Consider the following 139,372-nt stretch of genomic DNA (forward strand, 5'->3'; position numbering starts at 1 on the left):
TCATCTCATTTGGCATTTACTCACGGACCCAAGAAACCAGTTCCGAAAAATGGTCGAGAATTATAACTTGTCTAACAGCAACTGGAAGATATGTTGCGTCATAAGCCTCTGATGGTTCACAAGGTGCACGGTCCACTCGAAATCCTAATGCTGTTTTTGTAGTACATACACTAAGTCTTCTCTGTTGATGTCAGACTAGAGTTTTATTGGAGTTTTACTTTGCAACAATGGGATTCGAGCAATTAATGTGTATATTTTTAATAGTGCACATTGCTACTATTCCTAGGCTGAATGTATGACATGGCTCTTATGTATCATTATGTATCATTTCCATTAAGTACTAATTTAAATAAAGTCCCTCTGTCCTCAGTGCTAGGTTGTGGGTTTAATACACATTATTATGATCAACCTGTTGAATAGTATAATAACAATATTCCTGTAAAAGTCATTTAGTAATGAACAACCTCAGTTCTGTGAAAGAACATCATGTCTCTGATGTGTACACTGCAGGCCTGACCGGGGTTTGCACGCAAGGGCCTGTGTGTGTGTGTGTGTGTGTGTGTGTGTGTGTGTGTGTGTGTGTGTGTGTGTGTGTGTGTGTGTGTGTGTGTGTGTGTGTGTGTGTGTGTGTGTGTGTGTGTGTGTGTGAAACAAATAAAGATAAAAATAGCTAGTGCGGCCACGAGCGGTCGTGCAGGGTAGAGGCTGCGCGCAAACACCTCTAAAACAAGCGCGTGCCCACGCCCGATCCGTGGAAGCACGTAGAACTAGCAAACGTACTAGCAGAAATCAACGATCGCACACGGGTCATTGAGTGTGTACAGGGTTCGTCTGCGTGTGTGGCATTGGGCAATCTAGCGGCAACCGAGTGGCCTGAAGGCGGAACCGGCCAACCCGTCGCCCTCACCATCGTTGCGCTTCGAGATGAACTATTGCTAAAGATGATCGTCTTCGTCAACCACGGCGCTACCAGAGTTACCACGACATGCGCCTTAAAAGCGTTCTCGTTTAGGTCAGCGCCACCAGAATTGAATTGGCAAGTCAGCGGATATTACACAACTCGTAACGAAGACCCTCTCCGCGACCTCGCGGCCAGTGTGCGCAGTGTACAGCAAATGACAAACGATGTTGCGAGCGATATATCGGAAAAACTTTGCACTGACGCGACGGTCGCCACTGCAGGTTGTGTGAGTCTCGCGCAAAGTGCCATATCAAACGTGCGCAAGCTAGTGACAAGCAACTTCACCAGATCCGTAGATTCTGCATACGCTCGGATACGAATGAAAGTATCGAGAGATAACACCGACACGAGTTGCGCGACGGTGCTGGCTGCAGTCGCTACAACACTGGATTTATTAATCAACGTAATTGTGATCGTAATGGTGTTTCGAGTGTGCACCAGAAACTACAACCAGTACTACAGAAGACTGGCATGAGGGTCGCGGTCTAACGTTATGTTGGTGTCTCGCATCGACCGTCGACGGCCGTTTGCCAGCGGCTGAAAATGGCACAGTTGACGAAATGGAAACGCCGACCGTCGATAGCGCACTCTCGCAAGTTCCAACCGCACCATCTCAGGAGACAGACCACAGAGTCATATTAGCGGAGGGTAGATAGAAAATGCGCAAACCGCCGCAACCGCCCATATACATACTATACGAGTTCAACATAGAGTGGAGTAAGAAGTTACTACCGATTGTATTTCCAACGTGCAAGCAGCTGGTGTGTGACGCTTTACTTGAGTATCACAGAGGTTGCGATGTCCTGTGTACCACGAGCGCATGGAAACAAGTTAACAAACTTCTACCGAACGTACTATTGGGGTATGAGCGAGCTGTAAATTCAATACACGCTAGACACGCGGACTTTGCCGCGTTACTGGACACGCATATCGCAACAAAAAAACCGGGTCAAGTGTTCAGGGCGTCACCGCGCTCGACTATACACGTCTTGGCCTACCACGAGTACATGAGCCCACAGATCCTAAGCGAGGTCGAAGCCGTTGTGTCTACTCAACGCAAATTCAGCACAGCCGTAGCGCTAAGACAAGTCCCTCTAGACTGCTGGAAACTTTGGAAACGTGGAAGGCTGGCGTGTACGCGCTTTCTACACATCTCAACAGTATGATCGCGATACTCTCGGCCGCACAACAACTAATGGTCATGTGTTTGGAAGGTCTGATCAGGTCTGACATGACCGGTTGTCAATCGACGTCGAGCGTGCACTCACACACGGATATCCTGGCGTACAGTAAAGCGACGGCGACCTCTACGCTCACGTTGATCGCCGATGTTTCGAAGGGCAATTGAGTGTGTTGGCTGACGAAAGCTATGGTGACCGACGATCGCGTCGACTACAATGTGCCTCATTGCGACTGGAGAAGCGTATGTGATCCTTTGCAAATCGACAACACCACCGCGGTTGACTGCGAAGTCACGGTCGGCGGCGTGTTGTCCTTACTTTGCCCCATACAATGTGACGGTCCGTGACACGGACCGGTGTGTTACGACCCAGCTAACGAAACGTACCAGGTGATAACATTGCAACCGCCCATTACAGCGGAGCGAGCGTTTCGCCACACTCCCAAACCAAGGTTAATAGTTGTAGCGCACGCCCTTTCGGACCTCGGTGCACGCGAAACTCTGGCGTACGCTCACAACATCACGCTCGAGACAGCTCAAGCGTTATGCGAAACAAAGGACGTGTTCAAATCCATAGAGAATATACAGTCTTTAGCGTATGCGTATATAAAGAAGGTTGATGACATTTACAGACCCGGCGGCATGGATACCACAGTAGAACAACAAGGTGCTCTCAAGCGCACACAGATACTGGCCGCATTATCACTCGTGATGTCTATCCTGACATGCCCGTTTCTGATTTCTATGTATATTAAATTATGACAAGAGCTACTTTAGGTGGTTACGATTACACTATGACCACGTGCCTTAGTTTCTGCTAGTGACCTATAAATACATATACCCACTTGCTCTCACTGCCATTAAAGCGGCTGTACCCACACGTACAACACGCAAGAAAAAAAATGATCTCGCTGTCTGTACTGGGTGTACTCTCAGTAGTCGCAGTTGCTCAGGCCATGGTGATACGCTCACATAACGCCTCTGAGATACGTCCCATCACACCACCTCCTAGACTACTCGCGAAGGAGTATTCAACACCCCCTTTGTACGAAGACAACCATTATAACGAGCACAGCACAACGCTTGCCGCACGCAAAGACAACATGCAGGAGACAACGCTACCACCTGTCGTGAGAACAACGGATTCGAGTGACAACGATCGCGACTATGACGAGCACATTACAACACCCTCTGTGCACGAAGACCAGGTGCAGGAGACAACGCTACCACCTGTCGTGAGAAACTAGAGTTTGGTTAACAATGATCATCGTCGTGTTCCATTGTAAATGGGCGCGCCATCGCACACATCGTACATGTGTGTTAACCCACCTGTATGCGACAGACTTTGAGTGTTGCATGACATCGAGATGTATTGACGTCTGTGTCAATACAGGACTCTCTATAAGCCGGGAGCTGGACGCTAACAACCCATGCATGCGCCACACAAAAGGTATCGTACATGTGTTAACCCACCTGTATGCGACAGACTTTGTGTGTTGCATGACATCGAGATGTATTGACGTCTGTGTCAATACAGGACTCTCTAAGCTGGGAGCTGGACGCTAACAACCCGTGCATGTGCCACACAAAAGGTAACTCGACTAACTACAAAACGCATATTGTGATGTAGAAAGTTGGCTCGACTGTTTGAATCAGCTGCAGCTGCGGTTTACTCACGAAGTGAATCGCACGCTTGTTAGAAGTACATTCGGAGCACTTAAAAATACATCGCTCTCATCGAGTTCCGTCTCAGCGTTCACCGGCTGATGGGCAAGAGCGTGACATGGGATCGCCAGGAACTTACTTAAGGACTATCATCTCATTTGGCATTTACTCACGGACCCAAGAAACCAGTTCCGAAAAATGGTTGAGAATTATAACTTGTCTAATAGCAACTGGAAGATATGTTGCGTCATAAGCCTCTGATGGTTCACAAGGTGCATGGTCCACTCGAAATCCTAATGCTGTATTTGTAGTACATACACTTAGTCTTCTCTGTTGATGTCAGACTAGAGTTTTATTAGAGTTTTACTTTGCAACAATGGGATTCGAGCAATTGATGTGTATATTTTTAATACTGCACAATGCTACTATTCCTAGGCTGAATGTATGACATGGCTCTTATGTATCATTATGTATCGTTTCCATTAAGTACTAATTTAAATAAAGTCCCTCTGTCCTCAGTGCTAGGTTGTGGGTTTAATACACATTATTATGATCAACCTGTTGAATAGTATAATAACAATATTCCTGTAAAAGTCATTTAGTAATGAACAACCTCAGTTCTGTGAAAGAACATCATGTCTCTGATGTGTACACTGCAGGCCTGACCGGGGATTGCACGCAAGGGCCTGTGTGTGTGTGTGTGTGTGTGTGTGTGTGTGTGTGTGTGTGTGTGTGTGTGTGTGTGTGTGTGTGTGTGTGTGTGTGGTGTATATTTTTAATAGTGCACATTGCTACTATTCCTTGGCTGAATGTATGACATGGCTCTTATGTATCATTATGTATCATTTCCATTAAGTACTAATTTAAATAAAGTCCCTCTGTCCTCAGTGCTAGGTTGTGGGTTTAATACACATCATTATGATCAACCTGTTGAATAGTATAATAACAATACTCCTGTAAAAGTCATTTAGTAATGAACAACCTCAGTTCTGTGAAAGAACATCATGTCTCTGATGTGTATACTGCAGAACTGACCGGGGTTTGCACGCAAGGGCCTGTGTGTGTGTGTGTGTGTGTGTGTGCGTGTGTGTGTGTGTGTGTGTGTGTGTGTGTGTGTGTGTGTGTGTGTGTGTGTGTGGTGTATATTTTTAATAGTGCACATTGCTACTATTCCTAGGCTGAATGTATGACATGGCTCTTATGTATCATTATGTATCATTTCCATTAAGTACTAATTTAAATAAAGTCCCTCTGTCCTCAGTGCTAGGTTGTGGGTTTAATACACATCATTATGATCAACCTGTTGAATAGTATAATAACAATATTCCTGTAAAAGTCATTTAGTAATGAACAACCTCAGTTCTGTGAAAGAACATCATGTCTCTGATGTGTACACTGCAGAACTGACCGGGGTTTGCACGCAAGGGCCTGTGTGTGTGTGTGTGTGTGTGTGTGTGCGTGCACTTGTTTTCATGACATCTGAGGACAATTTTATGATAACACACTCACAAAATGAGGACGCTCGGAAAAATGAGGACATTTTTGAGGTCCTCATTTTTCTGAGCCTTCTAAAGTGTTCTAGAGGCCCCCAACATGCTCCCAAACCAAAAATCTCGAATGTCCTGAAATATCACAATTTTTTGAAAAAGTGTGTTTAAGTGTGTTTAGCGTTTTTGCTCACTTTCAGTTTCGCCGCCTACTGGCCAGTTTTGGAACAAAACACACTTTAAACACACTTTCAGTGACGTCACTCTGCGAGTCCTCATTTTGTATGTGTGTCAGACACAATAACACATTTGACCCAGGTTATACCCTTCTTGGGGCTTAAGCAAGGGTAACAACAATTAAATCAAGCAAATCTTGACAAAAATGAAGATTCAGTTTAGATTCACTTTAGATTCAGTTATCAGTGCCTGCACATCTTGGGTTTTTTTTTTGTTGTTGTTGACAAAATGTCTCAAAATATAAAGTTTCAACATTTGTCAAATTATATTACTATTATTTAATGAGTCTTACTTCTCAAGATCAATGCACAAATTGTCTGATCTTCACTATGCAGAATGATGTGTGTGCAGATTTTGATCCTTGAAGAGTTTATATTCATCTGTATTAATATAAATGCATCTGCAATCTACAGTTGAACTTAGAGATTCCTGCCGCTGTCATGTGATTCAGTATGATCATCAAGCTCAGTCTCGACTCAGTGAATTCCTAGAGAGTATTCTAAAGTATTCTGTAAATTCATTGGGAAATGGTTTTTTGGGGACCTATGCTACTACCAGAAGTTGTCTGCACCAGACCAGGGCCTGTGCTGCTAGCATAAACCAACTGAGCCTCACCAGGGCCTGCACTGCTGGCTGGACCCATAGGCATCACATAAGGGCCTGTACTGCCGGCTGGACCCATAGGCACCACACCAGGGCATGTGCTGCTGGCTGGACCCATAGGCATCACATCAGGGCCTGTACTGCTGGCTGGGGCAGTCTGCATCACACCAGGGCCTTTGCTGCCGGCTAAACCAACTGCATCTGTGTTGCTAGTGGAAGACATCAGCACCACACCAAGGCCTGTGTTTCTAGAAAAGCTCATCTGCAATACATCGGGTACTGTGCTGTTGATTGAAGCCGTCTACACCACATTGGTAAATGTGCTAGCAGAAGCCCACTGCTAGCAAGCCACCAGAACCTGAACTTCTGGCTGGAGCCTTACTTGCCATCCTAGGTTTGTGCAGCCTATTTAATTCAGCATCAACAATCATTGTGTGTTTTGGATAATGGCTTTTTAAAATAACTTTACTTTGCTTATTGGCTGTGGGGGGCCTTTGGACACTCAAATTCTCTAAGATGAGAACATTAAACAGTGTCCCCACTCTGCGAGACATGGCAGATCTACATGCGTCACTGCTGCTATACATCCTGTACAATTTCCAATGTATTTGAAACAGGACATTAATTTATCATTTGAACTACAGAAAGATTTACCTCATCTTCAAAACCTTCTTGCTTTGTAAAATTACAAAATTAATTATGAAAAATCCTGCTTTGTTTCAACATTTCACAAGTCAAAATCAATAAGTAATGTTACAAATCATAGACTTCTGATCGTCTTACTACTGCTCTAATCTGGTAATGTACAACCTAACCCAGGCCCTGAGCTGCAATGTAGTCAGACACCATCTGAATTTAAATCCTAAATTGAGCTGAAGATAGTTCATCTTAATGTGCGCAGCTTGTTATCCAAGGTGGATATTATCAACCACTTCTATTTATCATTTACGTAAACAATCTTAGTCTAAATGTGCCAGATGCAAACTTGCACTTCTATGCTGATGATACTGTTATTTACAGCTGTGGTTCAACTCTTGTCCAAGCCATTGACTCCTTGCAGAAAGCCTTTTTTGCTGTCCAGCACTCATTACTTCTGCTTAAACTTGTTCTCAACGCAGACAAAACAAAGCTCATGCTGTTTTCTAAATCAAGGAATTTGGCCCAAATAATCCCATCAGTAACCACTCTTGAAGGTAATAAAACAAGAGATGGTTCACATATATAAATATCTGGGGATTTTAATTGATGACTTGCTCACCTTCAAACCACATGTAGAGAATCTTGTGGAAAAACCTGAAGTTAAAACTGAGATTTTACTTTCAAAATAAGTTGTGTTTCTCTTTTAATACAAAGAAGCTGCTTGTTGCTGCAACATTCTTGCCTGTGCTGGATTATGGTGATATTCTATATATGAATGCTTCTGCTCAATGTCTTTGAATGGTTGATTCTGTGTATCATGCTTCTCTGAGGTTCATCACTAACCATAAATTTCAGACTCACCATTGTGAGTTATACTCTCAGGTAGGATGACCTGCTTTGTTAAGTCGGAGGAACTCTCATTTATACAGTTTTATATATAAGGCAATACTTGGGTTGCTGCCTTCTTATATATGTTCCCTGCTTGCAATGAAACATGCTGGTCGGTATTCTCTTTGTGCGCATGGTTACTTGTTGCTTTCTGCTCTATTTGCCCGAACTGAACTTGGTAAAAAAGCTTTTGTCCATTTAGCACCCTTGGCTTGGAACAAACTGCAGAAGGACTGGAAGATGACTGAATTCATTGCATTTAGTGCTTTTAAATCTAAACTACGAATCATTGAGCCCAAGTCCATAACATGAAACTGTTTCAATTAGATTGACTGTCATTTTAACTGACTTTTTATTTTTTTAATTGAATTTTATTTTATTTGTAGTCTTTCACTTATTGTTGCATGTGTTTGAGTAACCTCTGTAAATGTGAGACACCTGCTGCTGCCTATCTTGGCCAGGTCTCCCTTGAAAAAGAGGTTTTTAACCTCAATGGGATCTTCCTGGTTAAATAAAGGTTAATAAATAAATTGATGAAAAAAGTCAACTCTTCATTAATTATATTTTAAATTCAACTTACCTTATACTTTTTACAATATAGTATAAAATGCATATTGTTTCTTTAAACACTAATACACTATTAAAACTGCAGAATGCACAATTCCAGCTTCATTTAGTAATTCAATTAGTAGATAAAAGTGAGTAATTAAGTCATTTAATTAACTAAGCAACTGTAAATATCACAGTATGCAGCAGTACAATTCAATTTCAATTCAATTTTATTTATATAGCGCCAAATAACAAACAAAGTCACCTCAAGGCGCTTAATAGGTACCGAGAAAAACCCAATCATGTGACCACCTATGAGCAAGCACTTTGGCGACAGTGGGAAGGAAAAACTCCCTTTTAACAGGAAGTATATATATACAGGAGCTGTTTTACCTATTACAAATTGTAAACTATATATATATATATATATATATATATATATATATAATAGTAATACAAACTGTATTAAAAAACTGTGTTACATGTGGAAGTATAAAGTATAATAGTAATACAAACTGTATTAAAAACTGTGTTACATGTGCAAGCAAAGTATAATAGTAATACAAACTGTATAAAAAACTGTTACATGTGCAAGTATAAAGTATAATAGTAATACATAAAGTATAATAGTAATACAAACTGTATAAAAACTGTGTTACATGTGCAAGTATAAAGTATAATAGTAATACATAAAGTATAATAGTAATACAAACTGTATAAAAACTGTGTTACATGTGCAAGTATAAAGTATAATAGTAATACAAACTGTATAAAAAAATGGTTTGTTGCATGTGCAAGCAAAGTATAAAGTACAATAATAGTAATGCAAACAGTATTAAAAAACTGTTACCAGACTGTAATTTATGTTATAAAGATGAATGCTGGTCAGCGGGTTGAATTTCTTGTATACAACTACGTCGCCTTGAGCAGTCTCGATCTGTTGCCAAGTTAAACCAGCGGATAGCATGTTTACATATGTCGTGGTCAGTGGAACTGCGGGAGATGGGATTTTTTTTCTCATAGAATCTGCAATCACAAAAGCAGATTTACATTTTAATCATCATCCATCACCACAATTTACTATTGTAACAGGCCACAATCTCCACTAATATCTTTCTGTAAGCAGAAAATAATTTGTCAACTAAAGCTCTGAATAATATTTCTTCTTTTATTAGACCAGCTTAAGAAGTAGCTCTACAAGTTTATATTGACGCTGTGTAGCGTTTATAAAAAGTGAAACGCTGGAAACAATACCTCAGTGTGTGAATAGCAAAGGTATGAACTGGCTGGTGGCAAGAGCTGTCGTAGTGGAGCACATATTGTTGACCCAGAAAAATGTGTGAACATTTTAAAATGGGTACTTACGCAGGAGCAGTGTTTTTGATGACATCTGGTTGAAAGACTTCTTCCCATTGACACCTTTCTGAAGCAGAGGCTGCTCACTTTATTTTATCTGGAAGTGACAAGCCTTGTTTAAAGGCCCAATGGATCAATGACTATAAAGGTATGTTATATGTTGTTCCTTATGGCTGCTGCATGAATATTACCGGAGCTGCAACTAATGTTTATTATAATATTTAGTAATATATAACAATTGTTTCAGTTTCCCTGAGGGAACCTCCCAAATTGATCAATAAAGTTATCTATCTAGATTAAAACTGTTTTACATTTCCATGTATTTGAAATTTATTGCAAAATATTTTAAATTTTTTTTTATTATTGGTATTTATTTATTGTTTCAACTCATTTGTTGAATCCATGAACGTAAGCATCTAGATAATCCCCTCACAATTAAAACATTTTATGATTGTTTGTTCTGCATGTTTTGTCAGTGGCTGATCAGCTGCAGTAAACCTGATTTGGATTGTATTACTTAACACTACTTATTGAACATCTTGTATTAGGACATGGTGTATTTGCCTCTGAACCAATTGAAAAGGGATCCTTTGTGGTCGAGTACAGTGGGGAGCTTATCTCAGAACATGAACGGGACAAGCGGCAGAAAAAGTACACAGAAAAGCAAACTGCTTTCCTATTTGATTTTAAATGGAAAAATAACACATGGTGGTAAGTAAAGGCATATACAATATCAGTTGTTCTTCACAACATTATGTTTTTAGTGAAGAAATCATATGTTCTTTTCTTCACTTTTAGCATTGATGCCTCCCGTGAAGACGACTCACTTGGCCGGCTGGTTACTGATGACCACAAGTACCCAAACTGCAAGATGAAAGAGCTGGCAGTCCAGGATAAACCTCATCTCTGCTTGTTTGCTATTGACAATATCCAAGCAGAGAGTGAAATCACCCATGACTATGGAGAATCTATGTGGCCATGGCGAGCTCTGGTAAGCAAATCCTCTTTACAGATTGTGCAGTACAAGAAATGTTAAATATTAGTAGATGAAAACATAGATGGTTATTCTAGTTATGAAGACCAGAGTAGATCAGTGCTGGGTTTAGAGCTTTTATTAACAAAATTTGACATTTTTGTCCCTTTACACATGTTTTTGTCCATTTAACCTGAAGCTGATCAGTTTACATGATTGGATTTCTGGGGAAATAGATGGCTTTACATCAGTGTTGGGTTTAGAACTTTTATTGACAACAGCAGGAGAAGCTAGAAGTCAGGAACATGAACTCTACATGTGTTCAGTCATCATGTCCTCATATTGTTTCAAGCTGTGAAGGAGATGTGTGTGTTTCAGAATACGTTCTCATATGGTTGGACCAACAACTGTAGTGTGTGTGTGTTACACTGTCCTCATATTGTTGGGTAGCAGAACTGTACAGTGTTAATAGTTTCTATACAGTCTGATATAAGGAACTCAGATTCTTCTGTGAATAATATTCACTGAAACAAGTATGATCTGTAGTTAATTAACTAGTCAGGATTCATAGTACAGAATGTTTGACATTATATTGTTGTCTTTTGTTTCAGACGCCAAGTGTTGAGACCATGTCCCAACCTCCTACAGACCAAGAAGTGAGTGAAAAATTCATTTCATTCTTCCAACAGGTCACACATTATTTTTTGTATTTGAAATCAAGTATATGAGTCAGTTGGGCCTAGTGCATAAATGAAATGCACTTTGATTGTTTTAAAACAATCAGTATGAGTGAAAGTTTCCCCAAATCAACATTTGCATTAGGAGAAAGAAATTGTCTATACCATTTGTTAGTCCAAGCTTTCCCTTTAAGCATTTGCTTGATCTTTATTCTGACTAAATTTAATATTTTTGTCCTTTTACACATTTTTGTCCATTTAACCTGAAGCTGATCAGTTAATATGATTGGATTTCTGGGGAATTAGATGGCTTTACATCAGTGTTGGGTTTAGAGCTTTTATTGACAACAGCAGGAGAAGCTAGAAGTCAGGAACATGAACTCTACATGTGTTCAGTCGTCATGTCCTCATATTGTTTCAAGCTGTGAAGGAGATGTGTGTGTTTCAGAATACGTCCTCATATGGTTGGACCAACAACTGTAGTGTGTGTGTTACACTGTCCTCATAGTGTTGGGTAGCAGAACTGTACAGTGTTAATAGTTTCTATACAGTCTGATATAAGGAACTCAGATTCTTCTGTGAATAATATTCACTGAAACAAGTATGATCTGTAGTTAATGAACTAGACAGGATTCATAGTACAGAATGTTTCTGACATTATATTGTTGTCTTTTGTTGCAGACACCAAGTGTTGAGACATTGTCCCAAACTCCTACAGACCAAGAAGTGAGTGAAAAATTGGAAGAAAAGTTATGAGCCACCAAAGCTGTTTTTGGAAACCGGCCTTCAAGTGAAACCACGCCCGGTGACCTTTGGGACATGGTTTGACCCCCTTAGGAATGTGCTATCATCATGAAACGTTCAGATCACTTACAACTCCATAGATTATACTTTCACGTGATGTTTCAGCCTGATTGGACCTTGTTTTCACACAAATGGACCCAGAAGTATGTGAAATTGGGCTTTGTGCGACATAATTCTGGGTGCCATTTAAAAACCAGATCTGAGCTCTCTAGGACATTCAGAAGAAAAGTTATAAGCCCGCAAATGTGTGTTAGGAACCACGCCTTTAAAGAACAAGTGATCCGATGACCTTTGTGACATCATTTGACCACATTAGGAATGAGCTATCATCATGAACCGTTGGAATCACTTATAACTCAATAGATTCTACCTTCCTGTGATGTTTCAGCCTGATTGAAGCTTTGTCAGAGAACTGAACCCTGAAATATGTGAATTTGTGCTTTGTGCGACATAATTCTGGGTGCCATTTAAAACCCATAAGTGGTAATGACTCCATTCCTTCTGTTCCAGATATAGACCATTACTTGGAGTATTTTAAAATCAACCTGACCTCTCTAGGATATTCTGAAGCCAAGTTATAAGCCCACAAAGGTGTAACCGGACACTACCTGACTATATCCAATTGGACACGCGTCCCGAAAGGGCCCTCGAAAAGGTCCGACGGCCGCAATTTCGACGTGCTTCGATGAGATGGTAGCCGGGATGCACCACAAACAATTTCGTGCGGCTACGCCTGACTGAATTCAAACGGCGGCCCGAAAGTGTGAAAATTTAGCTCAGGCTTTGTTTGCGGCCTTCTGTCACTTGAGACCCTTTTCGTCTGCCGTTCAGCCCACGTTGGTCCGAGGCGCCCGAAAATTCTTCTGGTGCATCCCACCACTGGCCCGAACCACAGAATTTGAATTTGTGCCGGTCGCATCGTGTAAAGCGTCCGTTTGGGGCCGGACGGCAGTGTTCCCTCCTTTTTTGCCATGTGCTCGGCAAAGTGGCATTTCTCAACCGATTTTAACAAAACAAACATTGATTTGGCATGCCGCCGTCACCCCGAACTAGCCCAGGCAGTTTGGTAGCCGTAGCTCGTTGTTCCGGTGCTTTTCTGAACCCTAGGTCGCCAGAGGTCACGCTCTTTTTTGGCCACAGCTCCTCAAGCAAACGCCCGATCCGTCCCGTTTTTGGAGAGGTGGTCCCCGTGGTGCCAAGCAATCATAATCCGCTGTCAAAATTGAAAAGAAAAAAAAAGTCGCTTCCGAGTTAGGCCAAAAAATGTCCTCTGAGACGTAATGCCTCAAAGAGGACTTGTGTTTTGCTGTTACAAAGTGGAAAAAAAAAGTTCTGCTGGTGCCAGCGGCGCCATCTTCGGATATGTGGTTCGGGGGCCAAGCACTAGTCCACCCGAGGTGGTTTGGTGGCAAAATATTTTGTGGTTCCGGAGATATAGCCCCCCCAAAGCGCGCGATTTTTGCCAGTTTGCAATGGCGCAATTCTAGCGCCGTGAGGGCTATCAAAAAGGCGAGTAGATTTTTGCTCTCGTACCGGACTTCCGAACCAGAGAGTGAATTTTTTTTGACTGCGCCCCCTAGTGGCCGAACTCGGTCAGTGAGCGACGTAGCGTGACGCATCTTAGAAATTATGATTCGGCATGTGCTTATTTACAACATATGTGAATTTCATGTCCCTACGTAGAATTTAACTATTTTTAATTAATTAAAAGCAACGGACAAAACCCTAGGCCCCAAATGAAGCCTGGCCAAGATTTGAGCCCCTTTTTGGCTGCCGTTCGGCCATCGTTGATCCGAGGCTCACGAACATTTTTTTGTTTTACCCCAGTGCTGGTCCGAACCATAGATTTCAAATTTGTGTCGGTCGCATCGTGTTAAGTGTCCGTTTGGGGCCGGATGGCACTTTTCTCGCCTTTTTTGCCGTGCTCGGCAAAGTGGCATTTCTCAACCGATTTTCACCAAACAAACGTCGATTTGGCACGCCGCCGTCACCCCGAGCTAGCCCAGGCAGTTTGGTAGCCGTAGCTCATTGTTCTGGTGCTGTTCTGGGTCAGAGGTCAGAAAAAATGATGGATTTCAGCTGAAAAACAGGGTTCTCTTCAACCTACAGACTTGCAACTGATATGCTCCTTGACCTCACATGTCCAACATATGTTAATTTCAGACAGATTGGAGCTTGTATCACAGATATGCAACCAGAAATATGTGAAATTGTGCTTGGTGCAACATAATTCTGTGTCCCATTTTAAAACCATAAGAGCTAATAGGGGCTGTTAATTGGAGTAATTTAAAACCAAGCTGATCTCTCTAGGACATTCAGAAGCCAAGTTATAAGCCCCCAAAGCTGTTTTTGTAAGCAGGCCTTTAAGGCATAAGTGATCCGGTGACCTTTGTGACATCATTTGACCCCATTAGGACTGAGCTATCATCATGAAACGTTGGAATCACTTATAACTCAATAGATTCTACTTTCCTGTGATTTTTCAGCCTGATTGAAGATTTTTTCAGTGAACTGGACCCAGAATAATGTGAAATTGTGCTTGGGGCTATCATCATGAAACGTTCAGATCACTTACAACTCAATAGATCTTCATTCTTCCAACAGGTCACACATTATTTTTTGTATTTGGAATCAAGTATATGAGTCAGTTGGGCCTAGTGCATGAATGAAATGCACGTTGATTGTATTAAAACAATCAGTTTGAGTGAAAGTTTCCCCAAATCAACAAACGCATTAAGAGAAAGAAATTGTCTATACCATTTGTTAGTCCAAACTTCCCCTTTAAGCATTTGCTTGATCTTTATTCTGTCTAAATTTAATATTTTTGCCCTTTTACACATGTTTTTGTCCATTTAACCTGAAGCTGATCAGTTTACATGATTGGATTTCTGGGGAAATAGATGGCTTTACATCAGTGTTGGGTTTAGAGCTTTTATTGACAACAGCAGATGTTAGAAGTCAGGAACATGAACTTTACATGTGTTCAGTCGTCATGTCCTCGTATTGTTTCAAGCTGTGAAGGAGATGTGTGTGTTTCAGAATACGTCCTCATATGGTTGGACCAACAACTGTAGTGTGTGTGTTACACTGTCCTCATATTTTTGGGTAGCAGAACTGTACAGTGTTAATAGTTTCTATACAGTCTGATATAAGGAACTCAGATTCTTCTGTGAATTATATTCACTGAAATAAGAATGATCTGTAGCTAATGAACTAGTCAGGATTTACATTGTTGTCTTTTGTTTCAGACACCAAGTGTTGAGACCATGTCCCAAACTCCTACAGACCAAGAAGTGAGTGAAAAATCCACTTCATTCTTCCAACAGGTCACACATTAATTTTTGTGTTTGGAATCAAGTATATGAGTCAGTTGGGCCTAGTGCATAAATGAAATGCACTTTGATTGTGTTAAAACAATCAGTTTGAGTGAAAGTTTCCCCAAATCAACATTAGCATTAGGAGAAAGAAATTGTCTATACCATTTGTTAGTCCAAACTTTCCCTTTAAGCATTTGCTTGATCTTTATTCTAACTAAATTTAATATTTTTGTCCTTTTACACATGTTTTTCTCCATTTAACCTGAAGCTGATCAGTTAATATGATTGGATTTCTGGGGAAATAGATAGCTTTACGTCAGTGTTGGGTTTAGAGCTTTTATTGACAACAGCAGGAGAAGCTAGAAGTCAGGAACATGAACTCTACATGTGTTCAGTCGTCATGTCCTCATATTGTTTCAAGCTGTGAAGGAGATGTGTGTTTCAGAATAGGTCCTCATATGGTTGGACCAACAACTGTAGTGTGTGTGTTACACTGTCCTCATATTGTTGGGTAGCAGAACTGTACAGTGTTAATAGTTTCTATACAGTCTGATATAAGGAACTCAGATTCTTCTGTGAATAATATTCACTGAAACAAGTATGATCTGTAGTTAATGAACTAGTCAGGATTTATAGTACAGAATGTTTGACATTATATTGTTGTCTTTTGTTTCAGACGCCAAGTGTTGAGACCATTTCCCAACCTCCTACAGACCAAGAAGTGAGTGAAAAATTCATTTCATTCTTCCAACAGGTCACACATTATTTTTTGTATTTGAAATCAAGTATATGAGTCAGTTGGGCCTAGTGCATAAATGAAATGCACTTTGATTGTTTTAAAACAATCTGTTTGAGTGAAAGTTTCCCCAAATCAACACTAGCATTAGGAGAAAGAAATTGTCTATACCATTTGTTAGTCCAAGCTTTCCCTGTAAGCATTTGCTTGATCTTTATTCTGACTAAATTTAATATTTTTGTCCTTTTACACATGTTTTAGTCCATTTAACCTGAAGCTGATCAGTTAATATGATTGGATTTCTGGGGAAATAGATGGCTTTACATCAGTGGTGGGTTTAGAGCTTTTATTGACAACAGCAGGAGGAGCTAGAAGTCAGGAACATGAACTCTACATGTGTTCAGTCGTCATGTCCTCATATTGATTCAAGCTGTAAAGGAGATGTGTGTGTTTCAGAAAACATCCTCATATGGTTGGACCAACAACTGTAGTGTGTGTGTGTTACACTGTCCTCATATTGTTGGGTAGCAGAACTGTACAGTGTTATTAGTTTCTATACAGTCTGATATGAGGAACTCAGATTCTTCTGTGAATAATGTTCACTGAAACAAGTATGATCTGTAGCTAATGAACTAGTCAGGATTTACATTGTTGTCTTTTGTTTCAGACACCAAGTGTTGAGACCACGTCCCAACCTCCTACAGACCAAGAAGTGAGTGAAAATTCACTTCATTCTTCCAACAGGTCACACATTATTTTTTGTATTTGAAATCAGGTATATGAGTCAGTTGGGCCTAGTGCATAAATGAAATGCACTTTGATTGTTTTAAAACAATCAGTTTGAGTGAAAGTTTCCCCAAATCAACATTAGCATTAGGAGAAAGAAATTGTCTATACCATTTGTTAGTCCAAACTTTCCCTTTAAGCATTTGCTTGATATTTGTTCTGACTAAGTTTAATATTTTTGTCCTTTTACACATGTTTTTGTCCATTTAACCTGAAGCTGATCAGTTAATATGATTGGATTGCTGGGGAAATAGATGGCTTTACATCAGTGTTGGGTTTAGAGCTTTTATTGACAACAACAGGAGAAGCTAGAAGTCAGGAACATGAACTCTACATGTGTTCAGTCGTCATGTCCTCATATGGTTTCAAGCTGTGAAGGAGATGTGTGTTTCAGAATACGTCCTCATATGGTTGGACCAACAACTGTAGTGTGTGTGTTACACTGTCCTCATATTGTTAGGTAGCAGAACTGTACAGTGTTAATAGTTTCTATACAGTCTGATATAAGGAACTCAGATTCTTCTGTGAATAATATTCACTGAAACAAGTATGATCTGTAGTTAATGAACTAGTCAGGATTCATAGTACACAATGTTTCTGACATTATATTGTTGTCTTTTGTTTCAGACACCAAGTGTTGAGACCATGTCCCAAACTCCTACAGACCAAGAAGTGAGTGAAAAATCCACTTCATTCTCCCAACAGGTCACACATTAATTTTTGTGTTTGGAATCAAGTATATGAGTCAGTTGGGCCTAGTGCATAAATGAAATGCACTTTGATTGTATTAAAACAATCAGTTTGATTGAAAGTTTCCCCAAATCAATATTTGCATTAGGAGAAAGAAATTATCTATACAATTTGTTAGTCCAAACTTTCCCTTTAAGCATTTGCTTGATCTTTATTCTGACTAAATTTAATATTTTTGTCTTTTTACACATGTTTTTGTCCATTTAACCTGAAGCTGATCAGTTAATATGATTGGATTTCTGGGGAAATAGATGGCTTTACATCAGTGTTGGGTTTAGAGCTTTTATTGACAACAGCAGAAGCTAGAAGTCAGGAACATGAACTCTACATGTGTTCAGTCGTCATGTCCTCATATTGTTTCAAGCTGTGAAGGAGATGTGTGTTTCAGAATATGTCCTCATATGGTTGGACCAACAACTGTAGTGTGTGTGTTACACTGTCCTCATATTGTTGGGTAGAAGAACTGTACAGTGTTAATAGTTTCTATACAGTCTGATATAAGGAACTCAGATTCTTCTTTGAATTATATTCACTGAAACAAGTATGATCTGTAGTTAGTGAACTAGTCAGGATTTACATTGTTGTCTTTTGTTTCAGACACCAAGTGTTGAGACCATGTCCCAACCTCCTACAGACCAAGAAGTGAGTGAAAATTCACTCCATTCTTCCAACAGGTCACACATTATTTTTTGTATTTGAAATCAAGTATATGAGTCAGTTGGGCCTAGTGCATAAATGAAATGCACTTTGATTGTTTTAAAACAATCAGTTTCAGTGAAAGTTTCCCCAAATCAACATTAGCATTAGGAGAAAGAAATTGTCTATACCATTTGTTAGTCCAAACTTTCCCTTTAAGCATTTGCTTGATATTTGTTCAGACTAAGTTTAATATTTTTGTCCTTTTACACATGTTTTTGTCCATTTAACCTGAAGCTGATCAGTTAATATGATTGGATTTCTGGGGAAATAGATGGCTTTACATCAATGTTGGGTTTAGAGCTTTTATTGACAACAACAGGAGAAGCTAGAAGTCAGGAACATGAACTCTACATGTGTTCAGTCGTCATGTCCTCATATTGTTTCAAGCTGTGAAGGAGATGTGTGTTTCAGAATACGTCCTCATATGGTTGGACCAACAACTGTAGTGTGTGTGTTACACTGTCCTCAATTAGACCCAGTGTTGACATGTGGCAAGACGCTCCTCGGGGTGCGTCTTGCTTGGGCTTCTCTCCTGGAGGCCCTCAGTCAGACCCATTGTTGACATGTGGCAAGACGCTCCTCGGGGCGCTTCTTGCTTGGGCCTCTCTCCTGGAGGTGCTCAGTCAGACCGAGTGCTGACATGTGGCAAGACGCTCCTCGGAGCGCGTCTTGCTGGGGCCTCTCTCCTGGAGGCGCTCAGTCAGACCCAGAGGTGACATGTGGCAAGACGCTCCTCGGGCCTCTCTCCTGGAGGCGCTCAGTCAGACCCAGTGTTGACATGTGGCAAGACGCTCCTCGGGGCGCGTCTTGCTGGGGCTTCTCTCATGGAGGCACTCAGTCAGACCCAGTGTTGACATGTGGCAAGACGCTCCTCGGGGCACGTCTTGCTTGGGCCTCTCTCTTGGAGGCGCTCAGTCAGACCCAGAGGAGACATGTGTCAAGACGCTCCTCGGGGCGCGTCTTGCTTGGGCCTCTCTCCTGGAGGCGCTCAGTCAGACCGAGTGCTGACATGTGGCAAGACGCTCCTCGGGGCGCGTCTTGCTGGGGCTTCTCTCATGGAGGCACTCAGTCAGACCCAGTGTTGACATGTGGCAAGACGCTCCTCGGGGCGCGTCTTGCTTGGACCTCTCTAACTGAGGCGCTCAGTCAGACTGAGTAGTGACATGTGGCAAGACGCTCCTCGGGGCGCGTCTTGCTTGGGCTTCTCTCCTGGAGGCCCTCAGTAAGACCCATTGTTGACATGTGGCAAGACGCTCCTCGGGGCGCTTCTTGCTTGGGCTTCTCTCCTGGAGGCCCTCAGTCAGACCCATTGTTGACATGTGGCAAGACTCTCCTCGGGACACGTCTTGCTTGGGCCTCTCTCCTGGAGGCGCTCAGTCAGACCGAGTAGTGACATGTGGCAAGACGCTCCTCGGGGCGCGTCTTGCTGGGGCTTCTCTCATGGAGGCACTCAGTCAGACCCAGTGTTGACATGTGGCAAGACGCTCCTCGGGGCGCGTGTTGCTTGGACCTCTCTCCTGGAGGCGCTCAGTCAGACCGAGTAGTGACATGTGGCAAGACGCTCCTCGGGGCGCGTCTTGCTTGGGCCTCTCTCCTGGAGGCGCTCAATTAGACCCAGTGTTGACATGTGGCAAGACGCTCCTCGGGGTGCGTCTTGCTTGGGCTTCTCTCCTGGAGGCCCTCAGTCAGACCCATTGTTGACATGTGGCAAGACGCTCCTCGGGGCGCTTCTTGCTTGGGCCTCTCTCCTGGAGGTGCTCAGTCAGACCGAGTGCTGACATGTGGCAAGACGCTCCTCGGAGCGCGTCTTGCTGGGGCCTCTCTCCTGGAGGCGCTCAGTCAGACCCAGAGGTGACATGTGGCAAGACGCTCCTCGGGCCTCTCTCCTGGAGGCGCTCAGTCAGACCCAGTGTTGACATGTGGCAAGACGCTCCTCGGGGCGCGTCTTGCTGGGGCTTCTCTCATGGAGGCACTCAGTCAGACCCAGTGTTGACATGTGGCAAGACGCTCCTCGGGGCACGTCTTGCTTGGGCCTCTCTCTTGGAGGCGCTCAGTCAGACCCAGAGGAGACATGTGTCAAGACGCTCCTCGGGGCGCGTCTTGCTTGGGCCTCTCTCCTGGAGGCGCTCAGTCAGACCGAGTGCTGACATGTGGCAAGACGCTCCTCGGGGCGCATCTTGCTTGGGCTTCTCTCCTGGAGGCCCTCAGTCAGACCCAGTGTTGACATGTGGCAAGACGCTCCTCGGGGCGCTTCTTATTTGGGCCTCTCTCCTGGGGGCCCTCAGTCAGACCCAGTGTTGACATCTGGCAAGACGCTCCTCGGGGCGCGTCTTGCTTGGGCTTCTCTCCTGGAGGCCCTCAGTCAGACCCATTGTTGACATGTGGCAAGACTCTCCTCGGGGCACGTCTTGCTTGGGCCTCTCTCCTGGAGGCGCTCAGTCAGACCGAGTAGTGACATGTGGCAAGACGCTCCTCGGGGCGCGTCTTGCTTGGACCTCCCTCCTGGAGGCGCTCAGTCAGACCGAGTAGTGACATGTGGCAAGACGCTCCTCGGGGCGGGTCTTGCTTGGGCCTCTCTCCTGGAGGCGCTCAGTCAGACCGAGTGCTGACATAAGGCACGATGCTCCTCGCGGCGCGTCTTGCTGGGGCCTCTCTCCTGGAGGTGCTCAATCAGACCCAGTGGTGACATGTGGCAAGACGCTCCTCGGGGCGCGTCTTGCTTGGGCCTCTCTCCTGGAGGAGCTCAGTCAGACCCAGTGGTGACACGTGGCAAGACGCTCCTCGGGGCGCATCTTGCTTGGGCCTCTCTCCTGGAGGTGCTAAGTCAGACCCAATGTTGACACGTTAGCAAGACGCTCCTCGGGGCGCGTCTTGCTTGGGCTTCTCTCATGGAGGCCCTCAGTCAGACCCAGTGTTGACATGTGGCAAGACGCTCCTCAGGGCGCGTGTTGCTTGGACCTCTCTCCTGGAGGCGCTCAGTCAGACCCAGTGTTGACATGTGTCAAGACGCTCCTCGGGCGTTTCTTGCTTGGGCCTCGCTCCTGGAGGTGCTCAGTCAGACCCAGTGTTGACATGTGACAAGACGCTCCTCGGGGCGCGTCTTGCTTGGGCCTCTCTCCTGGAGGCGCTCAGTCAGACCCAGAGGTGATATGTGTCAAGACGCTCCTCGGGCCTCTCTCCTGGAGGCGCTCAGTCAGACCCAGTGTTGACATGTGGCAAGACGCTCCTCGGGGCGCGTCTTGCTTGAGCCTCTCTCCTGGAGGTGCTCAGTCAGACCCAGTGTTGACATGTGGCAAGACGCTCCTCGGGGCGCGTCTTGCTGGTTCTTCTCTCATGGAGGCACTCAGTCAGACCCAGTGTTGACATGTGGAAAGACGCTCCTCGGGGAACGTCTTGCTTGGGCCTCTCTCCTGGAGGCGCTCAGTCAGACCCAGAGGAGAAATGTGTCAAGACGCTCCTCGGGGCGCGTCTTGCTTGGGCCTCTCCCCTGGAGGCGCTCAGTCAGACCGAGTGCTGACATGTGGCAAGACTCTCCTCGGGGCGCGTCTTGCTTGGGCCTCTCTCCTGGAGGCGCTCAGTCAGACCCAGTGTTGACATGTGGCAAGACGCTCCTCGGGGCGCGTCTTGCTTAGGCCTCTCTCCTGGAGGCGCTCAGTCAGACCGAGTGCTGACATGTGGCAAGACGCTCCTCGGGGCGCTTCTTATTTAGGCCTCTCTCCTGGAGGCCCTCAGTCAGACCCATTGTTGACATGTGGCAAGACGCTCCTCGGGGCGCGTCTTATTTAGGCCTCTCTCCTGGAGGCCCTCAGTCAGAACCTGTGTTGACATGTGGCAAGACGCTCCTCAGGGCGCGTCTTGCTTGGGCCTCTCTCCTGGAGGCGCTCAGTCAGACCGAGTAGTGACATGTGGCAAGACGCTCCTCGGGGCGCGTCTTGCTTGGACCTCTCTCCTGGAGGCGCTCAGTTAGACCGAGTAGTGACATGTGGCAAGACGCTCCTCGGGGCGCGTCTTGCTTTGGCTTCTCTCCTGGAGGCCCTCAGTCAGACCCATTGTTGACATGTGGCAAGACGCTCCTCGGGGCACGTATTGCTTGGGCCTCTCTTCTGGATGCCCTCTGTCAGACCCAGTGTTGACATGTGGCAAGACTCTCCTCGGGGCGCGTCTTGCTTGGGCTTCTCTCATGGAGGCCCTCAGTCAGACCCAGTGTTGACATGTGTCAAGACGCTCCTCGGGGCGTGTCTTGCTTGGGCCTCTCTCCTGGAGGCGCTCAGTCAGACCCAGTGTTGACATGTGGCAAGACGCTCCTCGGGGCGCTTCTTGCTTGGGCTTCTCTCCTGGAGGCCCTCAGTCAGACCCATTGTTGACATGTGGCAAGACGCTCCTCGGGACACGTCTTGCTTGGGCCTCTCTCCTGGAGGCGCTCAGTCAGACCGAGTAGTGACATAAGGCAAGACGCTCCTCGGGGCGCGTCTTGCTGGGGCTTCACTCATGGAGGCACTCAGTCAGACCCAGTGTTGACATGTGGCAAGACGCTCCTCGGGGCGCGTGTTGCTTGGACCTCTCTCCTGGAGGCGCTCAGTCAGACCCAGTAGTGACATGTGGCAAGACGCTCCTCGGGGCGCGTCTTGCTTGGGCTTCTCTCCTGGAGGCCCTCAGTCAGACACATTGTTGACATGTGGCAAGACGCTCCTCGGGGCGCGTCTTAATGGGGCCTCTCTCCTGGAGGCGCTCAGTCAGACCCAGTGTTGACATGTGTCAAGACGCTCCTCGGGCGTTTCTTGCTTGAGCCTCTCTCCTGGAGGCGCTCAGTCAGACCCAGAGGTGACATGTGGCAAGATGCTCCTCGGGGCACGTCTTGCTTGGGCCTCTCTACTGGAGGCGCTCAGTCAGACCCAGAGGAGACATGTGTCAAGACGCTCCTCGGGGCGCGTATTGCTTGGGCCTCTCTCCTGGAGGTGCTCAGTCAGACCGAGTGCTGACATGTGGCAAGACGCTCTTCGGGGCGCATCTTGCTTGGGCTTCTCTCCTGGAGGCCCTCAGTCAGACCCAGTGTTGACATGTGGCAAGACGCTCCTCGGGGCGCGTCTTATTTGGGCCTCTCTCCTGGGGGCCCTCAGACAGACCCAGTGTTGACATCTGGCAAGACGCTCCTCGGGGCGCGTCTTGCTTGGGCTTCTCTCCTGGAGGCCCTCAGTCAGATCCATTGTTGACATGTGGCAAGACGCTCCTCGGGGCACGTCTTGCTTGGGCCTCTCTCCTGGAGGCGCTCAGTCAGACCGAGTAGTGACATGTGGCAAGACGCTCCTCGGGGCGTGTCTTGCTTGGACCTCCCTCCTGGAGGCGCTCAGTCAGAACGAGTAGTGACATGTGGCAAGACGCTCCTCAGGGCGGGTCTTGCTTGGGCCTCTCTCATGGAGGCCCTCTGTCAGACCCAGTGTTGACATGTGTCAAGACGCTCCTCGGGGCGCGTCTTGCTTTGGCCTCTCTCCTGGAGGCGCTCAGTCAGACCCAGTGTTGACATGTGGCAAGACGCTCCTCGGGGCGCGTCTTGCTTGGGCCTCTCACCAGAAGGCCCTCAATCAGACCCAGTGTTGACACGTGGCAAGACGCTCCTCGGGGCGCGTCTTACTTGGGCCTCTCTCCTGGAGGCGCTCAGTCAGACTGAGTAGTGACATGTGGCCTGACGCTCCTCGGGGCGCGTGTTGCTTGGGCCTCTCTCCTGGAGGCGCTCAGTCAGACCAAGTGGTGACGTGTGGCAAGACACTCCTCGGGGCGCGTCTTGCTTGGCCCTCTCTCCTGGAGGCGCTCAGTCAGAACCAGAGGTGACATGTGGCAAGACGCTCCTCCGGGTGCATCTTGCTTGGGCCTCTCTCCTGGAGGTGCTCATTCAGACCCAGTGGTGACATGTGGCAAGACGCTCCTCGGGGCGAGTATTGCTTGGGCCTCTCTCCTGAATGCCCACTGTCAGACCGAGTGTTAACATGTGGCAAGACTCTCCTCGGGGCGCGTCTTGCTTGGGCCTCTCTCCTGGAGGAGCTCAGTCAGACCCAGTGGTGACACGTGGCAAGACGCTCCTCGGGGCGCATCTTGCTTGGGCCTCTCTCCTGGAGGCGCTAAGTCAGACCCAGTGCTGACATGTGGCAAGAAGCTCCTCGGGACGCGTCTTGCTTGGGCTTCTCTCCTGGAGGCGCTCAGTCAGACACAGTGTTGACATGTGGAAAGACACTCCTCGGGGCGCGTCTTACTTGGGCCTCTCTCATGGAGGCCCTCTGTCAGACCCAGTGTTGTCATGTGTCAAGACGCTCCTCGGGGCGCGTCTTGCTTTGGCCTCTCTCCTGGAGGCGCTCAGTCAGACCGAGTGCTGACATGTAGCAAGAAGCTCCTCGGGGTGCGTCATGCTTGGGCTTCTCTCCTGGAGGCCCTCAGTCAGACCCATTGTTGACATTTGGCAAGACGCTCCTCGGGGCGCGTATTGCTTGGGCCTCTCTCCTGGATGCCCTCTGTCAGACCCAGTGTTGACATGTGGCAAGACTCTCCTCGGGGCCTGTCTTGCTTGGGCTTCTCTCATGGAGGCCCTCAGTCAGACCCAGTGTTGACATGTGTCAAGACGCTCCTCGGGGCGTGTCTTGCTTGGGCCTCTCTCCTGGAGGAGCTCAGTCAGACCCAGTGGTGACACGTGGCAAGACGCTCCTCGAGGCGCATCTTGCTTGGGCCTCTCTCCTGGAGGCGCAAAGTCAGACCCAGTGTTGACACGTGGCAAGACGCTCCTCAGGGCGCGTCTTGCTTGGGCCACTCTCCTGGAGGCGCTCAGTCAGACACAGTGTTGACATGTGGAAAGACACTCCTCGGGGTGCGTCTTGCTTGGGCCTCTCTCATGGAGGCCCTCAGTCAGACCCAGTGTTGACATGTGTCAAGACGCTCCTCGGGGCGCGTCTTGCTTTGGCCTCTCTCCTGGAGGCGCTCAGTCAGACCCAGTGTTGACATGTGGCAAGACGCCCCTCGGGGCGCTTCTTGCTTGGGCTTCTCTCCTGGAGGCCCTCAGTCAGACCCATTGTTGACATGTGGCAAGACGCTCCTCGGGGCACGTCTTGCTTGCGCCTCTCTCCTGGAGGCGCTCAGTCAGACCGAGTAGTGACATGTGGCAAGACGCTCCTCGGGGCGCGTCTTGCAGGGGCTTCTCTCATGGAGGCACTCAGTCAGAGCCAGTGTTGACATGTGCCAAGACGCTCCTCGGGGCGCGTGTTGCTTGGACCTCTCTCCTGGAGGCGCTCAGTCAGACCGAGTAGTGACATGTGGCAAGACGCTCCTCGGGGCGCGTCTTGCTTGGGCTTCTCTCCTGGAGGCCCTCAGTAAGACCCATTGTTGACATGTGGCAAGAAGCTCCTCGGGGCGCGTCTTGCTTGGGCTTCTCTCCTGGAGGCCCTCAGTAAGACCCATTGTTGACATGTGGCAAGAAGCTCCTCGGGGCGCGTCTTGCTTGGGCTTCTCTCCTGGAGGCCCTCAGTAAGACCCAGTGTTGACATGTGGCAAGACGCTCCTCGGGGCGCGTCTTGCTTGGACCTCTCTCCCTGAGGCGCTCAGTCAGACCCAATGTTGACATTTGGCAAGACACTCCTCGGGGCGCGTCTTGCTTGGGCCTCTCTCATGGAGGCCCTCTGTCAGACCGAGTGCTGACATGTGGCAAGAAGCTTCTCGGGGCGCGTCTTGCTAGGGCTTCTCTCCTGGAGGCCCTCAGTAAGAACCATTGTTGACATGTGGCAAGACGCTCCTCGGGGCGCGTCTTGCTTGGGCCTCTCTCCAGAAGGCCCTCAATCAGACCCAGTGTTGACACGTGGCAAGACGCTCCTCGGGGCGCGTCTTACTTGGGCCTCTCTCCTGGAGGCGCTCAGTCAGACTGAGTAGTGACATGTGGCCTGACGCTCCTCGGGGCGCGTGTTGCTTGGGCCTCTCTCCTGGAGGCGCTCAGTCAGACCAAGTGGTGACATGTGGCAAGACACTCCTTGGGGCGCGTCTTGCTTGGGCCTCTCTCATGGAGGCCCTCTGTCAGACCCAGTGTTGACATGTGGCAAGACACTCCTCGGGGCGCGTCTTGCTTGGGCCTCTCTCATGGAGGCCCTCTGTCAGACCCAGTGTTTACATGTGTCAAGACGCTCCTCGGGGCGCGTCTTGCTTTGGCCTCTCTCCTGGAGGCGCTCAGACAGACCGAGCGCTGACATGTGGAAAGAAGCTCCTCGGGGCGCGTCTTGCTTGGGCTTCTCTCCTGGAGGCCCTCAGTAAGACCCATTGTTGACATGTGGCAAGACGCTCCTCGGGGCGCGTCTTGCTTGGGCCTCTCTCCAGAAGGCCCTCAATCAGACCCAGTGTTGACACGTGGCAAGACGCTCCTCAGGGTGCGTCTTGCTTGGGCTTCTCTCCTGGAGGCCCTCAGTCAGACCCATTGTTGACATGTGGCAAGACGCTCCTCGGGGTGCGTCTTGCTTGGGCCTCTCTCCTGGAGGCGCTCAGTCAGACCGAGTGCTGACATGTGGCAAGACGCTCCTCGGGCCGCGTGTTGCTTGGGCTTCTCTCCTGGAGGCCCTCAGTCAGACCCATTGTTGACATGTGGCAAGACGCTCCTCGGGGCGCGTCTTGCTTGGGCTTCTCTCCTGGAGGCGCTCAGAAAGACCCAGTGTTGACATGTGACAAGACGCTCCTCGGGGCGCGTCTCTCTTGGGACTCTCTCCTGGAGGCGCTCAGTCAGAACCAGAGGTGACATGTGGCAAGACGCTCCTCGGGGCGCGTCTTGCTTGGGCCTCTCTCCTGGAGGCCCTCTGTCAGACCCAGTGTTGACATGTGGCAAGACGCTCCTCCGGGCGCATCTTGCTTGGGCCTCTCTCCTGGAGGCCCTCAGTCAGACCCATTGTTGACATGTGGCAAGACGCTCCTCGGGGCGCGTCTTGCTGGGGCCTCTCTCCTGGAGGCGCTCAGTCAGACCGAGTGCTGACATAAGGCAAGACGCTCCTCGGGGCGCGTCTTGCTGGGGCCTCTCTCCTGGAGGCGCTCAGTCAAACCCAGTGCTGACATGTGGCAAGACGCTCCTCGGGGGGTATCTTGCTTGGACCTCTCTCCTGGAGGTGCAAAGTCAGACCCAGTGTTGACACGTGGCAAGACGCTCCTCGGGGCGCGTCTTGCTTGGGCCTCTCTCCTGGAGGAGCTCAGTCAGACCCAGTGGTGACACGTGGCAAGACGCTCCTCGAGGCGCATCTTGCTTGGGCCTCTCTCCTGGAGGCGCAAAGTCAGACCCAGTGTTGACACGTGGCAAGACGCTCCTCGGGGCGCGTCTTGCTTGGGCCACTCTCCTGGAGGCGCTCAGTCAGACACAGTGTTGACATGTGGAAAGACACTCCTCGGGGTGCGTCTTGCTTGGGCCTCTCTCATGGAGGCCCTCTGTCAGACCCAGTGTTGACATGTGTCAAGACGCTCCTCGGGGCGCGTCTTGCTTTGGCCTCTCTCCTGGAGGCGCTCAGTCAGACCCAGTGTTGACATGTGGCAAGACGCATTCGGGGCGCTTCTTGCTTGGGCTTCTCTCCTGGAGGCCCTCAGTCAGACCCATTGTTGACATGTGGCAAGACGCTCCTCGGGGCACGTCTTGCTTGGGCCTCTCTCCTGGAGGCGCTCAGTCAGACCGAGTAGTGACATGTGGCAAGACGCTCCTCGGGGCGCGTCTTGCAGGGGCTTCTCTCATGGAGGCACTCAGTCAGACCCAGTGTTGGCATGTGCCAAGACACTCCTCGGGGCGCGTGTTGCTTGGACCTCTCTCCTGGAGGCGCTCAGTCAGACCGAGTAGTGACATGTGGCAAGACGCTCCTCGGGGCGCGTCTTGCTTGGGCTTCTCTCCTGGAGGCCCTCAGTAAGACCCATTGTTGACATGTGGCAAGAAGCTCCTCGGGGCGCGTCTTGCTTGGGCTTCTCTCCTGGAGGCCCTCAGTAAGACCCATTGTTGACATGTGGCAAGAAGCTCCTCGGGGCGCGTCTTGCTTGGGCTTCTCTCCTGGAGGTTCTCAGTAAGACCCAGTGTTGACATGTGGCAAGACGCTCCTCGGGGCGCGTCTTGCTTGGGCCTCTCTCCTGGAGGCGCTCAGTCAGACCCAGTGCTGACATGTGGCAAGAAGCTCCTCGGGGCGCGTCTTGCTAGGGCTTCCCTCCTGGAGGCCCTCAGTAAGAACCATTGTTGACATGTGGCAAGACGCTCCTCGGGGCGCGTCTTGCTTGGGCCTCTCTCCAGAAGGCCCTCAATCAGACCCAGTGTGGACACGTGGCAAGACGCTCCTCGGGGCGCGTCTTACTTGGGCCTCTCTCCTGGAGGCGCTCAGTCAGACTGAGTAGTGACATGTGGCCTGACGCTCCTCGGGGCGCGTGTTTCTTGGGCCTCTCTCCTGGAGGCGCTCAGTCAGACCAAGTGGTGACATGTGGCAAGACACTCCTTGGGGCGCGTCTTGCTTGGGCCTCTCTCATGGAGGCCCTCTGTCAGACCCAGTGTTGACATGTGGCAAGACACTCCTCGGGGCGCGTCTTGCTTGGGCCTCTCTCATGGAGGCCCTCTGTCAGACCCAGTGTTGACATGTGTCAAGACGCTCCTCGGGGCGCGTCTTGCTTTGGCCTCTCTCCTGGAGGCGCTCAGACAGACCGAGTGCTGACATGTGGAAAGAAGCTCCTCGGGGCGCGTCTTGCTTGGGCTTCTCTCCTGGAGGCCCTCAGTAAGACCCATTGTTGACATGTGGCAAGACGCTCCTCGGGGCGCGTCTTGCTTGGGCCTCTCTCCAGAAGGCCCTCAATCAGACCCAGTGTTGACACGTGGCAAGACGCTCCTCAGGGCGAATGTTGCTTGGGCCTCTCTCCTGGAGGCGCTCAGTCAGACCAAGTGGTGACATGTGGCAAGACACTCCTCGGGGCGCGTCTTGCTTGGGCCTCTCTCCTGGAGGCCCTCTGTCAGACCCAGTGTTGACATGTGTCAAGATGCTCCTCGGGGCGCGTCTTGCTTGGGCTTCTCTCCTGGAGGCCCTCAGTCAGACCCATTGTTGACATGTGGCAAGACGCTCCTCGGGGTGCGTCTTGCTTGGGCCTCTCTCCTGGAGGCGCTCAGTCAGACCGAGTGCTGACATGTGGCAAGACGCTCCTCGGGCCGCGTGTTGCTTGGGCTTCTCTCCTGGAGGCCCTCAGTCAGACCCATTGTTGACATGTGGCAAGACGCTCCTCGGGGCGCGTCTTGCTTGGGCTTCTCTCCTGGAGGCGCTCAGAAAGACCCAGTGTTGACATGTGACAAGACGCTCCTCGGGGCGCGTCTCTCTTGGGACTCTCTCCTGGAGGCGCTCAGTCAGAACCAGAGGTGACATGTGGCAAGATGCTCCTCGGGGCGCGTCTTGCTTGGGCCTCTCTCCTGGAGGCCCTCTGTCAGACCCAGTGTTGACATGTGGCAAGACGCTCCTCCGGGCGCATCTTGCTTGGGCCTCTCTCCTGGAGGCCCTCAGTCAGACCCATTGTTGACATGTGGCAAGACGCTCCTCGGGGCGCGTCTTGCTGGGGCCTCTCTCCTGGAGGCGCTCAGTCAGACCGAGTGCTGACATAAGGCAAGACGCTCCTCGGGGCGCGTCTTGCTGGGGCCTCTCTCCTGGAGGCGCTCAGTCAGACCCAGTGCTGACATGTGGCAAGACGCTCCTCGGGGGGTATCTTGCTTGGACCTCTCTCCTGGAGGCGCTCAGTCAGACTGAGTGGTGACATGTGGCCTGACGCTCCCCGGGGCACGGCTTGCTTGGGCCTCTCTCCTGGAGGCGCTCAGTCAGACCCAGTGGTGACATGTGGCAAGGCACTCCTCGGGGCGCGTCTTGCTTGGGCCTCTCTCCTGGAGGCGCTCTGTCAGACCCAGTGTTGACATGTGTCAAGACGCTCCTCGGGGCGCAGTCTTGCTTGGGCTTCTCTCCTGGAGGCCCTCAGTCAGACCCATTGTTGACATGTGGCAAGACGCTCCTCGGGGCACGTCTTGCTTGGGCCTCTCTCCTGGAGGCGCTCAGTCAGACCGAGTGCTGACATGTGGCAAGACGCTCCTCGGGCCGCGTGTTGCTTGGGCCTCTCTCCTGGAGGCCCTCTGTCAGACCCAGTGTTGACATGTGGCAAGACGCTCCTCCGGGCGCATCTTGCTTGGGCCTCTCTGCTGGAGGCCCTCAGTCAGACCCATTGTTGACATGTGGCAAGACGCTCCTCGGGGCGCGTCTTGCTTGGGCCTCTCTCCTGGAGGCGCTCAGTCAGACCGAGTGCTGACATAAGGCAAGACGCTCCTCGGGGCGCAACTTGCTGTGGCCTCTCTCCTGGAGGCGTTCAGTCAGACCCAGTGCTCACATGTGGCAAGACGCTCCTCGGGGCGCGTCTTGCTTGGGCTTCTCTCCTGGAGGCCCTCAGTAAGACCCAGTGTTGACATGTGGCAAGACGCTCCTCGGGTGCGTCTTGCTTGGGCCTCTCTCCTGGAGGCGCTCAGTCAGACTGAGTAGTGACATGAGGCCTGACGCTCCTCGGGGCGCGTCTTGCTTGGGCCTCTCTCCTGGAGGCGCTCAGTCAGACCCAGTGGTGACATGTGGCAAGACACTCCGCGGGGCGTTTCTTGCTTGGGCCTCTCTCCTGCAGGCCCTCTGTCAGACACAGTGTTGACATGTGTCAGGACGCTCCTCGGGGCGCAGTCTTGCTTGTGCTTCTCTCCTGGAGGCCCTCAGTCAGACCCATTGTTGACATGTGGCAAGACGCTCCTCGGGGCGCGTCTTGCTTGGGCTTCTCTCCTGGAGGCGCTCAGACAGACCCAGTGTTGACATGTGACAAGACGCTCCTCGGGGCACGTCTTGCTTGGGCCTCTCTCCTGGAGGCGCTCAGTCAGAACCAGAGGTGACATGTGGCAAGACGCTCCTCGGGGCGCGTCTTGCTTGGGCCTCTCTCCTTGAGGCGCTCAGTCAGACCCAGTGTTGACATGTGGCAAGAGGCTCCTCGGGGCGCATCTTGCTTGGGCCTCTCTCCTGGAGGCGCTCAGTCAGACCCAGTGGTGACACGTGGAAAGACGCTCCTCGGGGCGCGTCTTGCTTGGGCCTCTCTCCTGGAGGTGCTCATTCAGACCCAGTGGTGACATGTGGCAAGACGCTCCTCGGGGCGAGTATTGCTTGGGCCTCTCTCCTGAATGCCCACTGTCAGACCGAGTGTTAACATGTGGCAAGACTCTCCTCGGGGCGCGTCTTGCTTGGGCTTCTCTCATGGAGGCCCTCAGTCCGACCCAGTGTTGACATGTGTCAAGACGCTCCTCGGGGCGTGTATTGCTTGGGCCTCTCTCCTGGAGGCGCTCAGTCAGACCCAGTGTTGACATGTGGCAAGACGCTCCTCTGGGCGCGTCTTGCTTGGGCTTCTCTCCTGGAGAACCTCAGTCAGACCCATTGTTGACATGTGGCAAGACGCTCCTCGGGGCACGTCTTGCTTGGGCCTCTCTCCTGGAGGCGCTTAGTCAGACCGAGTAGTGACATGTGGCAAGACGCTCCTCGGGGCGCGTCTTGCTTGGACCTCCCTCCTGGAGGCGCTCAGTCAGACCGAATAGTGACATGTGGCAAGACGCTCCTCGGGGCGCATCTTGCTTGGACCTCTCTCCTGGAGGCGCTCAGTTAGACCGAGTAGTGACATGTGGCAAGACGCTCCTCGGGGCGCGTCTTGCTGGGGCCTCTCTCCTGGAGGTGCTCAATCAGACCCAGTGGTGACACGTGGCAAGACGCTCCTCGGGGCGCGTCTTGCTTGGGCCTCTCTCCTGGAGGAGCTCAGTCAGACCCAGTGGTGACACGTGGCAAGACGCTCCTCGGGGCGCATCTTGCTTGGGCCTCTCTCCTGGAGGCGCTAAGTCAGACCCAGTGCTGACATGTGGCAAGAAGCTCCTCGGGACGCGTCTTGCTTGGGCTTCTCTCCTGGAGGCCCTCAGTAAGACCCATTGTTGACATGTGGCAAGAAGCTCCTCGGGGCGCGTCTTGCTTGGGCTTCTCTCCTGGAGGCCCTCAGTAAGACCCAGTGTTGACATGTGGCAAGACGCTCCTCGGGTGCGTCTTGCTTGGGCCTCTCTCCTGGAGGCGCTCAGTCAGACCCAGTGCTGACATGTGGCAAGAAGCTCCTCGGGGCGCGTCTTGCTTGGGCTTCTCTCCTGGAGGCCCTCAGTAAGACCCATTGTTGACTTGTGGCAAGACGCTCCTCGGGGTGCGTCTTGCTTGGACCTCTCTCCCTGAGGCGCTCAGTCAGACCCAGTGTTGACATTTGGCAAGACACTCCTCTGGGCGCGTCTTGCTTGGGCCTCTCTCATGGAGGCCCTCTGTCAGACCGAGTGCTGACATGTGGCAAGAAGCTTCTCGGGGCGCGTCTTGCTAGGGCTTCTCTCCTGGAGGCCCTCAGTAAGAACCATTGTTGACATGTGGCAAGACGCTCCTCGGGGCGCGTCTTGCTTGGGCCTCTCTCCAGAAGGCCCTCAATCAGACCCAGTGTTGACACGTGGCAAGACGCTCCTCGGGGCGCGTCTTACTTGGGCCTCTCTCCTGGAGGCGCTCAGTCAGACTGAGTAGTGACATGTGGCCTGACGCTCCTCGGGGCACGTCTTGCTTGGGCTTCTCTCCTGGAGGCCCTCAGTAAGACCCATTGTTGACATGTGGCAAGAAGCTCCTCGGGGCGCGTCTTGCTTGGGCTTCTCTCCTGGAGGCCCTCAGTAAGACCCATTGTTGACATGTGGCAAGAAGCTCCTCGGGGCGCGTCTTGCTTGGGCTTCTCTCCTGGAGGCCCTCAGTAAGACCCAGTGTTGACATGTGGCAAGACGCTGCTCGGGGCGCGTCTTGCTTGGGCCTCTCTCCTGGAGGCGCTCAGTCAGACCCAGTGCTGACATGTGGCAAGAAGCTCCTCGGGGCGCGTCTTGCTAGGGCTTCTCTCCTGGAGGCCCTCAGTAAGAACCATTGTTGACATGTGGCAAGACGCTCCTCGGGGCGCGTCTTGCTTGGGCCTCTCTCCAGAAGGCCCTCAATCAGACCCAGTGTGGACACGTGGCAAGACGCTCCTCGGGGCGCGTCTTACTTGGGCCTCTCTCCTGGAGGCGCTCAGTCAGACTGAGTAGTGACATGTGGCCTGACGCTCCTCGGGGCGCGTGTTGCTTGGGCCTCTCTCCTGGAGGCGCTCAGTCAGACCAAGTGGTGACATGTGGCAAGACACTCCTTGGGGCGCGTCTTGCTTGGGCCTCTCTCATGGAGGCCCTCTGTCAGACCCAGTGTTGACATGTGGCAAGACACTCCTCGGGGCGCGTCTTGCTTGGGCCTCTCTCGTGGAGGCCCTCTGTCAGACCCAGTGTTGACATGTGTCAAGACGCTCCTCGGGGCGCGTCTTGCTTTGGCCTCTCTCCTGGAGGCGCTCAGACAGACCGAGTGCTGACATGTGGAAAGAAGCTCCTCGGGGCGCGTCTTGCTTGGGCTTCTCTCCTGGAGGCCCTCAGTAAGACCCATTGTTGACATGTGGCAAGACGCTCCTCGGGGCGCGTCTTGCTTGGGCCTCTCTCCAGAAGGCCCTCAATCAGACCCAGTGTTGACACGTGGCAAGACGCTCCTCAGGGCGCGTGTTGCTTGGGCCTCTCTCCTGGAGGCGCTCAGTCAGACCAAGTGGTGACATGTGGCAAGACACTCCTCGGGGCGCGTCTTGCTTGGGCCTCTCTCCTGGAGGCCCTCTGTCAGACCCAGTGTTGACATGAGGCCTGACGCTCCTCGGGGCGCGTCTTGCTTGGGCCTCTCTCCTGGAGGCGCTCAGTCAGACCCAGTGGTGACATGTGGCAAGACGCTCCTCGGGGCGCGTCTTGCTTGGGCTTCTCTCCTGGAGGCGCTCAGAAAGACCCAGTGTTGACATGTGACAAGACGCTCCTCGGGGCGCGTCTCTCTTGAGACTCTCTCCTGGAGGCGCTCAGTCAGAACCAGAGGTGACATGTGGCAAGATGCTCCTCGGGGCGCGTCTTGCTTGGGCCTCTCTCCTGGAGGCCCTCTGTCAGACCCAGTGTTGACATGTGGCAAGACGCTCCTCCGGGCGCATCTTGCTTGGGCCTCTCTCCTGGAGGCCCTCAGTCAGACCCATTGTTGACATGTGGCAAGACGCTCCTCGGGGCGCGTCTTGCTGGGGCCTCTCTCCTGGAGGCGCTCAGTCAGACCGAGTGCTGACATAAGGCAAGACGCTCCTCGGGGCGCGTCTTGCTGGGGCCTCTCTCCTGGAGGCGCTCAGTCAGACCCAGTGCTGACATGTGGCAAGACGCTCCTCGGGGGGTATCTTGCTTGGACCTCTCTCCTGGAGGCGCTCAGTCAGACTGAGTGGTGACATGTGGCCTGACGCTCCCCGGGGCACGGCTTGCTTGGGCCTCTCTCCTGGAGGCGCTCAGTCAGACCCAGTGGTGACATGTGGCAAGACACTCCGCGGGGCGTGTCTTGCTTGGGCCTCTCTCCTGGAGGCCCTCTGTCAGACATAGTGTTGACATGTGTCAGGACGCTCCTCGGGGCGCAGTCTTGCTTGGGCTTCTCTCCTGGAGGCCCTCAGTCAGACCCATTGTTGACATGTGGCAAGACGCTCCTCGGGGCGCGTCTTGCTTGGGCTTCTCTCCTGGAGGCGCTCAGACAGACCCAGTGTTGACATGTGACAAGACGCTCCTCGGGGCACGTCTTGCTTGGGCCTCTCTCCTGGAGGCGCTCAGTCAGAACCAGAGGTGACATGTGGCAAGACGCTCCTCCGGGTGCATCTTGCTTGGGCCTCTCTCCTGGAGGCCCTCAGTCAGACCCATTGTTGACATGTGGCAAGACGCTCCTCGGGGCGCGTCTTGCTTGGGCCTCTCTCCTTGAGGCGCTCAGTCAGACCCAGTGTTGACATGTGGCAAGACGCTCCTCGGGGCGCATCTTGCTTGGGCCTCTCTCCTGGAGGCGCTCAGTCAGACCCAGTGGTGACACGTGGAAAGACGCTCCTCGGGGCGCGTCTTGCTTGGGCCTCTCTCCTGGAGGTGCTCATTCAGACCCAGTGGTGACATTTGGCAAGACGCTCCTCGGGGCGAGTATTGCTTGGGCCTCTCTCCTGAATGCCCACTGTCAGACCGAGTGTTAACATGTGGCAAGACTCTCCTCGGGGCGCGTCTTGCTTGGGCTTCTCTCATGGAGACCCTCAGTCCGACCCAGTGTTGACATGTGTCAAGACGCTCCTCGGGGCGTGTATTGCTTGGGCCTCTCTCCTGGAGGCGCTCAGTCAGACCCAGTGTTGACATGTGGCAAGACGCTCCTCTGGGCGCGTCTTGCTTGGGCTTCTCTCCTGGAGAACCTCAGTCAGACCCATTGTTGACATGTGGCAAGACGCTCCTCGGGGCACGTCTTGCTTGGGCCTCTCTCCTGGAGGCGCTTAGTCAGACCGAGTAGTGACATGTGGCAAGACGCTCCTCGGGGCGCGTCTTGCTTGGACCTCCCTCCTGGAGGCGCTCAGTCAGACCGAATAGTGACATGTGGCAAGACGCTCCTCGGGGCGCATCTTGCTTGGACCTCTCTCCTGGAGGCGCTCAGTTAGACCGAGTAGTGACATGTGGCAAGACGCTCCTCGGGGCGCGTCTTGCTGTGGCCTCTCTCCTGGAGGTGCTCAATCAGACCCAGTGGTGACACGTGGCAAGACGCTCCTCGGGGCGCGTCTTGCTTGGGCCTCTCTCCTGGAGGAGCTCAGTCAGACCCAGTGGTGACACGTGGCAAGACGCTCCTCGGGGCGCATCTTGCTTGGGCCTCTCTCCTGGAGGCGCTAAGTCAGACCCAGTGCTGACATGTGGCAAGAAGCTCCTCGGGACGCGCCTTGCTTGGGCTTCTCTCCTGGAGGCCCTCAGTAAGACCCATTGTTGACATGTGGCAAGAAGCTCCTCGGGGCGCGTCTTGCTTGGGCTTCTCTCCTGGAGGCCCTCAGTAAGACCCAGTGTTGAAATGTGGCAAGACGCTCCTCTGGTGCGTCTTGCTTGGGCCTCTCTCCTGGAGGCGCTCAGTCAGACCCAGTGCTGGCATGTGGCAAGAAGCTCCTCGGGGCGCGTCTTGCTTGGGCTTCTCTCCTGGAGGCCCTCAGTAAGACCCATTGTTGACTTGTGGCAAGACGCTCCTCGGGGTGCGTCTTGCTTGGACCTCTCTCCCTGAGGCGCTCAGTCAGACCCAGTGTTGACATTTGGCAAGACACTCCTCGGGGCGCGTCTTGCTTGGGCCTCTCTCATGGAGGCCCTCTGTCAGACCGAGTGCTGACATGTGGCAAGAAGCTTCTCGGGGCGCGTCTTGCTAGGGCTTCTCTCCTGGAGGCCCTCAGTAAGAACCATTGTTGACATGTGGCAAGACGCTCCTCGGGGCGCGTCTTGCTTGGGCCTCTCTCCAGAAGGCCCTCAATCAGACCCAGTGTTGACACGTGGCAAGACGCTCCTCGGGGCGCGTCTTACTTGGGCCTCTCTCCTGGAGGCGCTCAGTCAGACTGAGTAGTGACATGTGGCCTGACGCTCCTCGGGGCGCGTGTTGCTTGGGCCTCTCTCCTGGAGGCGCTCAGTCAGACCAAGTGGTGACATGTGGCAAGACACTCCTTGGGGCGCGTCTTGCTTGGGCCTCTCTCATGGAGGCCCTCTGTCAGACCCAGTGTTGACATGTGGCAAGACACTCCTCGGGGCGCGTCTTGCTTGGGCCTCTCTCATGGAGGCCCTCTGTCAGACCCAGTGTTGACATGTGTCAAGACGCTCCTCGGGGCGCGTCTTGCTTTGGCCTCTCTCCTGGAGGCGCTCAGACAGACCGAGTGCTGACATGTGGAAAGAAGCTCCTCGGGGCGCGTCTTGCTTTGGCTTCTCTCCTGGAGGCCCTCAGTAAGACCCATTGTTGACATGTGGCAAGACGCTCCTCGGGGCGCGTCTTGCTTGGGCCTCTCTCCAGAAGGCCCTCAATCAGACCCAGTGTTGACACGTGGCAAGACGCTCCTCAGGGCGCGTGTTGCTTGGGCCTCTCTCCTGGAGGCGCTCAGTCAGACCAAGTGGTGACATGTGGCAAGACACTCCTCGGGGCGCGTCTTGCTTGGGCCTCTCTCCTGGAGGCCCTCTGTCAGACCCAGTGTTGACATGTGTCAAGATGCTCCTCGGGGCGCGTCTTGCTTGGGCCTCTCTCCTGGAGACGCTCTGTCAGACCCAGTGTTGACATGTGTCAAGACGCTCCTCGGGGCGCAGTCTTGCTTGGGCTTCTCTCCTGGAGGCCCTCAGTCAGACCCATTGTTGACATGTGGCAAGACGCTCCTCGGGGCACGTCTTGCTTGGGCCTCTCTCCTGGAGGCGCTCAGTCAGACCGAGTGCTGACATGTGGCAAGACGTTCCTCGGGCCGCGTGTTGCTTGGGCCTCTCTGCTGGAGGCCCTCAGTCAGACCCATTGTTGACATGTGGCAAGACGCTCCTCGGGGCGCGTCTTGCTTGGGCCTCTCTCCTGGAGGCGCTCAGTCAGACCGAGTGCTGACATAAGGCAAGACGCTCCTCGGGGCGCAACTTGCTGGGGCCTCTCTCCTGGAGGCGCTCAGTCAGACCCAGTGCTCACATGTGGCAAGACGCTCCTCGGGGCGCGTCTTGCTTGGGCCTCTCTCCTGGAGGCGCTCAGTCAGACTGAGAAGTGACATGAGGCCTGACGCTCCTCGGGGCGCGTCTTGCTTGGGCCTCTCTCCTGGAGGCGCTCAGTCAGACCCAGTGGTGACATGTGGCAAGACACTCCGCGGGGCGTGTCTTGCTTGGGCCTCTCTCCTGGAGGCCCTCTGTCAGACACAGTGTTGACATGTGTCAGGACGCTCCTCGGGGCGCAGTCTTGCTTGGGCTTCTCTCCTGGAGGCCCTCAGTCAGACCCATTGTTGACATGTGGCAAGACGCTCCTCGGGGCGCGTCTTGCATGGGCTTCTCTCCTGGAGGCGCTCAGACAGACCCAGTGTTGACATGTGACAAGACGCTCCTCGGGGCACGTCTTGCTTGGGCCTCTCTCCTGGAGGCGCTCAGTCAGAACCAGAGGTGACATGTGGCAAGACGCTCCTCCGGGTGCATCTTGCTTGGGCCTCTCTCCTGGAGGCCCTCAGTCAGACCCATTGTTGACATGTGGCAAGACGCTCCTCGGGGCGCGTCTTGCTTGGGCCTCTCTCCTTGAGGCGCTCAGTCAGACCCAGTGTTGACATGTGGCAAGACGCTCCTCGGGGCGCGTCTTGCTTGGGCCTCTCTCCTGGAGGCGCTCAGTCAGACCCAGTGGTGACACGTGGAAAGACGCTCCTCGGGGCGCGTCTTGCTTGGGCCTCTCTGCTGGAGGTGCTCATTCAGACCCAGTGGTGACATGTGGCAAGACGCTCCTCGGGGCGAGTATTGCTTGGGCCTCTCTCCTGAATGCCCACTGTCAGACCAAGTGTTAACATGTGGCAAGACTCTCCTCGGGGCGCGTCTTGCTTGGGCTTCTCTCATGGAGGCCCTCAGTCCGACCCAGTGTTGACATGTGTCAAGACGCTCCTCGGGGCGTGTCTTGCTTGGGCCTCTCTCCTGGAGGCGCTCAGTCAGACCCAGTGTTGACATGTGGCAAGACGCTCCTCTGGGCGCGTCTTGCTTGGGCTTCTCTCCTGGAGAACCTCAGTCAGACCCATTGTTGACATGTGGCAAAATGCTCCTCGGGGCACGTCTTGCTTGGGCCTCTCTCCTGGAGGCGCTTAGTCAGACCGAGTAGTGACATGTGGCAAGACGCTCCTCGGGGCGCGTCTTGCTTGGACCTCCCTCCTGGAGGCGCTCAGTCAGACCGAATAATTACATGTGGCAAGACGCTCCTCGGGGCGCATCTTGCTTGGACCTCTCTCCTGGAGGCGCTCAGTTAGACCGAGTAGTGACATGTGGCAAGACGCTCCTCGGGGCGCGTCTTGCTGGGGCCTCTCTCCTGGAGGTGCTGCATCAGACCCAGTGGTGACACGTGGCAAGACGCTCCTCGGGGCGCGTCTTGCTTGGGCCTCTCTCCTGGAGGAGCTCAGTCAGACCCAGTGGTGACACGTGGCAAGACGCTCCTCGGGACTCATCTTGCTTGGGCCTCTCTCCTGGAGGCGCTAAGTCAGACCCAGTGCTGACATGTGGCAAGAAGCTCCTCGGGACGCGTCTTGCTTGGGCTTCTCTCCTGGAGGCCCTCAGTAAGACCCATTGTTGACATGTGGCAAGAAGCTCCTCGGGGCGCGTCTTGCTTGGGCTTCTCTCCTGGAGGCCCTCAGTAAGACCCATTGTTGACATGTGGCATGAAGCTCCTCGGGGCGCGTCTTGCTTGGGCTTCTCTCCTGGAGGCCCTCAGTAAGACCCAGTGTTGACATGTGGCAAGACGCTCCTCGGGGTGCGTCTTGCTTGGGCCTCTCTCCTGGAGGCGCTCAGTCAGACCCAGTGCTGACATGTGGCAAGAAGCTCCTCGGGGCGCGTCTTGCTTGGGCTTCTCTCCTGGAGGCCCTCTGTCAGACCCAGTGTTGACATGTGTCAAGATGCTCCTCGGGGCGCGTCTTGCTTGGGCTTCTCTCCTGGAGGCCCTCAGTCAGACCCATTGTTGACATGTGGCAAGACGCTCCTCGGGGCACGTCTTGCTTGGGCCTCTCTCCTGGAGGTGCTCAATCAGACCCAGTGGTGACACGTGGCAAGACGCTCCTCGGGGCGCGTCTTGCTTGGGCCTCTCTCCTGGAGGAGCTCAGTCAGACCCAGTGGTGACACGTGGCAAGACGCTCCTCGGGGCGCATCTTGCTTGGGCCTCTCTCCTCGAGGCGCTAAGTCAGACCCAGTGCTGACATGTGGCAAGAAGCTCCTCGGGACGCGTCTTGCTTGGGCTTCTCTCCTGGAGGCCCTCAGTAAGACCCATTGTTGACATGTGGCAAGAAGCTCCTCGGGGCGCGTCTTGCTTGGGCTTCTCTCCTGGAGGCCCTCAGTAAGACCCAGTGTTGACATGTGGCAAGACGCTCCTCGGGTGCGTCTTGCTTGGGCCTCTCTCCTGGAGGCGCTCAGTCAGACCCAGTGCTGACATGTGGCAAGAAGCTCCTCGGGGCGCGTCTTGCTTGGGCTTCTCTCCTGGAGGCCCTCAGTAAGACCCATTGTTGACTTGTGGCAAGACGCTCCTCGGGGTGCGTCTTGCTTGGACCTCTCTCCCTGAGGCGCTCAGTCAGACCCAGTGTTGACATTTTGCAAGACACTCCTCGGGGCGCGTCTTGCTTGGGCCTCTCTCATGGAGGCCCTCTGTCAGACCGAGTGCTGACATGTGGCAAGAAGCTTCTCGGGGCGCGTCTTGCTAGGGCTTCTCTCCTGGAGGCCCTCAGTAAGAACCATTGTTGACATGTGGCAAGACGCTCCTCGGGGCGCGTCTTGCTTGGGCCTCTCTCCAGAAGGCCCTCAATCAGACCCAGTGTTGACACGTGGCAAGACGCTCCTCGGGGCGCGTCTTACTTGGGCCTCTCTCCTGGAGGCGCTCAGTCAGACTGAGTAGTGACATGTGGCCTGACGCTCCTCGGGGCGCGTGTTGCTTGGGCCTCTCTCCTGGAGGCGCTCAGTCAGACCAAGTGGTGACATGTGGCAAGACACTCCTTGGGGCGCGTCTTGCTTGGGCCTCTCTCATGGAGGCCCTCTGTCAGACCCAGTGTTGACATGTGGCAAGACACTCCTCGGGGCGCGTCTTGCTTGGGCCTCTCTCATGGAGGCCCTCTGTCAGACCCAGTGTTGACATGTGTCAAGACGCTCCTCGGGGCGCGTCTTGCTTTGGCCTCTCTCCTGGAGGCGCTCAGACAGACCGAGTGCTGACATGTGGAAAGAAGCTCCTCGGGGCGCGTCTTGCTTGGGCTTCTCTCCTGGAGGCCCTCAGTAAGACCCATTGTTGACATGTGGCAAGACGCTCCTCGGGGCGCGTCTTGCTTGGGCCTCTCTCCAGAAGGCCCTCAATCAGACCCAGTGTTGACACGTGGCAAGACGCTCCTCAGGGCGCGTGTTGCTTGGGCCTCTCTCCTGGAGGCGCTCAGTCAGACCAAGTGGTGACATGTGGCAAGACACTCCTCGGGGCGCGTCTTGCTTGGGCCTCTCTCCTGGAGGCCCTCTGTCAGACCCAGTGTTGACATGTGTCAAGATGCTCCTCGGGGCGCGTCTTGCTTGGGCCTCTCTCCTGGAGGCGCTCTGTCAGACCCAGTGTTGACATGTGTCAAGACGCTCCTCGGGGCGCAGTCTTGCTTGGGCTTCTCTCCTGGAGGCCCTCAGTCAGACCCATTGTTGACATGTGGCAAGACGCTCCTCGGGGCACGTCTTGCTTGGGCCTCTCTCCTGGAGGCGCTCAGTCAGACCGAGTGCTGACATGTGGCAAGACGCTCCTCGGGCCGCGTGTTGCTTGGGCCTCTCTCCTGGAGGCCCTCTGTCAGACCCAGTGTTGACATGTGGCAAGACGCTCCTCCGGGCGCATCTTGCTTGGGCCTCTCTGCTGGAGGCCCTCAGTCAGACCCATTGTTGACATGTGGCAAGACGCTCCTCGGGGCGCGTCTTACTTGGGCCTCTCTCCTGGAGGCGCTCAGTCAGACTGAGTAGTGACATGTGGCCTGACGCTCCTCGGGGCGCAACTTGCTGGGGCCTCTCTCCTGGAGGCGCTCAGTCAGACCCAGTGCTCACATGTGGCAAGACGCTCCTCGGGGCGCGTCTTGCTTGGGCCTCTCTCCTGGAGGCGCTCAGTCAGACTGAGTAGTGACATGAGGCCTGACGCTCCTCGGGGCGCGTCTTGCTTGGGCCTCTCTCCTGGAGGCGCTCAGTCAGACTGAGTAGTGACATGAGGCCTGACGCTCCTCGGGGCGCGTCTTGCTTGGGCCTCTCTCCTGGAGGCGCTCAGTCAGACCCAGTGGTGACATGTGGCAAGACACTCCGCGGGGCGTGTCTTGCTTGGGCCTCTCTCCTGGAGGCCCTCTGTCAGACACAGTGTTGACATGTGTCAGGACGCTCCTCGGGGCGCAGTCTTGCTTGGGCTTCTCTCCTGGAGGCCCTCAGTCAGACCCATTGTTGACATGTGGCAAGACGCTCCTCGGGGCGCGTCTTGCTTGGGCTTCTCTCCTGGAGGCGCTCAGACAGACCCAGTGTTGACATGTGACAAGACGCTCCTCGGGGCACGTCTTGCTTGGGCCTCTCTCCTGGAGGCGCTCAGTCAGAACCAGAGGTGACATGTGGCAAGACGCTCCTCCGGGTGCATCTTGCTTGGGCCTCTCTCCTGGAGGCCCTCAGTCAGACCCATTGTTGACATGTGGCAAGACGCTCCTCGGGGCGCGTCTTGCTTGGGCCTCTCTCCTTGAGGCGCTCAGTCAGACCCAGTGTTGACATGTGGCAAGACGCTCCTCGGGGCGCGTCTTGCTTGGGCCTCTCTCCTGGAGGCGCTCAGTCAGACCCAGTGGTGACACGTGGAAAGACGCTCCTCGGGGCGCGTCTTGCTTGGGCCTCTCTGCTGGAGGTGCTCATTCAGACCCAGTGGTGACATGTGGAAAGACGCTCCTCGGGGCGAGTATTGCTTGGGCCTCTCTCCTGAATGCCCACTGTCAGACCGAGTGTTAACATGTGGCAAGACTCTCCTCGGGGCGCGTCTTGCTTGGGCTTCTCTCATGGAGGCCCTCAGTCCGACCCAGTGTTGACATGTGTCAAGACGCTCCTCGGGGCGTGTCTTGCTTGGGCCTCTCTCCTGGAGAACCTCAGTCAGACCCATTGTTGACATGTGGCAAAACGCTCCTCGGGGCACGTCTTGCTTGGGCCTCTCTCCTGGAGGCGCTTAGTCAGACCGAGTAGTGACATGTGGCAAGACGCTCCTCGGGGCGCGTCTTGCTTGGACCTCCCTCCTGGAGGCGCTCAGTCAGACCGAATAGTGACATGTGGCAAGACGCTCCTCGGGGCGCATCTTGCTTGGACCTCTCTCCTGGAGGCGCTCAGTTAGACCGAGTAGTGACATGTGGCAAGACGCTCCTCGGGGCGCGTCTTGCTGGGGCCTCTCTCCTGGAGGTGCTCAATCAGACCCAGTGGTGACACGTGGCAAGACGCTCCTCGGGGCGCGTCTTGCTTGGGCCTCTCTCCTGGAGGCGCTAAGTCAGACCCAGTGCTGACATGTGGCAAGAAGTTCCTCGGGACGCGTCTTGCTTGGGCTTCTCTCCTGGAGGCCCTCAGTAAGACCCATTGTTGACATGTGGCAAGAAGCTCCTCGGGGCGCGTCTTGCTTGGGCTTCTCTCCTGGAGGCCCTCAGTAAGACCCATTGTTGACATGTGGCATGAAGCTCCTCGGGGCGCGTCTTGCTTGGGCTTCTCTCCTGGAGGCCCTCAGTAAGACCCAGTGTTGACATGTGGCAAGACGCTCCTCGGGGTGCGTCTTGCTTGGGCCTCTCTCCTGGAGGCGCTCAGTCAGACCCAGTGCTGACATGTGGCAAGAAGCTCCTCGGGGCGCGTCTTGCTTGGGCTTCTCTCCTGGAGGCCCTCAGTAAGACCCATTGTTGACTTGTGGCAAGACGCTCCTCGGGGTGCGTCTTGCTTGGACCTCTCTCCCTGAGGCGCTCAGTCAGACCCAGTGTTGACATTTGGCAAGACACTCCTCGGGGCGCGTCTTGCTTGGGCCTCTCTCATGGAGGCCCTCTGTCAGACCGAGTGCTGACAAGTGGCAAGAAGCTTCTCGGGGCGCGTCTTGCTAGGGCTTCTCTCCTGGAGGCCCTCAGTAAGAACCATTGTTGACATGTGGCAAGACGCTCCTCGGGGCGCATCTTGCTTGGGCCTCTCTCCAGAAGGCCCTCAATCAGACCCAGTGTTGACACGTAGCAAGACGCTCCTCGGGGCGCGTCTTACTTGGGCCTCTCTCCTGGAGGCGCTCAGTCAGACTGAGTAGTGACATGTGGCCTGACGCTCCTCGGGGCGCGTGTTGCTTGAGCCTCTCTCCTGGAGGCGCTCAGTCAGACCAAGTGGTGACATGTGGCAAGACACTCCTTGGGGCGCGTCTTGCTTGGGCCTCTCTCATGGAGGCCCTCTGTCAGACCCAGTGTTGACATGTGGCAAGACACTCCTTGGGGCGCGTCTTGCTTGGGCCTCTCTCATGGAGGCCCTCTGTCAGACCCAGTGTTGACATGTGTCAAGACGCTCCTCGGGGCGCGTCTTGCTTTGGCCTCTCTCCTGGAGGCGCTCAGACAGACCGAGTGCTGACATGTGGAAAGAAGCTCCTCGGGGCGCGTCTTGCTTGGGCTTCTCTCCTGGAGGCCCTCAGTAAGACCCATTGTTGACATGTGGCAAGACGCTCCTCGGGGCGCGTCTTGCTTGGGCCTCTCTCCAGAAGGCCCTCGATCAGACCCAGTGTTGACACGTGGCAAGACGCTCCTCAGGGCGCGTGTTGCTTGGGCCTCTCTCCTGGAGGCGCTCAGTCAGACCAAGTGGTGACATGTGGCAAGACACTCCTCGGGGCGCGTCTTGCTTTGGCCTCTCTCCTGGAGGCCCTCTGTCAGACCCAGTGTTGACATGTGTCAAGATGCTCCTCGGGGCGCGTCTTGCTTGGGCTTCTCTCCTGGAGGCCCTCAGTCAGACCCATTGTTGACATGTGGCAAGACGCTCCTCGGGGTGCGTCTTGCTTGGGCCTCTCTCCTGGAGGCGCTCAGTCAGACCGAGTGCTGACATGTGGCAAGACGCTCCTCGGGCCGCGTGTTGCTTGGGCTTCTCTCCTGGAGGCCCTCAGTCAGACCCATTGTTGACATGTGGCAAGACGCTCCTCGGGGCGCGTCTTGCTTGGGCTTCTCTCCTGGAGGCGCTCAGAAAGACCCAGTGTTGACATGTGACAAGACGCTCCTCGGGGCGCGTCTCTCTTGGGACTCTCTCCTGGAGGCGCTCAGTCAGAACCAGAGGTGACATGTGGCAATACGCTCCCCGGGGCGCGTCTTGCTTGGGCCTCTCTCCTGGAGGCCCTCTGTCAGACCCAGTGTTGACATGTGGCAAGACGCTCCTCCGGGCGCATCTTGCTTGGGCCTCTCTCCTGGAGGCCCTCAGTCGGACCCATTGTTGACATGTGGCAAGACGCTCCTCGGGGCGCGTCTTGCTGGGGCCTCTCTCCTGGAGGCGCTCAGTCAGACCGAGTGCTGACATAAGGCAAGACGCTCCTCGGGGCGTGTCTTGCTGGGGCCTCTCTCCTGGAGGCGCTCAGTCAGACCCAGTGCTGACATGTGGCAAGACGCTCCTCGGGGGGTGTCTTGCTTGGGCCTCTCCCCTGGAGGCGCTCAGTCAGACTGAGTGGTGACATGTGGCCTGACGCTCCTCGGGGCACGGCTTGCTTGGGCCTCTCTCCTGGAGGCGCTCAGTCAGACCCAGTGGTGACATGTGGCAAGGCACTCCTCGGGGCGCGTCTTGCTTGGGCCTCTCTCCTGGAGGCGCTCTGTCAGACCCAGTGTTGACATGTGTCAAGACGCTCCTCGGGGCGCAGTCTTGCTTGGGATTCTCTCCTGGAGGCCCTCAGTCAGACCCATTGTTGACATGTGGCAAGACGCTCCTCGGGGCGCGTCTTGCTTGGGCCTCTCTCCTGGAGGCGCTCAGTCAGACCGAGTGCTGACATGTGGCAAGACGCTCCTCGGGCCGCGTGTTGCTTGGGCCTCTCTCCTGGAGGCCCTCTGTCAGACCCAGTGTTGACATGTGGCAAGACGCTCTTCCGGGCGCATCTTGCTTGGGCCTCTCTCCTGGAGGCGCTCAGTCAGACCCATTGTTGACATGTGGCAAGACGCTCCTCGGGGCGCGTCTTGCTTGGGCCTCCCTCCTGGAGGTGCTCAGTCAGACCGAGTGCTGACATAAGGCAAGACGCTCCTCGGGGCGCGTCTTGCTGGGGCCTCTCTCCTGGAGGCGCTCAGTCAGACCCAGTGCTGACCTGTGGCAAGACGCTCCTCGGGGCGCGTCTTGCTTGGGCCTCTCTCCTGGAGGCGCTCAGTCAGACTGAGTAGTGACATGTGGCCTTACGCTCCTCGGGGCGCGTCTTGCTTGGGCCTCTCTCCTGGAGGCGCTCAGTCAGACCCAGTGGTGACATGTGGCAAGACACTCCTCGGGGCGTGTCTTGCTTGGGCCTCTCTCCTGGAGGCCCTCTGTCAGACACAGTGTTGACATGTGTCAGGACGCTCCTCGGGGCGCAGTCTTGCTTGGGCTTCTCTCCTGGAGGCCCTCAGTCAGACCCATTGTTGACATGTGGCAAGACGCTCCTCGGGGCGCGTCTTGCTTGGGCTTCTCTCCTGGAGGCGCTCGGACAGACCTAGTGTTGACATGTGACAAGACGCTCCTCGGGGCGCGTCTTGCTTGGGCCTCTCTCCTGGAGGCGCTCAGTCAGAACCAGAGGTGACATGTGGCAAGACGCTCCTCCGGGTGCATCTTGCTTGGGCCTCTCTCCTGGAGGCCCTCAGTCAGACCCATTGTTGCCATGTGGCAAGACGCTCCTCGGGGCGCGTCTTGCTTGGGCCTCTCTCCTGGAGGCGCTCAGTCAGACCCAGTGTTGACATGTGGCAAGACGCTCCTCGGGGCGCGTCTTGCTTGGGCCTCTCTCCTGGAGGCGCTCAGTCAGACCCAGTGGTGACACGTGGAAAGACGCTCCTCGGGGCGTGTCTTGCTTGGGCCTCTCTCCTGGAGGTGCTCATTCAGACCCAGTGGTGACATGTGGCAAGACGCTCCTCGGGGCGAGTATTGCTTGGGCCTCTCTCCTGAATGCCCACTGTCAGACCGAGTGTCAACATGTGGCAAGACTCTCCTCGGGGCCCGTCTTGCTTGGGCTTCTCTCATGGAGGCCCTCAGTCCGACCCAGTGTTGACATGTGTCAAGACGCTCCTCGGGGCGTGTCTTGCTTGGGCCTCTCTCCTGGAGGCGCTCAGTCAGACCCAGTGTTGACATGTGGCAAGACGCTCCTCTGGGCGCGTCTTGCTTGGGCTTCTCTCCTGGAGAACCTCAGTCAGACCCATTGTTGACATGTGGCAAGACGCTCCTCGGGGCACGTCTTGCTTGGACCTCCCTCCTGGAGGCGCTCAGTCAGACCGAATAGTGCCATGTGGCAAGACGCTCCTCGGGGCGCATCTTGCTTGGACCTCTCTCCTGGAGGCGCTCAGTTAGACCGAGTAGTGACATGTGGCAAGATGCTCCTCGGGGGGCGTCTTGCTGGGGCCTCTCTCCTGGAGGTGCTCAATCAGACCCAGTGGTGACACGTGGCAAGACGCTCCTCGGGGCGCGTCTTGCTTGGGCCTCTCTCCTGGAGGAGCTCAGTCAGACCCAGTGGTGACACGTGGCAAGACGCTCCTCGGGGCGCATCTTGCTTGGGCCTCTCTCCTGGAGGCGCTAAGTCAGACCCAGTGTTGACACGTGGCAAGATGCTCCTCGGGGCACGTCTTGCTTGGGCCTCTCTCCTGGAGGCGCTCAGTCAGACCGAGTAGTGACATGTGGCAAGACGTTCCTCGGGGCGCGTCTTGCTTGGACCTCCCTCCTGGAGGCGCTCAGTCAGACCGAGTAGTGACATGTGGCAAGACGCTCCTCGGGGCGCGTCTTGCTTGGGCCTCTCTCCTGGAGGCGCTCAGTCAGACACAGTGTTGACATGTGGCAAGACACTCCTCGGGGCGCGTCTTGCTTGGGCCTCTCTCATGGAGGCCCTCTGTCAGACCCAGTGTTGACATGTGTCAAGACGCTCCTCGGGGCGCGTCTTGCTTTGGCCTCTCTCCTGGAGGCGCTCAGTCAGACCGAGTGCTGACATGTAGCAAGAAGCTCCTCGGGGTGCGTCATGCTTGGGCTTCTCTCCTGGAGGCCCTCAGTCAGACCCATTATTGACATGTGGCAAGACGATCCTCTGGGCGCGTATTGCTTGGGCCTCTCTCCTGGATGCCCACTGTCAGACCCAGTGTTGACATGTGGCAAGACTCTCCTCGGGGCCCTTCTTGCTTGGGCTTCTCTCATGGAGGCCCTCAGTCAGACCCAGTGTTGACATGTGTCAAGACGCTCCTCGGGGCGTGTCTTGCTTGGGCCTCTCTCCTGGAGGCGCTCAGTCAGACCCAGTGTTGATTTGTGGCAAGACGCTCCTCGGGGCGCTTCTTGCTAGGGCCTCTCTCCTGGAGGCCCTCAGTCAGACCCATTGTTGACATGTGGCAAGACGCTCCTCGGGGCACGTCTTGCTTGGGCCTCTCTCCTGGAGGCGCACAGTCAGACCGAGTAGTGACATGTGGCAAGACGCTCCTCGGGGCGCGTCTTGCTGGGGCTTCTCTCATTGAGGCACTCAGTCAGACCCAGTGTTGACATGTGGCAAGACGCTCCTCGGGGCGCGTGTTGCTTGAACCTCTCTCCTGGAGGCGCTCAGTCAGACCGAGTAGTGACATGTGGCAAGACGCTCCTCAGGGCGCGTCTTGCTTGGGCCTCTCTCCTGGAGGCGCTCAGTCAGACCCAGTGCTGACATGTGAAAAGAAGCTCCTCGGGGCGCGTCTTGCTTGGGCTTCTCTCCTGGAGGCCCTCAGTAAGACCCATTGTTGACATGTGGCAAGACTCTCCTCGGGGCGCGTCTTGCTTGGGCCTCTCTCCAGAAGGCCCTCAATCGGACCCAGGTTTGACACGTGGCAAGACGCTCCTCAGGGCGCGTCTGGCTTGGGCCTCTCTCCTGGAGGCGCTCAGTCAGACCAAGTGGTGACATGTGGCAAGACACTCCTCGGGGCGCGTCTTGCTTGGGCCTCTCTCCTGGAGGCTCTCTGTCAGACCCAGTGTTGACATGTGTCAAGACGCTCCTCGGGGCGCGTCTTGCTTTGGCCTCTCTCCTGGAGGCGCTCAGTCAGACCGAGTGCTGACATGTGGCAAGACGCTCCTCGGGCCGCGTGTTGCTTGGGCTTCTCTCCTGGAGGCCCTCAGTCAGACCCATTGTTGACATGTGGCAAGACGCTCCTCGGGGCGCGTCTTGCTTGGGCCTCTCTCCTGGAGGCGCTCAGTCAGACCGAGTGCGGACATGTGGAAAGACGCTCCTCGGGGCGCGTCTCGCTTGGGCTTCTCTCCTGGAGGCGCTCAGAAAGACCCAGTGTTGACATGTGACAAGACGCTCCTCGGGGCGCGTCTTGCTTGGGCCTCTCTCCTGGAGAGGCTCAGTCAGACCCAGTGGTGATATGTGGCAAGACACTCCTCGGGGCGCGTCTTGCTTGGGCCTCTCTCCTGGAGGCCCTCTGTCAGACCGAGTGTTGACATGTGGCAAGACTCTCCTCGGGGCGCGTCTTGCTTGGGCTTCTCTCATGGAGGCCCTCAGTCAGACCCAGTGTTGACATGTGTCAAGACGCTCCTCGGGGCGTGTCTTGCTTGGGCCTCTCACCTGGAGGCGCTCAGTCTGACCCAGTGTTGACATGTGTCAAGACGCTCCTCGGGGCGCTTCTTGCTTGGGCTTCTCTCCTGGAGGCCCTCAGTCAGACCCATTGTTGACATGTGGCAAGACGCTCCTCGGGGCACGTCTTGCTTGGGCCTCTCTCCTGGAGGCGCTCAAACAGACCGAGTAGTGACATGTGGCAAGACGCTCCTCGGGGCGCGTCTTGCTGGGGCTTCTCTCATGGAGGCACTCAGTCAGACCCAGTGTTGACATGTGGCAAGACGCTCCTCGGGGCGCGTCTTGCTTGGACCTCTCTCACTGAGGCGCTCAGTCAGACCGAGTAGTGACATGTGGCAAGACGCTCCTCGGGGCGCGTCTTGCTTGGACGTCTCTCCCTGAGGCGCTCAGTCAGACCCAGTGTTGACATTTGGCAAGACACTCCACGGGCGCGTCTTGCTTGGGCCTCTCTCATGGAGGCCCTCTGTCAGACCAATTGCTGACATTTGGCAAGAAGCTCCTCGGGGCGCGTCTTGCTTGGGCCTCTCTCATGGAGGCCCTCAGTCAGACCCAGTGTTGACATGTGTCAAGACGCTCCTCGGGGCGTGTCTTGCTTGGGCCTCTCTCCTGGAGGCGCTCAGTCAGACCCAGTGTTGATTTGTGGCAAGACGCTCCTCGGGGCGCTTCTTGCTAGGGCCTCTCTCCTGGAGGCCCTCAGTCAGACCCATTGTTGACATGTGGCAAGACGCTCCTCGGGGCACGTCTTGCTTGGGCCTCTCTCCTGGAGGCGCACAGTCAGACCGAGTAGTGACATGTGGCAAGACGCTCCTCGGGGCGCGTCTTGCTGGGGCTTCTCTCATTGAGGCGCTCAGTCAGACCAATTGGTGACATGTGGCAAGACGCTCCTCAGGGCGCGTCTTGCTTGGGCCTCTCTCCTGGAGGCCCTCAGTCAGACCCATTGTTGACATGTGAAAAGAAGCTCCTCGGGGCGCGTCTTGCTTGGGCCTCTCTCCTGGAGGCGCTCAGTCAGACCTAGTGCTGACATGTGGCAAGACGCTCCTCGGGGAGCGTCTTGCTTGGGCTTCTCTACTGGAGGCGCTCAGAAAGACCCAGTGTTGACATGTGACAAGACGCTCCTCGGGGCGCGTCTTGCTTGGGCCTCTCTCCTGGAGGCGCTCAGAAAGACCCAGTGTTGACATGTGACAAGACGCTCCTCGGGGCGCGTCTTGCTTGGGCCTCTCTCCTGGAGGCCCTCTGTCAGACCCAGTGTTGACATGTGGCACGAATCTCCTGCGGGCGCATCTTGCTTGGGCCTCTCTCCTGGAGGCCCTCAGTCAGACCCATTGTTGACATGTGGCAAGACGCTCCTAGGGGCGCGTCTTGCTTGGGCCTCTCTCCTGGAGGCGCTCAGTCAGACCGAGTGCTGACATAAGGCAAGACGCTCCTCGGGGCGCGTCTTGCTTGGGCCTCTCTCCTGGAGGCGCTCAGTCAGACCCAGTGCTGACATGTGGCAAGACGCTCCTCGGGGCGCGTCTTGCTTGGGCCTCTCTCCTGGAGGCCCTCTGCCAGACCGAGTGTTGACATGTGGCAAGACTCTCCTCGGGGCGCGTCTTGCTTGGGCTTCTCTCATGGAGGCCCTCAGTCAGACCCAGTGTTGACATGTGTCAAGACGCTCCTCGGGGCGCATCTTGCTTGGGCCTCTCTCCTGGAGGCGCTCAGTCAGACCCAGTGTTGACATGTGACAAGACGCTCCTCGGGGCGCGTCTTGCTTGGGCTTCTCTCCTGGAGGCCCTCAGTCAGACCCATTGTTGACATGTGGCAAGACGCTCCTCGGGGCGCGTCTTGCTTTGGCCTCTCTCCTGGAGGCGCTCAGTCAGACCGAGTGGTGACATGTGGCAAGACGCTCCTCGGGCCGCGTGTTGCTTGGGCTTCTCTCCTGGAGGCCCTCAGTCAGACCCATTGTTGACATGTGGCAAGACGCTCCTCGGGGCGCGTCTTGCTTGGGCCTCTCTCCTGGAGGCGCTCAGTCAGACCGAGTGCTGACACTTGGCAAGACACTCCTCGGGGCGCGTCTTGCTTGGGCCTCTCTCCTGGAGGCGCTCAGTCAGACTGAGTAGTGACATGTGTCAAGACCCTCCTCGGTGCGCGTCTTGCTTTGGCCTCTCTCCTGGAGGTGCTCAGTCAGACCGAGTGCTGACATGTGGAAAGAAGCTCCTCGGGGCGCGTCTTGCTTGGGCCTCTCTCCTGGAGGCGCTCAGTCAGACCGAGTGCTGACATGAGGAAAGACGCTCCTCGGGGCGCGTCTTGCTTGGGCTTCTCTCCTGGAGGCGCTCAGAAAGACCCAGTGTTGACATGTGACAAGACGCTCCTCGGGGCGCGTCTTGCTTGGGCATCTCTCCTGGAGGCGCTCAGTCAGACCCAGTGGTGACATGTGGCAAGACACTCCTCGGGGCGCGTCTTGCTTGGGCCTCTCTCCTGGAGGCCCTCTGCCAGACCGAGTGTTGACATGTGGCAAGACTCTCCTCGGGGCGCGTCTTGCTTGGGCTTCTCTCATGGAGGCCCTCAGTCAGACCCAGTGTTGACATGTGTCAAGACCCTCCTCGGTGCGCGTCTTGCTTTGGCCTCTCTCCTGGAGGTGCTCAGTCAGACCGAGTGCTGACATGTGGAAAGAAGCTCCTCGGGGCGCGTCTTGCTTGGGCCTCTCTCCTGGAGGCGCTCAGTCAGACCGAGTGCTGACATGAGGAAAGACGCTCCTCGGGGCGCGTCTTGCTTGGGCTTCTCTCCTGGAGGCGCTCAGAAAGACCCAGTGTTGACATGTGACAAGACGCTCCTCGGGGCGCGTCTTGCTTGGGCATCTCTCCTGGAGGCGCTCAGTCAGACCCAGTGGTGACATGTGGCAAGACACTCCTCGGGGCGCGTCTTGCTTGGGCCTCTCTCCTGGAGGCCCTCTGCCAGACCGAGTGTTGACATGTGGCAAGACTCTCCTCGGGGCGCGTCTTGCTTGGGCTTCTCTCATGGAGGCCCTCAGTCAGACCCAGTGTTGACATGTGTCAAGACGCTCCTCGGGGCGCATCTTGCTTGGGCCTCTCTCCTGGAGGCGCTCAGTCAGACCCAGTGTTGACATGTGACAAGACGCTCCTCGGGGCGCGTCTTGCTTGGGCTTCTCTCCTGGAGGCCCTCAGTCAGACCCATTGTTGACATGTGGCAAGACGCTCCTCGGGGCGCGTCTTGCTTTGGCCTCTCTCCTGGAGGCGCTCAGTCAGACCGAGTGGTGACATGTGGCAAGACGCTCCTCGGGCCGCGTGTTGCTTGGGCTTCTCTCCTGGAGGCCCTCAGTCAGACCCATTGTTGACATGTGGCAAGACGCTCCTCGGGGCGCGTCTTGCTTGGGCCTCTCTCTTGGAGGCGCTCAGTCAGACCGAGTGCTGACACTTGGCAAGACACTCCTCGGGGCGCGTCTTGCTTGGGCCTCTCTCCTGGAGGCGCTCAGTCAGACTGAGTAGTGACATGTGTCAAGACCCTCCTCGGTGCGCGTCTTGCTTTGGCCTCTCTCCTGGAGGTGCTCAGTCAGACCGAGTGCTGACATGTGGAAAGAAGCTCCTCGGGGCGCGTCTTGCTTGGGCTTCTCTCCTGGAGGCCCTCAGTAAGACCCATTGTTGACATGTGGCAAGACGCTCCTCGGGGCGCGTCTTGCTTGGGCCTCTCTCCAGAAGGCCCTCAATCAGACCCAGTGTTGACACTTGGCAAGACGCTCCTCGGGGCGCGTCTTGCTTGGGCCTCTCTCCTGGAGGCGCTCAGTCAGACTGAGTAGTGACATGTGGCCTGACGCTCCTCGGGGCGCGTGTTGCTTGGGCCTCTCTCCTGGAGGCGCTCAGTCAGACCAATTGGTGACATGTGGCAAGACACTCCTCGGGGCGCGTCTTGCTTGGGCCTCTCTCCTGGAGGCCCTCTGTCAGACCCAGTGTTGACATGTGTCAAGACGCTCCTCGGGGCGCGTCTTGCTTGGGCTTCTCTCCTGGAGGCCCTCAGTCAGACCCATTGTTGACATGTGGCAAGACGCTCCTCGGGGCGAGTCTTGCTTGGGCCTCTCTCCTGGAGGCGCTCAGTCAGACCTAGTGCTGACATGTGGCAAGACGCTCCTCGGGGTGCGTCTTGCTTGGGCTTCTCTACTGGAGGCGCTCAGAAAGACCCAGTGTTGACATGTGACAAGACGCTCCTCGGGGCGCGTCTTGCTTGGGCCTCTCTCCTGGAGGCGCTCAGTCAGAACCAGAGGTGACATGTGGCAAGACGCTCCTCGGGGCGCGTCTTGCTTGGGCCTCTCTCCTGGAGGCCCTCTGTCAGACCCAGTGTTGACATGTGGCACGAATCTCCTGCGGGCGCATCTTGCTTGGGCCTCTCTCCTGGAGGCCCTCAGTCAGACCCATTGTTGACATGTGGCAAGACGCTCCTAGGGGCGCGTCTTGCTTGGGCCTCTCTCCTGGAGGCGCTCAGTCAGACCGAGTGCTGACATAAGGCAAGACGCTCCTCGGGGCGCGTCTTGCTTGGGCCTCTCTCCTGGAGGCGCTCAGTCAGACCCAGTGCTGACATGTGGCAAGACGCTCCTCGGGGCGCGTCTTGCTGGGGCCTCTCTCCTGGAGGCGCTCAGTCAGACTGAGTAGTGACATGTGGCCTGACGCTCCTCGGGGCGCGGCTTGCTTGGGCCTCTCTCCTGGAGGCGCTCAGTCAGACCCAGTGTTGACATGTGACAAGACGCTCCTCGGGGCGCGTCTTGCTTGGGCTTCTCTCCTGGAGGCCCTCAGTCAGACCCATTGTTGACATGTGGCAAGACGCTCCTCGGGGCGCGTCTTGCTTGGGCCTCTCTCCTGGAGGCGCTCAGTCAGACCGAGTGCTGACATGAGGAAAGACGCTCCTCGGGGCGCGTCTTGCTTGGGCTTCTCTCCTGGAGGCGCTCAGAAAGACCCAGTGTTGACATGTGACAAGACGCTCCTCGGGGCGCGTCTTGCTTGGGCATCTCTCCTGGAGGCGCTCAGTCAGACCCAGTGGTGACATGTGGCAAGACACTCCTCGGGGCGCGTCTTGCTTGGGCCTCTCTCCTGGAGGCCCTCTGCCAGACCGAGTGTTGACATGTGGCAAGACTCTCCTCGGGGTGCGTCTTGCTTGGGCTTCTCTCATGGAGGCCCTCAGTCAGACCCAGTGTTGACATGTGTCAAGACGCTCCTCGGGGCGCATCTTGCTTTGGCCTCTCTCCTGGAGGCGCTCAGTCAGACCCAGTGTTGACATGTGACAAGACGCTCCTCGGGGCGCGTCTTGCTTGGGCTTCTCTCCTGGAGGCCCTCAGTCAGACCCATTGTTGACATGTGGCAAGACGCTCCTCGGGGCGCATCTTGCTTTGGCCTCTCTCCTGGAGGCGCTCAGTCAGACCGAGTGGTGACATGTGGCAAGACGCTCCTCGGGCCGCGTGTTGCTTGGGCTTCTCTCCTGGAGGCCCTCAGTCAGACCCATTGTTGACATGTGGCAAGACGCTCCTCGGGGCGCGTCTTGCTTGGGCCTCTCTCCTGGAGGCGCTCAGTCAGACCGAGTGCTGACACTTGGCAAGACACTCCTCGGGGCGCGTCTTGCTTGGGCCTCTCTCCTGGAGGCGCTCAGTCAGACTGAGTAGTGACATGTGTCAAGACCCTCCTCGGTGCGCGTCTTGCTTTGGCCTCTCTCCTGGAGGTGCTCAGTCAGACCGAGTGCTGACATGTGGAAAGAAGCTCCTCGGGGCGCGTCTTGCTTGGGCTTCTCTCCTGGAGGCCCTCAGTAAGACCCATTGTTGACATGTGGCAAGACGCTCCTCGGGGCGCGTCTTGCTTGGGCCTCTCTCCAGAAGGCCCTCAATCAGACCCAGTGTTGACACTTGGCAAGACGCTCCTCGGGGCGCGTCTTGCTTGGGCCTCTCTCCTGGAGGCGCTCAGTCAGACTGAGTAGTGACATGTGGCCTGACGCTCCTCGGGGCGCGTGTTGCTTGGGCCTCTCTCCTGGAGGCGCTCAGTCAGACCAATTGGTGACATGTGGCAAGACACTCCTCGGGGCGCGTCTTGCTTGGGCCTCTCTCCTGGAGGCCCTCTGTCAGACCCAGTGTTGACATGTGTCAAGACGCTCCTCGGGGCGCGTCTTGCTTGGGCTTCTCTCCTGGAGGCCCTCAGTCAGACCCATTGTTGACATGTGGCAAGACGCTCCTCGGGGCGCGTCTTGCTTGGGCCTCTCTCCTGGAGGCGCTCAGTCAGACCTAGTGCTGACATGTGGCAAGACGCTCCTCGGGGCGCGTCTTGCTTGGGCTTCTCTACTGGAGGCGCTCAGAAAGACCCAGTGTTGACATGTGACAAGACGCTCCTCGGGGCGCGTCTTGCTTGGGCCTCTCTCCTGGAGGCGCTCAGTCAGAACCAGAGTTGACATGTGGCAAGACGCTCCTCGGGGCGCGTCTTGCTTGGGCCTCTCTCCTGGAGGCCCTCTGTCAGACCCAGTGTTGACATGTGGCACGAATCTCCTGCGGGCGCATCTTGCTTGGGCCTCTCTCCTGGAGGCCCTCAGTCAGACCCATTGTTGACATGTGGCAAGACGCTCCTAGGGGCGCGTCTTGCTTGGGCCTCTCTCCTGGAGGCGCTCAGTCAGACCGAGTGCTGACATAAGGCAAGACGCTCCTCGGGGCGCGTCTTGCTTGGGCCTCTCTCCTGGAGGCGCTCAGTCAGACCCAGTGCTGACATGTGGCAAGACGCTCCTCGGGGCGCGTCTTGCTGGGGCCTCTCTCCTGGAGGCGCTCAGTCAGACTGAGTAGTGACATGTGGCCTGACGCTCCTCGGGGCGCGGCTTGCTTGGGCCTCTCTCCTGGAGGCGCTCAGTCAGACCCAGTGTTGACATGTGACAAGACGCTCCTCGGGGCGCGTCTTGCTTGGGCTTCTCTCCTGGAGGCCCTCAGTCAGACCCATTGTTGACATGAGGCAAGACGCTCCTCGGGGCGCGTCTTGCTTTGGCCTCTCTCAAGGAGGCGCTCAGTCAGACCGAGTGCTGACATGTGGCAAGACGCTCCTCGGGCCGCGTGTTGCTTGGACTTCTCTCCTGGAGGCCCTCAGTCAGACCCATTGTTGACATGTGGCAAGACGCTCCTCGGGGCGCGTCTTGCTTGGGCCTCTCTCCTGGAGGCGCTCAGTCAGACCGAGTGCTGACATGAGGAAAGACGCTCCTCGGGGCGCGTCTTGCTTGGGCTTCTCTCCTGGATGCGCTCAGAAAGACCCAGTGTTGACATGTGACAAGACGCTCCTCGGGGCGCGTCTTGCTTGGGCCTCTCTCCTGGAGGCGCTCAGTCAGACCCAGTGGTGACATGTGGCAAGACACTCCTCGGGGCGCGTCTTGCTTGGGCCTCTCTCCTGGAGGCCCTCTGCCAGACCGAGTGTTGACATGTGGAAAGACTCTCCTCGGGGCGCGTCTTGCTTGGGCTTCTCTCATGGAGGCCCTCAGTCAGACCCAGTGTTGACATGTGTCAAGACGCTCCTCGGGGCGCATCTTGCTTGGGCCTCTCTCCTGGAGGCGCTCAGTCAGACCCAGTGTTGACATGTGACAAGACGCTCCTCGGGGCGCGTCTTGCTTGGGCTTCTCTCCTGGAGGCCCTCAGTCAGACCCATTGTTGACATGTCGCAAGACGCTCCTCGGGGCGCGTCTTGCTTTGGCCTCTCTCCTGGAGGCGCTCAGTCAGACCGAGTGGTGACATGTGGCAAGACGCTCCTCGGGCCGCGTGTTGCTTGGGCTTCTCTCCTGGAGGCCCTCAGTCAGACCCATTGTTGACATGTGGCAAGACGCTCCTCGGGGCGCGTCTTGCTTGGGCCTCTCTCCTGGAGGCGCTCAGTCAGACCGAGTGCTGACATGAGGAAAGACGCTCCTCGGGGCGCGTCTTGCTCTGGCTTCTCTCCTGGAGGCGCTCAGAAAGACCCATTGTTGACATGTGACAAGACGCTCCTCGGGGCGCGTCTTGCTTGGGCCTCTCTCCTGGAGGCCCTCTGTCAGACCGAGTGTTGACATGTGGCAAGACTCTCCTCGGGGCGCGTCTTGCTTGGGCTTCTCTCATGGAGGCCCTCAGTCAGACCCAGTGTTGACATGTGTCAAGACGCTCCTCGGGGCGTGTCTTGCTTGGGCCTCTCTCCTGGAGGCGCTCAGTCTGACCCAGTGCTGACATGTGGCAAGACGCTCCTCGGGGCGCGTCTTGCTTGGGCTTCTCTCCTGGAGGCCCTCAGTCAGACCCATTGTTGACATGTGGCAAGACGCTCCTCGGGGCACGTCTTGCTTGGGCCTCTCTCCTGGAGGCGCTCAAATAGACCGAGTAGTGACATGTGGCAAGACGCTCCTCGGGGCGCGTCTTGCTGGGGCTTCTCTCATGGAGGCACTCAGTCAGACCCAGTGTTGACATGTGGCAAGACGCTCCTCGGGGCGCGTCTTGCTTGGACCTCTCTCCCTGAGGCGCTCAGTCAGACCCAGTGTTGACATGTGGCACGACGCTCCTGCGGGCGCATCTTGCTTGGGCCTCTCTCCTGGAGGCCCTCAGTCAGACCCATTGTTGACATGTGGCAAGACGCTCCTAGGGGCGCATCTTGCTTGGGCCTCTCTCCTGGAGGCGCTCAGTCAGACCGAGTGCTGACATAAGGCAAGACGCTCCTCGGGGCGCGTCTTGCTTGGGCCTCTCTCCTGGAGGCGCTCAGTCAGACCCAGTGCTGACATGTGGCAAGACGCTCCTCGGGGCGCGTCTTGCTGGGGCCTCTCTCCTGGAGGCGCTCAGTCCGACTGAGTAGTGACATGTGGCCTGACGCTCCTCGGGGCGCGGCTTGCTTGGGCCTCTGTCCTGGAGGCGCTCAGTCAGACCCAGTGTTGACATGTGACAAGACGCTCCTCGGGGCGCGTCTTGCTTGGGCTTCTCTCCTGGAGGCCCTCAGTCAGACCCATTGTTGACATGAGGCAAGACGCTCCTCGGGGCGCGTCTTGCTTTGGCCTCTCTCCTGGAGGCGCTCAGTCAGACAGAGTGCTGACATGTGGCAAGACGCTCCTCAGGCCGCGTGTTGCTTGGGCTTCTCTCCTGGAGGCCCTCAGTCAGACCCATTGTTGACATGTGGCAAGACGCTCCTCGGGGCGCGTCTTGCTTGGGCCTCTCTCCTGGAGGCGCTCAGAAAGACCCAGTGTTGACATGTGACAAGACGCTCCTCGGGGCGCGTCTTGCTTGGGCCTCTCTCCTGGAGGCGCTCAGTCAGACCCAGTGGTGACATGTGGCAAGACACTCCTCGGGGCGCGTCTTGCTTGGGCCTCTCTCCTGGAGGCCCTCTGCCAGACCGAGTGTTGACATGTGGAAAGACTCTCCTCGGGGCGCGTCTTGCTTGGGCTTCTCTCATGGAGGCCCTCAGTCAGACCCAGTGTTGACATGTGTCAAGACGCTCCTCGGGGCGCATCTTGCTTGGGCCTCTCTCCTGGAGGCGCTCAGTCAGACCCAGTGTTGACATGTGACAAGACGCTCCTCGGGGCGCGTCTTGCTTGGGCTTCTCTCCTGGAGGCCCTCAGTCAGACCCATTGTTGACATGTCGCAAGACGCTCCTCGGGGCGCGTCTTGCTTTGGCCTCTCTCCTGGAGGCGCTCAGTCAGACCGAGTGGTGACATGTGGCAAGACGCTCCTCGGGCCGCGTGTTGCTTGGGCTTCTCTCCTGGAGGCCCTCAGTCAGACCCATTGTTGACATGTGGCAAGACGCTCCTCGGGGCGCGTCTTGCTTGGGCCTCTCTCCTGGAGGCGCTCAGTCAGACCGAGTGCTGACATGAGGAAAGACGCTCCTCGGGGCGCGTCTTGCTCTGGCTTCTCTCCTGGAGGCGCTCAGAAAGACCCATTGTTGACATGTGACAAGACGCTCCTCGGGGCGCGTCTTGCTTGGGCCTCTCTCCTGGAGGCGCTCAGTCAGACCCAGTGGTGACATGTGGCAAGACACTCCTCGGGGCGCGTCTTGCTTGGGCCTCTCTCCTGGAGGCCCTCTGTCAGACCGAGTGTTGACATGTGGCAAGACTCTCCTCGGGGCGCGTCTTGCTTGGGCTTCTCTCATGGAGGCCCTCAGTCAGACCCAGTGTTGACATGTGTCAAGACGCTCCTCGGGGCGTGTCTTGCTTGGGCCTCTCTCCTGGAGGCGCTCAGTCTGACCCAGTGCTGACATGTGGCAAGACGCTCCTCGGGGCGCGTCTTGCTTGGGCTTCTCTCCTGGAGGCCCTCAGTCAGACCCATTGTTGACATGTGGCAAGACGCTCCTCGGGGCACGTCTTGCTTGGGCCTCTCTCCTGGAGGCGCTCAAATAGACCGAGTAGTGACATGTGGCAAGACGCTCCTCGGGGCGCGTCTTGCTGGGGCTTCTCTCATGGAGGCACTCAGTCAGACCCAGTGTTGACATGTGGCAAGACGCTCCTCGGGGCGCGTCTTGCTTGGACCTCTCTCCCTGAGGCGCTCAGTCAGACCCAGTGTTGACATGTGGCACGACGCTCCTGCGGGCGCATCTTGCTTGGGCCTCTCTCCTGGAGGCCCTCAGTCAGACCCATTGTTGACATGTGGCAAGACGCTCCTAGGGGCGCATCTTGCTTGGGCCTCTCTCCTGGAGGCGCTCAGTCAGACCGAGTGCTGACATAAGGCAAGACGCTCCTCGGGGCGCGTCTTGCTTGGGCCTCTCTCCTGGAGGCGCTCAGTCAGACCCAGTGCTGACATGTGGCAAGACGCTCCTCGGGGCGCGTCTTGCTGGGGCCTCTCTCCTGGAGGCGCTCAGTCCGACTGAGTAGTGACATGTGGCCTGACGCTCCTCGGGGCGCGGCTTGCTTGGGCCTCTGTCCTGGAGGCGCTCAGTCAGACCCAGTGTTGACATGTGACAAGACGCTCCTCGGGGCGCGTCTTGCTTGGGCTTCTCTCCTGGAGGCCCTCAGTCAGACCCATTGTTGACATGAGGCAAGACGCTCCTCGGGGCGCGTCTTGCTTTGGCCTCTCTCCTGGAGGCGCTCAGTCAGACCGAGTGCTGACATGTGGCAAGACGCTCCTCAGGCCGCGTGTTGCTTGGGCTTCTCTCCTGGAGGCCCTCAGTCAGACCCATTGTTGACATGTGGCAAGACGCTCCTCGGGGCGCGTCTTGCTTGGGCCTCTCTCCTGGAGGCGCTCAGTCAGACCGAGTGCTGACATGAGGAAAGAAGCTCCTCGGGGCGCGTCTTGCTTGGGCTTCTCTCCTGGAGGCGCTCAGAAAGACCCAGTGTTGACATGTGACAAGATGCTCCTCGGGGCGCGTCTTGCTTGGGCCTCTCTCCTGGAGGCGCTCAGTCAGACCCAGTGGTGACATGTGGCAAGACACTCCTCGGGGCGCGTCTTGCTTGGGCCTCTCTCCTGGAGGCCCTCTGTCAGACCGAGTGTTGACATGTGGCAAGACTCTCCTCGGGGCGCGTCTTGCTTGGGCTTCTCTCATGGAGGCCCTCAGTCAGACCCAGTGTTGACATGTGTCAAGACGCTCCTCGGGGCGCGGCTTGCTTGGGCCTCTCTCCTGGAGGCGCTCAGTCAGACCCAGTGTTGACATGTGACAAGACGCTCCTCGGGGCGCGTCTTGCTTGGGCTTCTCTCCTGGAGGCCCTCAGTCAGACCCATTGTTGACATGTGGCAAGACGCTCCTCGGGGCGCGTCTTGCTTTGGCCTCTCTCCTGGAGGCGCTCAGTCAGACCGAGTGCTGACATGTGGCAAGACGCTCCTCGGGCCGCGTGTTGCTTGGGCTTCTCTCCTGGAGGCCCTCAGTCAGACCCATTGTTGACATGTGGCAAGACGCTCCTCGGGGCGCGTCTTGCTTGGGCCTCTCTCCTGGAGGCGCTCAGTCAGACCGAGTGCTGACATGAGGAAAGACGCTCCTCGGGGCGCGTCTTGCTTGGGCTTCTCTCCCGGAGGCGCTCAGAAAGACCCAGTGTTGACATGTGACAAGACGCTCCTCGGGGCGCGTCTTGCTTGGGCCTCTCTCCTGTAGGCGCTCAGTCAGACCCAGTGGTGACATGTGGCAAGACACTCGTCGGGGCGCGTCTTGCTTGTGCCTCTCTCCTGGAGGCCCTCTGTAAGACCGAGTGTTGACATGTGGCAAGACTCTCCTCGGGGCGCGTCTTGCTTGGGCCTCTCTCCTGAAGGCCCTCTGTCAGACCCAGTGTTGACATGTGTCAAGACGCTTCTCGGGGCGCGTCTTGCTTGGGCCTCTCTCCTGGAGGCGCTCAGTCAGACCCAGTGCTGACATGTGAAAAGAAGCTCCTCGGGGCGCGTCTTGCTTGGGCTTCTCTCCTGGAGGCCCTCAGTAAGACCCATTGTTGACATGTGGCAAGACTCTCCTCGGGGCGCGTCTTGCTTGGGCCTCTCTCCAGAAGGCCCTCAATCAGACCCAGGTTTGACACGTGGCAAGACGCTCCTCAGGGCGCGTCTGGCTTGGGCCTCTCTCCTGGAGGCGCTCAGTCAGACCAAGTGGTGACATGTGGCAAGACACTCCTCGGGGCGCGTCTTGCTTGGGCCTCTCTCCTGGAGGCTCTCTGTCAGACCCAGTGTTGACATGTGTCAAGACGCTCCTCGGGGCGCGTCTTGCTTTGGCCTCTCTCCTGGAGGCGCTCAGTCAGACCGAGTGCTGACATGTGGCAAGACGCTCCTCGGGCCGCGTGTTGCTTGGGCTTCTCTCCTGGAGGCGCTCAGCAAGACCCAGTGTTGACATGTGACAAGACGCTCCTCGGGGCGCGTCTTGCTTGGGCCTCTCTCCTGGAGAGGCTCAGTCAGACCCAGTGGTGACATGTGGCAAGACACTCCTCGGGGCGCGTCTTGCTTGGGCCTCTCTCCTGGAGGCCCTCTGTCAGACCGAGTGTTGACATGTGGCAAGACTCTCCTCGGGGCGCGTCTTGCTTGGGCTTCTCTCATGGAGGCCCTCAGTCAGACCCAGTGTTGACATGTGTCAAGACGCTCCTCGGGGCGTGTCTTGCTTGGGCCTCTCACCTGGAGGCGCTCAGTCTGACCCAGTGTTGACATGTGTCAAGACGCTCCTCGGGGCGCGTCTTGCTTGGGCTTCTCTCCTGGAGGCCCTCAGTCAGACCCATTGTTGACATGTGGCAAGACGCTCCTCGAGGCACGTCTTGCTTGGGCCTCTCTCCTGGAGGCGCTCAAACAGACCGAGTAGTGACATGTGGCAAGAAGCTCCTCGGGGCGCGTCTTGCTGGGGCTTCTCTCATGGAGGCACTCAGTCAGACCCAGTGTTGACATGTGGCAAGACGCTCCTCGGGGCGCGTCTTGCTTGGACCTCTCTCACTGAGGCGCTCAGTCAGACCGAGTAGTGACATGTGGCAAGACGCTCCTCGGGGCGCGTCTTGCTTGGACGTCTCTCCCTGAGGCGCTCAGTCAGACCCAGTGTTGACATTTGGCAAGACACTCCACGGGCGCGTCTTGCTTGGGCCTCTCTCATGGAGGCCCTCTGTCAGACCAATTGCTGACATGTGGCAAGAAGCTCCTCGGGGCGCGTCTTGCTTGGGCTTCTCTCCTGGAGGCTCTCAGTAAGAACCATTGTTGACATGTGGCAAGACGCTCCTCGGGGCGCGTCTTGCTTGGGCCTCTCTCCAGAAGGCCCTCAATCAGACCCAGTGTTGACACGTGGCAAGACGCTCCTCGGGGCGCGTCTTACTTGGGCTTCTCTCCTGGAGGCGCTCAGTCAGACTGAGTAGTGACATGTGGCCTGACGCTCCTCGGGGCGCGTGTTGCTTGGGCCTCTCTCCTGGAGGCGCTCAGTCAGACCAAGTGGTGACATGTGGCAAGACACTCCTCGGGGCGCGTCTTGCTTGGGCCTCTCTCATGGAGGCCCTCAGTCAGACCGAGTGTTGACATGTGGCAAGACACTCCTCGGGGCACGTCTTGCTTGGGCCTCTCTCATGGAGGCCCTCTGTCAGACCCAGTGTTGACATGTGTCAAGACCCTCCTCGGTGCGCGTCTTGCTTTGGCCTCTCTCCTGGAGGTGCTCAGTCAGACCGAGTGCTGACATGTGGAAAGAAGCTCCTCGGGGCGCGTCTTGCTTGGGCTTCTCTCCTGGAGGCCCTCAGTAAGACCCATTGTTGACATGTGGCAAGACGCTCCTCGGGGCGCGTCTTGCTTGGGCCTCTCTCCAGAAGGCCCTCAATCAGACCCAGTGTTGACACTTGGCAAGACGCTCCTCGGGGCGCGTCTTGCTTGGGCCTCTCTCCTGGAGGCGCTCAGTCAGACTGAGTAGTGACATGTGGCCTGACGCTCCTCGGGGCGCGTGTTGCTCGGGCCTCTCTCCTGGAGGCGCTCAGTCAGACCAATTGGTGACATGTGGCAAGACACTCCTCGGGGTGCGTCTTGCTTGGGCCTCTCTCCTGGAGGCCCTCTGTCAGACCCAGTGTTGACATGTGTCAAGACGCTCCTCGGGGCGCGTCTTGCTTGGGCTTCTCTCCTGGAGGCCCTCAGTCAGACCCATTGTTGACATGTGGCAAGACGCTCCTCGGGGCGCGTCTTGCTTGGGCCTCTCTCCTGGAGGCGCTCAGTCAGACCTAGTGCTGACATGTGGCAAGACGCTCCTAGGGGCGCGTCTTGCTTGGGCTTCCCTCCTGGAGGCGCTCAGAAAGACCCAGTGTTGACATGTGACAAGACGCTCCTCGGGGCGCGTCTTGCTTGGGCCTCTCTCCTGGAGGCGCTCAGTCAGAACCAGAGGTGACATGTGGCAAGACGCTCCTCGGGGCGCGTCTTGCTTGGGCCTCTCTCCTGGAGGCCCTCTGTCAGACCCAGTGTTGACATGTGGCACGACGCTCCTGCGGGCGCATCTTGCTTGGGCCTCTCTCCTGGAGGCCCTCAGTCAGACCCATTGTTGACATGTGGCAAGACGCTCCTAGGGGCGCGTCTTGCTTGGGCCTCTCTCCTGGAGGCGCTCAGTCAGACCGAGTGCTGACATAAGGCAAGACGCTCCTCGGGGCGCGTCTTGCTTGGGCCTCTCTCCTGGAGGCGCTCAGTCAGACCCAGTGCTGACATGTGGCAAGACGCTCCTCGGGGCGCGTCTTGCTGGGGCCTCTCTCCTGGAGGCGCTCAGTCAGACTGAGTAGTGACATGTGGCCTGACGCTCCTCGGGGCGCGGCTTGCTTGGGCCTCTCTCCTGGAGGCGCTCAGTCAGACCCAGTGTTGACATGTGACAAGACGCTCCTCGGGGCGCGTCTTGTTTGGGCTTCTCTCCTGGAGGCCCTCAGTCAGACCCATTGTTGACATGAGGCAAGACGCTCCTCGGGGCGCGTCTTGCTTTGGCCTCTCTCAAGGAGGCGCTCAGTCAGACCGAGTGCTGACATGTGGCAAGACGCTCCTCGGGCCGCGTGTTGCTTGGGCTTCTCTCCTGGAGGCCCTCAGTCAGACCCATTGTTGACATGTGGCAAGACGCTCCTCGGGGCGCGTCTTGCTTGGGCCTCTCTCCTGGAGGCGCTCAGTCAGACCGAGTGCTGACATGAGGAAAGACGCTCCTCGGGGCGCGTCTTGCTTGGGCTTCTCTCCTGGAGGCGCTCAGAAAGACCCAGTGTTGACATGTGACAAGACGCTCCTCGGGGCGCGTCTTGCTTGGGCATCTCTCCTGGAGGCGCTCAGTCAGACCCAGTGGTGACATGTGGCAAGACACTCCTCGGGGCGCGTCTTGCTTGGGCCTCTCTCCTGGAGGCCCTCTGCCAGACCGAGTGTTGACATGTGGCAAGACTCTCCTCGGGGCGCGTCTTGCTTGGGCTTCTCTCATGGAGGCCCTCAGTCAGACCCAGTGTTGACATGTGTCAAGACGCTCCTCGGGGCGCATCTTGCTTGGGCCTCTCTCCTGGAGGCGCTCAGTCAGACCCAGTGTTGACATGTGACAAGACGCTCCTCGGGGCGCGTCTTGCTTGGGCTTCTCTCCTGGAGGCCCTCAGTCAGACCCATTGTTGACATGTGGCAAGACGCTCCTCGGGGCGCGTCTTGCTTTGGCCTCTCTCCTGGAGGCGCTCAGTCAGACCGAGTGGTGACATGTGGCAAGACGCTCCTCGGGCCGCGTGTTGCTTGGGCTTCTCTCCTGGAGGCCCTCAGTCAGACCCATTGTTGACATGTGGCAAGACGCTCCTCGGGGCGCGTCTTGCTTGGGCCTCTCTCCTGGAGGCGCTCAGTCAGACCGAGTGCTGACACTTGGCAAGACACTCCTCGGGGCGCGTCTTGCTTGGGCCTCTCTCCTGGAGGCGCTCAGTCAGACTGAGTAGTGACATGTGTCAAGACCCTCCTCGGTGCGCGTCTTGCTTTGGCCTCTCTCCTGGAGGTGCTCAGTCAGACCGAGTGCTGACATGTGGAAAGAAGCTCCTCGGGGCGCGTCTTGCTTGGGCTTCTCTCCTGGAGGCCCTCAGTAAGACCTATTGTTGACATGTGGCAAGACGCTCCTCGGGGCGCGTCTTGCTTGGGCCTCTCTCCAGAAGGCCCTCAATCAGACCCAGTGTTGACACTTGGCAAGACGCTCCTCGGGGCGCGTCTTGCTTGGGCCTCTCTCCTGGAGGCGCTCAGTCAGACTGAGTAGTGACATGTGGCCTGACGCTCCTCGGGGCGCGTGTTGCTTGGGCCTCTCTCCTGGAGGCGCTCAGTCAGACCAATTGGTGACATGTGGCAAGACACTCCTCGGGGCGCGTCTTGCTTGGGCCTCTCTCCTGGAGGCCCTCTGTCAGACCCAGTGTTGACATGTGTCAAGACGCTCCTCGGGGCGCGTCTTGCTTGGGCTTCTCTCCTGGAGGCCCTCAGTCAGACCCATTGTTGACATGTGGCAAGACGCTCCTCGGGGCGCGTCTTGCTTGGGCCTCTCTCCTGGAGGCGCTCAGTCAGACCTAGTGCTGACATGTGGCAAGACGCTCCTCGGGGTGCGTCTTGCTTGGGCTTCTCTACTGGAGGCGCTCAGAAAGACCCAGTGTTGACATGTGACAAGACGCTCCTCGGGGCGCGTCTTGCTTGGGCCTCTCTCCTGGAGGCGCTCAGTCAGAACCAGAGGTGACATGTGGCAAGACGCTCCTCGGGGCGCGTCTTGCTTGGGCCTCTCTCCTGGAGGCCCTCTGTCAGACCCAGTGTTGACATGTGGCACGAATCTCCTGCGGGCGCATCTTGCTTGGGCCTCTCTCCTGGAGGCCCTCAGTCAGACCCATTGTTGACATGTGGCAAGACGCTCCTAGGGGCGCGTCTTGCTTGGGCCTCTCTCCTGGAGGCGCTCAGTCAGACCGAGTGCTGACATAAGGCAAGACGCTCCTCGGGGCGCGTCTTGCTTGGGCCTCTCTCCTGGAGGCGCTCAGTCAGACCCAGTGCTGACATGTGGCAAGACGCTCCTCGGGGCGCGTCTTGCTGGGGCCTCTCTCCTGGAGGCGCTCAGTCAGACTGAGTAGTGACATGTGGCCTGACGCTCCTCGGGGCGCGGCTTGCTTGGGCCTCTCTCCTGGAGGCGCTCAGTCAGACCCAGTGTTGACATGTGACAAGACGCTCCTCGGGGCGCGTCTTGCTTGGGCTTCTCTCCTGGAGGCCCTCAGTCAGACCCATTGTTGACATGTGGCAAGACGCTCCTCGGGGCGCGTCTTGCTTGGGCCTCTCTCCTGGAGGCGCTCAGTCAGACCGAGTGCTGACATGAGGAAAGACGCTCCTCGGGGCGCGTCTTGCTTGGGCTTCTCTCCTGGAGGCGCTCAGAAAGACCCAGTGTTGACATGTGACAAGACGCTCCTCGGGGCGCGTCTTGCTTGGGCATCTCTCCTGGAGGCGCTCAGTCAGACCCAGTGGTGACATGTGGCAAGACACTCCTCGGGGCGCGTCTTGCTTGGGCCTCTCTCCTGGAGGCCCTCTGCCAGACCGAGTGTTGACATGTGGCAAGACTCTCCTCGGGGTGCGTCTTGCTTGGGCTTCTCTCATGGAGGCCCTCAGTCAGACCCAGTGTTGACATGTGTCAAGACGCTCCTCGGGGCGCATCTTGCTTGGGCCTCTCTCCTGGAGGCGCTCAGTCAGACCCAGTGTTGACATGTGACAAGACGCTCCTCGGGGCGCGTCTTGCTTGGGCTTCTCTCCTGGAGGCCCTCAGTCAGACCCATTGTTGACATGTGGCAAGACGCTCCTCGGGGCGCGTCTTGCTTTGGCCTCTCTCCTGGAGGCGCTCAGTCAGACCGAGTGGTGACATGTGGCAAGACGCTCCTCGGGCCGCGTGTTGCTTGGGCTTCTCTCCTGGAGGCCCTCAGTCAGACCCATTGTTGACATGTGGCAAGACGCTCCTCGGGGCGCGTCTTGCTTGGGCCTCTCTCCTGGAGGCGCTCAGTCAGACTGAGTAGTGACATGTGTCAAGACCCTCCTCGGTGCGCGTCTTGCTTTGGCCTCTCTCCTGGAGGTGCTCAGTCAGACCGAGTGCTGACATGTGGAAAGAAGCTCCTCGGGGCGCGTCTTGCTTGGGCTTCTCTCCTGGAGGCCCTCAGTAAGACCCATTGTTGACATGTGGCAAGACGCTCCTCGGGGCGCGTCTTGCTTGGGCCTCTCTCCAGAAGGCCCTCAATCAGACCCAGTGTTGACACTTGGCAAGACGCTCCTCGGGGCGCGTCTTGCTTGGGCCTCTCTCCTGGAGGCGCTCAGTCAGACCAATTGGTGACATGTGGCAAGACACTCCTCGGGGCGCGTCTTGCTTGGGCCTCTCTCCTGGAGGCCCTCTGTCAGACCCAGTGTTGACATGTGTCAAGACGCTCCTCGGGGCGCGTCTTGCTTGGGCTTCTCTCCTGGAGGCCCTCAGTCAGACCCATTGTTGACATGTGGCAAGACGCTCCTCGGGGCGCGTCTTGCTTGGGCCTCTCTCCTGGAGGCGCTCAGTCAGACCTAGTGCTGACATGTGGCAAGACGCTCCTCGGGGCGCGTCTTGCTTGGGCTTCTCTACTGGAGGCGCTCAGAAAGACCCAGTGTTGACATGTGACAAGATGCTCCTCGGGGCGCGTCTTGCTTGGGCCTCTCTCCTGGAGGCGCTCAGTCAGAACCAGAGGTGACATGTGGCAAGACGCTCCTCGGGGCGCGTCTTGCTTGGGCCTCTCTCCTGGAGGCCCTCTGTCAGACCCAGTGTTGACATGTGGCACGAATCTCCTGCGGGCGCATCTTGCTTGGGCCTCTCTCCTGGAGGCCCTCAGTCAGACCCATTGTTGACATGTGGCAAGACGCTCCTAGGGGCGCGTCTTGCTTGGGCCTCTCTCCTGGAGGCGCTCAGTCAGACCGAGTGCTGACATAAGGCAAGACGCTCCTCGGGGCGCGTCTTGCTTGGGCCTCTCTCCTGGAGGCGCTCAGTCAGACCCAGTGCTGACATGTGGCAAGACGCTCCTCGGGGCGCGTCTTGCTGGGGCCTCTCTCCTGGAGGCGCTCAGTCAGACTGAGTAGTGACATGTGGCCTGACGCTCCTCGGGGCGCGGCTTGCTTGGGCCTCTCTCCTGGAGGCGCTCAGTCAGACCCAGTGTTGACATGTGACAAGACGCTCCTCGGGGCGCGTCTTGCTTGGGCTTCTCTCCTGGAGGCCCTCAGTCAGACCCATTGTTGACATGAGGCAAGACGCTCCTCGGGGCGCGTCTTGCTTTGGCCTCTCTCAAGGAGGCGCTCAGTCAGACCGAGTGCTGACATGTGGCAAGACGCTCCTCGGGCCGCGTGTTGCTTGGACTTCTCTCCTGGAGGCCCTCAGTCAGACCCATTGTTGACATGTGGCAAGACGCTCCTCGGGGCGCGTCTTGCTTGGGCCTCTCTCCTGGAGGCGCTCAGTCAGACCGAGTGCTGACATGAGGAAAGACGCTCCTCGGGGCGCGTCTTGCTTGGGCTTCTCTCCTGGAGGCGCTCAGAAAGACCCAGTGTTGACATGTGACAAGACGCTCCTCGGGGCGCGTCTTGCTTGGGCCTCTCTCCTGGAGGCGCTCAGTCAGACCCAGTGGTGTCATGTGGCAAGACACTCCTCGGGGCGCGTCTTGCTTGGGCCTCTCTCCTGGAGGCCCTCTGCCAGACCGAGTGTTGACATGTGGAAAGACTCTCCTCGGGGCGCGTCTTGCTTGGGCTTCTCTCATGGAGGCCCTCAGTCAGACCCAGTGTTGACATGTGTCAAGACGCTCCTCGGGGCGCATCTTGCTTGGGCCTCTCTCCTGGAGGCGCTCAGTCAGACCCAGTGTTGACATGTGACAAGACGCTCCTCGGGGCGCGTCTTGCTTGGGCTTCTCTCCTGGAGGCCCTCAGTCAGACCCATTGTTGACATGTGGCAAGACGCTCCTCGGGGCGCGTCTTGCTTTGGCCTCTCTCCTGGAGGCGCTCAGAAAGACCCAGTGTTGACATGTGACAAGACGCTCCTCGGGGCGCGTCTTGCTTGGGCCTCTCTCCTGGAGGCGCTCAGTCAGACCCAGTGGTGACATGTGGCAAGACACTCCTCGGGGCGCGTCTTGCTTGGGCCTCTCTCCTGGAGGCCCTCTGCCAGACCGAGTGTTGACATGTGGAAAGACTCTCCTCGGGGCGCGTCTTGCTTGGGCTTCTCTCATGGAGGCCCTCAGTCAGACCCAGTGTTGACATGTGTCAAGACGCTCCTCGGGGCGCATCTTGCTTGGGCCTCTCTCCTGGAGGCGCTCAGTCAGACCCAGTGTTGACATGTGACAAGACGCTCCTCGGGGCGCGTCTTGCTTGGGCTTCTCTCCTGGAGGCCCTCAGTCAGACCCATTGTTGACATGTGGCAAGACGCTCCTCGGGGCGCGTCTTGCTTTGGCCTCTCTCCTGGAGGCGCTCAGTCAGACCGAGTGGTGACATGTGGCAAGACGCTCCTCGGGCCGCGTGTTGCTTGGGCTTCTCTCCTGGAGGCCCTCAGTCAGACCCATTGTTGACATGTGGCAAGACGCTCCTCGGGGCACGTCTTGCTTGGGCCTCTCTCCTGGAGGCGCTCAGTCAGACCGAGTGCTGACATGAGGAAAGACGCTCCTCGGGGCGCGTCTTGCTCTGGCTTCTCTCCTGGAGGCGCTCAGAAAGACCCATTGTTGACATGTGACAAGACGCTCCTCGGGGCGCGTCTTGCTTGGGCCTCTCTCCTGGAGGCGCTCAGTCAGACCCAGTGGTGACATGTGGCAAGACACTCCTCGGGGCGCGTCTTGCTTGGGCCTCTCTCCTGGAGGCCCTCTGTCAGAACGAGTGTTGACATGTGGCAAGACTCTCCTCGGGGCGCGTCTTGCTTGGGCTTCTCTCATGGAGGCCCTCAGTCAGACCCAGTGTTGACATGTGTCAAGACGCTCCTCGGGGCGTGTCTTGCTTGGGCCTCTCTCCTGGAGGCGCTCAGTCTGACCCAGTGCTGACATGTGGCAAGACGCTCCTCGGGGCGCGTCTTGCTTGGGCTTCTCTCCTGGAGGCCCTCAGTCAGACCCATTGTTGACATGTGGCAAGACGCTCCTCGGGGCACGTCTTGCTTGGGCCTCTCTCCTGGAGGCGCTCAGATAGACCGAGTAGTGACATGTGGCAAGACGCTCCTCGGGGCGCGTCTTGCTGGGGCTTCTCTCATGGAGGCACTCAGTCAGACCCAGTGTTGACATGTGGCAAGACGCTCCTCGGGGCGCGTCTTGCTTGGACCTCTCTCCCTGAGGCGCTCAGTCAGACCCAGTGTTGACATGTGGCACGACGCTCCTGCGGGCGCATCTTGCTTGGGCCTCTCTCCTGGAGGCCCTCAGTCAGACCCATTGTTGACATGTGGCAAGACGCTCCTAGGGGCGCATCTTGCTTGGGCCTCTCTCCTGGAGGCGCTCAGTCAGACCGAGTGCTGACATAAGGCAAGACGCTCCTCGGGGCGCGTCTTGCTTGGGCCTCTCTCCTGGAGGCGCTCAGTCAGACCCAGTGCTGACATGTGGCAAGACGCTCCTCGGGGCGCGTCTTGCTGGGGCCTCTCTCCTGGAGGCGCTCAGTCCGACTGAGTAGTGACATGTGGCCTGACGCTCCTCGGGGCGCGGCTTGCTTGGGCCTCTGTCCTGGAGGCGCTCAGTCAGACCCAGTGTTGACATGTGACAAGACGCTCCTCGGGGCGCGTCTTGCTTGGGCTTCTCTCCTGGAGGCCCTCAGTCAGACCCATTGTTGACATGAGGCAAGACGCTCCTCGGGGCGCGTCTTGCTTTGGCCTCTCTCCTGGAGGCGCTCAGTCAGACCGAGTGCTGACATGTGGCAAGACGCTCCTCAGGCCGCGTGTTGCTTGGGCTTCTCTCCTGGAGGCCCTCAGTCAGACCCATTGTTGACATGTGGCAAGACGCTCCTCGGGGCGCGTCTTGCTTGGGCCTCTCTCCTGGAGGCGCTCAGTCAGACCGAGTGCTGACATGAGGAAAGAAGCTCCTCGGGGCGCGTCTTGCTTGGGCTTCTCTCCTGGAGGCGCTCAGAAAGACCCAGTGTTGACATGTGACAAGATGCTCCTCGGGGCGCGTCTTGCTTGGGCCTCTCTCCTGGAGGCGCTCAGTCAGACCCAGTGGTGACATGTGGCAAGACACTCCTCGGGGCGCGTCTTGCTTGGGCCTCTCTCCTGGAGGCCCTCTGTCAGACCGAGTGTTGACATGTGGCAAGACTCTCCTCGGGGCGCGTCTTGCTTGGGCTTCTCTCATGGAGGCCCTCAGTCAGACCCAGTGTTGACATGTGTCAAGACGCTCCTCGGGGCGCGGCTTGCTTGGGCCTCTCTCCTGGAGGCGCTCAGTCAGACCCAGTGTTGACATGTGACAAGACGCTCCTCGGGGCGCGTCTTGCTTGGGCTTCTCTCCTGGAGGCCCTCAGTCAGACCCATTGTTGACATGTGGCAAGACGCTCCTCGGGGCGCGTCTTGCTTTGGCCTCTCTCCTGGAGGCGCTCAGTCAGACCGAGTGCTGACATGTGGCAAGACGCTCCTCGGGCCGCGTGTTGCTTGGGCTTCTCTCCTGGAGGCCCTCAGTCAGACCCATTGTTGACATGTGGCAAGACGCTCCTCGGGGCGCGTCTTGCTTGGGCCTCTCTCCTGGAGGCGCTCAGTCAGACCGAGTGCTGACATGAGGAAAGACGCTCCTCGGGGCGCGTCTTGCTTGGGCTTCTCTCCCGGAGGCGCTCAGAAAGACCCAGTGTTGACATGTGACAAGACGCTCCTCGGGGCGCGTCTTGCTTGGGCCTCTCTCCTGTAGGCGCTCAGTCAGACCCAGTGGTGACATGTGGCAAGACACTCGTCGGGGCGCGTCTTGCTTGTGCCTCTCTCCTGGAGGCCCTCTGTAAGACCGAGTGTTGACATGTGGCAAGACTCTCCTCGGGGCGCGTCTTGCTTGGGCTTCTCTCATGGAGGCCCTCAGTCAGACCCAGTGTTGACATGTGTCAAGACGCTCCTCGGGGCGTGTCTTGCTTGGGCCTCTCTCCTGGAGGCGCTGAGTCTGACCCAGTGCTGACATGTGGCAAGACGCTCCTCGGGGCGCGTCTTGCTTGGGCTTCTCTCCTGGAGGCCCTCAGTCAGACCCATTGTTGACATGTGGCAAGACGCTCCTCGGGGCACGTCTTGCTTGGGCCTCTCTCCTGGAGGCGCTCAAACAGACCGAGTAGTGACATGTGGCAAGACGCTCCTCGGGGCGCGTCTTGCTGGGGCTTCTCTCATGGAGGCACTCAGTCAGACCCAGTGTTGACATGTGGCAAGACGCTCCTCGGGGCGCGTCTTGCTTGGACCTCTCTCACTGAGAAGCTCAGTCAGACCGAGTAGTGACATGTGGCAAGACGCTCCTCGGGGCGCGTCTTGCTTGGACCTCTCTCCCTGAGGCGCTCAGTCAGACCCAGTGTTGACATTTGGCAAGACACTCCTCGGGGCGCGTCTTGCTTGGGCCTCTCTCCAGAAGGCCCTCAATCAGACCCAGTGTTGACACGTGGCAAGACGCTCCTCGGGGCGCGTCTTACTTGGGCCTCTCTCCTGGAGGCGCTCAGTCAGACCGAGTAGTGACATGTGGCAAGACGTTCCTCAGGGCGCGTCTTGCTTGGACCTCCCTCCTGGAGGCGCTCAGTCAGACCGAGTAGTGACATGTGGCAAGACGCTCCTCGGGGCGCGTCTTTCTTGGGCCTCTCTCCTGGAGGCGCTCAGTCAGACACAGTGTTGACATGTGGCAAGACACTCCTCGGGGCGCGTCTTGCTTGGGCCTCTCTCATGGAGGCCCTCTGTCAGACCCAGTGTTGACATGTGTCAAGACGCTCCTCGGGGCGCGTCTTGCTTTGACCTCTCTCCTGGAGGCGCTCAGTCAGACCGAGTGCTGACATGTAGCAAGAAGCTCCTCGGGGTGCGTCATGCTTGGGCTTCTCTCCTGGAGGCCCTCAGTCAGACCCATTATTGACATGTGGCAAGACGCTCCTCTGGGCGCGTATTGCTTGGGCCTCTCTCCTGGATGCCCTCTGTCAGACCCAGTGTTGACATGTGGCAAGACTCTCCTCGGGGCCCTTCTTGCTTGGGCTTCTCTAATGGAGGCCCTCAGTCAGACCCAGTGTTGACATGTGTCAAGACGCTCCTCGGGGCGTATCTTGCTTGGGCCTCTCTCCTGGAGGCGCTCAGTCAGACCCAGTGTTGACATGTGGCAAGACGCTCCTCGGGGCGCTTCTTGCTTGGGCTTCTCTCCTGGAGGCCCTCAGTCAGACCCATTGTTGACATGTGGCAAGACGCTCCTCGGGGCATGTCTTGCTTGGGCCTCTCTCCTGGAGGCGCTCAGTCAGACCGAGTAGTGACATGTGGCAAGAAGCTCCTCGGGGTGCATCTTGCTGGGGCTTCTCTCATGGAGGCACTCAGTCAGACCCAGTGTTGACATGTGGCAAGACGCTCCTCGGGGCGCGTGTTGCTTGGACCTCTCTCCTGGAGGCCCTCAGTCAGACCGAGTAGTGACATGTGGCAAGACGCTCCTCGGGGCGCGTCTTGCTTGGGCCTCTCTCCTGGAGGCGCTCAGTCAGACCCAGTGCTGACATGTGAAAAGAAGCTCCTCGGGGCGCGTCTTGCTTGGGCTTCTCTCCTGGAGGCCCTCAGTAAAACCCATTGTTGACATGTGGCAAGACGCTCCTCGGGGCGCGTCTTGCTTGGGCCTCTCTCCAGAAGGCCCTCAATCAGACCCAGTGTTGACACGTGGGAAGACGCTCCTCAGGGCGCGTCTTGCTTGGGCCTCTCTCCTGGAGGCGCTCAGTCAGACTGAGTAGTGACATGTGGCCTGACGCTCCTCGGGGCGCGTGTTGCTTGGGCCTCTCTCCTGGAGGCGCTCAGTCAGACCAAGTGGTGACATGTGGCAAGACACTCCTCGGGGCGCGTCTTGCTTGGGCCTCTCTCCTGGAGGCCCTCTGTCAGACCCAGTGTTGACATGTGTCAAGACGCTCCTCGGGGCGCGTCTTGCTTGGGCTTCTCTCCTGGAGGCCCTCAGTCAGACCCATTGTTGACATGTGGCAAGACGCTCCTCGGGGTGCGTCTTGCTTGGGCCTCTCTCCTGGAGGCGCTCAGTCAGACCGAGTGCTGACATGTGGAAAGACGCTCCTCGGGGCGCGTCTCGCTTGGCTTCTCTCCTGGAGGCGCTCAGAAAGACCCAGTGTTGACATGTGACAAGACGCTCCTCGGGGCGCGTCTTGCTTGGGCCTCTCTCCTGGAGAGGCTCAGTCAGACCCAGTGGTGACATGTGGCAAGACACTCCTCGGGGCGCGTCTTGCTTGGGCCTCTCTCCTGGAGGCCCTCTGTCAGACCGAGTGTTGACATGTGGCAAGACTCTCCTCGGGGCGTGTCTTGCTTGGGCTTCTCTCATGGAGGCCCTCAGTCAGACCCAGTGTTGACATGTGGCAAGACGCTCCTCGGGGCACGTCTTGCTTGGGCCTCTCTCCTGGAGGCGCTCAAACAGACCGAGTAGTGACATGTGGCAAGACGCTCCTCGGGGCGCGTCTTGCTGGGGCTTCTCTCATGGAGGCACTCAGTCAGACCCAGTGTTGACATGTGGCAAGACGCTCCTCGGGGCGCGTTCTTGCTTGGACCGCTCTCACTGAGGCGCTCAGTCAGACCGAGTAGTGACATGTGGCAAGACGCTCCTCGGGGCGCATCTTGCTTGGACCTCTCTCCCTGAGGCCCTCAGTCAGACCCAGTGTTGGCATTTGGCAAGACACTCCTCGGGGCGCATCTTGCTTGGGCCTCTCTCCAGAAGGCCCTCAATCAGACCCAGTGTTGACACGTGGCAAGACGCTCCTCGGGGCGCGTCTTACTTGGGCCTCTCTCCTGGAGGCGCTCAGTCAGACCGAGTAGTGACATGTGGCAAGACGTTCCTCGGGGCGCGTCTTGCTTGGACCTCCCTCCTGGAGGCGCTCAGTCAGACCGAGTAGTGACATGTGGCAAGACGCTCCTCGGGGCGCGTCTTGCTTGGGCCTCTCTCCTGGAGGCGCTCAGTCAGACACAGTGTTGACATGTGGCAAGACACTCCTCGGGGCGCGTCTTGCTTGGGCCTCTCTCATGGAGGCCCTCTGTCAGACCCAGTGTTGACATGTGTCAAGACGCTCCTCGGGGCGCGTCTTGCTTTGGCCTCTCTCCTGGAGGCGCTCAGTCAGACCGAGTGCTGACATGTAGCAAGAAGCTCCTCGGGGTGCGTCATGCTTGGGCTTCTCTCCTGGAGGCCCTCAGTCAGACGCAGTGTTGACATGTGGCAAGACTCTCCTCGGGGCCCGTCTTGCTTGGGCTTCTCTCATGGAGGCCCTCAGTCAGACCCAGTGTTGACATGTGACAAGACGCTCCTCGGGGCGTGTCTTGCTTGGGCCTCTCTCCTGGAGGCGCTCAGTCAGACCCAGTGTTGACATGTGGCAAGACGCTCCTCGGGGCGCTTCTTGCTTGGGCTTCTCTCCTGGAGGCCCTCAGTCAGACCCATTGTTGACATGTGGCAAGACGCTCCTCGGGGCACGTCTTGCTTGGGCCTCTCTCCTGGAGGCGCTCAGTCAGACCGAGTAGTGACATGTGGCAAGACGCTCCTCGGGGCGCGTCTTGCTGGGGCTTCTCTCATGGAGGCACTCAGTCATACCCAGTGTTGACATGTGGCAAGACGCTCCTCGGGGCGCGTGTTGCTTGGACCTCTCTCCTGGAGGTGCTCAGTCAGACCCAGTGCTGACATGTGGCAAGAAGCTCCTCGGGGCGCGTCTTGCTTGGGCTTCTCTCCTGGAGGCCCTCAGTAAGACCAATTGTTGACATGTGGCAAGACACTCCTCGGGGCGCGTCTTGCTTGGGCCTCTCTCCAGAAGGCCCTCAATCAGACCCAGTGTTGACAAGTGGCAAGACGCTCCTCGGGGCGCATCTTGCTTGGGCCTCTCTCCTGGAGGCGCTCAGTCAGACTGAGTAGTGACATGTGGCCTGACGCTCCTCGGGGCGCGTGTTGCTTGGGCCTCTCTCCTGGAGGCGCTCAGTCAGACCGAGTGCTGACATATGGAAAGACGCTCCTCGGGGCGCGTCTTGCTTGGGCTTCTCTCCTGGAGGCGCTCAGAAAGACCCAGTGTTGACATGTGACAAGACGCTCCTCGGGGCGCGTCTTGCTTGGGCCTCTCTCCTGGAGTCGCTCAGTCAGACCCAGTGGTGACATGTGGCAAGACACTCCTCGGGGCGCGTCTTCCTTGGGCCTCTCTCCTGGAGGCCCTTTGTCAGACCGAGTGTTGACATGTGGCAAGACTGTCCGCGGGGCGCGTCTTGCTTGGGCTTCTCTCATGGAGGCCCTCAGTCAGACCCAGTGTTGACATGTGTCAAGACGCTCCTCGGGGCGTGTCTTGCTTGGGCCTCTCTCCTGGAGGCGCTCAGTCAGACCCAGTGTTGACATGTGGCAAGACGCTCCTCGGGGCGCGTCTTGCTTGGGCTTCTCTCCTGGAGGCCCTCAGTCAGACCCATTGTTGACATGTGGCAAGACGCTCCTCGGGGCACGTCTTGCTTGGGCCTCTCTCCTGGAGGCGCTCAAACAGACCGAGTAGTGACATTTGGCAAGACACTCCTCGGGGCGCGTCTTGCTTGGGCCTCTCTAATGGAGGCCGTCTGTCAGACCCAGTGTTGAGATGTGTCAAGACGCTCCTCGGGGCGCGTCTTGCTTTGGCCTCTCTCCTGGAGGCGCTCAGTCAGACCGAGTGCTGACATGTGGCAAGAAGCTCCTCGGGGCGCGTCTTGCTTGGGCTTCTCTCCTGGAGGCCCTCAGTAAGACCCATTGTTGACATGTGGCAAGACGCTCCTCGGGGCTCGTCTCGCTTGGGCCTCTCTCCAGAAGGCCCTCAATCAGACCCAGTGTTGACACGTGGCAAGACGCTCCTCGGGGCGCGTCTTGCTTGGGCCTCTCTCCTGGAGGCGCACAGTCAGACTGAGTAGTGACATGTGGCCTGACGCTCCTCGGGGCGCGTGTTGCTTGGGCCTCTCTCCTGGAGGCGCTCAGTCAGACCAAGTGGTGACATGTGGCAAGACACTCCTCGGGGCGCGTCTTGCTTGGGCCTCTCTCCTGGAGGCGCTCAATCAGACCCAGTGGTGAAACGTGGCAAGACGCTCCTCGGGGCGCGTCTTGCTTGGGCCTCTCTCCTGGAGGCGCTCAGTCAGACCCAGTGGTGACACGTGGCAAGACGCTCCTCGGGGCGCGTCTTGCTTGGGCCTCTCTCCTGGAGGCGCTCAGTCAGACCCATTGTTGACATGTGGCAAGACGCTCCTCGGGGCGCGTCTTGCTTGGGCCTCTCTCCTGGAGGCGCTCAGTCAGACCGAGTGCTGACATATGGAAAGACGCTCCTCGGGGCGCGTCTTGCTTGGGCTTCTCTCCTGGAGGCGCTCAGAAAGACCCAGTGTTGACATGTGACAAGACGCTCCTCGGGGCGCGTCTTGCTTGGGCCTCTCTCCTGGAGGCGCTCAGTCAGACCCAGTGGTGACATGTGGCAAGACACTCCTCGGGGCGCGTCTTCCTTGGGCCTCTCTCCTGGAGGCCCTTTGTCAGACCGAGTGTTGACATGTGGCAAGACTGTCCGCGGGGCGCGTCTTGCTTGGGCTTCTCTCATGGAGGCCCTCAGTCAGACCCAGTGTTGACATGTGTCAAGACGCTCCTCGGGGCGTGTCTTGCTTGGGCCTCTCTCCTGGAGGCGCTCAGTCAGACCCAGTGTTGACATGTGGCAAGACGCTCCTCGGGGCGCGTCTTGCTTGGGCTTCTCTCCTGGAGGCCCTCAGTCAGACCCATTGTTGACATGTGGCAAGACGCTCCTCGGGGCACGTCTTGCTTGGGCCTCTCTCCTGGAGGCGCTCAAACAGACCGAGTAGTGACATTTGGCAAGACGCTCCTCGGGGCGCGTCTTGCTTGGGCCTCTCTCCAGAAGGCCCTCAATCAGACCCAGTGTTGACATGTGGCAAGACGCTCCTCGGGGCGCGTCTTGCTTGGGCCTCTCTCCTGGAGGTGCTCAGTCAGACTGAGTAGTGACATGTGGCCTGACGCTCCTCGGGGCGCGTCTTGCTTGGGCCTCTCTCCTGGAGGCGCTCAGTCAGACCCAGTGTTGACATGTGGCAAGACGCTCCTCGGGGCGCGTCTTGCTTGGGCTTCTCTCCTGGAGGCCCTCAGTCAGACCGAGTGCTGACATGTGGCAAGAAGCTCCTCGGGGCGCGTCTTGCTTGGGCTTCTCTCCTGGAGGCCCTCAGTCAGACCCATAGTTGACATGTGGCAAGACGCTCCTCGGGGCACGTCTTGCTTGGGCCTCTCTCCTGGAGGCGGTCAGTCAGACCGAGTAGTGGCATGTGGCAAGACGCTCCTCGGGGCGCGTCTTTCTTGGACCTCTCTCCTGGAGGCGCTCAGTTAGACCGAGTAGTGACATGTCGCAAGACGCTCCTCGGGGCGCGTCTTGCTTGGGCCTCTCTCCTGGAGGCGCTCAGTCAGACCGAGTGCTGACATAAGGCCAAACGCTCCTCGGGGCGCGTCTTGCTGGGGCCTCTCTCCTGGAGGCGCTCAATCAGACCCAGTGGTGAAACGTGGCAAGACGCTCCTCGGGGCGCGTCTTGCTTGGGCCTCTCTCCTGGAGGCGCTCAGTCAGACCCAGTGGTGACACGTGGCAAGACGCTCCTCGGGGCGCGTCTTGCTTGGGCCTCTCTCCTGGAGGCGCTCAGTCAGACCCAGTGTTGACATGTGGCAAGACACTCCTCGGGGCGCGTCTTGCTTGGGCCTCTCTAATGGAGGCCGTCTGTCAGACCCAGTGTTGAGATGTGTCAAGACGCTCCTCGGGGCGCGTCTTGCTTTGGCCTCTCTCCTGGAGGCGCTCAGTCAGACCGAGTGCTGACATGTGGCAAGAAGCTCCTCGGGGCGCGTCTTGCTTGGGCTTCTCTCCTGGAGGCCCTCAGTAAGACCCATTGTTGACATGTGGCAAGACGCTCCTCGGGGCTCGTCTCGCTTGGGCCTCTCTCCAGAAGGCCCTCAATCAGACCCAGTGTTGACACGTGGCAAGACGCTCCTCGGGGCGCGTCTTGCTTGGGCCTCTCTCCTGGAGGCGCTCAGTCAGACTGAGTAGTGACATGTGGCCTGACGCTCCTCGGGGCGCGTGTTGCTTGGGCCTCTCTCCTGGAGGCGCTCAGTCAGACCAAGTGGTGACATGTGGCAAGACACTCCTCGGGGCGCGTCTTGCTTGGGCCTCTCTCCTGGAGGCCCTCTGTCAGACCCAGTGTTGACATGTGTCAAGACGCTTCTCGGGGCGCGTCTTGCTTGGTCTTCTCTCCTTGAGGCCCTCAGTCAGACCCATTGTTGACATGTGGCAAGATGCTCCTCGGGGCGCGTCTTGCTTTGGCCTCTCTCCTGGAGGCGCTCAGTCAGACCCAGTGGTGACACGTGGCAAGACGCTCCTCGGGGCGCGTCTTGCTTGGGCCTCTCTCCTTGAGGCGCTCAGTCAGACCCAGTGTTGACATGTGGCAAGACACTCCTCGGGGCGCGTCTTGCTTGGGCCTCTCTAATGGAGGCCGTCTGTCAGACCCAGTGTTGAGATGTGTCAAGACGCTCCTCGGGGCGCGTCTTGCTTTGGCCTCTCTCCTGGAGGCGCTCAGTCAGACCAAGTGCTGACATGTGGCAAGAAGCTCCTCGGGGCGCGTCTTGCTTGGGCTTCTCTCCTGGAGGCCCTCAGTAAGACCCATTGTTGACATGTGGCAAGACGCTCCTCGGGGCTCGTCTCGCTTGGGCCTCTCTCCAGAAGGCCCTTAATCAGACCCAGTGTTGACACGTGGCAAGACGCTCCTCTGGGCGCGTCTTGCTTGGGCCTCTCTCCTGGAGGCGCTCAGTCAGACTGAGTAGTGACATGTGGCCTGACGCTCCTCGGGGCGCGTGTTGCTTGGGCCTCTCTCCTGGAGGCGCTCAGTCAGACCAAGTGGTGACATGTGGCAAGACACTCCTCGGGGCGCGTCTTGCTTGGGCCTCTCTCCTGGAGGCCCTCTGTCAGACCCAGTGTTGACATGTGTCAAGACGCTTCTCGGGGCGCGTCTTGCTTGGGCTTCTCTCCTTGAGGCCCTCAGTCAGACCCATTGTTGACATGTGGCAAGACGCTCCTCGGGGCGCATCTTGCTTTGGCCTCTCTCCTGGAGGCGCTCAGTCAGACCGAGTGCTGACATGTGGCAAGACACTCCTCGGGGCGCGTCTTGCTTGGGCCTCTCTCCTGGAGGCCCTCTGTCAGACCGAGTGTTGACATGTGGCAAGACTCTCCTCGGGGCGAGTCTTGCTTGGGCTTCTCTCATGGAGGCCCTCAGTCAGACCCAGTGTTGACATGTGTCAAGACGCTCCTCGGGGCGTGTCTTGCTTGGGCCTCTCTCCTGGAGGCGCTCAGTCAGACCCAGTGTCTACATGTGGCAAGACGCTCCTCGGGGCGCGTCTTGCTTGGAACTCTCTCCTGGAGGCGCTCAGTCAGACTGAGTAGTGACATGTGGCCTGACGCTCCTCGGGGCGCGTGTTGCTTGGGCCTCTCTCCTGGAGGCGCTCAGTCAGACCAAGTGGTGACATGTGGCAAGACACTCCTCGGGGCGCGTCTTGCTTGGGCCTCTCTCCTGGAGGCCCTCTGTCAGACCCAGTGTTGACATGTGTCAAGACGCTTCTCGGGGCGCGTCTTGCTTGGGCTTCTCTCCTTGAGGCCCTCAGTCAGACCCATTGTTGACATGTGGCAAGACGCTCCTCGGGGCGCGTCTTGCTTTGGCCTCTCTCCTGGAGGCGCTCAGTCAGACCGAGTGCTGACATGTGGCAAGACACTCCTCGGGGCGCGTCTTGCTTGGGCCTCTCTCCTGGAGGCCCTCTGTCAGACCGAGTGTTGACATGTGGCAAGACTCTCCTCGGGGCGCGTCTTGCTTGGGCTTCTCTCATGGAGGCCCTCAGTCAGACCCAGTGTTGACATGTGTCAAGACGCTCCTCGGGGCGTGTCTTGCTTGGGCCTCTCTCCTGGAGGCGCTCAGTCAGACCCAGTGTCTACATGTGGCAAGACGCTCCTCGGGGCGTGTCTTGCTTGGGCCTCTCTCCTGGAGGCCCTCAGTCAGACCCATTGTTGACATGTGGCAAGACGCTCATGGGGCACGTCTTGCTTGGGCCTCTCTCCTGGAGGCGCTCAAACAGACCGAGTAGTGACATGTGGCAAGACGCTCCTCGGGGTGCGTCTTGCTGGGGCTTCTCTCATGGAGGCACTCAGTCAGACCCAGTGTTGACATGTGGCAAGACGCTCCTCGGGGCGCTTCTTGCTTGGGCCTCTCTCCTGGAGGCGCTCAGTCAGAACCAGAGGTGACATGTGGCAAGACGCTCCTCGGGGCGCGTCTTGCTTGGGCCTCTCTCCTGGAGGCCCTCTGTCAGACCCAGTGTTGACATGTGGCAAGACGCTCCTCCTTGGCGCATCTTGCTTGGGCCTCTCTCCTGGAGGCCCTCAGTCAGACCCATTGTTGACATGTGGCAAGACGCTCCTCGGGGCACGTCTAGCTTGGGCCTCTCTCCTGGAGGCGCTCAGTCAGACCGAGTGCTGACATAAGGCAAGACGCTCCTCGGGGCGCGTCTTGCTGGGGCCTCTCTCCTGGAGGCGCTCAGTCAGACCCAGTGCTGACATGTGGCAAGACGCTCCTCGGGGCGCGTCTTGCTTGGGCCTCTCTCCTGGAGGCGCTCAGTCGGACTGAGTAGTGACATGTGGCCTGACGCTCCTCGGGGCGCGGCTTGCTTGGGCCTCTCTCCTGGAGGCGCTCAGTCAGACCCAGTGTTGACATGTGGCAAGACACTCCTCGGGGCGCGTCTTGCTTGGGCCTCTCTCCTGGAGGCGCTCTGTCAGACCCAGTGTTGACATGTGTCAAGACGCTCCTCGGGGCGCAGTCTTGCTTGGGCTTCTCTCCTGGAGGCCCTCAGTCAGACCCATTGTTGACATGTGGCAAGACGCTCCTCGGGGCGCGTCTTGCTTGGGCCTCTCTCCTGGAGGCGCTCAGTCAGACCGAGTGCTGACAAGTGGCAAGACGCTCCTCGGGCCGCGTGTTGCTTGGGCTTCTCTCCTGGAGGTCCTCAGTCAGACCCATTGTTGACATGTGGCAAGACGCTCCTCGGGGCGCGTCGTGCTTGGGCCTCTCTCCTGGAGGCGTTCAGTCAGACCGAGTGCTGACATGTGGCAAGACGCTCCTCGGGGCGCGTCTTGCTTGGGCTTCTCTCCTGGAGGCGCTCAGAAAGACCCAGTGTTGACATGTGACAAGACGCTCCTCGGGGCGTGTCTTGCTTGGGCCTCTCTCCTGGAGGCGCTCAGTCAGAACCAGAGGTGACATGTGGCAAGACGCTCCTCGGGGCGCGTCTTGCTTGGGCCTCTCTCCTGGAGGCCCTCTGTCAGACCCAGTGTTGACATGTGGCAAGACGCTGTTCTGGGCGCATCTTGCTTGGGCCTCTCTCCTGGAGGCCCTCAGTCAGACCCAGTGTTGACATGTGGCAAGACGCTCCTCGGGGCGCGTCTTGCTTGGGCCTCTCTCCTGGAGGCGCTCAGTCAGACCGAGTGCTGACATAAGGCAAGATGCTCCTCGGGGCGCGTCTTGCTGGGGCCTCTCTCCTGGAGGCGCTCAGTCAGACCCAGTGCTGACATGTGGCAAGACTCTCCTCGGGGCGCGTCTTGCTTGGGCCTCTCTCCTGGAGGCGCTCAGTCAGACTGAGTAGTGACATGTGGCCTGACGCTCCTCGGGGCGAGTCTTGCTTGGGCCTCTCTCCTGGAGGCCCTCTGTCAGACCCAGTGTGGACATGTGTCAAGACACTCCTCGGGGGGCAGTCTTGCTTGGGCTTCTCTCCTGGAGGCCTTCAGTCAGACCCATTGTTGACATGTGGCAAGACGCTCCTCGGGGCGCGTCTTGCTTGGGCTTCTCTCCTGGAGGCGCTCAGACAGACCCAGTGTTGACATGTGACAAGACGCTCCTTGGGGCGCGTCTTGCTTGGGCCTCTCTCCTGGAGGCGCTCAGTCAGAACCAGAGGTGACATGTGGCAAGACGCTCCTCCGGGCGCATCTTGCTTGGGCCTCTCTCCTGGAGGCCCTCAGTCAGACCCATTGTTGACATGTGGCAAGACGCTCCTCGGGGCGCGTCTTGCTTGGGCCTCTCTCCTGGAGGCGCTCAGTCAGACCCAGTGTTGACATGTGGCAAGACGCTCCTCGGGGCGCGTCTTGCTTGGGCCTCTCTCCTGGAGGCGCTCAGTCAGACCCAGTGGTGACATGTGGAAAGACGCTCCTCGGGGCGCGTGTTGCTTGGGCCTCTCTCCTGGAGGCGCTCAGTCAGACCCAGTGTTGACACGTGGCAAGACGCTCCTCGGGGCGCGTCTTGCTTGGGCCTCTCTCCTGGAGGCGCTCAGTCAGACCCAGTGTTGACATGTGGCAAGACGCTCCTCTGGGCGCGTCTTGCTTGGGCTTCTCTCCTGGAGGCCCTCAGTCAGACCCATTGTTGACATGTGGCAAGACGCTCCTCAGGGCACGTCTTGCTTGGGCCTCTCTCCTGGAGGCGCTCAGTCAGACCGAGTAGTGACATGTGGCAAGACGCTCCTCGGGGCGCGTCTTGCTTGGACCTCCCTCCTGGAGGCGCTCAGTCAGACCGAGTAGTGACATGAGGCAAGACGCTCCTCGGGGCGCATCTTGCTTGGACCTCTCTCCTGGAGGCGCTCAGTTAGACCGAGTAGTGACATGTGGCAAGACGCTCCTCGGGGCGCGTCTTGCTGGGGCCTCTCTCCTGGAGGTGCTCAATCAGACCCAGTGGTGACAAGTGGCAAGACGCTCCTCGGGGCGCGTCTTGCTTGGGCCTCTCTCCTGGAGGCCCTCTGTCAGACCCAGTGTTGACATGTGGCAAGACGCTCCTCCGGGCGCATCTTGCTTGGGCCTCTCTCCTGGAGGCCCTCAGTCAGACCCATTGTTGACATGTGGCAAGACGCTCCTCGGGGCGCGTCTTGCTTGGGCCTCTCTCCTGGAGGCGCTCAGTCAGACCGAGTGCTGACATAAGGCAAGATGCTCCTCGGGGCGCATCTTGCTGGGGCCTCTCTCCTGGAGGCGCTCAGTCAGACCCAGTGCTGACATGTGGCAAGACTCTCCTCGGGGCGCGTCTTGCTTGGGCCTCTCTCCTGGAGGCGCTCAGTCAGACTGAGTAGTGACATGTGGCCTGACGCTCCTCGGGGCGCGTCTTGCTTGGGCCTCTCTCCTGGAGGCCCTCTGTCAGACCCAGTGTGGACATGTGTCAAGACGCTCCTCGGGGCGCAGTCTTGCTTGGGCTTCTCTCCTGGAGGCCTTCAGTCAGACCCATTGTTGACATGTGGCAAGACGCTCCTCGGGGCGCGTCTTGCTTGGGCTTCTCTCCTGGAGGCGCTCAGACAGACCCAGTGTTGACATGTGACAAGACGCTCCTTGGGACGCGTCTTGCTTGGGCCTCTCTCCTGGAGGCGCTCAGTCAGAACCAGAGGTGACATGTGGCAAGACGCTCCTCCGGGCGCATCTTGCTTGGGCCTCTCTCCTGGAGGCCCTCAGTCAGACCCATTGTTGACATGTGGCAAGACGCTCCTCGGGGCGCGTCTTGCTTGGGCCTCTCTCCTGGAGGCGCTCAGTCAGACCCAGTGTTGACATGTGGCAAGACGCTCCTCGGGGCGCGTCTTGCTTGGGCCTCTCTCCTGGAGGCGCTCAGTCAGACCCAGTGGTGACACGTGGAAAGACACTCCTCGGGGCGCGTGTTGCTTGGGCCTCTCTCCTGGAGGCGCTCAGTCAGACCCAGTGTTGACACGTGGCAAGAAGCTCCTCGGGGCGCGTCTTGCTTGAGCCTCTCTCCTGGAGGCGCTCAGTCAGACCCAGTGTTGGCATGTGGCAAGACACTCCTCGGGGCGCGTCTTGGTTGGGCCTCTCTCCTGGAGGCGCTAATTCAGACCCAGTGGTGACATTTGGCAAGACGCTCCTCGGGGCGAGTATTGCTTGGGCCTCTCTCCTGAATGCCCTCTGTCAGACCGAGTGTTGACATGTGGCAAGACGCTCCTCTGGGCGCGTCTTGCTTGGGCTTCTCTCCTGGAGGCCCTCAGTCAGACCCATTGTTGACATGTGGCAAGACGCTCCTCGGGGCACGTCTTGCTTGGGCCTCTCTCCTGGAGGCGCTCAGTCAGACCGAGTAGTGACATGTGGCAAGACGCTCCTCGGGGCGCGTCTTGCTTGGACCTCCCTCCTGGAGGCGCTCAGTCAGACCGAGTAGTGACATGTGGCAAGACGCTCCTCGGGGCGCATCTTGCTTGGACCTCTCTCCTGGAGGCGCTCAGTTAGACCGAGTAGTGACATGTGGCAAGACGCTCCTCGGGGCGCGTCATGCTTGGGCCTCTCTCCTGGAGGCCCTCTCTCAGACCCAGTGTTGACATGTGGCAAGACGCTCCTCTGGGCGCATCTTGCTTGGGCCTCTCTCCTGGAGGCCCTCAGTCAGACCCATTGTTGACATGTGGCAAGACGCTCCTCGGGGCGCGTCTTGCTTTGGCCTCTCTCCTGGAGGCGCTCAGTCAGACCGAGTGCTGACATAAGGCAAGATGCTCCTCGGGGCGCGTCTTGCTGGGGCCTCTCTCCTGGAGGCGCTCAGTCAGACCCAGTGCTGACATGTGGCAAGACTCTCCTCGGGGCGCGTCTTGCTTGGGCCTCTCTCCTGGAGGCGCTCAGTCAGACTGAGTAGAGACATGTGGCCTGACGCTCCTCGGGGCGCGTCTTGCTTGGGCCTCTCTCCTGGAGGCCCTCTGTCAGACCCAGTGTGGACATGTGTCAAGACGCTCCTCGGGGCGCAGTCTTGCTTGGGCTTCTCTCCTGGAGGCCTTCAGTCAGACCCAGTGTTGACATGTGGCAAGACGCTCCTCGGGGCGCGTCTTGCTTGGGCTTCTCTCCTGGAGGCGCTCAGACAGACCCAGTGTTGACATGTGACAAGACGCTCCTTGGGGCGCGTCTTGCTTGAGCCTCTCTCCTGGAGGCGCTCAGTCAGAACCAGAGGTGACATGTGGCAAGACGCTCCTCCGGGCGAATCTTGCTTGGGCCTCTCTCCTGGAGGCGCTCAGTCAGACCCAGTGTTGACACGTGGCAAGACGCTCCTCGGGGCGCGTCTTGCTTGGGCCCCTCTCCTGGAGGCGCTCAGTCAGACCCAGTGTTGGCATGTGGCAAGACACTCCTCGGGGCGCGTCTTGGTTGGGCCTCTCTCCTGGAGGCGCTCATTCATACCCAGTGGTGACATTTCGCAAGACGCTCCTCGGGGCGAGTATTGCTTGGGCCTCTCTCCTGGAGGCGCTCAGTCAGACTGAGTAGTGACATGTCGCCTGACGCTCCTCGGGGCGCGTCTTGCTTGGGCCTCTCTCCTGGAGGCCCTCAGTCAGACCCAGTGTGGACATGTGTCAAGACGCTCCTCGGGGCGCAGTCTTGCTTGGGCTTCTCTCCTGGAGGCCTTCAGTCAGACCCATTGTTGACATGTGGCAAGACGCTCCTCGGGGCGCGTCTTGCTTGGGCTTCTCTCCTGGAGGCGCTCAGACAGACCCAGTGTTGACATGTGATAAGACGCTCCTTGGGGCGCGTCTTGCTTGGGCCTCTCTCCTGGAGGCGCTCAGTCAGAACCAGAGGTGACATGTGGCAAGACGCTCCTCCGGGCGAATCTTGCTTGGGCCTCTCTCCTGGAGGCCCTCAGTCAGACCCATTGTTGATATGTGGCAAGACGCTCCTCGGGGCGCGTCTTGCTTGGGCCTCTCTCCTGGTGGCGCTCAGTCAGACCCAGTGTTGACACGTGGCAAGACGCTCCTCGGGGCGCGTCTTGCTTGGGCCTCTCTCCTGGAGGCGCTCAGTCAGATCCAGTGGTGACACGTGGAAAGACGCTCCTCGGGGCGCGTGTTGCTTGGGCCTCTCTCCTGGAGGCGCTCAGTCAGACCCAGTGTTGACACGTGGCAAGACGCTCCTCGGGGCGCGTCTTGCTTGGGCCTCTCTCCTGGAGGCGCTCAGTCAGACCCAGTGTTGGCATGTGGCAAGACACTCCTCGGGGCGCGTCTTGAATGGGCCTCTCTCCTGGAGGCGCTCATTCAGACCCAGTGGTGACATTTGGCAAGACGCTCCTCGGGGCGAGTATTGCTTGGGCCTCTCTCCTGAATGCCCTCTGTCAGACCGAGTGTTGACATGTGGCAAGACTGTCCTCAGTGCGCGTCTTGCTTGGGCTTCTCTCATGGAGGCCCTCAGTCCGACCCAGTGTTGACATGTGTCAAGACGCTCCTCGGGGCGTGTCTTGCTTGGGCCTCTCTCCTGGAGGCGCTTAGTCAGACCCAGTGTTGACATGTGGCAAGGCGCTCCTCTGGGCGCGTCTTGCTTGGGCTTCTCTCCTGGAGGCCCTCAGTCAGACCCATTGTTGACATGTGGCAAGACGCTCCTCGGGGCACGTCTTGCTTGGGCCTCTCTCCTGGAGGCGCTCAGTCAGACCGAGTAGTGACATGTGGCAAGACGCTCCTCGGGGCGCGTCTTGCTTGGACCTCCCTCCTGGAGGCGCTCAGTCAGACTGAGTAGTGACATGTGGCAAGACGCTCCTCGGGGCGCTTCTTGCTTGGACCTCTCTCCTGGAGGCGCTCAGTTAGACCGAGTAGTGACATGTGGCAAGACGCTCCTCGGGGCGCGTCTTGCTGGGGCCTCTCTCCTGGAGGTGCTCAATCAGACCCAGTGGTGACACGTGGCAAGACGCTCCTCGGGGCGCGTCTTGCTTGGGCCTCTCTCCTGGAGGAGCTCAGTCAGACCCAGTGGTGACACGTGGCAAGACGCTCCTCGAGGCGCATCTTGCTTGGGCCTCTCTCCTGGAGGCGCTAAGTCAGACCCAGTGTTGACACGTGGCAAGACACTCCTCGGGGCGCGTCTTGCTTGGGCCACTCTCCTGGAGGCGCTCAGTCAGACAAAGTGTTGACATGTGGAAAGACACTCCTCGGGGCGCGTCTTACTTGGGCCTCTCTCATGGAGGCCCTCTGTCAGACCCAGTGTTGACATGTGTCAAGACGCTCCTCGGGGCGCGTCTTGCTTTGGCCTCTCTCCTGGAGGCGCTCAGTCAGACCGAGTGCTGACATGTAGCAAGAAGCTCCTCGGGGTGCGTCATGCTTGGGCTTCTCTCCTGGAGGCCCTCAGTCAGACCCATTGTTGACATTTGGCAAGACGCTCCTTGGGGCGCGTATTGCTTGGGCCTCTCTCCTGGATGCCCTCTGTCAGACCCAGTGTTGACATGTGGCAAGACTCTCCTCGGGGCCTGTCTTGCTTGGGCTTCTCTCATGGAGGCCCTCAGTCAGACCCAGTGTTGACATGTGTCAAGACGCTCCTCGGGGCGTGTCTTGCTTGGGCCTCTCTCCTGGAGGAGCTCAGTCAGACCCAGTGGTGACACGTGGCAAGACGCTCCTCGAGGCGCATCTTGCTTGGGCCTCTCTCCTGGAGGCGCTAAGTCAGACCCAGTGTTGACACGTGGCAAGACGCTCCTCGGGGCGCGTCTTGCTTGGGCCACTCTCCTGGAGGCGCTCAGTCAGACACAGTGTTGACATGTGGAAAGACACTCCTCCTGGCGCGTCTTGCTTGGGCCTTTCTCATGGAGGCCCTCTGTCAGACCCAGTGTTGACATGTGTCAAGACGCTCCTCGGGGCGCGTCTTGCTTTGGCCTCTCTCCTGGAGGCGCTCAGTCAGACCCAGTGTTGACATGTGGCAAGACGCTCCTCGGGGCGCTTCTTGCTTGGGCTTCTCTCCTGGAGGCCCTCAGTCAGACCCATTGTTGACATGTGGCAAGACGCTCCTCGGGGCACGTCTTGCTGGGGCCTCTCTAATGGAGGCCGTCTGTCAGACCCAGTGTTGAGATGTGTCAAGACGCTCCTCGGGGCGCGTCTTGCTTTGGCCTCTCTCCTGGAGGCGCTCAGTCAGACCGAGTGCTGACATGTGGCAAGAAGCTCCTCGGGGCGCGTCTTGCTTGGGCTTCTCTCCTGGAGGCCCTCAGTAAGACCCATTGTTGACATGTGGCAAGACGCTCCTCGGGGCTCGTCTTGCTTGGGCCTCTCTCCAGAAGGCCCTCAATCAGACCCAGTGTTGACACGTGGCAAGACGCTCCTCGGGGCGCGTCTTGCTTGGGCCTCTCTCCTGGAGGCGCTCAGTCAGACCAAGTGGTGACATGTGGCAAGACACTCCTCGGGGCGCGTCTTGCTTGGGCCTCTCTCCTGGAGGCCCTCTGTCAGACCCAGTGTTGACATGTGTCAAGACGCTTCTCGGGGCGCGTCTTGCTTGGGCTTCTCTCCTGGAGGCCCTCAGTCAGACCGAGTGCTGACATAAGGCAAGATGCTCCTCGGGGCGCGTCTTGCTGGGGCCTCTCTCCTGGAGGCGCTCAGTCAGACCCAGTGCTGACATGTGGCAAGACTCTCCTCGGGGCGCGTCTTGCTTGGGCCTCTCTCCTGGAGGCGCTCAGTCAGACTGAGTAGTGACATGTGGCCTGACGCTCCTCGGGGCGCGTCTTGCTTGGGCCTCTCTCCTGGAGGCCCTCTGTCAGACCCAGTGTGGACATGTGTCAAGACACTCCTCGGGGGGCAGTCTTGCTTGGGCTTCTCTCCTGGAGGCCTTCAGTCAGACCCATTGTTGACATGTGGCAAGACGCTCCTCGGGGCGTGTCTTGCTTGGGCTTCTCTCCTGGAGGCGCTCAGACAGACCCAGTGTTGACATGTGACAAGACGCTCCTTGGGGCGCGTCTTGCTTGGGCCTCTCTCCTGGAGGCGCTCAGTCAGAACCAGAGGTGACATGTGGCAAGACGCTCCTCCGGGCGCATCTTGCTTGGGCCTCTCTCCTGGAGGCCCTCAGTCAGACCCATTGTTGACATGTGGCAAGACGCTCCTCGGGGCGCGTCTTGCTTGGGCCTCTCTCCTGGAGGCGCTCAGTCAGACCCAGTGGTGACACGTGGAAAGACGCTCCTCGGGGCGCTTGTTGCTTGGGCCTCTCGCCTGGAGGCGCTCAGTCAGACCCAGTGTTGACATGTGGCAAGACGCTCCTCTGAACGCGTCTTGCTTGGGCTTCTCTCCTGGAGGCCCTCAGTCAGACCCATTGTTGACATGTGGCAAGACGCTCCTCGGGGCACGTCTTGCTGGGGCCTCTCTAATGGAGGCCGTCTGTCAGACCCAGTGTTGAAATGTGTCAAGACGCTCCTCGGGGCGCGTCTTGCTTTGGCCTCTCTCCTGGAGGCGCTCAGTCAGACCGAGTGCTGACATGTGGCAAGAAGCTCCTCGGGGCGCGTCTTGCTTGGGCTTCTCTCCTGGAGGCCCTCAGTAAGACCCATTGTTGACATGTGGCAAGACGCTCCTCGGGGCTCGTCTTGCTTGGGCCTCTCTCCAGAAGGCCCTCAATCAGACCCAGTGTTGACACGTGGCAAGACGCTCCTCGGGGCGCGTCTTGCTTGGGCCTCTCTCCTGGAGGCGCTCAGTCAGACCAAGTGGTGACATGTGGCAAGACACTCCTCGGGGCGCGTCTTGCTTGGGCCTCTCTCCTGGAGGCCCTCTGTCAGACCCAGTGTTGACATGTGTCAAGACGCTTCTCGGGGCGCGTCTTGCTTGGGCTTCTCTCCTGGAGGCCCTCAGTCAGACCGAGTGCTGACATAAGGCAAGATGCTCCTCGGGGCGCGTCTTGCTGGGGCCTCTCTCCTGGAGGCGCTCAGTCAGACCCAGTGCTGACATGTGGCAAGACACTCCTCGGGGCGCGTCTTGCTTGGGCCTCTCTCCTGGAGGCGCTCAGTCAGACTGAGTAGTGACATGTGGCCTGACGCTCCTCGGGGCGCGTCTTGCTTGGGCCTCTCTCCTGGAGGCCCTCTGTCAGACCCAGTGTGGACATGTGTCAAGACACTCCTCGGGGGGCAGTCTTGCTTGGGCTTCTCTCCTGGAGGCCTTCAGTCAGACCCATTGTTGACATGTGGCAAGACGCTCCTCGGGGCGCGTCTTGCTTGGGCTTCTCTCCTGGAGGCGCTCAGACAGACCCAGTGTTGACATGTGACAAGACGCTCCTTGGGGCGCGTCTTGCTTGGGCCTCTCTCCTGGAGGCGCTCAGTCAGAACCAGAGGTGACATGTGGCAAGACACTCCTCCGGGCGCATCTTGCTTGGGCCTCTCTCCTGGAGGCCCTCAGTCAGACCCATTGTTGACATGTGGCAAGACGCTCCTCGGGGCGCGTCTTGCTTGGGCCTCTCTCCTGGAGGCGCTCAGTCAGACCCAGTGGTGACACGTGGAAAGACGCTCCTCGGGGCGCGTGTTGCTTGGGCCTCTCTCCTGGAGGCGCTCAGTCAGACCCAGTGTTGACACGTGGCAAGACACTCCTCGGGGCGCGTCTTGCTTGGGCCTCTCGCCTGGAGGCGCTCAGTCAGACCCAGTGTTGACATGTGGCAAGACGCTCCTCTGAACGCGTCTTGCTTGGGCTTCTCTCCTGGAGGCCCTCAGTCAGACCCATTGTTGACATGTGGCAAGACGCTCCTCGGGGCACGTCTTGCTTTGTCCTCTCTCCTGGAGGCGCTCAGTCAGACCGAGTAGTGACATGTGGCAAGACGCTCCTCGGGGCGCGTCTTGCTTGGACCTCCCTCCTGGAGGCGCTCAGTCAGACCGAGTAGTGACATGTGGCAAGACGCTCCTCGGGGCGCATCTTGCTTGGACCTCTCTCCTGGAGGCGCTCAGTTAGACCGAGTAGTGACATGTGGCAAGACGCTCCTCGGGGCGCGTCTTGCTGGGGCCTCTCTCCTGGAGGTGCTCAATCAGACCCAGTGGTGACAAGTGGCAAGACGCTCCTCGGGGCACGTCTTGCTTGGGCCTCTCTCCTGGAGGCCCTCTGTCAGACCCAGTGTTGACATGTGGCAAGACGCTCCTCCGGGCGCATCTTGCTTGGGCCTCTCTCCTGGAGGCCCTCAGTCAGACCCATTGTTGACATGTGGCAAGACGCTCCTCGGGGCGCGTCTTGCTTGGGCCTCTCTCCTGGAGGCGCTCAGTCAGACCGAGTGCTGACATAAGGCAAGATGCTCCTCGGGGCGCGTCTTGCTGGGGCCTCTCTCCTGGAGGCGCTCAGTCAGACCCAGTGCTGACATGTGGCAAGACTCTCCTCGGGGCGCGTCTTGCTTGGGCCTCTCTCCTGGAGGCGCTCAGTCAGACTGAGTAGTGACATGTGGCCTGACGCTCCTCGGGGCGCGTCTTGCTTGGGCCTCTCTCCTGGAGGCCCTCTGTCAGACCCAGGGTGGACATGTGTCAAGACGCTCCTCGGGGCGCAGTCTTGCTTGGGCTTCTCTCCTGGAGGCCTTCAGTCAGACCCATTGTTGACATGTGGCAAGACGCTCCTCGGGGCGCATCTTGCTTGGGCTTCTCTCCTGGAGGCGCTCAGACAGACCCAGTGTTGACATGTTACAAGACGCTCCTTGGGGCGCGTCTTGCTTGGGCCTCTCTCCTGGAGGCGCTCAGTCAGAACCAGAGGTGACATGTGGCAAGACGCTCCTCCGGGCGAATCTTGCTTGGGCCTCTCTCCTGGAGGCCCTCAGTCAGACCCATTGTTGACATGTGGCAAGACGCTCCTCGGGGCGTGTCTTGCTTGGGCCTCTCTCCTGGAGGCGCTCAGTCAGACCCAGTGTTGACATGTGGCAAGACGCTCCTCGGGGCGCGTCTTGCTTGGGCCTCTCTCCTAGAGGCGCTCAGTCAGACCCAGTGATGACACGTGGAAAGACGCTCCTCGGGGCGCGTGTTGCTTGGGCCTCTCTCCTGGAGGCGCTCAGTCAGACCCAGTGTTGACACGTGGCAAGACGCTCCTCGGGGCGCGTCTTGCTTGGGCCTCTCTCCTGGAGGCGCTCAGTCAGACCCAGTGTTGGCATGTGGCAAGACACTCCTCGGGGCGCGTCTTGGTTGGGCCTCTCTCCTGGAGGCGCTCATTCAGACCCAGTGGTGACATTTGGCAAGACGCTCCTCGGGGCGAGTATTGCTTGGGCCTCTCTCCTGAATGCCCTCTGTCAGACCGAGTGTTGACATGTGGCAAGACTCTCCTCAGGGCGCGTCTTGCTTGGGCTTCTCTCCTGGAGGCCCTCAGTCAGACCCATTGTTGACATGTGGCAAGACGCTCCTCGAGGCACGTCTTGCTTGGGCCTCTCTCCTGGAGGCGCTCAGTCAGACCGAGTAGTGACATGTGGCAAGACGCTCCTCGGGGCGCGTCTTGCTTGGACCTCCCTCCTGGAGGCGCTCAGTCAGACTGAGTAGTGACATGTGGCAAGACGCTCCTCGGGGCGCATCTTGCTTGGACCTCTCTCCTGGAGGCGCTCAGTTGGACCGAGTAGTGACATGTGGCAAGACGCTCCTCGGGGCGTGTCTTGCTGGGGCCTCTCTCCTGGAGGTGCTCAATCAGACCCAGTGGTGACACTTGGCAAGACGCTCCTCGGGGCGCGTCTTGCTTGGGCCTCTCTCCTGGGGGAGCTCAGTCAGACCCAGTGGTGACACGTGGCAAGACGCTCCTCGAGGCGCATCTTGCTTGGGCCTCTCTCCTGGAGGCGCTAAGTCAGACCCAGTGTTGACATGTGGCAAGACGCTCCTCGGGGCGCGTCTTGCTTGGGCCACTCTCCTGGAGGCGCTCAGTCAGACACAGTGTTGACATGTGGAAAGACACTCCTCGGGGCGCGTCTTACTTGGGCCTCTCTCATGGAGGCCCTCTGTCAGACCCAGTGTTGACATGTGTCAAGACGCTCCTCGGGGCGCGTCTTGCTTTGGCCTCTCTCCTGGAGGCGCTCAGTCAGACCGAGTGCTGACATGTAGCAAGAAGCTCCTCGGGGTGCGTCATGCTTGGGCTTCTCTCCTGGAGGCCCTCAGTCAGACCCATTGTTGACATTTGGCAAGACGCTCCTCGGGGCGCGTCTTGCTTGGGCCACTCTCCTGGAGGCGCTCAGTCAGACACAGTGTTGACATGTGGAAAGACACTCCTCCTGGCGCGTCTTGCTTGGGCCTCTCTCATGGAGGCCCTCTGTCAGACCCAGTGTTGACATGTGTCAAGACGCTCCTCGGGGCGCGTCTTGCTTTGGCCTCTCTCCTGGAGGCGCTCAGTCAGACCCAGTGTTGACATGTGGCAAGACGCTCCTCGGGGCGCTTCTTGCTTGGGCTTCTCTCCTGGAGGCCCTCAGTCAGACCCATTGTTTACATGTGGCAAGACGCTCCTCGGGGCACGTCTTGCTTGGGCCTCTCTACTGGAGGCCGTCTGTCAGACCCAGTGTTGAGATGTGTCAAGACGCTCCTCGGGGCGCGTCTTGCTTTGGCCTCTCTCCTGGAGGCGCTCAGTCAGACCGAGTGCTGACATGTGGCAAGAAGCTCCTCGGGGCGCGTCTTGCTTGGGCTTCTCTCCTGGAGGCCCTCAGTAAGACCCATTGTTGACATGTGGCAAGACGCTCCTCGGGGCTCGTCTTGCTTGGGCCTCTCTCCAGAAGGCCCTCAATCAGACCCAGTGTTGACACGTGGCAAGACGCTCCTCAGGGCTCGTCTTGCTTGGGCCTCTCTCCTGAATGCCCTCAGTCAGACCCAGTGTTGACATGTGGCAAGACTCTCCTCAGGGCGCGTCTTGCTTGGGCTTCTCTCATGGAGGCCCTCAGTCCGACCCAGTGTTGACATGTGTCAAGACGCTCCTCGGGGCGTGTCTTGCTTGGGCCTCTCTCCTGGAGGCGCTCAGTCAGACCCAGTGTTGACATGTGGCAAGGCGCTCCTCTGGGCGCGTCTTGCTTGGGCTTCTCTCCTGGAGGCCCTCAGTCAGACCCATTGTTGACATGTGGCAAGACGCTCCTCGAGGCACGTCTTGCTTGGGCCTCTCTCCTGGAGGCGCTCAGTCAGACCGAGTAGTGACATGTGGCAAGACGCTCCTCGGGGCGCGTCTTGCTTGGACCTCCCTCCTGGAGGCGCTCAGTCAGACTGAGTAGTGACATGTGGCAAGACGCTCCTCGGGGCGCATCTTGCTTGGACCTCTCTCCTGGAGGCGCTCAGTTAGACCGAGTAGTGACATGTGGCAAGACGCTCCTCGGGGCGCGTCTTGCTGGGGCCTCTCTCCTGGAGGTGCTCAATCAGACCCAGTGGTGACACTTGGCAAGACGCTCCTCGGGGCGCGTCTTGCTTGGGCCTCTCTCCTGGGGGAGCTCAGTCAGACCCAGTGGTGACACGTGGCAAGACGCTCCTCGAGGCGCATCTTGCTTGGGCCTCTCTCCTGGAGGCGCTAAGTCAGACCCAGTGTTGACACGTGGCAAGACGCTCCTCGGGGCGCGTCTTACTTGGGCCTCTCTCATGGAGGCCCTCTGTCGGACCCAGTGTTGACATGTGTCAAGACGCTCCTCGGGGCGCGTCTTGCTTTGGCCTCTCTCCTGGAGGCGCTAAGTCAGACCCAGTGTTGACACGTGGCAAGACGCTCCTCGGGGCGCGTCTTGCTTGGGCCACTCTCCTGGAGGCGCTCAGTCAGACACAGTGTTGACATGTGGAAAGAGACTCCTCCTGGCGCGTCTTGCTTGGGCCTCTCTCATGGAGGCCCTCTGTCAGACCCAGTGTTGACATGTGTCAAGACGCTCCTCGGGGCGCGTCTTGCTTTGGCCTCTCTCCTGGAGGCGCTCAGTCAGACCCAGTGTTGACATGTGGCAAGACGCTCCTCGGGGCGCTTCTTGCTTGGGCTTCTCTCCTGGAGGCCCTCAGTCAGACCCATTGTTTACATGTGGCAAGACGCTCCTCGGGGCACGTCTTGCTTGGGCCTCTCTACTGGAGGCCGTCTGTCAGACCCAGTGTTGAGATGTGTCAAGACGCTCCTCGGGGCGCGTCTTGCTTTGGCCTCTCTCCTGGAGGCGCTCAGTCAGACCGAGTGCTGACATGTGGCAAGAAGCTCCTCGGGGCGCGTCTTGCTTGGGCCTCTCTCCTGGAGGCCCTCTGTCAGACCCAGTGTGGACATGTGTCAAGACACTCCTCGGGGGGCAGTCTTGCTTGGGCTTCTCTCCTGGAGGCCTTCAGTCAGACCCATTGTTGACATGTGGCAAGACGCTCCTCGGGGCGCGTCTTGCTTGGGCTTCTCTCCTGGAGGCGCTCAGACAGACCCAGTGTTGACATGTGACAAGACGCTCCTTGGGGCGCGTCTTGCTTGGGCCTCTCTCCTGGAGGCGCTCAGTCAGAACCAGAGGTGACTTGTGGCAAGACGCTCCTCCGGGCGCATCTTGCTTGGGCCTCTCTCCTGGAGGCCCTCAGTCAGACCCATTGTTGACATGTGGCAAGACGCTCCTCGGGGCGCGTCTTGCTTGGGCCTCTCTCCTGGAGGCGCTCAGTCAGACCCAGTGGTGACACGTGGAAAGACGCTCCTCGGGGCGCGTGTTGCTTGGGCCTCTCTCCTGGAGGCGCTCAGTCAGACCCAGTGTTGACACGTGGCAAGACGCTCCTCGGGGCGCGTCTTGCTTGGGCCTCTCGCCTGGAGGCGCTCAGTCAGACCCAGTGTTGACATGTGGCAAGACGCTCCTCTGAACGCGTCTTGCTTGGGCTTCTCTCCTGGAGGCCCTCAGTCAGACCCATTGTTGACATGTGGCAAGACGCTCCTCGGGGCACGTCTTGCTTTGTCCTCTCTCCTGGAGGCGCTCAGTCAGACCGAGTAGTGACATGTGGCAAGACGCTCATCGGGGCGCGTCTTGCTTGGACCTCCCTCCTGGAGGCGCTCAGTCAGACCGAGTAGTGACATGTGGCAAGACGCTCCTCGGGGCGCATCTTGCTTGGACCTCTCTCCTGGAGGCGCTCAGTTAAACCGAGTAGTGACATGTGGCAAGACGCTCCTCGGGGCGCGTCTTGCTGGGGCCTCTCTCCTGGAGGTGCTCAATCAGACCCAGTGGTGACAAGTGGCAAGACGCTCCTCGGGGCACGTCTTGCTTGGGCCTCTCTCCTGGAGGCCCTCTGTCAGACCCAGTGTTGACATGTGGCAAGACGCTCCTCCGGGCGCATCTTGCTTGGGCCTCTCTCCTGGAGGCCCTCAGTCAGACCCATTGTTGACATGTGGCAAGACGCTCCTCGGGGCGCGTCTTGCTTGGGCCTCTCTCCTGGAGGCGCTCAGTCAGACCGAGTGCTGACATAAGGCAAGATGCTCCTCGGGGCGCGTCTTGCTGGGGCCTCTCTCCTGGAGGCGCTCAGTCAGACCCAGTGCTGACATGTGGCAAGACTCTCCTCGGGGCGCGTCTTGCTTGGGCCTCTCTCCTGGAGGCGCTCAGTCAGACTGAGTAGTGACATGTGGCCTGACGCTCCTCGGGGCGCGTCTTGCTTGGGCCTCTCTCCTGGAGGCCCTCTGTCAGACCCAGTGTGGACATGTGTCAAGACGCTCCTCGGGGCGCAGTCTTGCTTGGGCTTCTCTCCTGGAGGCCTTCAGTCAGACCCATTGTTGACATGTGGCAAGACGCTCCTCGGGGCGCGTCTTGCTTGGGCTTCTCTCCTGGAGGCGCTCAGACAGACCCAGTGTTGACATGTTACAAGAAGCTCCTTGGGGCGCGTCTTGCTTGGGCCTCTCTCCTGGAGGCGCTCAGTCAGAACCAGAGGTGACATGTGGCAAGACGCTCCTCCGGGCGAATCTTGCTTGGGCCTCTCTCCTGGAGGCCCTCAGTCAGACCCATTGTTGACATGTGGCAAGACGCTCCTCGGGGCGTGTCTTGCATGGGCCTCTCTCCTGGAGGCGCTCAGTCAGACCCAGTGTTGACATGTGGCAAGACGCTCCTCGGGGCGCGTCTTGCTTGGGCCTCTCTCCTAGAGGCGCTCAGTCAGACCCAGTGATGACACGTGGAAAGACGCTCCTCGGGGCGCGTGTTGCTTGGGCCTCTCTCCTGGAGGCGCTCAGTCAGACCCAGTGTTGACACGTGGCAAGACGCTCCTCGGGGCGCGTCTTGCTTGGGCCTCTCTCCTGGAGGCGCTCAGTCAGACCCAGTGTTGGCATGTGGCAAGACACTCCTCGGGGCGCGTCTTGGTTGGGCCTCTCTCCTGGAGGCGCTCATTCAGACCCAGTGGTGACATTTGGCAAGACGCTCCTCGGGGCGAGTATTGCTTGGGCCTCTCTCCTGAATGCCCTCTGTCAGACCGAGTGTTGACATGTGGCAAGACTCTCCTCAGGGCGCGTCTTGCTTGGGCTTCTCTCATGGAGGCCCTCAGTCCGACCCAGTGTTGACATGTGTCAAGACGCTCCTCGGGGCGTGTCTTGCTTGGGCCTCTCTCCTGGAGGCGCTCAGTCAGACCCAGTGTTGACATGTGGCAAGGCGCTCCTCTGGGCGCGTCTTGCTTGGGCTTCTCTCCTGGAGGCCCTCAGTCAGACCCATTGTTGACATGTGGCAAGACGCTCCTCGAGGCACGTCTTGCTTGGGCCTCTCTCCTGGAGGCGCTCAGTCAGACCGAGTAGTGACATCTGGCAAGACGCTCCTCGGGGCGCGTCTTGCTTGGACCTCCCTCCTGGAGGCGCTCAGTCAGACTGAGTAGTGACATGTGGCAAGACGCTCCTCGGGGCGCATCTTGCTTGGACCTCTCTCCTGGAGGCGCTCAGTTAGACCGAGTAGTGACATTTGGCAAGACGCTCCTCGGGGCGCGTCTTGCTGGGGCCTCTCTCCTGGAGGTGCTCAATCAGACCCAGTGGTCACACTTGGCAAGACGCTCCTCGGGGCGCGTCTTGCTTGGGCCTCTCTCCTGGGGGAGCTCAGTCAGACCCAGTGGTGACACGTGGCAAGAGGCTCCTCGAGGCGCATCTTGCTTGGGCCTCTCTCCTGGAGGCGCTAAGTCAGACCCAGTGTTGACACGTGGCAAGACGCTCCTCGGGGCGCGTCTTGCTTGGGCCACTCTCCTGGAGGCGCTCAGTCAGACACAGTGTTGACATGTGGAAAGACACTCCTCGGGGCGCGTCTTACTTGGGCCTCTCTCATGGAGGCCCTCTGTCAGACCCAGTGTTGACATGTGTCAAGACGCTCCTCGGGGCGCGTCTTGCTTTGGCCTCTCTCCTGGAGGCGCTCAGTCAGACCGAGTGCTGACATGTAGCAAGTAGCTCCTCGGGGTGCGTCATGCTTGGGCTTCTCTCCTGGAGGCCCTCAGTCAGACCCATTGTTGACATTTGGCAAGACGCTCCTCGGGGCGCGTATTGCTTGGGCCTCTCTCCTGGATGCCCTCTGTCAGACCCAGTGTTGACATGTGGCAAGACTCTCCTCGGGGCCTGTCTTGCTTGGGCTTCTCTCATGGAGGCCCTCAGTCAGACCCAGTGTTGACATGTGTCAAGACGCTCCTCGGGGCGTGTCTTGCTTGGGCCTCTCTCCTGGAGGAGCTCAGTCAGACCCAGTGGTGACACGTGGCAAGACGCTCCTCGAGGCGCATCTTGCTTGGGCCTCTCTCCTGGAGGCGCTAAGTCAGACCCAGTGTTGACACGTGGCAAGACGCTCCTCGGGGCGCGTCTTGCTTGGGCCACTCTCCTGGAGGCGCTCAGTCAGACACAGTGTTGACATGTGGAAAGACACTCCTCCTGGCGCGTCTTGCTTGGGCCTCTCTCATGGAGGCCCTCTGTCAGACCCAGTGTTGACATGTGTCAAGATGCTCCTCGGGGCGCGTCTTGCTTTGGCCTCTCTCCTGGAGGCGCTCAGTCAGACCCAGTGTTGACATGTGGCAAGACGCTCCTCGGGGCGCTTCTTGCTTGGGCTTCTCTCCTGGAGGCCCTCAGTCAGACCCATTGTTTACATGTGGCAAGACGCTCCTCGGGGCACGTCTTGCTTGGGCCTCTCTACTGGAGGCCGTCTGTCAGACCCAGTGTTGAGATGTGTCAAGACGCTCCTCGGGGCGCGTCTTGCTTTGGCCTCTCTCCTGGAGGCGCTCAGTCAGACCGAGTGCTGACATGTGGCAAGAAGCTCCTCGGGGCGCGTCTTGCTTGGGCTTCTCTCCTGGAGGCCCTCAGTAAGACCCATTGTTGACATGTGGCAAGACGCTCCTCGGGGCTCGTCTTGCTTGGGCCTCTCTCCAGAAGGCCCTCAATAAGACCCAGTGTTGACATGTGGCAAGACGCTCCTCGGGGCTCGTCTTGCTTGGGCCTCTCTCCTGGAGGCGCTCAGTCAGACTGAGTAGTGACATGTGGCCTGACGCTCCTCGGGGCGCGTGTTGCTTGGGCCTCTCTCCTGGAGGCGCTCAGTCAGACCAAGTGGTGACATGTGGCAAGACACTCCTCGGGGCGCGTCTTGCTTGGGCCTCTCTCCTGGAGGCCCTCTGTCAGACCCAGTATTGACATGTGTCAAGACGCTTCTCGGGGCGCGTCTTGCTTGGGCTTCTCTCCTGGAGGCCCTCAGTCAGACCCATTGTTGACATGTGGCAAGACGCTCCTCGGGGCGCGTCTTGCTTTGGCCTCTCTCCTGGAGGCGCTCAGTCAGACCGAGTGCTGACATGTGGCAAGACACTCCTCGGGGCGCGTCTTGCTTGGGCCTCTCTCCTGGAGGCCCTCTGTCAGACCGAGTGTTGACATGTGGCAAGACTCTCCTCGGGGCGCGTCTTGCTTGGGCTTCTCTCATGGAGGCCCTCAGTCAGACCCAGTGTTGACATGTGTCAAGACGCTCCTCGGGGCGTGTCTTGCTTGGGCCTCTCTCCTGGAGGCGCTCAGTCAGACCCAGTGTTGACATGTGGCAAGACGCTCCTCGGGGCGCGTCTTGCTTGGGCTTCTCTCCTGGAGGCCCTCAGTCAGACCCATTGTTGACATGTGGCAAGACGCTCCTCGGGGCACGTCTTGCTTGGGCCTCTCTCCTGGAGGCGCTCAAACAGACCGAGTAGTGACATGTGGCAAGACGCTCCTCGGGGCGCGTCTTGCTGGGGCTTCTCTCATGGAGGCACTCAGTCAGACCCAGTGTTGACATGTGGCAAGACGCTCCTCGGGGCGCGTCTTGCTTGGGCCTCTCTCCTGGAGGCGCTCAGTCAGAACCAGAGGTGACATGTGGCAAGACGCTCCTCGGGGCGCGTCTTGCTTGGGCCTCTCTCCTGGAGGCCCTCTGTCAGACCCAGTGTTGACATGTGGCAAGACGCTCCTCCTTGGCGCATCTTGCTTGGGCCTCTCTCCTGGAGGCCCTCAGTCAGACCCATTGTTGACATGTGGCAATACGCTCCTCGGGGCGCGTCTAGCTTGGGCCTCTCTCCTGGAGGCGCTCAGTCAGACCGAGTGCTGACATAAGGCAAGACGCTCCTCGGGGCGCGTCTTGCTGGGGCCTCTCTCCTGGAGGCGCTCAGTCAGACCCAGTGCTGACATGTGGCAAGACGCTCCTCGGGGCGCGTCTTGCTTGGGCCTCTCTCCTGGAGGCGCTCAGTCAGACTGAGTAGTGACATGTGGCCTGACGCTCCTCGGGGCGCGGCTTGCTTGGGCCTCTCTCCTGGAGGCGCTCAGTCAGACCCAGTGTTGACATGTGGCAAGACACTCCTCGGGGCGCGTCTTGCTTGGGCCTCTCTCCTGGAGGCGCTCTGTCAGACCCAGTGTTGACATGTGTCAAGACGCTCCTCGGGGCGCAGTCTTGCTTGGGCTTCTCTCCTGGAGGCCCTCAGTCAGACCCATTGTTGACATGTGGCAAGACGCTCCTCGGGGCGCGTCTTGCTTGGGCCTCTCTCCTGGAGGCGCTCAGTCAGACCGAGTGCTGACATGTGGCAAGACGCTCCTCGGGCCGCGTGTTGCTTGGGCTTCTCTCCTGGAGGTCCTCAGTCAGACCCATTGTTGACATGTGGCAAGACGCTCCTCGGGGCGCGTCGTGCTTGGGCCTCTCTCCTGGAGGCGTTCAGTCAGACCGAGTGCTGACATGTGACAAGACGCTCCTTGGGGCGCGTCTTGCTTGGGCCTCTCTCCTGGAGGCGCTCAGTCAGAACCAGAGGTGACATGTGGCAAGACGCTCCTCCGGGCGCATCTTGCTTGGGCCTCTCTCCTGGAGGCCCTCAGTCAGACCCATTGTTGACATGTGGCAAGACGCTCCTCGGGGCGCGTCTTGCTTGGGCCTCTCTCCTGGAGGCGCTCAGTCAGACCCAGTGTTGACATGTGGCAAGACGCTCCTCGGGGCGCGTCTTGCTTGGGCCTCTCTCCTGGAGGTGCTCAGTCAGACCCAGTGGTGACACGTGGAAAGACGCTCCTCGGGGCGCGTGTTGCTTGGGCCTCTCTCCTGGAGGCGCTCAGTCAGACCCAGTGTTGACACGTGGCAAGACGCTCCTCTGGGCGCGTCTTGCTTGGGCTTCTCTCCTGGAGGCCCTCAGTCAGACCCATTGTTGACATGTGGCAAGACACTCCTCGGGGCACGTCTTGCTTTGTCCTCTCTCCTGGAGGCGCTCAGTCAGACCGAGTAGTGAGATGTGGCAAGACGCTCCTCGGGGCGCGTCTTGCTTGGACCTCCCTCCTGGAGGCGCTCAGTCAGACCGAGTAGTGACATGTGGCAAGACGCTCCTCGGGGCGCATCTTGCTTGGACCTCTCTCCTGGAGGCGCTAAGTTAGACCGAGTAGTGACATGTGGCAAGACGCTCCTCGGGGCGCGTCTTGCTGGGGCCTCTCTCCTGGAGGTGCTCAATCAGACCCAGTGGTGACAAGTGGCAAGACGCTCCTCGGGGCGCGTCTTGCTTGGGCCTCTCTCCTGGAGGCCCTCTGTCAGACCCAGTGTTGACATGTGGCAAGACGCTCCTCCGGGTGCATCTTGCTTGGGCCTCTCTCCTGGAGGCCCTCAGTCAGACCCATTGTTGACATGTGGCAAGACGCTCCTCGGGGCGCGTCTTGCTTGGGCCTCTCTCCTGGAGGCGCTCAGTCAGACCGAGTGCTGACATAAGGCAAGATGCTCCTCGGGGCGCGTCTTGCTGGGGCCTCTCTCCTGGAGGCGCTCAGTCAGACCCAGTGGTGACACGTGGCAAGACTCTCCTCGGGGCGCGTCTTGCTTGGGCCTCTCTCCTGGAGGCGCTCAGTCAGACTGAGTAGTGACATGTGGCCCGACGCTCCTCGGGGCGCGTCTTGCTTGGGCCTCTCTCCTGGAGGCCCTCTGTCAGACCCAGTGTGGACATGTGTCAAGACACTCCTCGGGGCGCAGTCTTGCTTGGGCTTCTCTCCTGGAGGCCTTCAGTCAGACCCATTGTTGACATGTGGCAAGACGCTCCTCGGGGCGCGTCTTGCTTGGGCTTCTCTCCTGGAGGCGCTCAGACAGACCCAGTGTTGACATGTTACAAGACGCTCCTTGGGGCGCGTCTTGCTTGGGCCTCTCTCCTGGAGGCGCTCAGTCAGAACCAGAGGTGACATGTGGCAAGACGCTCCTCCGGGCGAATCTTGCTTGGGCCTCTCTCCTGGAGGCCCTCAGTCAGACCCATTGTTGACATGTGGCAAGACGCTCCTCGGGGCACGTCTTGCTTGGGCCTCTCTCCTGGAGGCGCTCAGTCAGACCCAGTGTTGACATGTGGCAAGACGCTCCTCGGGGCGCGTCTTGCTTGGGCCTCTCTCCTAGAGGCGCTCAGTCAGACCCAGTGATGACACGTGGAAAGACGCTCCTCGGGGCGCGTGTTGCTTGGGCCTCTCTCCTGGAGGCGCTCAGTCAGACCCAGTGTTGACACATGGCAAGACGCTCCTCGGGGCGCGTCTTGCTTGGGCCTCTCTCCTGGAGGCGCTCAGTCAGACCCAGTGTTGGCATGTGGCAAGACACTCCTCGGGGCGCGTCTTGGTTGGGCCTCTCTCCTGGAGGCGCTCATTCAGACCCAGTGGTGACATTTGGCAAGACGCTCCTCGGGGCGAGTATTGCTTGGGCCTCTCTCCTGAATGCCCTCTGTCAGACCGAGTGTTGACATGTGGCAAGACTCTCCTCAGGGCGCGTCTTGCTTGGGCTTCTCTCATGGAGGCCCTCAGTCCGACCCAGTGTTGACATGTGTCAAGACGCTCCTCGGGGCGTGTCTTGCTTGGGCCTCTCTCCTGGAGGCGCTCAGTCAGACCCAGTGTTGACATGTGGCAAGGCGCTCCTCTGGGCGCGTCTTGCTTGGGCTTCTCTCCTGGAGGCCCTCAGTCAGACCCATTGTTGACATGTGGCAAGACGCTCCTCGAGGCACGTCTTGCTTGGGCCTCTCTCCTGGAGGCGCTCAGTCAGACCGAGTAGTGACATGTGGCAAGACGCTCCTCGGGGCGCGTCTTGCTTGGACCTCCCTCCTGGAGGCGCTCAGTCAGACTGAGTAGTGACATGTGGCAAGACGCTCCTCGGGGCGCATCTTGCTTGGACCTCTCTCCTGGAGGCGCTCAGTTAGACCGAGTAGTGACATGTGGCAAGACGCTCCTTGGGGCGCGTCTTGCTGGGGCCTCTCTCCTGGAGGTGCTCAATCAGACCCAGTGGTGACACTTGGCAAGACGCTCCTCGGGGCGCGTCTTGCTTGGGCCTCTCTCCTGGGGGAGCTCAGTCAGACCCAGTGGTGACACGTGGCAAGACGCTCCTCGGGGCGCGTCTTGCTTGGGCCACTCTGCTGGAGGCGCTCAGTCAGACACAGTGTTGACATGTGGAAAGACACTCCTCGGGGCGCGTCTTACTTGGGCCTCTCTCATGGAGGCCCTCTGTCAGACCCAGTGTTGACATGTGTCAAGACGCTCCTCGGGGCGCGTCTTGCTTTGGCCTTTCTCCTGGAGGCGCTCAGTCAGACCGAGTGCTGACATGTAGCAAGAAGCTCCTCGGGGTGCGTCATGCTTGGGCTTCTCTCCTGGAGGCCCTCAGTCAGACCCATTGTTGACATTTGGCAAGACGCTCCTCGGGGCGCGTATTGCTTGGGCCTCTCTCCTGGATGCCCTCTGTCAGACCCAGTGTTGACATGTGGCAAGACTCTCCTCGGGGCCTGTCTTGCTTGGGCTTCTCTCATGGAGGCCCTCAGTCAGACCCAGTGTTGACATGTGTCAAGACGCTCCTCGGGGCGTGTCTTGCTTGGGCCTCTCTCCTGGAGGCGCTAAGTCAGACCCAGTGTTGACACGTGGCAAGACGCTCCTCGGGGCGCGTCTTGCTTGGGCCACTCTCCTGGAGGCGCTCAGTCAGACACAGTGTTGACATGTGGAAAGACACTCCTCCTGGCGCGTCTTGCTTGGGCCTCTCTCATGGAGGCCCTCTGTCAGACCCAGTGTTGACATGTGGCCTGACGCTCCTCGGGGCGCGTCTTGCTTTGGCCTCTCTCCTGGAGGCGCTCAGTCAGACCCAGTGTTGACATGTGGCAAGACGCTCCTCGGGGCACGTCTTGCTTGGGCCTCTCTACTGGAGGCCGTCTGTCAGACCCAGTGTTGAGATGTGTCAAGACGCTCCTCGGGGCGCGTCTTGCTTTGGCCTCTCTCCTGGAGGCGCTCAGTCAGACCGAGTGCTGACATGTGGCAAGAAGCTCCTCGGGGCGCGTCTTGCTTGGGCTTCTCTCCTGGAGGCCCTCAGTAAGACCCATTGTTGACATGTGGCAAGACGCTCCTCGGGGCTCGTCTTGCTTGGGCCTCTCTCCAGAAGGCCCTCAATCAGACCCAGTTTTGACACGTGGCAAGACGCTCCTCGGGGCGCGTCTTGCTTGGGCCTCTCTCCTGGAGGCGCTCAGTCAGACTGAGTAGTGACATGTGGCCTGACGCTCCTCGGGGCGCGTGTTGCTTGGGCCTCTCTCCTGGAGGCGCTCAGTCAGACCAAGTGGTGACATGTGGCAAGACACTCCTCGGGGCGCGTCTTGCTTGGGCCTCTCTCCTGAAGGCCCTCTGTCAGACCCAGTGTTGACATGTGTCAAGACGCTTCTCGGGGCGCGTCTTGCTTGGGCTTCTCTCCTGGAGGCCCTCAGTCAGACCCATTGTTGACATGTGGCAAGACGCTCCTCGGGGCGCGTCTTGCTTGGGCCTCTCTCCTGGAGGCCCTCTGTCAGACCGAGTGTTGACATGTGGCAAGACTCTCCTCGGGGCGCGTCTTGCTTGGGCTTCTCTCATGGAGGCCCTCAGTCAGACCCAGTGTTGACATGTGTCAAGACGCTCCTCGGGGCGTGTCTTGCTTGGGCCTCTCTCCTGGAGGCGCTCAGTCAGAACCAGTGTTGACATGTGGCAAGACGCTCCTCGGGGCGCGTCTTGCTTGGGCTTCTCTCCTGGAGGCCCTCAGTCAGACCCATTGTTGACATGTGGCAAGACGCTCCTCGGGGCACGTCTTGCTTGGGCCTCTCTCCTGGAGGCGCTCAAACAGACCGAGTAGTGACATGTGGCAAGACGCTCCTCGGGGCGCGTCTTGCTGGGGCTTCTCTCATGGAGGCACTCAGTCAGACCCAGTGTTGACATGTGGCAAGACGCTCCTCGGGGCGCGTCTTGCTTTGGCCTCTCTCCTGGAGGCGCTCAGTCAGAACCAGAGGTGACATGTGGCAAGACGCTCCTCGGGGCGCGTCTTGCTTGGGCCTCTCTCCTGGAGGACCTCTGTCAGACCCAGTGTTGACATGTGGCAAGACGCTCCTCCTTGGCGCATCTTGCTTGGGCCTCTCTCCTGGAGGCCCTCAGTCAGACCCATTGTTGACATGTGGCAAGACGCTCCTCGGGGCGCGTCTAGCTTGGGCCTCTCTCCTGGAGGCGCTCAGTCGGACTGAGTAGTGACATGTGGCCTGACGCTCCTCGGGGCGCGGCTTGCTTGGGCCTCTCTCCTGGAGGCGCTCAGTCAGACCCAGTGTTGACATGTGGCAAGACACTCCTCGGGGCGCGTCTTGCTTGGGCCTCTCTCCTGGAGGCGCTCTGTCAGACCCAGTGTTGACATGTGTCAAGACGCTCCTCGGGGCGCAGTCTTGCTTGGGCTTCTCTCCTGGAGGCCCTCAGTCAGACCCATATTTGACATGTGGCAAGACGCTCCTCGGGGCGCGTCTTGCTTGGGCCTCTCTCCTGGAGGCGCTCAGTCAGACCGAGTGCTGACATGTGGCAAGACGCTCCTCGGGCCGCGTGTTGCTTGGGCTTCTCTCCTGGAGGTCCTCAGTCAGACCCATTGTTGACATGTGGCAAGACGCTCCTCGGGGCGCGTCGTGCTTGGGCCTCTCTCCTGGAGGCGTTCAGTCAGACCGAGTGCTGACATGTGGCAAGACGCTCCTCGGGGCGCGTCTTGCTTGGGCTTCTCTCCTGGAGGCGCTCAGAAAGACCCAGTGTTGACATGTGACAAGACGCTCCTCGGGGCGCGTCTTGCTTGGGCCTCTCTCCTGGAGGCGCTCAGTCAGAACCAGAGGTGACATGTGGCAAGACGCTCCTCGGGGCGCGTCTTGCTTGGGCCTCTCTCCTGGAGGCCCTCTGTCAGAACCAGTGTTGACATGTGGCAAGACGCTCTTCTGGGCGCATCTTGCTTGGGCCTCTCTCCTGGAGGCCCTCAGTCAGACCCATTGTTGACATGTGGCAAGACGCTCCTCGGGGCGCGTCTTGCTTGGGCCTCTCTCCTGGAGGCGCTCAGTCAGACCGAGTGCTGACATAAGGCAAGATGCTCCTCGGGGCGCGTCTTGCTGGGGCCTCTCTCCTGGAGGCGCTCAGTCAGACCCAGTGCTGACATGTGGCAAGACTCTCCTCGGGGCGCGTCTTGCTTGGGCCTCTCTCCTGGAGGCGCTCAGTCAGACTGAGTAGTGACATGTGGCCTGACGCTCCTCGGGGCGCGTCTTGCTTGGGCCTCTCTCCTGGAGGCCCTCTGTCAGACCCAGTGTGGACATGTGTCAAGACACTCCTCGGGGGGCAGTCTTGCTTGGGCTTCTCTCCTGGAGGCCTTCAGTCAGACCCATTGTTGACATGTGGCAAGACGCTCCTCGGGGCGCGTCTTGCTTGGGCTTCTCTCCTGGAGGCGCTCAGACAGACCCAGTGTTGACATGTGACAAGACACTTATTGGGGCGCGTCTTGCTTGGGCCTCTCTCCTGGAGGCGCTCAGTCAGAACCAGAGGTGACATTTGGCAAGACGCTCCTCCGGGCGCATCTTGCTTGGGCCTCTCTCCTGGAGGCCCTCAGTCAGACCCATTGTTGACATGTGGCAAGACGCTCCTCGGGGCGCGTCTTGCTTGGGCCTCTCTCCTGGAGGCGCTCAGTCAGACCCAGTGTTGACATGTGGCAAGACGCTCCTCGGGGCGCGTCTTGCTTGGGCCTCTCTCCTGGAGGCGCTCAGTCAGACCCAGTGGTGACACGTGGAAAGACGCTCCTCGGGGCGCGTGTTGCTTGGGCCTCTCTCCTGGAGGCGCTCAGTCAGACCCAGTGTTGACACGTGGCAAGACGCTCCTCGGGGCGCGTCTTGCTTGGGCCTCTCTCCTGGAGGCGCTCAGTCAGACCCAGTGTTGACATGTGGCAAGACTCTCCCCTGGGCGCGTCTTGCTTGGGCTTCTCTCCTGGAGGCGCTCAGACAGACCCAGTGTTGACATGTGACAAGACACTTATTGGGGCGCGTCTTGCTTGGGCCTCTCTCCTGGAGGCGCTCAGTCAGAACCAGAGGTGACATGTGGCAAGACGCTCCTCCGGGCGCATCTTGCTTGGGCCTCTCTCCTGGAGGCCCTCAGTCAGACCCATTGTTGACATGTGGCAAGACGCTCCTCGGGGCGCGTCTTGCTTGGGCCTCTCTCCTGGAGGCGCTCAGTCAGACCCAGTGTTGACATGTGGCAAGACGCTCCTCGGGGCGCGTCTTGCTTGGGCCTCTCTCCTGGAGGCGCTCAGTCAGACCCAGTGGTGACACGTGGAAAGACGCTCCTCGGGGCGCGTGTTGCTTGGGCCTCTCTCCTGGAGGCGCTCAGTCAGACCCAGTGTTGACACGTGGCAAGACGCTCCTCGGGGCGCGTCTTGCTTGGGCCTCTCTCCTGGAGGCGCTCAGTCAGACCCAGTGTTGACATGTGGCAAGACGCTCCTCTGGGCGCGTCTTGCTTCGGCTTCTCTCCTGGAGGCCCTCAGTCAGACCCATTGTTGACATGTGTCAAGACGCTCCTCGGGGCACGTCTTGCTTGGGCCTCTCTCCTGGAGGCGCTCAGTCAGACCGAGTAGTGACATGTGGCAAGACGCTCCTCGGGGCGCGTCTTGCTTGGACCTCCCTCCTGGAGGCGCTCAGTCAGACCGAGTAGTGACATGTGGCAAGACGCTCCTCGGGGCGCATCTTGCTTGGACCTCTCTCCTGGAGGCGCTCAGTTAGACCGAGTAGTGACATGTGGCAAGACGCTCCTCGGGGCGCGTCTTGCTGGGGCCTCTCTCTTGGAGGTGCTCAATCAGACCCAGTGGTGACATGTGGCAAGACGCTCCTCCGGGCGCATCTTGCTTGGGCCTCTCTCCTGGAGGCCCTCAGTCAGACCCATTGTTGACATGTGGCAAGACGCTCCTCGGGGCGCGTCTTGCTTGGGCCTCTCTCCTGGAGGCGCTCAGTCAGACCGAGTGCTGACATAAGGCAAGATGCTCCTCGGGGCGCGTCTTGCTGGGGCCTCTCTCCTGGAGGCGCTCAGTCAGACCCAGTGCTGACATGTGGCAAGACTCTCCTCGGGGCGCGTCTTGCTTGTGCCTCTCTCCTGGAGGCGCTCACTCAGACTGAGTAGTGACATGTGGCCTGACGCTCCTCGGGGCGCGTCTTGCTTGGGCCTCTCTCCTGGAGGCCCTCTGTCAGACCCAGTGTGGACATGTGTCAAGACGCTCCTCGGGGCGCAGTCTTGCTTGGGCTTCTCTCCTGGAGGCCTTCAGTCAGACCCATTGTTGACATGTGGCAAGACGCTCCTCGGGGCGCGTCTTGCTTGGGCTTCTCTCCTGGAGGCGCTCAGACAGACCCAGTGTTGACATGTGACAAGACGCTCCTTGGGGCGCGTCTTGCTTGGGCCTCTCTCCTGGAGGCGCTCAGTCAGAACCAGAGGTGACATGTGGCAAGACGCTCCTCCGGGCGCATCTTGCTTGGGCCTCTCTCCTGGAGGCCCTCAGTCAGACCCATTGTTGACATGTGGCAAGACGCTCCTCGGGGCGCTTCTTGCTTGGGCCTCTCTCCTGGAGGCGCTCAGTCAGACCCAGTGTTGACATGTGGCAAGACGCTCCTCGGGGTGCGTCTTGCTTGGGCCTCTCTCCTGGAGGCGCTCAGTCAGACCCAGTGGTGACACGTGGAAAGACGCTCCTCGGGGAGCGTGTTGCTTGGGCCTCTCTCCTGGAGGCTCTCAGTCAGACCCAGTGTTGACACGTGGCAAGACACTTCTCGGGGCGCGTCTTGCCTGGGCCTCTCTCCTGGAGGCGCTCAGTCAGACCCAGTGTTGGCATGTGGCAAGACACTCCTCGGGGCGCGTCTTGGTTGAGCCTCTCTCCTGGAGGCGCTCATTCAGACCCAGTGGTGACATTTGGCAAGACGCTCCTCGGGGCAAGTATTGCTTGGGCCTCTCTCCTGAATGACCTCTGTCAGACCGAGTGTTGACACGTGGCAAGACGCTTCTCGGGGCGCGTCTTGCTTGGGCTTCTCTCATGGAGGCCCTCAGTCCGACCCAGTGTTGACATGTGGCAAGACGCTCCTCGGGGCACGTCTTGCTTGGGCCTCTCTCCTGGAGGCGCTCAGTCAAACCGAGTAGTGACATGTGGCAAGACGCTCCTCGGGGCGCGTCTTGCTTGGACCTCCCTCCTGGAGGCGCTCAGTCAGACTGAGTAGTGACATGTGGCAAGACGCTCCTCGGGGCGCATCTTGCTTGGACCTCTCTCCTGGAGGCGCTCAGTTAGACCGAGTAGTGACATGTGGCAAGACGCTCCTCGGGGCGCGTCTTGCTGGGGCCTCTCTCCTGGAGGTGCTCAATCAGACCCAGTGGTGACACGTGGCAAGACGCTCCTCGGGGCGCGTCTTGCTTGGGCCTCTCTCCTGGAGGAGCTCAGTCAGACCCAGTGGTGACACGTGGCAAGATGCTCCTCGAGGCGCATCTTGCTTGGGCCTCTCTCCTGGAGGCGCTAAGTCAGACCCAGTGTTGACACGTGGTAAGACGTTCCTCGGGGCGCGTCTTGCTTGGGCCACTCTCCTGGAGGCGCTCAGTCAGACACAGTGTTGACATGTGGAAAGACACTCCTCGGGGCGCGTCTTACTTGGGCCTCTCTCATGGAGGCCCTCTGTCAGACCCAGTGTTGACATGTGTCAAGACGCTCCTCGGGGCGCGTCTTGCTTTGGCCTCTCTCCTGGAGGCGCTCAGTCAGACCGAGTGCTGACATGTAGCAAGAAGCTCCTTGGGGCGCGTCTTGCAGGGGCTTCTCTCATGGAGGCACTCAGTGAGACCCAGTGTTGGCATGTGCCAAGACGCTCCTCGGGGCGCGTGTTGCTTGGACCTCTCTCCTGGAGGCGCTCAGTCAGACCGAGTAGTGACATGTGGCAAGACGCTCCTCGGGGCGCTTCTTGCTTGGGCTTCTCTCCTGGAGGCCCTCAGTAAGACCCATTGTTGACATGTGGCAAGAAGCTCCTCGGGGCGCGTCTTGCTTGGGCTTCTCTACTGGAGGCCCTCAGTAAGCCCCATTGTTGACATGTGGCAAGAAGCTCCTCAGGGCGCGTCTTGCTTGGGCTTCTCTCCTGGAGGCCCTCAGTAAGACCCAGTGTTGACATGTGGCAAGACGCTCCTCGGGGCGCGTCTTGCTTGGGCCTCTCTCCTGGAGGCGCTCAGTCAGACCCAGTGCTGACATGTGGCAAGAAGCTCCTCGGGGCGCGTCTTGCTTGGGCTTCTCTCCTGGAGGCCCTCAGTAAGACCCATTGTTGACTTGTGGCAAGACGCTCCTCGGGGCGCGTCTTGCTAGGGCTTCTCTCCTGGAGGCCCTCAGTAAGAACCATTGTTGACATGTGGCAAGACGCTCCTCGGGGCGCGTCTTGCTTGGACCTCTCTCCAGAAGGCCCTCAATCAGACCCAGTGTTGACACGTGGCAAGACGCTCCTCGGGGCGCGTCTTACTTGGGCCTCTCTCCTGGAGGCGCTCAGTCAGACTGAGTAGTGACATGTGGCCTGACGCTCCTCGGGGCGCGTGTTGCTTGGGCCTCTCTCCTGGAGGCGTTCAGTCAGACCAAGTGGTGACGTGTGGCAAGAGACTCCTTGGGGCGCGTCTTGCTTGGGCCTCTCTCATGGAGGCCCTCTGTCAGACCCAGTGTTGACATGTGGCAAGACACTCCTCGGGGCGCGTCGTGCTTGGGCCTCTCTCATGGAGGCCCTCTGTCAGACCCAGTGTTGACATGTGTCAAGACGCTCCTCGGGGCGCGTCTTGCTTGGGCCTCTCTCCTGGAGGCGCTCAGTCAGACCCAGTGTTGACATGTGGCAAGACACTCCTCGGGGCGCGTCTTGCTTGGGCCTCTCTCCTGGAGGCCCTCTGTCAGACACAGTGTTGACATGTGTCAGGACGCTCCTCGGGGCGCAGTCTTGCTTGGGCTTCTCTCCTGGAGGCCCTCAGTCAGACCCATTGTTGACATGTGGCAAGACGCTCCTCGGGGCGCGTCTTGCTTGGGCTTTTCTCCTGGAGGCGCTCAGACAGACCCAGTGTTGACATGTGACAAGACGCTCCTCGGGGCGCGTCTTGCTTGGCCCTCTCTCCTGGAGGCGCTCAGTCAGAACCAGAGGTGACATGTGGCAAGACGCTCCTCCGGGTGCATCTTGCTTGGGCCTCTCTCCTGGAGGCGCTCAGTCACACCCAGTGGTGACACGTGGAAAGACGCTCCTCGGGGCGTGTCTTGCTTGGGCCTCTCTCCTGGAGGTGCTCATTCAGACCCAGTGGTGACATGTGGCAAGACGCTCCTCGGGGCGAGTATTGCTTGGGCCTCTCTCCTGAATGCCCACTGTCAGACCGAGTGTTAACATGTGGCAAGACTCTCCTCGGGGCGCGTCTTGCTTGGGCTTCTCTCATGGAGGCCCTCAGTCCGACCCAGTGTTGACATGTGTCAAGACGCTCCTCGGGGCGTGTCTTGCTTGGGCCTCTCTCCTGGAGGCGCTCAGTCAGACCCAGTGTTGACATGTGGCAAGACGCTCCTCTGGGCGCGTCTTGCTTGGGCTTCTCTCCTGGAGAACCTCAGTCAGACCCATTGTTGACATGTGGCAAGACGCTCCTCGGGGCACGTCTTGCTTGGGCCTCTCTCCTGGAGGCGCTTAGTCAGACCGAGTAGTGACATGTGGCACGACGCTCCTCGGGGCGCGTCTTGCTTGGACCTCCCTCCTGGAGGCGCTCAGTCAGACCGAATAGTGACATGTGGCAAGACGCTCCTCGGGGCGCATCTTGCTTGGACCTCTCTCCTGGAGGCGCTCAGTTAGACCGAGTAGTGACATGTGGCAAGACGCTCCTCGGGGCGCGTCTTGCTGGGGCCTCTCTCCTGGAGGTGCTCAATCAGACCCAGTGGTGACACGTGGCAAGACGCTCCTCGGGGCGCGTCTTGCTTGGGCCTCTCTCCTGGAGGCCCTCAGTCAGACCCATTGGTAACATGTGGCAAGACGCTCCTCGGGGCGCGTCTTGCTGGGGCCTCTCTCCTGGAGGCGCTCAGTCAGACCGAGTGCTGACATAAGGCAAGACGCTCCTCGGGGCGCGTCTTGCTGGGGCCTCTCTCCTGGAGGCGCTCAGTCAGACCCAGTGCTGACATGTGGCAAGACGCTCCTCGGGGGGTATCTTGCTTGGACCTCTCTCCTGGAGGCGCTCAGTCAGACTGAGTGGTGACATGTGGCCTGATGCTCCCCGGGGCACGGCTTGCTTGGGCCTCTCTCCTGGAGGCGCTCAGTCAGACCCAGTGGTGACATGTGGCAAGACACTCCTCGGGGCGCGTCTTGCTTGGGCCTCTCTCCTGGAGGCGCTCTGTGAGACCGAGTGCTGACATGTGGCAAGACGCTCCTCGGGCCGCGAGTTGCTTGGGCCTCTCTCCTGGAGGCCCTCTGTCAGACCCAGTGTTGACATGTGGCAAGACGCTCCTCCGGGCGCATCTTGCTTGGGCCTCTCTCCTGGAGGCCCTCAGTCAGACCCATTGTTGACATGTGGCAAGACGCTCCTCGGGGCGCGTCTTGCTTGGGCCTCTCTCCTGGAGGCGCTCAGTCAGACCGAGTGCTGACATAAGGCAAGACGCTCCTCGGGGCGCAACTTGCTGGGGCCTCTCTCCTGGAGGCGCTCAGTCAGACCCAGTGCTGACATGTGGCAAGACGCTCCTCGGGGCGCGTCTTGCTTGGGCCTCTCTCCTGGAGGCGCTCAGTCAGACTGAGTAGTGACATGAGGCCTGACGCTCCTCGGGGCGCGTCTTGCTTGGGCCTCTCTCCTGGAGGCGCTCAGTCAGACCCAGTGGTGACATGTGGCAAGACACTCCGCGGGGCGTGTCTTGCTTGGGCCTCTCTCCTGGAGGCCCTCTGTCAGACACAGTGTTGACATGTGTCAGGACGCTCCTCGGGGCGCAGTCTTGCTTGGGCTTCTCTCCTGGAGGCCCTCAGTCAGACCCATTGTTGACATGTGGCAAGACGCTCCTCGGGGCGCGTCTTGCTTGGGCTTTTCTCCTGGAGGCGCTCAGACAGACCCAGTGTTGACATGTGACAAGACGCTCCTCGGGGCGCGTCTTGCTTGGCCCTCTCTCCTGGAGGCGCTCAGTCAGAACCAGAGGTGACATGTGGCAAGACGCTCCTCCGGGTGCATCTTGCTTGGGCCTCTCTCCTGGAGGCGCTCAGTCACACCCAGTGGTGACACGTGGAAAGACGCTCCTCGGGGCGCGTCTTGCTTGGGCCTCTCTCCTGGAGGTGCTCATTCAGACCCAGTGGTGACATGTGGCAAGACGCTCCTCGGGGCGAGTATTGCTTGGGCCTCTCTCCTGAATGCCCACTGTCAGACCGAGTGTTAACATGTGGCAAGACTCTCCTCGGGGCGCGTCTTGCTTGGGCTTCTCTCATGGAGGCCCTCAGTCCGACCCAGTGTTGACATGTGTCAAGACGCTCCTCGGGGCGTGTCTTGCTTGGGCCTCTCTCCTGGAGGCGCTCAGTCAGACCCAGTGTTGACATGTGGCAAGACGCTCCTCTGGGCGCGTCTTGCTTGGGCTTCTCTCCTGGAGAACCTCAGTCAGACCCATTGTTGACATGTGGCAAGACGCTCCTCGGGGCACGTCTTGCTTGGGCCTCTCTCCTGGAGGCGCTTAGTCAGACCGAGTAGTGACATGTGGCACGACGCTCCTCGGGGCGCGTCTTGCTTGGACCTCCCTCCTGGAGGCGCTCAGTCAGACCGAATAGTGACATGTGGCAAGACGCTCCTCGGGGCGCATCATGCTTGGACCTCTCTCCTGGAGGCGCTCAGTTAGACCGAGTAGTGACATGTGGCAAGACGCTCCTCGGGGCGCGTCTTGCTGGGGCCTCTCTCCTGGAGGTGCTCAATCAGACCCAGTGGTGACACGTGGCAAGACGCTCCTCGGGGCGCGTCTTGCTTGGGCCTCTCTCCTGGAGGAGCTCAGTCAGACCCAGTGGTGACACGTGGCAAGACGCTCCTCGGGGCGCATCTTGCTTGGGCCTCTCTCCTGGAGGCGCTAAGTCAGACCCAGTGCTGACATGTGGCAAGAAGCTCCTCGGGACGCGTCTTGCTTGGGCTTCTCTCCTGGAGGCGCTCAGTCAGACACAGTGTTGACATGTGGAAAGACACTCCTCGGGGCGCGTCTTACTTGGGCCTCTCTCATGGAGGCCCTCTGTCAGACCCAGTGTTGTCATGTGTCAAGACGCTCCTCGGGGCGCGTCTTGCTTTGGCCTCTCTCCTGGAGGCGCTCAGTCAGACCGAGTGCTGACATGTAGCAAGAAGCTCCTCGGGGTGCGTCATGCTTGGGCTTCTCTCCTGGAGGCCCTCAGTCAGACCCATTGTTGACATTTGGCAAGACGCTCCTCGGGGCGCGTATTGCTTGGGCCTCTCTCCTGGATGCCCTCTGTCAGACCCAGTGTTGACATGTGGCAAGACTCTCCTCGGGGCCTGTCTTGCTTGGGCTTCTCTCATGGAGGCCCTCAGTCAGACCCAGTGTTGACATGTGTCAAGACGCTCCTCGGGGCGTGTCTTGCTTGGGCCTCTCTCCTGGAGGAGCTCAGTCAGACCCAGTGGTGACACGTGGCAAGACGCTCCTCGAGGCGCATCTTGCTTGGGCCTCTCTCCTGGAGGCGCAAAGTCAGACCCAGTGTTGACACGTGGCAAGACGCTCCTCGGGGCGCGTCTTGCTTGGGCCACTCTCCTGGAGGCGCTCAGTCAGACACAGTGTTGACATGTGGAAAGACACTCCTCGGGGCGCGTCTTGCTTGGGCCTCTCTCATGGAGGCCCTCAGTCAGACCCAGTGTTGACATGTGTCAAGACGCTCCTCGGGGCGCGTCTTGCTTTGGCCTCTCTCCTGGAGGCGCTCAGTCAGACCCAGTGTTGACATGTGGCAAGACGCCCCTCGGGGCGCTTCTTGCTTGGGCTTCTCTCCTGGAGGCCCTCAGTCAGACCCATTGTTGACATGTGTCAAGACGCTCCTCGGGGCGCGTCTTGCTTGGGCCTCTCTCCTGGAGGCGCTCAGTCAGACCGAGTAGTGACATGTGGCAAGACGCTCCTCGGGGCGCGTCTTGCAGGGGCTTCTCTCATGGAGGCACTCAGTCAGACCCAGTGTTGACATGTGCCAAGACGCTCCTCGGGGCGCGTGTTGCTTGGACCTCTCTCCTGGAGGCGCTCAGTCAGACCGAGTAGTGACATGTGGCAAGACCTTCCTCGGGGCGCGTCTTGCTTGGGCTTCTCTCCTGGAGGCCCTCAGTAAGACCCATTGTTGACATGTGGCAAGAAGCTCCTCGGGGCGCGTCTTGCTTGGGCTTCTCTCCTGGAGGCCCTCAGTAAGACCCATTGTTGACATGTGGCAAGAAGCTCCTCGGGGCGCGTCCTGCTTGGGCTTCTCTCCTGGAGGCCCTGAGTAAGACCCAGTGTTGACATGTGGCAAGACGCTCCTCGGGGCGCGTCTTGCTTGGGCCTCTCTCCTGGAGGCGCTCAGTCAGACCCAGTGCTGACATGTGGCAAGAAGCTCCTCGGGGCGCGTCTTGCTTGGGCTTCTCTCCTGGAGGCCCTCAGTAAGACCCATTGTTGACTTGTGGCAAGACGCTCCTCGGGGCGCGTCTTGCTTGGACCTCTCTCCCTGAGGCGCTCAGTCAGACCCAGTGTTGACATTTGGCAAGACACTCCTCGGGGCGCGTCTTGCTTGGGCCTCTCTCATGGAGGCCCTCTGTCAGACCGAGTGCTGACATGTGGCAAGAAGCTTCTCGGGGCGCGTCTTGCTAGGGCTTCTCTCCTGGAGGCCCTCAGTAAGAACCATTGTTGACATGTGGCAAGACGCTCCTCGGGGCGCGTCTTACTTGGGCCTCTCTCCTGGAGGCGCTCAGTCAGACTGAGTAGTGACATGTGGCCTGACGCTCCTCGGGGCGCGTGTTGCTTGGGCCTCTCTCCTGGAGGCGCTCAGTCAGACCAAGTGGTGACATGTGGCAAGACACTCCTTGGGGCGCGTCTTGCTTGGGCCTCTCTCATGGAGGCCCTCTGTCAGACCCAGTGTTGACATGTGGCAAGACACTCCTCGGGGCGCGTCTTGCTTGGGCCTCTCTCATGGAGGCGCTCTGTCAGACCCAGTGTTTACATGTGTCAAGACGCTCCTCGGGGCGCGTCTTGCTTTGGCCTCTCTCCTGGAGGCGCTCAGACAGACCGAGCGCTGACATGTGGAAAGAAGCTCCTCGGGGCGCGTCTTGCTTTGGCTTCTCTCCTGGAGGCCCTCAGTAAGACCCATTGTTGACATGTGGCAAGACGCTCCTCGGGGCGCGTCTTGCTTGGGCCTCTCTCCAGAAGGCCCTCAATCAGACCCAGTGTTGACACGTGGCAAGACGCTCCTCAGGGCGCGTGTTGCTTGGGCCTCTCTCCTGGAGGCGCTCAGTCAGACCAAGTGGTGACATGTGGCAAGACACTCCTCGGGGCGCGTCTTGCTTGGGCCTCTCTCCTGGAGGCCCTCTGTCAGACCCAGTGTTGACATGTGTCAAGATGCTCCTCGGGGCGCGTCTTGCTTGGGCTTCTCTCCTGGAGGCCCTCAGTCAGACCCATTGTTGACATGTGGCAAGACGCTCCTCGGGGTGCGTCTTGCTTGGGCCTCTCTCCTGGAGGCGCTCAGTCAGACCGAGTGCTGACATGTGGCAAGACGCTCCTCGGGCCGCGTGTTGCTTGGGCTTCTCTCCTGGAGGCCCTCAGTCAGACCCATTGTTGACATGTGGCAAGACGCTCCTCGGGGCGCGTCTTGCTTGGGCTTCTCTCCTGGAGGCGCTCAGAAAGACCCAGTGTTGACATTTGATAAGACGCTCCTCGGGGCGCGTCTCTCTTGGGACTCTCTCCTGGAGGCGCTCAGTCAGAACCAGAGGTGACATGTGGCAAGACGCTCCTCGGGGCGCGTCTTGCTTGGGCCTCTCTCCTGGAGGCCCTCTGTCAGACCCAGTGTTGACATGTGGCAAGACGCTCCTCCGGGCGCATCTTGCTTGGGCCTCTCTCCTGGAGGCCCTCAGTCAGACCCATTGTTGACATGTGGCAAGACGCTCCTCGGGGCGCGTCTTGCTGGGGCCTCTCTCCTGGAGGCGCTCAGTCAGACCGAGTGCTGACATAAGGCAAGACGCTCCTCGGGGCGCGTCTTGCTGGGGCCTCTCTCCTGGAGGCGCTCAGTCAGACCCAGTGCTGACATGTGGCAAGACGCTCCTCGGGGGGTATCTTGCTTGGACCTCTCTCCTGGAGGCGCAAAGTCAGACCCAGTGTTGACACGTGGCAAGACGCTCCTCGGGGCGCGTCTTGCTTGGGCCTCTCTCCTGGAGGAGCTCAGTCAGACCCAGTGGTGACACGTGGCAAGACGCTCCTCGAGGCGCATCTTGCTTGGGCCTCTCTCCTGGAGGCGCAAAGTCAGACCCAGTGTTGACACGTGGCAAGACGCTCCTCGGGGCGCGTCTTGCTTGGGCCACTCTCCTGGAGGCGCTCAGTCAGACACAGTGTTGACATGTGGAAAGACACTCCTCGGGGCGCGTCTTGCTTGGGCCTCTCTCATGGAGGCCCTCTGTCAGACCCAGTGTTGACATGTGTCAAGACGCTCCTCGGGGCGCGTCTTGCTTTGGCCTCTCTCCTGGAGGCGCTCAGTCAGACCCAGTGTTGACATGTGGCAAGACGCATTCGGGGCGCTTCTTGCTTGGGCTTCTCTCCTGGAGGCCCTCAGTCAGACCCATTGTTGACATGTGGCAAGACGCTCCTCGGGGCACGTCTTGCTTGGGCCTCTCTCCTGGAGGCGCTCAGTCAGACCGAGTAGTGACATGTGGCAAGACGCTCCTCGGGGCGCGTCTTGCAGGGGCTTCTCTCATTGAGGCACTCAGTCAGACCCAGTGTTGGCATGTGCCAAGACGCTCCTCGGGGCGCGTGTTGCTTGGACCTCTCTCCTGGAGGCGCTCAGTCAGACCGAGTAGTGACATGTGGCAAGACGCTCCTCGGGGCGCGTCTTGCTTGGGCTTCTCTCCTGGAGGCCCTCAGTAAGACCCATTGTTGACATGTGGCAAGAAGCTCCTCGGGGCGCGTCTTGCTTGGGCTTCTCTCCTGGAGGCCCTCAGTAAGACCCATTGTTGACATGTGGCAAGAAGCTCCTCGAGGCGCGTCTTGCTTGGGCTTCTCTCCTGGAGGCCCTCAGTAAGACCCAGTGTTGACATGTGGCAAGACGCTCCTCGGGGCGCGTCTTGCTTGGGCCTCTCTCCTGGAGGCGCTCAGTCAGACCCAGTGCTGACATGTGGCAAGAAGCTCCTCGGGGCGCGTCTTGCTAGGGCTTCTCTCCTGGAGGCCCTCAGTAAGAACCATTGTTGACATGTGGCAAGACTATCCTCGGGGCGCGTCTTGCTTGGGCCTCTCTCCAGAAGGCCCTCAATCAGACCCAGTGTGGACACGTGGCAAGACGCTCCTCGGGGCGCGTCTTACTTGGGCCTCTCTCCTGGAGGCGCTCAGTCAGACTGAGTAGTGACAAGTGGCCTGACGCTCCTCGGGGCGCGTGTTGCTTGGGCCTCTCTCCTGGAGGCGCTCAGTCAGACCAAGTGGTGACATGTGGCAAGACACTCCTTGGGGCGCGTCTTGCTTGGGCCTCTCTCATGGAGGCCCTCTGTCAGACCCAGTGTTGACATGTGGCAAGACACTCCTCGGGGCGCGTCTTGCTTGGGCCTCTCTCATGGAGGCCCTCTGTCAGACCCAGTGTTGACATGTGTCAAGACGCTCCTCGGGGCGCGTCTTGCTTTGGCCTCTCTCCTGGAGGCGCTCAGACAGACAGAGTGCTGACATGTGGAAAGAAGCTCCTCGGGGCGCGTCTTGCTTGGGCTTCTCTCCTGGAGGCCCTCAGTAAGACCCATTGTTGACATGTGGCAAGACGCTCCTCGGGGCGCGTCTTGCTTGGGCCTCTCTCCAGAAGGCCCTCAATCAGACCCAGTGTTGACACGTGGCAAGACGCTCCTCAGGGCGCGTGTTGCTTGGGCCTCTCTCCTGGAGGCGCTCAGTCAGACCAAGTGGTGACATGTGGCAAGACACTCCTCGGGGCGCGTCTTGCTTGGGCCTCTCTCCTGGAGGCCCTCTGTCAGACCCAGTGTTGACATGTGTCAAGATGCTCCTCGGGGCGCGTCTTGCTTGGGCTTCTCTCCTGGAGGCCCTCAGTCAGACCCATTGTTGACATGTGGCAAGACGCTCCTCGGGGTGCGTCTTGCTTGGGCCTCTCTCCTGGAGGCGCTCAGTCAGACCGAGTGCTGACATGTGGCAAGACGCTCCTCGGGCCGCGTGTTGCTTGGGCTTCTCTCCTGGAGGCCCTCAGTCAGACCCATTGTTGACATGTGGCAAGACGCTCCTCGGGGCGCGTCTTGCTTGGGCTTCTCTCCTGGAGGCGCTCAGAAAGACCCAGTGTTGACATGTGACAAGACGCTCCTCGGGGCGCGTCTCTCTTGGGACTCTCTCCTGGAGGCGCTCAGTCAGAACCAGAGGTGACATGTGGCAAGATGCTCCTCGGGGCGCGTCTTGCTTGGGCCTCTCTCCTGGAGGCCCTCTGTCAGACCCAGTGCTGACATGTGGCAAGACGCTCCTCCGGGCGCATCTTGCTTGGGCCTCTCTCCTGGAGGCCCTCAGTCAGACCCATTGTTGACATGTGGCAAGACGCTCCTCGGGGCGCGTCTTGCTGGGGCCTCTCTCCTGGAGGCGCTCAGTCAGACCGAGTGCTGACATAAGGCAAGACGCTCCTCGGGGCGCGTCTTGCTGGGGCCTCTCTCCTGGAGGCGCTCAGTCAGACCCAGTGCTGACATGTGGCAAGATGCTCCTCGGGGGGTATCTTGCTTGGACCTCTCTCCTGGAGGCGCTCAGTCAGACTGAGTGGTGACATGTGGCCTGACGCTCCCCGGGGCACGGCTTGCTTGGGCCTCTCTCCTGGAGGCCCTCAGTCAGACCCAGTGGTGACATGTGGCAAGGCACTCCTCGGGGCGCGTCTTGCTTGGGCCTCTCTCCTGGAGGCGCTCTGTCAGACCCAGTGTTGACATGTGTCAAGACACTCCTCGGGGCGCAGTCTTGCTTGGGCTTCTCTCCTGGAGGCCCTCAGTCAGACCCATTGTTGACATGTGGCAAGACGCTCCTCGGGGCACGTCTTGCTTGGGCCTCTCTCCTGGAGGCGCTCAGTCAGACCGAGTGCTGACATGTGGCAAGACGCTCCTCGGGCCGCGTGTTGCTTGGGCCTCTCTCCTGGAGGCCCTCTGTCAGACCCAGTGTTGACATGTGGCAAGACGCTCCTCCGGGCGCATCTTGCTTGGGCCTCTCTGCTGGAGGCCCTCAGTCAGACCCATTGTTGACATGTGGCAAGACGCTCCTCGGGGCGCGTCTTGCTTGGGCCTCTCTCCTGGAGGCGCTCAGTCAGACCGAGTGCTGACATAAGGCAAGACGCTCCTCGGGGCGCAACTTGCTGGGGCCTCTCTCCTGGAGGCGTTCAGTCAGACCCAGTGCTCACATGTGGCAAGACGCTCCTCGGGGCGCGTCTTGCTTGGGCCTCTCTCCTGGAGGCGCTCAGTCACACTGAGTAGTGACATGAGGCCTGACGCTCCTCGGGGCGCGTCTTGCTTGGGCCTCTCTCCTGGAGGCGCTCAGTCAGACCCAGTGGTGACATGTGGCAAGACACTCCACGGGGCGTGTCTTGCTTGGGCCTCTCTCCTGGAGGCCCTCTGTCAGACACAGTGTTGACATGTGTCAGGACGCTCCTCGGGGCGCAGTCTTGCTTGGGCTTCTCTCCTGGAGGCCCTCAGTCAGACCCATTGTTGACATGTGGCAAGACGCTCCTCGGGGCGCGTCTTGCTTGGGCTTCTCTCCTGGAGGCGCTCAGACAGACCCAGTGTTGACATGTGACAAGACGCTCCTCGGGGCACGTCTTGCTTGGGCCTCTCTCCTGGAGGCGCTCAGTCAGAACCAGAGGTGACATGTGGCAAGACGCTCCTCCGGGTGCATCTTGCTTGGGCCTCTCTCCTGGAGGCCCTCAGTCAGACCCATTGTTGACATGTGGCAAGACGCTCCTCGGGGCGCGTCTTGCTTGGGCCTCTCTCCTTGAGGCGCTCAGTCAGACCCAGTGTTGACATGTGGCAAGACGCTCCTCGGGGCGCATCTTGCTTGGGCCTCTCTCCTGGAGGCGCTCAGTCAGACCCAGTGGTGACACGTGGAAAGACGCTCCTCGGGGCGCGTCTTCCTTGGGCCTCTCTCCTGGAGGTGCTCATTCAGACCCAGTGGTGACATGTGGCAAGACGCTCCTCAGGGCGAGTATTGCTTGGGCCTCTCTCCTGAATGCCCACTGTCAGACCGAGTGTTAACATGTGGCAAGACTCTCCTCGGGGCGCGTCTTGCTTGGGCTTCTCTCATGGAGGCCCTCAGTCCGACCCAGTGTTGACATGTGTCAAGACGCTCCTCGGGGCGTGTATTGCTTGGGCCTCTCTCCTGGAGGCGCTCAGTCAGACCCAGTGTTGACATGTGGCAAGACGCTCCTCTGGGCGCGTCTTGCTTGGGCTTCTCTCCTGGAGGCCCTCAGTCAGACCCATTGTTGACATGTGGCAAGACGCTCCTCGGGGCACGTCTTGCTTGGGCCTCTCTCCTGGAGGCGCTTAGTCAGACCGAGTAGTGACATGTGGCAAGACGCTCCTCGGGGCGCGTCTTGCTTGGACCTCCCTCCTGGAGGCGCTCAGTCAGACCGAATAGTGACATGTGGCAAGACGCTCCTCGGGGCGCATCTTGCTTGGACCTCTCTCTTGGAGGCGCTCAGTTAGACCGAGTAGTGACATGTGGCAAGACGCTCCTCGGGGCGCGTCTTGCTGGGGCCTCTCTCCTGGAGGTGCTCAATCAGACCCAGTGGTGACACGTGGCAAGACGCTCCTCGGGGCGCGTCTTGCTTGGGCCTCTCTCCTGGAGGAGCTCAGTCAGACCCAGTGGTGACACGTGGCAAGACGCTCCTCGGGGCGCATCTTGCTTGGGCCTCTCTCCTGGAGGCGCTAAGTCAGACCCAGTGCTGACATGTGGCAAGAAGCTCCTCGGGACGCGTCTTGCTTGGGCTTCTCTCCTGGAGGCCCTCAGTAAGACCCATTGTTGACATGTGGCAAGAAGCTCCTCGGGGCGCGTCTTGCTTGGGCTTCTCTCCTGGAGGCCCTCAGTAAGACCCAGTGTTGACATGTGGCAAGAAGCTCCTCGGGTGCGTCTTGCTTGGGCCTCTCTCCTGGAGGCGCTCAGTCAGACCCAGTGCTGACATGTGGCAAGAAGCTCCTCGGGGCGCGTCTTGCTTGGGCTTCTCTCCTGGAGGCCCTCAGTAAGACCCATTGTTGACTTGTGGCAAGACGCTCCTCGGGGTGCGTCTTGCTTGGACCTCTCTCCCTGAGGCGCTCAGTCAGACCCAGTGTTGACATTTTGCAAGACACTCCTCGGGGCGCGTCTTGCTTGGGCCTCTCTCATGGAGGCCCTCTGTCAGACCGAGTGCTGACATGTGGCAAGAAGCTTCTCGGGGCGCGTCTTGCTAGGGCTTCTCTCCTGGAGGCCCTCAGTAAGAACCATTGTTGACATGTGGCAAGACGCTCCTCGGGGCGCGTCTTGCTTGGGCCTCTCTCCAGAAGGCCCTCAATCAGACCCAGTGTTGACACGTGGCAAGACGCTCCTCGGGGCGCGTCTTACTTGGGCCTCTCTCCTGGAGGCGCTCAGTCAGACTGAGTAGTGACATGTGGCCTGACGCTCCTCGGGGCGCGTGTTGCTTGGGCCTCTCTCCTGGAGACGCTCAGTCAGACCAAGTGGTGACATGTGGCAAGACACTCCTTGGGGCGCGTCTTGCTTGGGCCTCTCTCATGGAGGCCCTCTGTCAGACCCAGTGTTGACATGTGGCAAGACACTCCTCGGGGCGCGTCTTGCTTGGGCCTCTCTCATGGAGGCCCTCTGTCAGACCCAGTGTTGACATGTGTCAAGACGCTCCTCGGGGCGCGTCTTGCTTTGGCCTCTCTCCTGGAGGCGCTCAGACAGACCGAGTGCTGACATGTGGAAAGAAGCTCCTCGGGGCGCGTCTTGCTTGGGCTTCTCTCCTGGAGGCCCTCAGTAAGACCCATTGTTGACATGTGGCAAGACGCTCCTCGGGGCGCGTCTTGCTTGGGCCTCTCTCCAGAAGGCCCTCAATCAGACCCAGTGTTGACACGTGGCAAGACGCTCCTCAGGGCGCGTGTTGCTTGGGCCTCTCTCCTGGAGGCGCTCAGTCAGACCAAGTGGTGACATGTGGCAAGACACTCCTCGGGGCGCGTCTTGCTTGGGCCTCTCTCCTGGAGGCCCTCTGTCAGACCCAGTGTTGACATGTGTCAAGATGCTCCTCGGGGCGCGTCTTGCTTGGGCCTCTCTCCTGGAGGCGCTCTGTCAGACCCAGTGTTGACATGTGTCAAGACGCTCCTCGGGGCGCAGTCTTGCTTGGGCTTCTCTCCTGGAGGCCCTCAGTCAGACCCATTGTTGACATGTGGCAAGACGCTCCTCGGGGCACGTCTTGCTTGGGCCTCTCTCCTGGAGGCGCTCAGTCAGACCGAGTGCTGACATGTGGCAAGACGCTCCTCGGGCCGCGTGTTGCTTGGGCCTCTCTCCTGGAGGCCCTCTGTCAGACCCAGTGTTGACATGTGGCAAGACGCTCCTCCGGGCGCATCTTGCTTGGGCCTCTCTGCTGGAGGCCCTCAGTCAGACCCATTGTTGACATGTGGCAAGACGCTCCTCGGGGCGCGTCTTACTTGGGCCTCTCTCCTGGAGGCGCTCAGTCAGACTGAGTAGTGACATGTGGCCTGACGCTCCTCGGGGCGCAACTTGCTGGGGCCTCTCTCCTGGAGGCGCTCAGTCAGACCCAGTGCTCACATGTGGCAAGACGCTCCTCGGGGCGCGTCTTGCTTGGGCCTCTCTCCTGGAGGCGCTCAGTCAGACTGAGTAGTGACATGAGGCCTGACGCTCCTCGGGGCGCGTCTTGCTTGGGCCTCTCTCCTGGAGGCGCTCAGTCAGACTGAGTAGTGACATGAGGCCTGACGCTCCTCGGGGCGCGTCTTGCTTGGGCCTCTCTCCTGGAGGCGCTCAGTCAGACCCAGTGGTGACATGTGGCAAGACACTCCGCGGGGCGTGTCTTGCTTGGGCCTCTCTCCTGGAGGCCCTCTGTCAGACACAGTGTTGACATGTGGCAAGACGCTCCTCGGGGCGCGTCTTGCTTGGGCTTCTCTCCTGGAGGCGCTCAGACAGACCCAGTGTTGACATGTGACAAGACGCTCCTCGGGGCACGTCTTGCTTGGGCCTCTCTCCTGGAGGCGCTCAGTCAGAACCAGAGGTGACATGTGGCAAGACGCTCCTCCGGGTGCATCTTGCTTGGGCCTCTCTCCTGGAGGCCCTCAGTCAGACCCATTGTTGACATGTGGCAAGACGCTCCTCGGGGCGCGTCTTGCTTGGGCCTCTCTCCTTGAGGCGCTCAGTCAGACCCAGTGTTGACATGTGGCAAGACGCTCCTCGGGGCGCGTCTTGCTTGGGCCTCTCTCCTGGAGGCGCTCAGTCAGACCCAGTGGTGACACGTGGAAAGACGCTCCTCGGGGCGCGTCTTGCTTGGGCCTCTCTGCTGGAGGTGCTCATTCAGACCCAGTGGTGACATGTGGAAAGACGCTCCTCGGGGCGAGTATTGCTTGGGCCTCTCTCCTGAATGCCCACTGTCAGACCGAGTGTTAACATGTGGCAAGACTCTCCTCGGGGCGCGTCTTACTTGGGCTTCTCTCATGGAGGCCCTCAGTCCGACCCAGTGTTGACATGTGTCAAGACGCTCCTCGGGGCGTGTCTTGCTTGGGCCTCTCTCCTGGAGGCGCTCAGTCAGACCCAGTGTTGACATGTGGCAAGACGCTCCTCTGGGCGCGTCTTGCTTGGGCTTCTCTCCTGGAGAACCTCAGTCAGACCCATTGTTGACATGTGGCAAAACGCTCCTCGGGGCACGTCTTGCTTGGGCCTCTCTCCTGGAGGCGCTTAGTCAGACCGAGTAGTGACATGTGGCAAGACGCTCCTCGGGGCGCGTCTTGCTTGGACCTCCCTCCTGGAGGCGCTCAGTCAGACCGAATAGTGACATGTGGCAAGACGCTCCTCGGGGCGCATCTTGCTTGGACCTCTCTCCTGGAGGCGCTCAGTTAGACCGAGTAGTGACATGTGGCAAGACGCTCCTCGGGGCGCGTCTTGCTGGGGCCTCTCTCCTGGAGGTGCTCAATCAGACCCAGTGGTGACACGTGGCAAGACGCTCCTCGGGGCGCGTCTTGCTTGGGCCTCTCTCCTGGAGGAGCTCAGTCAGACCCAGTGGTGACACATGGCAAGACGCTCCTCGGGGCGCATCTTGCTTGGGCCTCTCTCCTGGAGGCGCTAAGTCAGACCCAGTGCTGACATGTGGCAAGAAGCTCCTCGGGACGCGTCTTGCTTGGGCTTCTCTCCTGGAGGCCCTCAGTAAGACCCATTGTTGACATGTGGCAAGAAGCTCCTCGGGGCGCGTCTTGCTTGGGCTTCTCTCCTGGAGGCCCTCAGTAAGACCCATTGTTGACATGTGGCATGAAGCTCCTCGGGGCGCGTCTTGCTTGGGCTTCTCTCCTGGAGGCCCTCAGTAAGACCCAGTGTTGACATGTGGCAAGACGCTCCTCGGGGTGCGTCTTGCTTGGGCCTCTCTCCTGGAGGCGCTCAGTCAGACCCAGTGCTGACATGTGGCAAGAAGCTCCTCGGGGCACGTCTTGCTTGGGCTTCTCTCCTGGAGGCCCTCAGTAAGACCCATTGTTGACTTGTGGCAAGACGCTCCTCGGGGTGCGTCTTGCTTGGACCTCTCTCCCTGAGGCGCTCAGTCAGACCCAGTGTTGACATTTGGCAAGACACTCCTCGGGGCGCGTCTTGCTTGGGCCTCTCTCATGGAGGCCCTCTGTCAGACCGAGTGCTGACAAGTGGCAAGAAGCTTCTCGGGGCGCGTCTTGCTAGGGCTTCTCTCCTGGAGGCCCTCAGTAAGAACCATTGTTGACATGTGGCAAGACGCTCCTCGGGGCGCATCTTGCTTGGGCCTCTCTCCAGAAGGCCCTCAATCAGACCCAGTGTTGACACGTAGCAAGACGCTCCTCGGGGCGCGTCTTACTTGGGCCTCTCTCCTGGAGGCGCTCAGTCAGACTGAGTAGTGACATGTGGCCTGACGCTCCTCGGGGCGCGTGTTGCTTGAGCCTCTCTCCTGGAGGCGCTCAGTCAGACCAAGTGGTGACATGTGGCAAGACACTCCTTGGGGCGCGTCTTGCTTGGGCCTCTCTCATGGAGGCCCTCTGTCAGACCCAGTGTTGACATGTGGCAAGACACTCCTTGGGGCGCGTCTTGCTTGGGCCTCTCTCCTGGAGGCCCTCAGTCAGACCCATTGTTGACATGTGGCAAGACGCTCCTCGGGGCGCGTCTTGCTTGGGCCTCTCTCCTTGAGGCGCTCAGTCAGACCCAGTGTTGACATGTGGCAAGACGCTCCTCGGGGCGCGTCTTGCTTGGGCCTCTCTCCTGGAGGCGCTCAGTCAGACCCAGTGGTGACACGTGGAAAGACGCTCCTCGGGGCGCGTCTTTCTTGGGCCTCTCTGCTGGAGGTGCTCATTCAGACCCAGTGGTGACATGTGGAAAGACGCTCCTCGGGGCGAGTATTGCTTGGGCCTCTCTCCTGAATGCCCACTGTCAGACCGAGTGTTAACATGTGGCAAGACTCTCCTCGGGGCGCGTCTTACTTGGGCTTCTCTCATGGAGGCCCTCAGTCCGACCCAGTGTTGACATGTGTCAAGACGCTCCTCGGGGCGTGTCTTGCTTGGGCCTCTCTCCTGGAGGCGCTCAGTCAGACCCAGTGTTGACATGTGGGAAGACGCTCCTCTGGGCGCGTCTTGCTTGGGCTTCTCTCCTGGAGAACCTCAGTCAGACCCATTGTTGACATGTGGCAAAACGCTCCTCGGGGCACGTCTTGCTTGGGCCTCTCTCCTGGAGGCGCTTAGTCAGACCGAGTAGTGACATGTGGCAAGACGCTCCTCGGGGCGCGTCTTGCTTGGACCTCCCTCCTGGAGGCGCTCAGTCAGACCGAATAGTGACATGTGGCAAGACGCTCCTCTGGGCGCATCTTGCTTGGACCTCTCTCCTGGAGGCGCTCAGTTGACCGAGTAGTGACATGTGGCAAGACGCTCCTCGGGGCGCGTCTTGCTGGGGCCTCTCTCCTGGAGGTGCTCAATCAGACCCAGTGGTGACACGTGGCAAGACGCTCCTCGGGGCGCGTCTTGCTTGGGCCTCTCTCCTGGAGGAGCTCAGTCAGACCCAGTGGTGACACATGGCAAGACGCTCCTCGGGGCGCATCTTGCTTGGGCCTCTCTCCTGGAGGCGCTAAGTCAGACCCAGTGCTGACATGTGGCAAGAAGCTCCTCGGGACGCGTCTTGCTTGGGCTTCTCTCCTGGAGGCCCTCAGTAAGACCCATTGTTGACATGTGGCAAGAAGCTCCTCGGGGCGCGTCTTGCTTGGGCTTCTCTCCTGGAGGCCCTAAGTAAGACCCATTGTTGACATGTGGCATGAAGCTCCTCGGGGCGCGTCTTGCTTGGGCTTCTCTCCTGGAGGCCCTCAGTAAGACCCAGTGTTGACATGTGGCAAGACGCTCCTCGGGGTGCGTCTTGCTTGGGCCTCTCTCCTGGAGGCGCTCAGTCAGACCCAGTGCTGACATGTGGCAAGAAGCTCCTCGGGGCGCGTCTTGCTTGGGCTTCTCTCCTGGAGGCACTCAGTAAGACCCATTGTTGACTTGTGGCAAGACGCTCCTCGGGGTGCGTCTTGCTTGGACCTCTCTCCCTGAGGCGCTCAGTCAGACCCAGTGTTGACATTTGGCAAGACACTCCTCGGGGCGCGTCTTGCTTGGGCCTCTCTCATGGAGGCCCTCTGTCAGACCGAGTGCTGACAAGTGGCAAGAAGCTTCTCGGGGCGCGTCTTGCTAGGGCTTCTCTCCTGGAGGCCCTCAGTAAGAACCATTGTTGACATGTGGCAAGACGCTCCTCGGGGCGCATCTTGCTTGGGCCTCTCTCCAGAAGGCCCTCAATCAGACCCAGTGTTGACACGTAGCAAGACGCTCCTCGGGGCGCGTCTTACTTGGGCCTCTCTCCTGGAGGCGCTCAGTCAGACTGAGTAGTGACATGTGGCCTGACGCTCCTCGGGGCGCGTGTTGCTTGAGCCTCTCTCCTGGAGGCGCTCAGTCAGACCAAGTGGTGACATGTGGCAAGACACTCCTTGGGGCGCGTCTTGCTTGGGCCTCTCTCATGGAGGCCCTCTGTCAGACCCAGTGTTGACATGTGGCAAGACACTCCTTGGGGCGCGTCTTGCTTGGGCCTCTCTCATGGAGGCCCTCTGTCAGACCCAGTGTTGACATGTGTCAAGACGCTCCTCGGGGCGCGTCTTGCTTTGGCCTCTCTCCTGGAGGCGCTCAGACAGACCGAGTGCTGACATGTGGAAAGAAGCTCCTCGGGGCGCGTCTTGCTTGGGCTTCTCTCCTGGAGGCCCTCAGTAAGACCCATTGTTGACATGTGGCAAGACGCTCCTCGGGGCGCGTCTTGCTTGGGCCTCTCTCCAGAAGGCCCTCGATCAGACCCAGTGTTGACACGTGGCAAGACGCTCCTCAGGGCGCGTGTTGCTTGGGCCTCTCTCCTGGAGGCGCTCAGTCAGACCAAGTGGTGACATGTGGCAAGACACTCCTCGGGGCGCGTCTTGCTTTGGCCTCTCTCCTGGAGGCCCTCTGTCAGACCCAGTGTTGACATGTGTCAAGATGCTCCTCGGGGCGCGTCTTGCTTGGGCTTCTCTCCTGGAGGCCCTCAGTCAGACCCATTGTTGACATGTGGCAAGACGCTCCTCGGGGTGCGTCTTGCTTGGGCCTCTCTCCTGGAGGCGCTCAGTCAGACCGAGTGCTGACATGTGGCAAGACGCTCCTCGGGCCGCGTGTTGCTTGGGCTTCTCTCCTGGAGGCCCTCAGTCAGACCCATTGTTGACATGTGGCAAGACGCTCCTCGGGGCGCGTCTTGCTTGGGCTTCTCTCCTGGAGGCGCTCAGAAAGACCCAGTGTTGACATGTGACAAGACGCTCCTCGGGGCGCGTCTCTCTTGGGACTCTCTCCTGGAGGCGCTCAGTCAGAACCAGAGGTGACATGTGGCAATACGCTCCTCGGGGCGCGTCTTGCTTGGGCCTCTCTCCTGGAGGCCCTCTGTCAGACCCAGTGTTGACATGTGGCAAGACGCTCCTCCGGGCGCATCTTGCTTGGGCCTCTCTCCTGGAGGCCCTCAGTCAGACCCATTGTTGACATGTGGCAAGACGCTCCTCGGGGCGCGTCTTGCTGGGGCCTCTCTCCTGGAGGCGCTCAGTCAGACCGAGTGCTGACATAAGGCAAGACGCTCCTCGGGGCGTGTCTTGCTGGGGCCTCTCTCCTGGAGGCGCTCAGTCAGACCCAGTGCTGACATGTGGCAAGACGCTCCTCGGGGGGTGTCTTGCTTGGGCCTCTCCCCTGGAGGCGCTCAGTCAGACTGAGTGGTGACATGTGGCCTGACGCTCCTCGGGGCACGGCTTGCTTGGGCCTCTCTCCTGGAGGCGCTCAGTCAGACCCAGTGGTGACATGTGGCAAGACACTCCTCGGGGCGCGTCTTGCTTGGGCCTCTCTCCTGGAGGCGCTCTGTCAGACCCAGTGTTGACATGTGTCAAGACGCTCCTCGGGGCGCAGTCTTGCTTGGGATTCTCTCCTGGAGGCCCTCAGTCAGACCCATTGTTGACATGTGGCAAGACGCTCCTCGGGGCGCGTCTTGCTTGGGCCTCTCTCCTGGAGGCGCTCAGTCAGACCGAGTGCTGACATGTGGCAAGACGCTCCTCGGGCCGCGTGTTGCTTGGGCCTCTCTCCTGGAGGCCCTCTGTCAGACCCAGTGTTGACATGTGGCAAGACGCTCTTCCGGGCGCATCTTGCTTGGGCCTCTCTCCTGGAGGCGCTCAGTCAGACCCATTGTTGACATGTGTCAGGACGCTCCTCGGGGCGCAGTCTTGCTTGGGCCTCTCTCCTGGAGGCGCTAAGTCAGACTGAGTAGTGACATGTGGCCTGACGCTCCTCGGGGCGCGTCTTGCTTGGGCCTCTCTCCTGGAGGCGCTCAGTCAGACCCAGTGGTGACATGTGGCAAGACACTCCTCGGGGCGTGTCTTGCTTGGGCCTCTCTCCTGGAGGCCCTCTGTCAGACACAGTGTTGACATGTGTCAGGACGCTCCTCGGGGCGCAGTCTTGCTTGGGCTTCTCTCCTGGAGGCCCTCAGTCAGACCCATTGTTGACATGTGGCAAGACGCTCCTCGGGGCGCGTCTTGCTTGGGCTTCTCTCCTGGAGGCGCTCGGACAGACCTAGTGTTGACATGTGACAAGACGCTCCTCGGGGCGCGTCTTGCTTGGGCCTCTCTCCTGGAGGCGCTCAGTCAGAACCAGAGGTGACATGTGGCAAGACGCTCCTCCGGGTGCATCTTGCTTGGGCCTCTCTCCTGGAGGCCCTCAGTCAGACCCATTGTTGCCATGTGGCAAGACGCTCCTCGGGGCGCGTCTTGCTTGGGCCTCTCTCCTGGAGGCGCTCAGTCAGACCCAGTGTTGACATGTGGCAAGACGCTCCTCGGGGCGCGTCTTGCTTGGGCCTCTCTCCTGGAGGCGCTCAGTCAGACCCAGTGGTGACACGTGGAAAGACGCTCCTCGGGGCGTGTCTTGCTTGGGCCTCTCTCCTGGAGGTGCTCATTCAGACCCAGTGGTGACATGTGGCAAGACGCTCCTCGGGGCGAGTATTGCTTGGGCCTCTCTCCTGAATGCCCACTGTCAGACCGAGTGTCAACATGTGGCAAGACTCTCCTCGGGGCCCGTCTTGCTTGGGCTTCTCTCATGGAGGCCCTCAGTCCGACCCAGTGTTGACATGTGTCAAGACGCTCCTCGGGGCGTGTCTTGCTTGGGCCTCTCTCCTGGAGGCGCTCAGTCAGACCCAGTGTTGACATGTGGCAAGACGCTCCTCTGGGCGCGTCTTGCTTGGGCTTCTCTCCTGGAGAACCTCAGTCAGACCCATTGTTGACATGTGGCAAGACGCTCCTCGGGGCACGTCTTGCTTGGACCTCCCTCCTGGAGGCGCTCAGTCAGACCGAATAGTGCCATGTGGCAAGACGCTCCTCGGGGCGCATCTTGCTTGGACCTCTCTCCTGGAGGCGCTCAGTTAGACCGAGTAGTGACATGTGGCAAGATGCTCCTCGGGGGGCGTCTTGCTGGGGCCTCTCTCCTGGAGGTGCTCAATCAGACCCAGTGGTGACACGTGGCAAGACGCTCCTCGGGGCGCGTCTTGCTTGGGCCTCTCTCCTGGAGGAGCTCAGTCAGACCCAGTGGTGACACGTGGCAAGACGCTCCTCGGGGCGCATCTTGCTTGGGCCTCTCTCCTGGAGGCGCTAAGTCAGACCCAGTGTTGACACGTGGCAAGATGCTCCTCGGGGCACGTCTTGCTTGGGCCTCTCTCCTGGAGGCGCTCAGTCAGACCGAGTAGTGACATGTGGCAAGACGTTCCTCGGGGCGCGTCTTGCTTGGACCTCCCTCCTGGAGGCGCTCAGTCAGACCGAGTAGTGACATGTGGCAAGACGCTCCTCGGGGCGCGTCTTGCTTGGGCCTCTCTCCTGGAGGCGCTCAGTCAGACACAGTGTTGACATGTGGCAAGACACTCCTCGGGGCGCGTCTTGCTTGGGCCTCTCTCATGGAGGCCCTCTGTCAGACCCAGTGTTGACATGTGTCAAGACGCTCCTCGGGGCGCGTCTTGCTTTGGCCTCTCTCCTGGAGGCGCTCAGTCAGACCGAGTGCTGACATGTAGCAAGAAGCTCCTCGGGGTGCGTCATGCTTGGGCTTCTCTCCTGGAGGCCCTCAGTCAGACCCATTATTGACATGTGGCAAGACGATCCTCTGGGCGCGTCTTACTTGGGCTTCTCTCATGGAGGCCCTCAGTCCGACCCAGTGTTGACATGTGTCAAGACGCTCCTCGGGGCGTGTCTTGCTTGGGCCTCTCTCCTGGAGGCGCTCAGTCAGACCCAGTGTTGACATGTGGCAAGACGCTCCTCTGGGCGCGTCTTGCTTGGGCTTCTCTCCTGGAGAACCTCAGTCAGACCCATTGTTGACATGTGGCAAAACGCTCCTCGGGGCACGTCTTGCTTGGGCCTCTCTCCTGGAGGCGCTTAGTCAGACCGAGTAGTGACATGTGGCAAGACGCTCCTCGGGGCGCGTCTTGCTTGGACCTCCCTCCTGGAGGCGCTCAGTCAGACCGAATAGTGACATGTGGCAAGACGCTCCTCGGGGCGCATCTTGCTTGGACCTCTCTCCTGGAGGCGCTCAGTTAGACCGAGTAGTGACATGTGGCAAGACGCTCCTCGGGGCGCGTCTTGCTGGGGCCTCTCTCCTGGAGGTGCTCAATCAGACCCAGTGGTGACACGTGGCAAGACGCTCCTCGGGGCGCGTCTTGCTTGGGCCTCTCTCCTGGAGGAGCTCAGTCAGACCCAGTGGTGACACATGGCAAGACGCTCCTCGGGGCGCATCTTGCTTGGGCCTCTCTCCTGGAGGCGCTAAGTCAGACCCAGTGCTGACATGTGGCAAGAAGCTCCTCGGGACGCGTCTTGCTTGGGCTTCTCTCCTGGAGGCCCTCAGTAAGACCCATTGTTGACATGTGGCAAGAAGCTCCTCGGGGCGCGTCTTGCTTGGGCTTCTCTCCTGGAGGCCCTCAGTAAGACCCATTGTTGACATGTGGCATGAAGCTCCTCGGGGCGCGTCTTGCTTGGGCTTCTCTCCTGGAGGCCCTCAGTAAGACCCAGTGTTGACATGTGGCAAGACGCTCCTCGGGGTGCGTCTTGCTTGGGCCTCTCTCCTGGAGGCGCTCAGTCAGACCCAGTGCTGACATGTGGCAAGAAGCTCCTCGGGGCGCGTCTTGCTTGGGCTTCTCTCCTGGAGGCCCTCAGTAAGACCCATTGTTGACTTGTGGCAAGACGCTCCTCGGGGTGCGTCTTGCTTGGACCTCTCTCCCTGAGGCGCTCAGTCAGACCCAGTGTTGACATTTGGCAAGACACTCCTCGGGGCGCGTCTTGCTTGGGCCTCTCTCATGGAGGCCCTCTGTCAGACCGAGTGCTGACAAGTGGCAAGAAGCTTCTCGGGGCGCGTCTTGCTAGGGCTTCTCTCCTGGAGGCCCTCAGTAAGAACCATTGTTGACATGTGGCAAGACGCTCCTCGGGGCGCATCTTGCTTGGGCCTCTCTCCAGAAGGCCCTCAATCAGACCCAGTGTTGACACGTAGCAAGACGCTCCTCGGGGCGCGTCTTACTTGGGCCTCTCTCCTGGAGGCGCTCAGTCAGACTGAGTAGTGACATGTGGCCTGACGCTCCTCGGGGCGCGTGTTGCTTGAGCCTCTCTCCTGGAGGCGCTCAGTCAGACCAAGTGGTGACATGTGGCAAGACACTCCTTGGGGCGCGTCTTGCTTGGGCCTCTCTCATGGAGGCCCTCTGTCAGACCCAGTGTTGACATGTGGCAAGACACTCCTTGGGGCGCGTCTTGCTTGGGCCTCTCTCCTGGAGGCCCTCAGTCAGACCCATTGTTGACTTGTGGCAAGACGCTCCTCGGGGCGCGTCTTGCTTGGGCCTCTCTCCTTGAGGCGCTCAGTCAGACCCAGTGTTGACATGTGGCAAGACGCTCCTCGGGGCGCGTCTTGCTTGGGCCTCTCTCCTGGAGGCGCTCAGTCAGACCCAGTGGTGACACGTGGAAAGACGCTCCTCGGGGCGCGTCTTGCTTGGGCCTCTCTGCTGGAGGTGCTCATTCAGACCCAGTGGTGACATGTGGAAAGACGCTCCTCGGGGCGAGTATTGCTTGGGCCTCTCTCCTGAATGCCCACTGTCAGACCGAGTGTTAACATGTGGCAAGACTCTCCTCGGGGCGCGTCTTACTTGGGCTTCTCTCATGGAGGCCCTCAGTCCGACCCAGTGTTGACATGTGTCAAGACGCTCCTCGGGGCGTGTCTTGCTTGGGCCTCTCTCCTGGAGGCGCTCAGTCAGACCCAGTGTTGACATGTGGCAAGACGCTCCTCTGGGCGCGTCTTGCTTGGGCTTCTCTCCTGGAGAACCTCAGTCAGACCCATTGTTGACATGTGGCAAAACGCTCCTCGGGGCACGTCTTGCTTGGGCCTCTCTCCTGGAGGCGCTTAGTCAGACCGAGTAGTGACATGTGGCAAGACGCTCCTCGGGGCGCGTCTTGCTTGGACCTCCCTCCTGGAGGCGCTCAGTCAGACCGAATAGTGACATGTGGCAAGACGCTCCTCTGGGCGCATCTTGCTTGGACCTCTCTCCTGGAGGCGCTCAGTTAGACCGAGTAGTGACATGTGGCAAGACGCTCCTCGGGGCGCGTCTTGCTGGGGCCTCTCTCCTGGAGGTGCTCAATCAGACCCAGTGGTGACACGTGGCAAGACGCTCCTCGGGGCGCGTCTTGCTTGGGCCTCTCTCCTGGAGGAGCTCAGTCAGACCCAGTGGTGACACATGGCAAGACGCTCCTCGGGGCGCATCTTGCTTGGGCCTCTCTCCTGGAGGCGCTAAGTCAGACCCAGTGCTGACATGTGGCAAGAAGCTCCTCGGGACGCGTCTTGCTTGGGCTTCTCTCCTGGAGGCCCTCAGTAAGACCCATTGTTGACATGTGGCAAGAAGCTCCTCGGGGCGCGTCTTTCTTGGGCTTCTCTCCTGGAGGCCCTCAGTAAGACCCATTGTTGACATGTGGCATGAAGCTCCTCGGGGCGCGTCTTGCTTGGGCTTCTCTCCTGGAGGCCCTCAGTAAGACCCAGTGTTGACATGTGGCAAGACGCTCCTCGGGGTGCGTCTTGCTTGGGCCTCTCTCCTGGAGGCGCTCAGTCAGACCCAGTGCTGACATGTGGCAAGAAGCTCCTCGGGGCGCGTCTTGCTTGGGCTTCTCTCCTGGAGGCCCTCAGTAAGACCCATTGTTGACTTGTGGCAAGACGCTCCTCGGGGTGCGTCTTGCTTGGACCTCTCTCCCTGAGGCGCTCAGTCAGACCCAGTGTTGACATTTGGCAAGACACTCCTCGGGGCGCGTCTTGCTTGGGCCTCTCTCATGGAGGCCCTCTGTCAGACCGAGTGCTGACAAGTGGCAAGAAGCTTCTCGGGGCGCGTCTTGCTAGGGCTTCTCTCCTGGAGGCCCTCAGTAAGAACCATTGTTGACATGTGGCAAGACGCTCCTCGGGGCGCATCTTGCTTGGGCCTCTCTCCAGAAGGCCCTCAATCAGACCCAGTGTTGACACGTAGCAAGACGCTCCTCGGGGCGCGTCTTACTTGGGCCTCTCTCCTGGAGGCGCTCAGTCAGACTGAGTAGTGACATGTGGCCTGACGCTCCTCGGGGCGCGTGTTGCTTGAGCCTCTCTCCTGGAGGCGCTCAGTCAGACCAAGTGGTGACATGGTGCAAGACACTCCTTGGGGCGCGTCTTGCTTGGGCCTCTCTCATGGAGGCCCTCTGTCAGACCCAGTGTTGACATGTGGCAAGACACTCCTTGGGGCGCGTCTTGCTTGGGCCTCTCTCATGGAGGCCCTCTGTCAGACCCAGTGTTGACATGTGTCAAGACGCTCCTCGGGGCGCGTCTTGCTTTGGCCTCTCTCCTGGAGGCGCTCAGACAGACCGAGTGCTGACATGTGGAAAGAAGCTCCTCGGGGCGCGTCTTGCTTGGGCTTCTCTCCTGGAGGCCCTCAGTAAGACCCATTGTTGACATGTGGCAAGACGCTCCTCGGGGCGCGTCTTGCTTGGGCCTCTCTCCAGAAGGCCCTCGATCAGACCCAGTGTTGACACGTGGCAAGACGCTCCTCAGGGCGCGTGTTGCTTGGGCCTCTCTCCTGGAGGCGCTCAGTCAGACCAAGTGGTGACATGTGGCAAGACACTCCTCGGGGCGCGTCTTGCTTTGGCCTCTCTCCTGGAGGCCCTCTGTCAGACCCAGTGTTGACATGTGTCAAGATGCTCCTCGGGGCGCGTCTTGCTTGGGCTTCTCTCCTGGAGGCCCTCAGTCAGACCCATTGTTGACATGTGGCAAGACGCTCCTCGGGGTGCGTCTTGCTTGGGCCTCTCTCCTGGAGGCGCTCAGTCAGACCGAGTGCTGACATGTGGCAAGACGCTCCTCGGGCCGCGTGTTGCTTGGGCTTCTCTCCTGGAGGCCCTCAGTCAGACCCATTGTTGACATGTGGCAAGACGCTCCTCGGGGCGCGTCTTGCTTGGGCTTCTATCCTGGAGGCGCTCAGAAAGACCCAGTGTTGACATGTGACAAGACGCTCCTCGGGGCGCGTCTCTCTTGGGACTCTCTCCTGGAGGCGCTCAGTCAGAACCAGAGGTGACATGTGGCAATACGCTCCTCGGGGCGCGTCTTGCTTGGGCCTCTCTCCTGGAGGCCCTCTGTCAGACCCAGTGTTGACATGTGGCAAGACGCTCCTCCGGGCGCATCTTGCTTGGGCCTCTCTCCTGGAGGCCCTCAGTCAGACCCATTGTTGACATGTGGCAAGACGCTCCTCGGGGCGCGTCTTGCTGGGGCCTCTCTCCTGGAGGCGCTCAGTCAGACCGAGTGCTGACATAAGGCAAGACGCTCCTCGGGGCGTGTCTTGCTGGGGCCTCTCTCCTGGAGGCGCTCAGTCAGACCCAGTGCTGACATGTGGCAAGACGCTCCTCGGGGGGTGTCTTGCTTGGGCCTCTCCCCTGGAGGCGCTCAGTCAGACTGAGTGGTGACATGTGGCCTGACGCTCCTCGGG

This window comes from Nothobranchius furzeri, chromosome 7 (genome assembly GCF_043380555.1).
Source record: "Nothobranchius furzeri strain GRZ-AD chromosome 7, NfurGRZ-RIMD1, whole genome shotgun sequence".
NCBI classification, from domain to species: Eukaryota; Metazoa; Chordata; class Actinopteri; order Cyprinodontiformes; family Nothobranchiidae; genus Nothobranchius; species Nothobranchius furzeri.